This window comes from Saccostrea cucullata, unplaced genomic scaffold (genome assembly GCF_032062105.1).
Source record: "Saccostrea cucullata isolate Sc308-1 unplaced genomic scaffold, CSIRO_AGI_Scuc_v1 ctg25, whole genome shotgun sequence".
NCBI lineage: Eukaryota > Metazoa > Mollusca > Bivalvia > Ostreida > Ostreidae > Saccostrea > Saccostrea cuccullata.
The window spans coordinates 493,288-606,588 of record NW_026937967.1 but is presented as its reverse complement, the minus strand read 5'-3'; the positions used below and the strand labels follow the sequence as shown (position 1 = coordinate 606,588).

Genomic DNA, 113,301 nt, shown 5'->3' with positions numbered 1-113,301 from the left:
AAATTTAAAATTTTTTGGCGGGTTTGATTGACACATCCTTGCACTTTCACAAATTAATTTTATTCTTAATCCTTAGGAAAAGTGGCAATCTCTTTTGTATATGAAAAATATTAATACTATAATCCAGAAAATTCAGAGTAGACATGTTCGAAAGCAAAACAAACACACAATATATTGTCAGTCCGTGCAGTTGTGGTAAGCACTGTGAGCACCCGGTGAATTGTAAACATAAACAATAACAGAACTCGTGCCCTATTTACAAATACTGTGTACATAACACGAGTGTGCTCGATTTGCTAAACTCTGTACGCAACTCTTACTTCGGAATGACATTTTTTTTGCTTTCATGCTACTCTGAATAAAATTATTTTTCTGGATAAAAGTTTTACTATTTCTTATTAGTACACAACGAGATTGCCACTTTTCCTAAGGATTAAGAATAAGGAAAAAATTTGTGAAAGTGCAAGGATGTGTCAATTATACCCGCCAAAAAATTTGAAGTTTTAATAAATTTTTAATGAAATAGATTTTTAATTATTTTTTGTGTGAAATGCTATTAAAATATATAAGTCGTAATATTATAGAGAAAATATTGACTTCAAATCTGAGTCCAAGTACCTTAAATGCTACTGATATTTTTATGTGATCGACAATAATAGTGAGAGAAAGCAAGTTAAAAATAATAAATTATTCAAGTCATAAAATATATTCATATAAATATATTCACATATATATATAAAATAGGTGTTATTATTCGAAGCAACATATAAGATAAAAATGAAATCCAGTAAAATTTGATTTTGAATTCACTCTTTTTACAACAATTCGCAAAGTTAAAAATATTTGAATAATATAAAATTGAAATGAGAGAGAGAGAGAGAGAGAGAGAGAGAGAGAGAGAGAGAGAGAGAGAGAGAGAGAGAGAGAGAGAGAGAGAGAGACTCGGACTTCTGAAGAAAAACAGAGAATTGACAATATGTAAAATATTTATTGTAAACATAGAATTATGCAAAAGTCAACGACTATTATTAAAATCATGTTTACTAACTAATTGCTAATAACACAAATACTAGTTAAAACTTAAAAAAAAAGATAACAAAATTAAATTCATCACGACAATAAAATCAAAACAACATTTTTTAATTATAAGGAAATAGACAATTCATTATGAATGGAAGGACGGAATGGCAGGTCAAACATGAGTATTTAAAATTATATTCACATTTATAAAATATTTTTAAAAATAATGTGCACATCAATTTATTGCTAGAAGTCATTAGAAGCTGAAGATATAAATAAATAAGCAGACTGTATACCTCAATAAACAAGTCAATAAAATATTAAAAACAGTTCTTGACAACTTTTTGTCGCTTGTAAAGCAGCAGCATTGAAACAAAAATTAAGTAGCTACATGAGCATATAGACAAAAAACTTCAATCTCAGTTCTCTCTTATGTATCTTTTAATATTTCACCAACTTTTCAAAAGTCATTGCAAGAAAACAGTGATTAATAAAGGTTTAAACACTCACATAGGGGGACCTTACTTGTGCGCTGTTAGTGCGTAGTTCCAGGTCGCTTATCTCGAACAATTTCGAAAAATAAAGGAATATAAAAAATTATATGCACCACTTACGTAAAATGGTTATTCTAAGATATCCAAAGGGTGTATAGCCCTTCTACAGACTGTGTTGACTAGATCTGCGTTAATATTAAAATTACTTTTTTATTGGCTTTCCTAGTAGACTTTAAGCTAGTAAAAGTTTCCTTTAGACTAGTGTAAATTATAAAAATACTCTTGGTAATTTTTGAGCTATGAGAGCTGCCTTATTATTAAGAAGTGCTTTTTTGCGAACTTCCACACCCATTACAATCAATGGTCAAAGCCATTGAAGACACCGATTTATCTTTTTTTCTACATTAATCTTGATTTGTTTGATAAAAACATAAATAAAAAATAGTTTTTTAAAAAATAACAACAAAAACCCTGCTGCAATGGATATTTTCAACTCCTAAAAACGCATATTTTAATCAGCCATAGTGAATTTTTTTTTTACAAAGCTGTTTGTTTCCGTGACTAAACAGATGACCAAAAACCATTTTGGAGTTTTTTTTTCATATAGATCATTACCATTAAAGTATGTAACCATGATACATAATAAAATTAGTCTTATATTAAGCAGATATTCTTTATGCAGAACGAATGTGTATAATGTAAGAAAGCAAAATGATTGATTACATGTATTATTTGTAATTATACATTTCACACTAAATGATAAAAATCGAACACAAAGTTTGACAATACAAACTGAACAATCTATTTAAAATGATTGTTTATGTTGTCAAGGAAGTAAAAGAACAATTCAAAAAAAAAAATAAGAATAAAACAAAATCGTCCCAAGGTTAAAATAAAATACAAAACAATCACACATGCCTTTAAAGTTTTTGTTAATTTGTTATGAAAGAAACAAAAGAATTCAAGGAAAAAAGCCAAGAATGACATAAAACCTTTGCCTGATTATTGCAAATTCAGGTTATTTATCAAGATGGCGGCGGTTTTTTCCTCATTATGCAATGCATTCAATCACATCTAGTAATCAAGACACCTCCCAAGTACAAAAGCATACAGAAGCACGTCAACAGTTTACCCTTAATCAAAACTAAGTAGAAAAAAATGCATAATCTCTTATGATAATAAACGTGGAAGGAGACCCCATGCTACCATTCATTATTTCGACTTTGTCCGATCCTTCACCAAAAATTTAATTAACAAACATTTCATCTTTCGAAATATTCTGGTTTTTTTGCATTTCAAGAATAGAATTATAATTTCAGTGAACATTTCTCGGCGCAAATCAATAAGTAGGGTTTCCCTTCAACATCCATATCAATCATATATTATGATCTTTGGCATTTAACTTCATTCATCTAAATTCTCAAATATCCATCATTATTGCTGAAGATCTTTTTCGAACAATTTAAAAGAAGTCTTAACATGCGTGTGTGTGGTATTGTATGCAATCCGAAACTTATATCCAACCTCATATCCATGCTGCGATATAATGCAGCTAATTTCATTTGCTTTATCATCTTTAAAGGAATGTTCTCCTAGTCTAATTAAAGAGTTACTGGACGGTTTGATATGAAGTTTTTGAGCAAGAAATCCTATAAAAACATCATCAAATGGAATATACGGAATATATGACATAACATTAAAGAATTGATTTACTGTATTCTTATTCAGAAATATACTAGCACCTGCTATATAGGGTGGATAACACAGATAAGGATAGTCCTTTTCAGATATATAATGCTTACTTTCATTATTTCGATCTGGAAGCGGTTCCTTGATAAGATATCCACTATAAAGATAATTATGTCTATCCATATCTGCTTGCAAAATGAAATTGATGGTGTTTAGAACATTCACGTACATATCATCATCCACTATGAGTATATAGCTTGCACGTTTGCAATATTTTAATATCCAATCAAATGCCATCATAATTTTATAAGTATTATTTGCGTAAGAGTCCTGAAAATCTTGTTGAATGATATCCTTGTGAAACTCGTGTTCATAATCCACGAACACTCTATCCGACTCGCTGTACCCAAGAAGAAAGGAAACTCTGAATCCTCTTTTTTTAGCATCTTTGCCCCATGTTTCTCTGATAAAACGCCTCTTCCTAAAATTACCAGCCGCTGATTTCACAAGTACAAGTAAAGTTGTTCTTGAATATTTCTTACATGTTTTGTTAGGGTTGTAAATGTATGTAAAGTTGTTAATGTTTAAAGAGTTGGCTTTTCCAGTTAAAATTTCATCTAGCGAAACATTTGAATATCCAAAATCCTTCTCACAATAGTATTCATTTGTATTTATTGGAGGGGGTGGTAAGGTACTCGTGTTGTTAAGAACAAATATTACCACAGTCAAAAACAAAATATACTGCAATATCAAAGACAGTTGAAAACGAGGTGGTCGTATGATGTTCAGGAATGAGAATCTTAGCCCTTCTTTCCTTGAAAAAGGAAATTAAAAAAGATAATTAAGAGCAATATCCAATACATTAAATGAATGTTAAATATATTTGTAAAGAAACATTAATGTATTTGAATTACATGTAAACGAGTATAGTTTTCGTAATCTTTATTATAAACCATATATCCAAACTTCTGATATTACAGACATATGAATTTTATATTCTTAAAAAGAGAGTAAAATTTATATGAAATATCAATTAAGTAATATATAAAGTTATAAAAAATAAAAAGGAATAATTCTATTTCTTCAAGGACAGGAATACCATATAATTTAAAGATATAACAAAATAAAAAAGAATACTTACAACATGTTCTTCACCTGCAAAAAGAAATATACATATTTATTACTAATTAACGATTTCTACAAGACATCGATTGATTCCTATGTAGTATGGAAAGGAGGAATGAGTAAACATACATTGAAAATTCATAAATACATATATATTGAAAACATATGGCTGGACCGGGAATCAAACCAGGGACCTCAACTGGTTTTAACTTACTAGTCAGGTGCTCTACACACAAAAAAACTGAGCTATAAAAAAAGAATGTCACTTAAAATAGTTAAAATGTTTCCTAATTTTTTTGAATGAAGGCATTCCCCCTTTTTTTAATCCTTATTTGAATTTTACACGTCTTCACTATTTTTCAATCCGAAGACACAATCTCAATCATTCACCTTGTCTCTGGACTTAACATTAATTTTGAATTATACATTGCCTGAACAAGGTAGGCCATATCACCATCTGTAGTATGGAAAGGAGGAATTTTTTCTCTGAGTAAACATACATTGAAAATTCAAAAATACATATATATTGAAAACATATCTATGGCTGGACTGGGAATCGAACCCGGAACCCCTGTATTTCTAGTCATGTGCTCTAACCACTGAGCTATCCAGGCCGATGTCCTCAGTCCAGCCTAATTTCCTACACCTATATTCATTGGAGCAACTTAATTTCAGAAAAATATGTCATAAAAATTACCGGTAGATAAATTTCTGTGAAACCTAAACAAATAACGGAGCAATAGTAGATTTTTTGTGACCTGCGATATCTTATAAGACAGTAACTCAACTGGTTTTAACTTACTAGAAAGGTGCATTTAATTGACTTACACATTCATTGAGTTTAACACCCCTGTTTAAACAGTGAAAATTTATTCACCTCTAAAAAAAACAGACAAGAGCAGAATATAAAAAAAGAATTTAATACACCTAAAATAATTAAAATGTTTCCTTTTAGTTTTTTTTTAATGGAAGCAATCACTTTTTTTAATCGAGGATAACCATTATTTGAATTTTACACGGTCTTCATCTATTTTTCAATCTTATGAAAGAGGCTCATTCAATCGGTAATCATTTACGATTATAAAATCTTTTCTCTGTAGGATCATCTGATCAGTTTGGCTGTAATTAATTTTGAATTTACTGGGAATAATTGATCTACCCCTGGGGACCTTGCAAGGGTTTTAACAAGAATTTTCCTATATCAGCTTCCTATAGCTAGAAACGCATAAGTGTCAGATGTACTGATTTTTTTCTCTATTCAGTCGTTACACATATAATTTACCCATGTTTCATAACTGCTTTGCTATCCTGAACGATGGACTAGAACAGTAAGCAATTGATTCTCAAGTTTCTCTGCGTGACAAATTATGTGCAGTTACATGATATTACGTGTATGAGGCACAATGTTGACGCACCAAATTATCTTTTTCATGGACAGATCTCTTGAGGTACACCTGTATTAACTGACACTTTCAGCTCAGAGTCAAGAATCATTTATTTTTATTTTTGGGGGTTTACACTTAGGTCGTGTGTACCTCATTTTCGTCAGAGAAATTATATCTAAATCAAATGAAAATGCTGAAAGCATTCTCGGTTGAACTGGTAATGGATTCTTTAAATAAGAATGGATTTAGCAATTAAAAGTGATTCAATAATATAACTTCTTATTCAATTTTATATTTGATTCATACAAGATGTTACCGATTTTATTAAAAAATAGCATCTTATAAGTTTTGATATTAAAAACTGCCAAACATTCCGGATCCCGATTTTTAATTTAAGTCAAACTTTTCGTCTGATTTTACAAAAGTTGTGATGGATAATATTGAAAAAAGATTTTTTATTTTGGATGAGTTAAAACCCTTGTCTGAAAAAATTTGAATTGTGCTCACTCTTTCCTATTCACATTAACATCAGTGAATAAAGTATTGTTTAAATTAAAATTGTGCTCAACAAAATCATCCTTCAGCTTAAACTCCAGCAGAAGACGGTAATGTAACATTCTGTTGTCAAGGTTATCATAAAGCCATTTTTTTTAAAAAAAGAGACTTGCATGTAACAACATTAAACAAAGTCAAAGAAACATTCGAATAACATTTTTTTTTTTAAAAAGGCAATCAATAATTAAACAAAACCCTCTCAAGGTTACATGAAACAAGTTTTTTCAGCTATAGTTCATTTGTCATTGGATAAAAAATCATATAAACATAAAGATTTTGCCATATCAATGAGAAATTAAAACCCTTTCTCTGAAAAATAAACCAATTTTTTCGTAATATTATTGATAATTTCAATATGTTTTATGCATACATATTTAATTTTCCATTTTAACTGATGGTTAGAATGTAGTAAAATATGTATGTATATTTTCTGTATTTTTGCTGTTGCATTTTTAGAGGTATATACTCCGGACGTTATGAAAATTAATGCAAAGATATGTTTTTATGGGTTTTTAGGCTTTGCGTTGATTAGTTTTCAGCTAAAAAATAAAGAGTCAGAGATATCACGTGATTGTTATTGCTAGTGGATGCTGCAAGTGTTTGTACACACCATTTTTTGTAAGAAAAACATATTAACGATTTCGGATTATTCATCTTGATCAATGCTTAATAATCAGTGGATTAGCAGCAGAGCATAGGACTTTATATACAGTTGATATCATATGTAAGTGGTGAAATCATTAATTAAACAAGACCCTCTCAAGTTTACATGAAACAATTACACAAGTTTTTTCAGCTATAGTCCATTTGTCATGGATAATCTAAAGAAAAGATGCCATATCAATGAGTTAAAACCCTTGTCTGAACTATTCCAATATCACGTTATTGATTAAAATGGTCTCAACGGCCCACTTCCTCATTAAGGCTTGGAATTCTAAAATATAAAATAATCAAGACACAAATACAAAATCACAAAATAATTACGTCAGCATTTACGAGGGGTGATCAAAAAGTTCGCGAAATATCTATATATCTACAAAACCACAATTCAGATTAGAAAAAAAATTTGGTACATACATAGCCATACACAAGCTCTATAAATAGCATATTCTGAATAAAGTTTTGCTCCTTGTTTGTGACCTCACAATGTGAAAATGACGTCACTATTTAGATCACTTGTGACGGAAAATGGTTGTCTCAGTCGTACTCGTTCAACTAACGACTGTACAATTTATTGAATATCTTAGAAATCCCTTTGCAGAAGCATATAATATTTTGTACACAGTTTATTAAGACAAATGGCTTTTAATAAATTTAATCAATGATTGGATTGAACATTTTAGTGAAGGAAGGGAGATGGTGAAAAATGATACTTGTTATGTTGCCCAGTGAAAGCAACTTCGAAAAGTGTTTTTTTTTTAAAGCAATTTGCTACTAAAGACCTCCAGTTTACACATTGAAAAATAGTTGAATATTTGAACAATAATATAATTATTAAATACCTAAGATATCTTTTAATTTAGATTTTAAACATATTAGATATGATAAAAAGGAGGCACCCATTCTCTATCCACCTTAAATAAACGTTTCTCCCGAGCCAGAAGATTTGGGTTTTAATGGTCGCAATGCTTATTTTTGGAAAGGATATTCTTATCCACCCATTCTGTAGCCGAGATTTGACCATTTCTGACAAATGAACTGTTCTTGTTATAAAAATTAACTTACATGGAAGTTAATATAAAACTCAGAAAAGTATTTCAACTTTTGTGACAGAACGCTACAGAGGTGGTCACGTGACCGCCTCTATCACGTGATTCGTGCAAAAGCAGAGCGGTGGTTGATGTGTAATAAAATCGGAGAGGACAAATTTAAAATTTAATCAACACTGAAACCAAATATTGTTTCTTTTATGGAAGTTATTCAATTAGTTCGCGAACTTTTTGATCACCCCTAGTATCTTAATTCAAAACAAAGAAAAAATAAATACAGACTGTTTTCTATAAATAAAAAATATCGATGGATGGCGACGGAATATTGCGTGTATTATTATTTAAGATTTAGACTTTGACAGATCTTTCGCAGAAAATAGCTTAATATTTATGCCTTTTATAATATTCCTTGAATTTCCCCCTTTTAGAAGTGGATTATAATTTCAGTGAAGATATGTCAGACCGATTTGCACAAATCAATTACAGGATTTCCCCCTTCATTTGTTTCAATATTCATGATGCTTTTAATTTGATCAAAGGCAAAAGGGAATTTCTTCAATACATGCTCCCCTGGTTTAAGTAGCACTATCTGCTCTAGCATTTTGAAATGTCCGATTGTGAAATAAAATAACTTACGTGACCCATTATAAAATAAGACTGACAAATCCAAATATATGAGTCCAGTATTTGAAAACGACACCCGCCTAATATCCGTATACATGCAGGGCCATATATTTGCTTAATATAAACCGAAATGCAAGATGATCCTTCATTTTTCGTAATTTGAACCTCTTATTATGCTAGAAATAAAATCATAAAAAGGGTTCATTGGGATTTCTATTTGAATAGTACTCGCTTGACTGTAAATTGATTGCATTCTCTCACACTTTAAAAACAAACTAGATTGATCAATTTCAAATTGAAAATCTGGAAAGTTATAAATCTATATAACAAACATATGACAATTAATCTCCTCCAGTTTAATTGATTGTAATATCAGACAAACCAGAGAGCTACAGGCTGATTTGTCTGACTGAATTTTCTTGAGCAGAGAGCTAAAGTCCTGCAGCTGACAAAAAGCAACACTGTTAAACGACCCTAATTCCCCCAAAGGAAAAGGATATTCATTTTATTTTCACATCTTTTAATTGAATTTTATATAAATGAACTTTCGTACTGCCTATATGTTAATCAAATCCACAATGTACGCTCTTTAGAATATGATTGAGGAGGTTATATGAAGTGAAAAACATAAATCTTATCTGGCGATAAAGATTTGATTTAAGAAAAAGATTGTCTTACTGAAAAACTTACTGAAAGAAGTTCTTCTTTGAAAAACATCAAAGGATTTTCATTTTAAACTGCATTTATATCAAATGTACTTTATACCGGCATAGTTAACATCAACATTCATCCAACTTAATTAAGTACAAGAAAATGATTGAGTGAGTTATTTTTATGGGTGGCCTACTAGTATTTTACAGCTTTCTAGAGATATAAAATCGGTTTCCGGGTCAATTGTCATACTTTGCATGCCTGAAGCATTAAATCAAACATCGTGGTATTTGAAAGTCATGGGCTTAGAAATAAATGATACAGAAAGATCCTGTTAAACACTGGTTACATAGAAGGATAAACTACGTGTATGAAGCAAATGGTGAATTTTAAAACTTACAAAAAAATTCATATGACATTTATTCAAATGACCTGAAAATTTCTTCAATTAATCCCAACTGACTATAACTAGTATATTACCTTTGCAAATTCACCAATAAGATAGATGCCATGTACAATCAATATCTAATATAAATCAAGATTGGGATCCTACCTAGGACCTGGAATGATGACTGTTGTTTTAATTTCTTATTGAATCTGAACACCAATACATGTCTACACTGCAAATATATAAAGCATTTTTGACCTTTTAATTTGAAAATAAAAAACATGTACTTACTTTCCATAGAAAATAAATCCAATTTCAAATCCATCAATGTCAGTCTCCAAGAAAAAGAGGCATTCACCTCTTCCTTATTCTAATCTACAAAACAAATTAAAAAAAATGTCCGTTATATAGCTTTCAGTAAAATTATAGATTCACAAACTTATTCACATTAAATGGCCAATTTCATGTACAGACAAGTTACTTGTTTTCTTCTTGGGACTGTAAATCAAATTTGAACTGCAACTTGCATAATTTTCTGATACTTTTTTGAAATACATCGCGAGGAAAAACTATTAAAAAAACAAAAGGGCCGGAGTGACACTCAATTTACCAATGGTTTACTCAATAAAGTAAAACAAGATTTATTTATTTTTAAACCAACAATTATGTATTCAGTTAGAATTATGTTGGTTCTGTATTTACTGCCATTCGGTATATTCACAATTTACAATATAGTCACTATTTCTTAAAACTTTTACATCAAATCTTAAGTAGTAAAAATCCATAAATCCATTTTTGAGAGGCAAAAAATTATTGCTAGCAATTACTGAACCGTTTTTGTTGACATGCAAGATAATAAGTTGCATATCAACATGCAAGATAAGTATGTTAACATGCAAGATACAGGTATGTAAGTTGCATATCAACATACGTATCTTGCATGTTGACATAAATTAAAGTTGCATGTTGATATAATTATCTTGCGTGTTGACACCATTATCTTGCAAGTAGACATAATTATCTTGCATGTTGACATAAATATGACGCATGTCTTCATAAATATGGTGCATATTGCATCTACATTGTATGATGTCAGATACTCGTGTTAGTAAGTAAATTTACCCATAATTTAAATTAGTTTCTTATAAAACTGTATGTCTACATAACCTACATTACCTTGCATATTGGCATCAATATAATTATGATGCATGTCTACACAGTATTGCATATTGCATGTTAACATAATTTATCTTGCATGTAGGGGGCAGAAATATGCCACCATGGTATAATGGTCCATATATTAGAGAATTTTTATTCACATACTGTTCCGGTGAATGACTCTAAATTTAGACCTAAAGTCGGCACCTAGGGCCATTGAACAGAAGGGTTTTCTATCAGAAAATTATATGGCGGCCCCATAATATTTATCTGGCGGTCGCCAGAAATTAAATGGCGACCGAAAATAATTATCTGGCGGTCGCCAGATCCATTCATCGGTCGGCCGCCAGTTACTCATATGGTCGCCAGATAAAATATCTTTTCTACCTGGCACCTACGGGCTTCCGTATATTATTGTATATTCGACAATATATTTATGTATTTTCTAATATCATTATTTACTATAACTGAAATGTTTATAATATCAAAGAGGATGTTATTTTTATCAGTTTAGAAAGAGCTAATGTTACTTACTGCATTCGATTTATAAAGGAATCACAATTTTTGCCATAATTCCCGAAGCTCGTAAAAACACTTTTCCATTTTTCCGTTCAAAATAACTGACATCATTAATCATTTACCATATCGACATGCTTGTAAACGTGTACAAGAGATGGAGCAAAAATCAAAGACCATCTTTCTGGAACAAGTACCCTGTTCTTTAGATCGATTTTTGTTTTTAAAAACACATTTTCATGTCTCGGTTAAGTGATCTTTTGGGGAAGCATCTATAATTAATCAAAAGGGAGTGTAAAGGTGTTTTAAAGGAGATTTATTATCCATTGTTCTACACAATACGGTTCTTGTCATTGCCAAGTATGAAAACCATTTTATATCTACCAATTGTCCATCAATAGAACTACAAATGATTAATTTATTTTCAATTATGTATGCTGATGCCACAGTATTAATGTCAGAAACACCAGAGGGTTTACAAAATATGTTAAATTCATTGTATTCAATTACAGTAGAGTGGAGTTTAACTGTAAATGTTGAGAAAACAAAAATATTAGTCTTTAGAAACAGTGGATATATTAGAGCTACTGAATACTGGGAATATGATAGGAATACTGTAGAAGTAGTTAATGAGTTTAATTATCTTGGTATGTTGTTTAATTTTAATGGTAAATTTGCAAAAACACAACAACATTTTGCATCACAGGGAAGAAAAGGCATGTATAGTATTTTTGAATAGAATGAAAGACTTGAATTTTAATGTTAAAACACAATTAGATATGTTTGAGACTTTTATTAGCCCTGTACAGTTTATGCGTCTGAAATTTGGGGATGGCACAAAGGTAAAGATATAGAAAAAGTACATCTTTCATTTTGTAAAAGAATACTTAAGGTTAGACAGAATACATATAACAGTATGGTATATTGTGAATTACGTAAATTTCCTCTTGAATTGGTAAGGGAAAAAGAAAATCCTTAAATACTGGTTAAAATTAAGAAATAGTGACAACTGCATTCTTCAAGCATGTCTACAAGAAAGGTTAGAAAATAATGATGACTGGATTGTAAATATTAAAAATGAATTTCATAGGCTTGGTTTAGCAGAACCATTCAATAGCAATTGTACAAACAGTAACACAATTGATATTTTACAGCAGAGAATTTGTGACGAATTTATCCAAAATATTATGTCAGATTTAGGTAAATCACCAAAATGTCTCATTTATCAACACCTTGTGGATAATTTTACCCTTCAGTCTTATTTATGTAAACCAATACATCTAAAATATAGATTAACAATTACCTGCAGATTAAGACTATCAGCGCATGACTTAATGATTGAACAAGGAAAATATACTACAACTTTGAGAAATAATAGAACATGTAGTCTTTGTCAATTAGGTAACATAGAAGATGAATTCCATTTTGTGTTAATATGTCTACATTACAACATGTTAAGACAAAAATACATTAAAACCTACTACTCCCGAAGACCTAACGTCCTTAAATTGGTACAGTTAATTAGTACTCAGAATATAAAAGAATTATGTAAATTAGGAAAATTTTTGCAATTAGCAAGTGCATCAAGAACAGTCTCCTTATCAAATTTATAGATTATCAGAAATATTATATGCTTTGTCCATGTACGTTGTATGTTTATTTCATTATTACATATGTTAAAATGTGTGATTGTAAATATTGTCTATGAGATTTATGTTTCTCGACTTCAATAAAATGAACTAAACTGAAGTATGTTTAATTACAGAATTTAGACTTCAGAGAAAAAGATGTAATTGCAGTACATTACTATTATTGGGACTTCTTAAATTTGCTTGACTTAAATTAATACTGTAATAATATACAGTTAATCTTTTAACTCGTATAGATAAATTAATATATTCTATATAAAGAATTTCAATCTCATGACTGCAACGTCTATCGGTTGATATGCAAATTATGAAACGCCATTTATGTTATTTGAAACTTTCATGACGTTTTTTTCGTTCCTCAAAATTGCTTGGACTTTCAGTGAAACTTATATTATCTTATCTTTAATCGGGTCATATTTCCACTTGAAAAAAAAAATACTTCAATTTTACAGATCTTGATCAAAATCAAAAATGAAAATAGAGATGATATACAGAAGACACAAAATTTATCTGTTACTTTGTTCATCATAAAATAAAATTAATCATTCTTTGATCTTAAATACGGAAATAAAAGCTTCCTTAAAACTTTTTTTTCAAAAATAGACAAAGATTTCTTTTAAGAGAAGAAAAAATGGATATGAAGAAGAAACAGGACGAACATCTTTGTGGAACTTAGAATGAAATCAAGAATGTAATGCATGTAGCTAATCCTTTATTGAGCTGAAGGCCATAAAACACTGAAGGACACTATACCAATAACTGTACCTAATAAAGATTTTTTGAACTCAGCAGAAATCGGTGGACTAAACGAGACCAATCTAGAAAAAAATTTTTGGTATTAAACACGAAACCACTCTGTGTATGGTACCTTGTTTTGACGCAATGTAATACACAAAGGGAACTGATTTCTTGATATCAGTTTGAATAGCTTACGTAACCTATACAAAAGAGGAACGGTTTCTTGATTTGAATAGCTTACGTAACCTACACAAAAGAGGAACGGTTTCTTGATAAGAGTTTAAATAGTTTAAAGCTTTACTGTTTTGAAAAAAAAACTTGTGATATTATGCGTAAGCAATACTTTTTTTTAATGTCTTAATGTCTCAATAATATTTGCTCATTATACAGTATATATATTGCAAAATGTAGATGTTCTAGAAAACTTTTTCATGCATTTGTAGGATTTTTGTCATTTATAGACCTCTTATGGACTTCTATACGGAAGCCGATTGGTGCCAAATAGAGAAATCTTTTTTGGGCCGCCAGATAACTTTTTTCTACCTAGTACCTAACTTCTTTCGTAGACTTCAAATATAAACCTCTCCGTTAAACTAATAAAACAACATTCTTATATCAATGTGTAAAACTAACAAGTTTTTTTGGACAAGAAGTATGCAACTTTCTTCGTAAGGCGAGAGTGTTGATTTGCTAAAAGTAGAATGTGCTAGGACGATGCTTTTATATATACAACCCCTTACCTCGAAAATCTTTTTTTTTTTAAATTTAAATGAGCTTTAAGGATATTTTTGTGCAATACATCTTTGACAATTTATGACCCAAACATACTTTTGATGGCCTACGAACAATACAGATTTTTTAAAAAAAGATTTGCTCCGTTGTCGCTGGCAACAGGCAACAGACCCTCTCCTGTTTTATGCTGTTTTGCATTACTAAAAATTAATAGTGCAATGTTATTTTCTTCTTCATCATGTAACATACATGTATTTAAATATCTTTACCAAAAATGAAAGACAGCGTTACAAAAATTTTATTTCTGTAGAATTTTATCTGAAAATATGCCGATTTTTAGTTCTGACCAACAGTTATGTTCGAAACGGGGCGTTTTTTTTTTGGTTTAAATGTTGCTCGAGTTATGATATGCTCGATTTAATGATGATACGGTCAACCGTGGCACATTTTGATAATCCTCGAAACCTGTACCTGGTTTTCAAATGATGTGAGAGTTATAAATCAGCTTTATTTTGCTAACTCGAATTTAAAAAAAAACTTTTGTATGATTACTTTTTAAGAATCTTATTTACATTCACTGGCAGATTGTTTTATGAGAAAAAAATGAACTTTCGAAAACAACACCTTACGACTAAATTACCTTTATACCTCGAAATTAATGAATCAAGTGGTTTAATTTACTTTCATTTTAAATTTACTTTATATTCTTATTTACTTTAAAAACTCTTTGTACATTTTGAAATTGTAATCTTGCAATAATTGATATCAAGAGAAACTGTAATAAAGAACTTCATTTGTAAGTCCATGCACATTTATTTGTTTTATTTTTTATTACAAATACATTTGTTTATAGTCATTTTTTGCATCCATACAAGTAATTCTAAATAAAATTATTGATTTCATTGCATTCTCTATGTGTTGTGTTAGTAATAATAATAATAATCTTTATTGCCCAAGACATACATCTTATAGCATTAAGTAAATATAACAAACATCAAATAATAAGTTATGTGGCATGGTAATATATGTAGTATATAATGGTAGAGAGTAACAAACTTAAACAACATTGAGTTTATACATATACTTTAGACAGAAAATGATTTTTTGACACTTTCACGTACTTCAAAAGCATGGTGGAGGTAAATACCTAAATTGCACAGTTCCTTGAAGTTTTTTTTACACTAAGCAGCTGTATTAATTTGAAAACTGTTAAATTAGGAAGAAAGAGTCATTAGGCATTTTGATGTGCCTACACATGTATGAAATTTGTGGGGGTTTTTATCGCTGTTTGGCACATTATTGCCAAATAAAAAAAAATATGGAAGAAATAAATTAAAACCCTGATACAAACACGAACTTTCTCAGAATGCACTTAGACACTATGTATAAAGTACTAGCATGTGAAAAAACTACATGTATGTCATTTATAAGTGAATGATTGGGGATTACATCTATCAGTCGATTCGATACGCAATAGCATGTTCTACGTACATGTATGAACAATTATAAGTTGATGAAACAAGAAAATCAGTAGTCTCGTTTAAAGTGTCGTAAGTTCTTTGATAGATACGATGCCCTTGTCAGAAAATGCAATCTATAATTAAATCAAATGCTAATTGACGTTTTTCAAACTAATTGTTAGGCCATTATTTACATACTGAATTGTCGCTGGTTTTTCAGTTTTCTCTCGATCATGACAAGGAGCACACGGCGGATTTGACCGTCCATAGGGGATGCTCACTCTATATATGGCAGCTGATCCCACCTCTGATGTTTTAAGGGTCCGTGTTTGCTCTGCTTTACAATTTGTATTGTTTAATTGACTTTTGGTTTTGAATAGTGTTCGTTATCTTTGAATATTTCACTTATTCTGGTTTTAGATTTTAATATCACTTTCAGACTTTGAATTCTTTGAACCAACTGTTTCCCACATTTAGAAGCACTTTTAAAGAGAAAATGCTTACTTCTTTTTATGAAGTTGATATTCATTTATTCAAAACATCAAATTTTTCAGCTTGGTTAACAACAGCAAAAGCAAAGGCTTCATTATTTAATTGCAACATTTTTATGCTTAAATGTAAAGAGCTATAAGTTTGCATCAGATATGAAAAAAATGAATAAATAATCCATATTTTAACTTTCTAACGAAAATCTATTTCTAAAATATCAATAACAGTATAAAAAGTTTACTTGCTGTGCAGGTATTCAAAGACCAGCTAGTGTGATAATATATATAGAGACGGAATGAAGTATAAAGGTAAATGCAATAGGGCTTAAGAGGCACCCGCCGTTTAATTTTCAGTAAAACTTTACGGTAAATAGATCTTCTGCATGAAAGAACAAGAAAACCTAGATGTTGCTTGCTATCATTTTTCGCCCGGAAAACTCTATTTGTAAATTATTTTATTATGGTGTTGGTAAATATTGATACATTTATAATAGATAATTAGGCAATGTTACTATTGCAAATGAATATTTTGCGAGATGCAGACTAGATACACTAGGAGGCATTAACTATATGTGTTTTTCTCTTTTCAAAAGATTTTGTATTCTTTAAAAATTTTTAAAGATTGACCTTTGATCGTTATCTTCCCTATTTTGATGCAGCTACGTAACACTGTGTAAGGAGGAACCCATTCCTTTGGGCTGTAACATTCAGGTGTCGTAACCTCTTCATAATCACAGTACACTGGAGAAATTCATTAACTTAAAGTACGAACGAATTGTAAAATGTATGACAATCAAAAGCAATTACTTAACAGCTTAAAACAAGTTCAGACCAATATCAACAGTTTAAAAAGTGGGGATGCCAACCCCACCCAAATCCCTACAACAAAGATCAGACAAAAAATAAACTGTCCTACATGGATAATGTGATTCCGTGGAGGAAGTGGGTGGTGAGTGTGTGTTGGACCTTTGTCACATCTTTTCTCACAATCCTGTTCGACCTTACAGTAACAAAAATGGACGGGGTGGGTGGGTTGGAAAGAGCAACCAGCGTCAAAATGAAAAATGTTCGATTGCAAAAGACTTTGCTCAGAAATAACCCCGCCCCATCTCCTTCGACTTCTTCGGGCCTACATTATCACTCACATGAAATTTCTCTGGACCCGAGCCTCTCTATACACTGTACCAACATTCACGCCACTGTAATCAGCAGTGGAAAAACAAGTACGGAATCAATACGATACACAGACCTTTACCGACCTCAATCAAATGGCTACAGAAGAACTACGCCGGTCGTCGTTCTCTTTTGATAAAGAAGACTGACTATGGTTTGCCCCTTTGCAATTAAAGTATAATATTTACTTCATAGATTATGGTACAGATATATAATTAAGATGTTATCCTATACAAACTGACTGCAAAATCAGGTAAAATTATCAAATGAATAACAGTTACTTCTGTTATGATATTTCATAGTCTCTGCATGGATTTGTAATAAAAAAAAAGAACTGAGTGATTTACGTAACTTTGATGATCTTCATACAGATAACAAATACATGTATTATTTAACAGCTTTGGGGCTTTCGAGAGTAAAAATCAAAACCACTGCTGGTGATAAGAAAATGGGGAAGAGCATTAAGAATGGTATGCATCTGATAATTATGTATTTGTTTTTTCAAGCTTGAAGGTTTCTTTCTGGATATTGCTTGTTAGATAAAATGCATAAAACATCAAGAATTCACAATTTTCAGTAGCAAAACGTACAAAACTTCAATTTTGACACGTATTAAATATATCTCACTTGTGCAAAAGCAAGGGGCTTTTCCCGTCCCATCTCATCACATACAAAAATCATGCATTTCGTGAATATTTGTTTTTAATAAATTTGAAATTGTATGTTAGTCTTACTTTGGAGAGAAAAATATCCAACAAATCATCCGTCATAGCTAGGAGTCGAGGATTAGTAACATCTATCCTATATACCCTGCTGCTCTACCCTGTAAATATTTATTAAATCCGGATTCTGCAATCGCCAACAAACCCTTTAATACTCCGCCATAAAGAGCCAATAAATTGACAACTCGAAGGTCCGATTTAAATGAGAGAAAAAAATCACTGGTGTCTTCTGGTTGTTTATATTGACAGTCAGTCGTAGCAGAAAATCAAAGACCAAAACATGCTTTAGAAATCCATTTGAATTGATTTTCATCGAGAGGAAAACAAAATAAAAATATTTGTAGATTCAAATTCGGTTACCGGTTATTTCATCTATAATCCATTAAATGAAGCAAATCAAAACCAATAAATGAAAGTAACCCCTTTATTCAAACGAAAAATTCATTTAAAGTTTCAAATGCAATATCCGAAAAATAGCCTAGGTTTTAGTCTGTGATTAATTAAGTAAAAAATTAAAAGCTGACAAAGATAGACTAAATATCTTTTTAATTAAGGATTTCACATCTTATAAATTATGCTTAATTCGACAAAAAATTTCACTCATTTTCTTGTTCAGTATCTGAAAGCAGTAAACAAGATTGATTTTCTTGCACACATTTCCTCTTGTACGAACATTTTTTTTATTTATTTATTGTCGATACCTTGGCCAATTTGTATCGCTATAAATGAATTCGCACATACTGTAATACGGTTTGTTCCCGTTTTGCACACATTTGAATTTCAGGCATAGAAATAATGTGTTCTAAACGGGAATTTGACCAGGTGAAATAAATACTTAATTGTTATAGTCTGTACTATAATTGATAAATAGGGGAAAAGTGAATCTATAAGGGTAGAATTGTAAAATAAAATAAGAAATAAAAAAAAATGGTCATGTGCATCTCAAGTTTGGATTTATTTCTTTTCTTTAATACCAAAATGGCAAAATAAAAAATTTATGCTATTAAATAATTAAAATCATGTCCTAATTGAGAAGGGTTGAGTGAGGTTATGAATTTTCAGCTTTAAAAACCTATTTTTCAAGAAATGGCAGTTATTTTTTTCTAAATATAATTAATTAATTAATATTGAATAAATTCCTTTTTTCAACTAAAATATTAGTGTTCTTCCTTAATAGATTACACAGGTAAAATACATGTAAACCCTAACCAGAAATCGGACTATAATTGTTATCAAAACACATTTCACACCTATTGTTCTTTACCTAATTATCAAATGTGTGCAAAACGGGAACACAATATGTAGATTCCAAAATATGTTTAGATAACACTTAAAAAATTAGGCTGTAGTAAACTAAAGGAATACACCCCAGATCATACATTTTACCAGATTCTGTTATTTCAATTGTATAGGGAAGGAGGAAAGAGGGTGGGGAGACAGGAACCTCTATTTGTTTTTTTTAATGGCGACTTTAAAATTTGCTTTTATTTACTGAATATTTAGAAATTGTAGTGATGGGTTATTTTTGAAGGTCGATCCAACTCACGCATAACCATACGTCAGCAGAAGACCGGATCACGATTACTGAGTTAATGGTGTACGTTGCTAAGTAAGCAAGGTTGTAAATAAACAATTGCGGAATCTGATCGCTCTGACAGATCGATGGGTTAATGGTCACATTATGAAATATTGCAAAATATTTATGAGGCAGAAAAATTGAAACCCGAGTACCTTTGTTTCCTCATTATTTTAGAATATCGTTAAATTCAATATTGATATTCTGGGATTCCAGATATCTGGCATAACAATAAGGTCAAAATCAATGCACGGTTTGTAATACTTATATTAGATATTCCTTAATTACATATTAAACTGTTTTGTGGAATTATTTAAAATATATTTAAACTCTATACTCAGGGAATTTAACAAAAAAAGATAAAGTTCATCATGCCAAAGTGTCAGCATGGTATACGCAACTTATTGGATCCAAGATGCTAAGTGTTGTGATTTTAAGCATACATTTCAAATATTACAATACAGAGAAAAGGGCCAAGACTCAGTGACACATTCAGAAATAAGAACGAAAATCTGAAAGCATTTTAACTTTTTTATTTTTAAAAAGCTCGAATGGCTATTAATTTTGAGTTAAGAAAATTAAAAGGGTTGTATTGCATTGGTACTAATTGAATGGATATTTTAAACAACGAAGCAAAAAGAAAAATGAAAATAAATAATTAAATTCTTTTCACTTACACTTATTTACTATTGATCTGAGTATTCAGTTGCAAAATACCAGAAAAGGTAGTCCGATCCTCAGGTTCATAAAATTAACAGTTCAGTAATTGAAAATTCCCATAAAAATATCCCTGAATCCACAAAGTAATGTAAATTTACCCACACATTTTCTTTGAAATTAAACATTAAAGTTAATTATTTATGTTTTTTAGGGGAAAATTGTGAAATCTTCAATATTTATGCAGAAAAAGCGAATAAGAGTATCAGTTATGCATTTTCTTTTTGCAAATTTATCAACAAATATATTTTAGATTAAAAAACAATAGGTATCCAGGCATTCAGAGAAATTGTCATAATTTTTATACGTATTTAGTATTCTATGTCTTCTGTTTCCTTCATGTTTTATATAAATACACAGTGTAAAATGCTTTTGCTTTCATTGCAAGACATCACAAATCACTTCTATTTTCATATAATGCTAATTAGCGTTGGTACATTGTATCTAAGGCTCGATCAATTCAAGAAAATCTTATTTCTCTAATTTATTTATTCTTTTTATAGGGTAAACTTGTTAACTTTTTATAAGACCTTTTCTAAGACTTCCAAACACTTTGAATCATATAAAGATGAATAAAATGAAATTTGTTGTATGAAAAAATTTCATTTTCAAGCTTCATAATGACGCATTTTAAATAAAATTTTTGGAGCTATCCTTCCTAGCTGAGGATCGGATATCCTTAAATAGTTATGAATTACTTGCGTTAAATTTAGATTCTGTAAAAGTATTGCATTTTGCTGTGTATTCTTTTTAGCGTCTGTCTGTCTGTTGTTCTGATATCTCAAGAAGCCAATGCGTTTTTGCGATGCCATTTAATACTACAACTCCCTATGGTGTAAGCAACACCTCTATTTATTTTCTCCATTTATTTTTTCTTGTTTAAAGTCATCATTTTGTAAAATCTATGCTCGATACAGTGGCCTTATCGGCAAATACAATTAATCATTGAGTCAAATGCTGACTGACGTTTTTCATACTAATTGTTGGTCCATTATTTATACACTGCATTGGCGACGGATTTTTCTGTTATTTCCCGATCATGACTAGGAGCACACGGCGGGTGTGACCGGTCGGCAGGGGATGCTCACTCCTCCATGTCACCTGATCCCACCACTAATGTTTTGAAGGTCTGTGTTTGCTCTGCTCCTATTTTGTATTGTTTTATGTTTGATCTTGAATACTGTTCGTTATCTCTATATGTTTTATCCCTTTTTATTTTTAGGTCAAAATGCCAAAGATCAAGGTCGTAAATGCACACATTCTGTGTGTAAAAGTTTCATTTCCGGACGATCAACCAAGAAGCTATCATCATGGGTAGATATCATTTATTTCTTGAATAATTTGAGAGCCATGCAATGAAACTTGTTGCTCGAAAAGTTTTTCCCTTTTTATTTTTAGGTCAAAATGCCAAAGATCAAGGTCGTAAATGCATACATTCTGTGTGTAAAAGTTTCATTTCCGGACGATCACCCAAGAAGCTATTATCATGGGTAGATATCATTTATTACTTGAATAATTTGAGAGCCATGCAATGAAACTTGTTGCTCGAAAAATTAAATAATTGTCAGAATTTTACTTTGACTATGCATATTACAAATCATATGACATTAACTGAAAAACAAAATTCAAATCGTTTGCTGAAATTTTTGTCTAAATAAACTGCTTTTACATTACTTTTAGAGGTTGTCTCAACGTCCACCCCAACACTAATAGGATATGTAAATTTGACATGTCAAAAGATGTAATATACAGTTTTCAGAAATAACCAAATATGAAAAGCGTTAAAAAGTTAAGATTTAAAAGAATCCCACTGTCGGGACCTGGATACTTGTTCTTTCGGATGAATCCGTATAAACCGAGGTCCCGTGTTGCAGTAGGTGTAGGCACGAAAAAGATCCCTCACTGCTCAATGGCCTTCAGTGCAGTGTATTGGAAAAATGTGCAGCTCTCCACCGGCAAATGCTGGTGTCTCCATATGAGTGAAAAATTCTCGAGAGGGACGTTAAACAACAGCAAAAATATTTTACATGAATTCTCAAAAGTCTAGGAATTCATTGCAATTATTTGTAAAAGTACATAAAAAACAGAAATTAAAAATGCAAGGCTTAAATTCTTCTTTTTTTTTTTGATGGACGTCAACATTCTTTAGATTTAAATGTATAAACATATTTCTAAAGCAAAACAATATTTTTACCATCTATTTAAATCTCTAAAATCTGATTTTTTAATATTTCAAGTAGAATTTATAGAGAAAAAAACCATGAAATTCCTATTGAAAAAGCATACATATTCACGAGAATCAACCTTTCAAAATAAAAGCATCATAAAAAATCTTATGAAAAGCAAAATGCAATCTGAGATTACTTACACCCGCCTGGAAAATATATTCGCAATAGAATTTTTTGTAAAAACTTATGCAGAGAATTTGTCACAACTCGTCTCGAATTGTAATAGCTAAAAATACATCATTGTTTTTGAATCGGAGACCGTTTGCCCGAGAAAAATTTGGAAAACCCAAAGGTATACCGGTTAATTCCGTCACCTGCTATTTTTTTCCTGCTATAACTGTAATTTAACATTCATCAGTGCACAAAATCTGTATGCAAGATTTTAATCATTCTCAAAAAGGCATATGCAATGTAATAACAGTCTGTTTTAATTGGTTTTAAAGGGTTTTAGCTCACCTGAACTACAAAAGGCTCAGTCGAGCTATGTTCATATCGTCTGTATGTATCTTGTATATATTGTCTAATTTCAGCTTCTGTAGATCATTTGGACTAATTTTAATTAATCTTGTAACAAAGAATCTTCCTCAAAATTCAGATGTGTTTACAAAAAGTTATCTTCTCTGTAAAAAGAAAAAAAGCCTCTAGTGAAATATATGCTTCTCTAAGGAGTACTACAATGTAAAACCTTATTTAGTGTTCCTTCATTAGTGTTCGTTCATTTGATGGTCCATACAAGAAGTCGAATCCATACATGTGATTGAGGTGACCTTAAATCTATCACATGTTTCTTTTAAAGAATAGTGGGTCCATACGGATCATCTTGATATATTTGAGCATAATCATGAAGTGTGAATTCATATCTGTTTAACCTCTTACATGGCATATACACATTTCTACGCTTCTGACTTGAAAAACGAGTCTAGTGTGAAAAAACATTCATAACTTTGTTAATACTGCAAATATCAGAATAAATCTTGCACCGTTTGAAGGAGAAAATAATTACGATAAAATAATACACAACAATTTTTTTTATTGGTTGTAACAGTTTTTAGTTAGCTTGAGTTAAACTTTGCGCAATATTTGAGCGATTTTGCAATTATCGAAATCAATGCAAGGGTAACACGTTATATGTAAAAATGCTAAAGTCCAGTGATTACCTCCAAACCCCACCCCATCCCCCCAAAATACTTAAAATTGGTTTCTTAAAAAAATGTACAACATGCTCATAATTTTCAACACAACAAATATACATTAATATGTACAAAAATTACAAGAGATACTTAAAAATATGCATCGAAATCTTAATATCAATTTGTCCAGAAATGCTTAAAATCTTTGCCATGGAAGGGGTTTAATGTAATTCCTAGTCTAGAATGGTGCCAGAAAAGAGGTCCAAGTTGCAGAAATTATATATAGTGCGAAATTAATTTTTTTTTATTTCTCAACTAAAAAGCAGGACTACATATGGTCATAAATATATTCATTATAGGTCTTCCCATGTGGTAACGAATTAATTTTGTAATATAGCCCTTTTCATGTACGTTTAACTTCCACATGAAATATACATATCTAATTTTATTTCTTCTAAAAATCATCTTATTTATTGTTTGTGAAATAACTAGTATTATGAAGTGACCCTCACAGTAGCTCAGCTAGTAAAGGGCTAATACAAAGCTATGGATAAACCTGGTTATTTCGCAGCTTAATGTTTTACATGCAAGTAAGTTTCTTAACATTGAACGTCATAAATCTTTTCCTTGTATGCGCATGTCTTCTAGAATATTCCTTTTGAATCTGTAAATTGAACGAAGCAGACGCAAACAAGCACGCCAAAACAAATAAAGTCTTCTTTTTATTGACTGTATTTTCAGACTTCGTAAACCTTTTACTGGGGTTAATCTGATCAAGTTTGTTTCTGTTATTGTCTTGGTCCAATGTCACGAAATAACTTTTCCTTTGCCAAGCGTTTTCGTCTAATGACGTAAACTTTTTGCAGATCTTTCGGACAGGACATTAAAATTGTATTTACTAATAAAGAGCTTCGTTACTATTAATTATTGATAAATAAATGGCCATTCAAATTCAAAAAATAAATTTTTCTTTCTTGTGTTCTTTTAGCTTATAGAGATATCTTTATACTTTAGAGAGATATCTCTTTAAACAAAAGAGATATCTCTTTTCGAAAGAGAGATATCTCTTTTTGTAAGAGAGATATCTTTATAAGCTAGAGAGATATCTCTTTAAGCGAGAGAGATATCTCTAAAAGTTAGAGAGATATCTCTTTAACAAGTTTAAAAGAGATATCTTTCGAAGCTAAAGAGATATCTCTTTAGATTTTCAAAAGGAGATATCTAATATTCTCTTTTAATGAAAGAGATATCTCTTTTCCAATCACCTTTAAAATAAAATAATTGATTCTCCCCAATCGTAACTACTCGGCCATTTCCGTAACCACAAATAACTTTTTATCGGTTACGAAAAAGGGCGAGCGGGATCCTATTGAAAACGAAAGCGAAACAGGAAGTAATGTCTGATAAGTCGTTTGTTTTTGATTCTATTGAAAAGAAGACTGAAGAGGAGAAAATGATTTGAATGATTGATACAGGTAAACAACGTTTAATTGCTTTATTAAACGTACATGCAAACTATTCTGAATGGGTCACGATTAGCGAGCATTTTAAAGCATAACGTTGGCTGGTCGGAGATTTACGGAGACAGCCGAAGGTCTGGTTGAACGAGTAAAAAGCTTACTTCCGGTAAAGGGAGAAGTAATTTCAATTGGAATTTAAGTAAAAATAACGAAGAGAGATATCTCTTTGCAATAAAGAGATATCTCTTTTTGCTTAAGAGATATCTCTTTTATACCCTTTTGAAAGATATCTCTTTCACTTTGAGAGATATCTCTACAGATAAACTTAGAGAGATATCTCTTTAACTTTAAGAGATATCTCTTTTACTCTCTTAAAGAGATCTCTCTAAAACAGATATCTCTTTAATGATATCTCTTTTCAAAAGAGATATCTCTCATTCTCTCTATTTACTCTCTAAGTATAAGAGATATCTTATGAGATATCTCTTTCTTAAAGAGTCTCTTTAAGTTGAGAGATATCTCTAGAGATATCTCTCTAAAATGAGAGATATCTCTGTAATTTTAAGATAAAAATCATTTTCCGAATAAATAGTAAAACGGCTTGCCATACCATTCAAATTCAAAACTTGTGTTTTCATTTGTGACAAATTAAACAGATCGCCGCCCATTGGAATCCATAAAGTTTTCTTAATATTGATATACACTCTGTACATTCTCTATTACAAGATGTACAGTACCAAAAAATATTGTGCCATGAAATTCTCTTAAGTTAAATCAAAATTCTTGAAATGAAGGACTTTCATTTAATTGTCACAATTAGGAGTTACTTTTATCAAAACATACAATGCAACTATTCATTTACAGGAACTAATGGTGAGTCAGGTGAGCGATGTTGCCCATAGATATCTTCGTTTACCAGTGGCAATACTGCATTCTTTTGTCACTTTTTTCTATCCATTAACAACTGCATTTTTTTTTTTACATTAGATGCAATCTTCTTCGAAGAAAGCTTTTTTATTCGACCAATCATGGGCTCTGATGTTCACAGAAGGTAATCCAAGAGCATTCTTCCTGGTGTACCTTTTCAATGAATGCATGTTGCTATTTGCTTTTTTTATATTCATAATTATTCACCTGGTGAGAAAAAACAGGTTGGATTTCGTCATCTGTTTTTGAAGTTTAACTACCTGTCTGCACGTGTGGTAAATTAGAAGAGAGGGTCGAAATTCATATTGTTTTATTTAATTTCATTAATTTCAATCATGGTCATAGGAGGCAAAATTAAAACTAGGCTATAACGTTAGCTTATCGGAAGTGCTGAAATACACTGGGTGCTTTTTTTGTATTTTTGTATTCTTTAAAGTGCATGAACTGCTAATGAGATTGACTGTTGCTAGTTTGAAACATTAACGTCTGTCGAGTGAAAAATGAATGACCACAATTTCCTGTAGTCGCGTTTGCCAACACCATGTTTATGCACGGTGTTCGTACAAGATGCAGAATGCAGCTTTATTCTATATTCGAAGAAGGCGAAGATCAAGTTGATAAAATTGCACCGTTTGCTTCATATTGCAATATTACTTGAAAACTATAAATGACAACTATCGGCTTCAATCTCATTTTTGTTAATCTTCACGGATGATCAATCGGAATAGCGGCCCCATAATCTGAAGGTAGTTATATAGGTACCAAGTCGACCGCAACTGACAAACATCAATAAAAAAAGAAAAATTTTCTTGCCAGACTTGCACTTTGAAGTGATGCAGAAAAGCTTGTCCTGTAGAGAAAAACAAAATATCTAAAGCGCTTCACTGCAGTGAGATGACAAATAGAAATAAAAATTGTTCATTCTTTATGATATCTTTGACTAGAAAAAGTATGAATTTTAATTCACCTTTGATTTTTTTAATTAGAAATCATTAACACCATGCCTTACAGTTTCCTAACTGTACCCTCCGTTCACGAAAATTTGCATTCAAAGTTACGTATGACTAAATCATATTATTGACGTTAACGTCAATTATAACGTGTACGTCAAAGTTTCGCGTACACGTTGTTACGTCACCTGAAACTAAACCTCTCTAATGTTTACGTCTCACGACAGGCGTAAAGTTGCCTCACCGCTCAATGACAATGAGGTTTAAAATTGTCTAAATACTAGTAAGAAGTCTTTCGTATGTACAATGTATATGAGCGAAAAATTCTCGAAAGAGACGTAAAACAAGATTCAACCCATTTTGTTGATTTTAAATAAACAGATTTTCCATTATTTCTTCAGATCTCATCCTTGAAACAAAACACATTGTAATACTTTCATAACTACATGTACATATCAATTTTGTTTTATCAATGAGTTATTTGACAAGTTTCTTTTCAAAAAGAAAAAGAACGTGATTTTTTTTTGAATTAGTTAAATGTAAATAGCTTTTTTCTTTTTCTCTAGAATAAGACCAATAAAATGAGCAAGTTGTACTCTGCAGAGTTCCAATTGTATGCAATATAATTCAGTGAACATTTCTTATAGTACTCTTGTTGGCCCTAAATACCATCAAAATGTATCATTATCATTTTCAATGAGAGTGAATAACAGGGAGTGGAGAGGAAATATAGTAATTATAGTAGAAAACGAACCCTTGATCCACAAAGCAGATGCTGAGTGCTTGGTATTCATTCAATAGCACTTGATTCTTGAATGCAATGCATAGGTTTTCAGCGCTATAGTGAGGAGTCTTTTCATGAAAACGAGGATATGAGTTGATAATAGGTAACTCTCTATATAAAGTTACTTAACACAACTGACCTATTTCCCTATTGGGAAGATCGGCGCCTTAAGTAGTGTAACATTCCTTGCATCACTTAAATTTCAGAATATTGTAAATTCATTACAATTAGTACTTTTAAACTTAAAATGCGATCATATTTATTTTTGAAAAAGCTTAATAAGCATTAAAGACCCTTTTAATTCCTGATTTTATGCGCCCGAATGCACATGCATTGACCGTGACCTATATGCTAAAAATAGTTTTCGAACCTTCGCCATAACTTTTGAACCATAAGAGATTCAGACTTATTCATATTTGGTATGCATACTCCACTAATTAAGTTCTTTCAAATGACACCTAAATCAATGACCATGTGACCTTGACTGTGACCTGTTTTGTAAAAAAGCTTTTTCAAACTTTTGTTATCGCTGGGTGAAAATGTTTTTTACCAGTTTCCTTTTATCGATGAAATCTTACATCTTTACATATTTATATGCATCCCTCTCTACTCCAATTTTTTTCACAAGGCCACTTTTCGTTTCTTTAATGATGTCAGAAATGAAATGATGAAATGTTCATGGTAAGTTTTGTTAATATGTTTCTTGTTCAAAATTGCTCTCTAGAAATTCTCCTAGATACCAACACTTGCCCGTGGTGGACCTAAACTCAGTTGATCGATGACATCGAGCAGTGAGCTATATCGTGCAAGCACCTACTGCAAGATGGGACCTCGGTTATTATGCATCCGGAGGACAATTCTCTACGTCCCATAGTGAGTTTGCAAGAATCAACCCTTGTTCCGCGATTCTAAAGTAAATGCGCTAACCACTGGGACTTCATTATAAGTAGCGGAAGGTGAATTGTTTATTGTCATAGTTATATTCAATGAGATGAGATCTATCTTAGGATTCAACATGCCTAAGACAGATTAGTAATAGGAATCGGAACCAATCATTTAATTGACGTATGTCAGATCGATCTCAAGATATGAACACTTTGATTACGATCTAACTTTGGTCTTAAATCACAATATGCTTTTTGCTACATTAGGTTAAAATTCACCTAAGGCAGAAAGATTAAGGTAATTTTTTGTCTATGGTATGTGTATCTTGTTGAATGCTGAAGAGGACCATTATTGATTTGAAATTGTCAATTAAACTATATCAAGAGAAACAAAAGGCCCTGGGCCACATCGCTCACCTGAGCAATATGGCTAGGAAAAAAGCAGAAATCAGTTCATTATTGAAGAGTTTAAACCCAATAGTGGTCTCAACCTATCCTTAACACGGAGAGGGCATGATTTGAACAAACTTGAATCTCCACTAACTAAGGATGCTTGCATATTTCTTTGACTACCTGTGGCTTTATTGACCTTTACATTTGAACTTACACTGTGGCCATGCCCTACCCCCAGGGGTCATGACTTGAACAAAATTGAAACTACACTACCTGAGAATGCTTCCATTTGAATAGGACTAATCATGGCTTTGCTATTCTTGAGAAGAATATTTTTAAAGAATTTTCCTATATATTTCTATGTAAAACTTTGATCGGCCATTGTGGCCCCGCCCTATCCCCTGGGGTCATGAATTGAACAAACCTGAATCTCCACTACCTGAGGATGCTTCCATAAAAATATGATCATTCATGCCTTTGCTATTCTTGAGAAGAATATTTCTAAAGAATTTTCCTATATATTTTTATGCAAAACTTTGATCGGCCATTGTGGCCCCGCCCTATCCCCCAGGGGTCATGATTTGAATAAATCTGAATCTACACTACCTGAGGATGCTTCCATATTAATATGATCATATATGCCTTTTCTGTTCTTGTGAAGAAGATTTTAAAAGAATTTTCCTATATATTTCACTATCTTGAGGATGCTTCCATATTAATATGATCATATGCCTTTTTTTTTTTCTTGAAGAATATTTTTAAAGAATTTTCCTATATATTTCTATGTAAAACTTTGAAGAAGATTTTAAAAGAATTTTCTTCCATATATATTTCTATTCTTGTAAAACTTATATTTCTATGTAAAACTTTGGCCATTGTGGCCCCGCCCTACCCCAGGGGTCATGATTTGAACAAATTTGAATCTACACTACCTGAGGATGATTCCACATGAGTTTCATCTTTCCTGGCCCAGCGGTTCTTGAGAAGATTTTTTAAAAATGCCATTAATTTTTCACTAATTCATAATTATCTCCCCTTGGAAGAGGGCGTGGCCCTTCATTTGAACAAACTTGAATCCCCTTTACCCAAGAATACTTTGTAGCAAGTTTGTTTGAAATTGGTCTGCGGTTCTTGAGAAGAAGATGAAAATGTGCAAAGTTTACAATGACGCCAACAACGACGACAACGACAGACAACGGACAAATTTTGATCCGAAAAGCTCACTTGAGCCTTTGGTCAGGTGAGCTAAAAACACATACTATACAGTATCATGCAAGAACGCAGTTCTAAAGTTCTATGTAAAATATGATTGTTTTAGCATTATGTTTTTCTGAAGGGAATTTCAAATTTAACTTCCACGCAAATGTAACTCACCTTTTGTGACTTTTTTTTCCAAGAAAAAGAGGAAAGAGTAAAGGTCCTATACTTTTGCTACGAATCACAGTGAAAAATTTCAACATCATTTAATGCGATCCATAGAAAAGATTGTCAATTAGTAGAGAAATCTACCACTGTTTGGTAACTGTTCAGTATACAATCGCATCAAATGTTTACAAAAGGAATTTAAAGTGTGCGATTTTTGCCCTCCAGCATGTAAATGCCCCTAAATAGTGACACATACATGTGAAGTGAGCCCAAAACCTTTGTGTAATTTATTTTGTATAAAAAATCGTAATACTATAATACTTTCGCGAATATTACACGATAGCTTTATATTTGATTTGGTGACTTCATACCATTGTATGAGAGAGAGAAAGAGAGAGAGAGAGACAATTTATTTCTAAATTTAAAAAAATATGATCTTATTTTTACTTGACAAAAAGTGTGAAGACACCATACCAAGTTAAAAGATACACATTTAGATTAATGTCATTAAATTAGTTATATGAAATTTCATATATGTAGGACAACGATGTGATGAATATATCTTACGCTTATCAGATCCATGGAAAGTAATACAAAAGTCACAAATCTTTAATTATAATGGCCAAGAATTGTTCATATTCCACTATAAGAATTCTCATTCCAATCAGTTTTTAAAAGAAATAGAAAAATGGTGGCCCTAAGAAGTCATTATATCCATCTTCTATTGTAAACAGATTATTTTCAAGGCCCTTTGAAAACAAGAATGCATTGTAATTTCCACCACATACAGACATGTTTATACAGATGCTTTAAATGTAACTGTCCTTCAAAAGAACTGTTTGATTTATAAAAAGAAATGAAAATTTGAATACAGAAACCTACGTGTCCTCTCTCTTTCCCATGATAAGATCTACCATTAAACCTAAGTGACTGTTTATTCTAATGTTCTAAGGCTTTTTCGTTAAAGTTTAAATATCATCAAAGAAAGCTGGTTTGAAATTAATGAATACTTTAAGCTTTTTATTATTAAGAATTAAAAGGAAAACTCTGCAATTATCTTCCAGGCATGAAATAGATTTCCAGCCACTGGATGTATAATTAAGTAATGCAAACACTGACTGGTCAAGAAAGGACATTTAAACTAAGGGGCTGAAAATTAGAAAAATTAAAAATAAAATACACAATCTTAAATCAAGAGTGCAAACTTGGTCAATAAATGTGACAGTGAACAACGTATGATACAGTTAATTAAAAATTACTGTACATTTAGATAAAAAATGATAATCAATTTCCATGTCTTGTATAAACATTTTTAGAATTTTGAAATGGTTCAGGAAAAGTTTGTCAGTTGTAGTAAAGAGTGTTTACATGTAAGGTAAATTAATTTTTGTCAGAATCAGAAACTTGATGTTTGCTCTCAAAATGTTTAAATTGTCTTCAAATGTTTATCTCCAAGCTTAAGCATGCATGCACGCTTTCTTTGTTAACACTTGCCACTATTTATTTTAGCATTAAAAGGTCAATAAAAAGAATACGAAATATATCTTTGCGAAATAGATTTAGAAGGTCAGTTTTTGAAACATTTGTGCAAACTTTTCCACAGCTTATGGCTTCCAGGGCATGTACTTTAATTTGCGACCAAAAAAAACAAACAAACAAACAAAAACCAACAACAATAACAAAAAGACGTAATTTGTAAATGTGATTAATTGTTATGAAGGTAGTAAAAAATATTTTAAAATTATATTAATCCTAAGACTTACACTTTTTCAAATATAGATTTCTTTTTCTTTTCAGTAAGAAGATATATTATGTATTGATACTTAAAATACAGACAGAGAAGATTCCTCTAATAATCATTTTGGAGCTCAATACCACAGCTCATGTGATTCTTCTTTCCATAAAAATAAGGCTTTATTTACATAGAAGTCCGCTAGTTTCTAAAAAAAAATTAATTAATTAGCTAAATAAAAAAGGTTACTGAATAAAATGAACAAAAGATTAGTGTTGTATTTAAATGGAGTTTATCTGAGGTTAAATGTACACACATCTCATTTAACAAATTGAATGGAAAGTCATATTATTTTAAAATTAATTGCAATATTAAATTTCTTTTTATTTTCTAAACAAAGTGATGTCACGTTACCTTTAAAATACTGATGGTGAATCCCTTCTCATTTTGCATCGTTTCTCTCAGCAGGGAAATGGTACATGTAACCAAGACCTTGTCCCTCGAAATGAAGAAATCTATTGTCTAAAACAATATGCATATGTGTCGACAGAAAGATTATCATATTGAATTTTTCTTATGCATTTTATGCAAAATAGCATAATTCTCCATAATTGAAATTCTTAAAAGTTTATATGGTAATTAGAGGACTGAAAAGTTTTACTGTTTCCTAAAATTCTGAAAAGAGTTTGACCCCACCCCCCCTCTTATATGAGGTCTGTACGAATACAGTTAGCAGAAGTGTCGTATACATGTACACCTGCGACTGTTTCTTTGAACTTTTCTTTCAAATGAATCCGTAAACAGAACAGACTGCGAGCAGTAGCATGATTTGTTAATGAGGTGAATATGATGATTCTTTTAATGAAAGATCGGATTCATGTGAAAACAGGTTTTTTTTAATCAACAACGAATCCTCCCTATTAAAGTTCCATGTTGGAATTCTAGCCTTATGTTGAAAAGGTTTGAATGGTATCAAAGGACAGTAGCCGTGTATAAATTATTTAAACGTAGGAAGCAGGTCTACAGCTGAAAGTGTCCGACAGGTATGACCTGGGGGATTGTGTTACCGACATTTATTTGTTTTCTGAACTATAATCTTAAAGAATAGAAATGTACCTTAGACTGGTCAATATTTTGATAAGAAAAAGTTACCGGTCTCCGTGGTGTGTCAAATCAAAATACCCCCCCCCCCCTCCCTATTTGCACATACAAAAAAATATCTGGATTATACAGTCGCCATTTAAACACAAAAAAGGGTTGAGAAACAGAGAATGAGATTCCAATTTGGATTCATTAAGAATATATTACAAAAATATATTTAAAAGTATTATACCTAATTCCTAAACCGACTTTTATAGGAGGGTGATTTATTTTAATAGTTATTTTTTTTTATTGAAAAAAAAAATATTTGTAACATCGTACAAGTACCAAAACGTGGAAAAATTAAATTTCCTCAAAACTGTCTTTTAACGTTTTCCAAATACTGATTAATGTATTTTTATTCAATAAAACAACCGATTAACATGGTTCTGTTATTATCATACTGCAAAATTTCTTTATAGAAAATTTCCTACTTAATTTGATGGTAAAAAAAATATTTTCAAAACATAGTAATACATACAAATATGAAAAATAAAATAACACTAAGCTGAAATTAAAGTTAAGCATTGTGATAAAAAGTTTATTTGAAGCGAAACTGTATTGCTTACCGTACATGTATAGTCTGAAATGGCGTAAAGAGTGATAACTCTTACTCAGAAACAGTATATTTGTAAGAGTACCTTTTAACGACTGTATCTGCAGATATCAGACAAGAAGGCTGATATCTGAAGATGCACGAATTAAAAGGAATCCTGTATGTTTTGTAGCATTGTTCTCAGGTACCGAGTTACCCAGGATCTAATACTTTCACTAAATAAGACGTGATCATGATTGAACTAAATTCTCGTGCACTAACTTGATCTATCAAAAGAACAAAATAGTCTTTAGAAGACCCTTTTTTGGCCCTTGGTTTGGGGTCTCTTTTAGAATGACGCAATAGTTTATCAATTAAAATACTGTTGTCACCCCTGCCACGAGGTTTTTTTGGAATCAGTTAATTTTCCTTCTCATCAATTTTCTGTTGGCATGTACTACAATGAGTGAATTATATTCAATATATATTTTTTCTGAATCTCTGGAAAAGACAGATTTATCGCCGAAGCAATTTAAAAGGAATAATTGCAGGATTTAGAAAGGTTGCATTCACATTCTACAGGTGTCTATCTCAAGAAAGAATAAGCAAAAGCAAATCGATATACGATATGCTAGTATGATAGCTAGAGGTGCAAGAGGGTACTCAAAAGTTTTATTTTGTCTGGAAATAGTTAAAACAAACTAGATTTGAGAGTTTCCAAATGTTTTCTCATATTTGACCGTGTTCCAAAGCCTTTGGACCTCTTTCCACCTAAAATCACCTCTGAATCGCTGTCATTATCAATTCGCACTTCTACATCCCTCAGATTAATATCGAACATCACTGAAAAATATCTTGTCAGATTTCAGCGAACCCTTTGTACTAGCTTCTAAAATTAGCACTTGTAAGAGCTTAGTATTATCCCCCAACATCTATTACAGCTTTAAATGCTATATGTTTCAGTCTGTCTTCGGAAGTTTGTTTTTTTTTTCAACACTCGAGGTACAACACCTTTATGTTCAAATGTTAAAAGTTTATTTTGTTTCCCAAAACCTTATACAAAATGAAAAAAAAAATCTCTGATTTTAAAGACATGTAGCTTTCTATTTTGTGACCGTATAGATTTGTTGTCTTTTGGGGTAGAAAGGTCATTCTATCAAGAAGAAAATTCTCAAACTTTATCATCTGGAATCACATTGTGTGCATATTTTGGTGAGAAAATGTGTTCACAACATGAAATATTTGTGTATACAGTTGATTTTTTTTGACTGAGAATAACAAAATGCAAATGCAGGGACACCGAATCAGAGTTGGACAATCAAGAAAATTTATAGTTTATTAAAAAATGAATTTAATTTTTGAAGATTCATGAGGTTATGAACTACGACGCTTCACGCCGGTATATTTCATGAAGCGCGTTAGCGCTTCATAATAAATATGTCGGCGTGAAGCGTTGTTGTTCATATACCTCATGAATCTTCAAAAATTAAATTCATTTCTTATATTTACATTATTTTTCTGATGACTTGCCATAAATTTACGCCATTCAACTGTCATTTTTAAAGCAAATCAGTGTGCACTATATTTTTTGACGTCAAGAGCGGTATTATGAAGTAACAATGGAGATATTCATCCTTATTCGTGGTACAAACGTAATGTACAATGTAGTTCATGAGAAAATGAACTGCATTTTGTTTTGTAAAGAATCATAGGGGAAAATTATTGGTAATGTAAATATTATACATGTATATTATACTGGTTTTGATGATTGTTAATAAATATGCTGATATTTAGATCTTGTATTCAGATTTATATGATTTAATTATCCCTAGCTCTCTTTGGTTGTAGCCCATTATTTTAAAAATCCTAAGTTTTGTTGCACTAGACCTTCCGAATGAAAATAAAACATTTATTTTTTTCTACACTGGACTAAAAAGATATCAAGAATTTCAAACAACTGATATGATTTTAATTAGCAACCCTCGAACTACAATGTTCACTCGCCTTTATGCTCGGGGAATACTGCTCTTGGGGTAGCTTAAGTGGCATATTGTCCTCTAAACAGCTAATAACTATTAAGTCTTCTGTTCACAACATATCGCTGTCTCACATCTTAGATTATCCTTAACAAAAAAGTACCATAGTTAAATCAAAGTGTCAAAGTTATCATTATAGTAAATCAAAGTTTTCAAAGTGATCACTATAGGGTTATTTTTATCACTATAGTAAATCAAAGTTTTCAAAGTTATAACTAAAGTAAATCAATGTCTTTACCATAGTAAATCAAGGTTTCCATAGTGATCATCATGGTAAATCAAAGTTGTCATAGTTTTCACTTTAGTAAATCAAAGTGTCGAAGTGTTCACTATAGTAAATCAAAGTGTCAAAGTGTTCACTATGGTTAATCAACGTTTTCATATTTACAAAGTGTTAATAATAGTTAACTCGTATAATAGTAAACTATAGTTAACTAAAGTATGTTTTTGTTAGAGATATTTATGTTTTCATCTGTATAAATGATGTGTTTGGCGCTTTTTCTGTGAGTATTCTGGACTATTTTAGTTTTTTTTAATTAAATATTTCAAATCCTTGCATTTTTAAAAGTCTAGGAGTTTTTACTACGAGCAAATATATATACATGTATGTCTTTTTACATGCGCGGATATCACACAAGGATGGTTATTCAGACGGAAGACCTCTCGTTACTCGCAACGAATTCCTTTTTTTTTTTTTAATATTTTTTCCCTGAATATTGTCAACAAATATGTTTAAATTTTCTGAAAAAATTCCCCACCTACCTACCAAATTTTTGTATTCCGAGTTGGGAGAGGGCAAACAAACATTTTTTAAACGACGGCCTAGCTGTTTATTGTTATAAATGTTCGGATAAGCTGTTTCCTACTTCAAATGTTAATTCTATCTAGAAATTAATTAGACTATTCTACTTATTATTCAAAGTTATATTTTTTCATATTCAGCAAATTAAATTATGATAACAAGGGTATGATTTAGAAAAACTTCGTGGCTGATTTCAGATTGATACATCTGTGCAATAAATCAACCAATTATATTTTTGCTTACTGATTATAAAAGAACGAAATTAACACGTCACTCAACCCTCAACCCATAGTCATGTCCTTCAAGTCATTTCTGCGCCTGTTTCTGGTAAGTTCTTTAATGCCTTCATGCACCCATCTCGCCAGATTCTACCAAATAACATTATTTCAATAAAGAACCACATGTATATTAATAATGTCATAGATTCCTCCTAATTTTAGGTTTTTCTGGTAGTAACTGCCATAGTAGCAAAGAATGAAAGGTGGAGAACAGGTAAAATTAAGAATGAGCTATCTAATAAAAAACAACTCATAATTCAAGTAACCATTAATAAATCCATTTTTCAAAAAAAATATTATCTCAATAGGTTTGCCATACTGACTGTGCAGAGGCATGCACCATCCCCTGGTGCCCTCTGTATTCAAGCTACACTATATAAGAATTGTTGTAATGCCATTATTACAAAAAAAATTCATTACCAAAAAAACTGTCATCCTTAGGTTTTCTATATTTTTGATCCAGTGTGAGACTATATTGTGAATATATACGCGCGGTATTCAATTTGTCGGCACGGCCAGGTGTGTTATAGGACCGAAGACATTCCAAAATATGAATTCAATGCTTAAATAAATATATACTTATATCCATATATTTCTGTCCGTAAAAAAAACAACTCATAATTCAACTGAACAATGATATATCCATTTTAAAAAAATTACCTCAATAGTTCTGGTAAGCTTAACAGGCGTCACGATATTATACAATAGGCCCCGGTGGGCAGAGCCGGGTTGTCGACTGAAGTTAACCAAGGGTTGTTCTATTATTATTTTGAAGCAATTTGTCACAAGTAAATTAAACTGATTAAACACTTTTCTTAATTATTTACAATGGACGTTTTACATAGAAATCGGAATCATTTTCATTTGCTGCATGTTCTCTAAATTCATTTTTCTTCCTTAGAAGGTTAATAGTACATATGTAATATATATTAAATCGGAAATTTCAAGTTTTTCAGCACTACATTTAACAATCATGCAAAGCAGTCTGAACAACAAGGCAAATCAAAATTTAAACAAATCAACAGAATTTGACAAGAAGTCTGCATGTATTTGGTTTAGTCGATGATTTTTGTTTATTAGGCAAACAAATTTCTTAACATCGCAATCTATTTTAGGAAAATTGAGTTAACTAGGAATATTTGACACGGTTTTGACAACATGAGGGATCAGAGAAAATTATTAACTTTATCGTTGATCTGTCAATGTGACCCGACGAGTTCATAAATATATACTTATCCTTTATAAACATTTGCCAATACTTTGAAATAAAATGATAAATTAATCAGTCTAAAAGAAAACAGTTTATACGAGGGTTGTTCGAAAAGTTCGTGGACTTCTGTCGTATCTTTTTTATTTGACGTCATTTGTTATCCAAATTTGGAAGACATATATTTTAACAATAAATTCAAATGATTTGTTTTATCTTTTTTAAAATTTCATGATTTACTCAAAACTTATCAAGATTTAAAAAATGCAAAAATCGGGTCGCGGAGCAGGTCAAATTTTAGTTAGTTAAAAACAATACACTAAATAATGCCTGTAGTCATTTCTCTGTAAAATGGCGCAAAAAAAAAAACAACCTATACATTCAGATTAAGAATTGTTACATTGATTCGTATTCTAAGTTATGGCTTAATATTTTGCTTTGTTGAAAAGAAATCAACTTGAGAAGATAGGTAGTCCCCATTGAAAGTGACAAAATCTATGACGTTTTAGAACCTCACAGAGCAGCAGATAATGATGCAATTTTGAGTTCAACTCAGGAAAAATCCTGAGTAAACTCTTAAAAAGTTGGAGGAATAAAAAATATATTACAAGCGAGTTTTGCCTTGTGGTCAAATAGTACATGCAGTATTTTAGTGACAGACTCTTTATCGTATGAGGACAATCTGTGAAGAAACGGTTCAACTGTAAAAATCTAAACAAAAACTTTAAAAAGTTGGAACGTCAAGGAAAGACATGCGCTTCAAAGTTGCTTATCCTGTGAAAGTAGAGATAAGTAATTTAAAAAAAAGACCTTTACAAAGGAAATTATACATGGAGAACAACTATTAAAAAAATAAATGTCAAGTATTAGAAAAAGGTTTTTAATTAGTGGGTATTGGATAATACTGTGTCAAATGTATAGCGATAGTATTTTTTTTTAGAAATTCTTGACGCTTTGTTTAAACGTTACATTGTCGTTAAGTGTGCTCCGCGCGTATAAAGCATATTGATTTTAAAATGAAGTGAATTGATTTCTGTTCAATCGAATAGAATGAAACTTCACACATCAACAAAACAAATATTTTTACATATTATATTGTGCTTTTTGAAAATTTCTAGTGAGTTATATAACGAAGATTGACATCATCCACGAACTTTCGAAAAACTCTCGTATATAATATCTGAAACGTTTTAAAAATAAGATTTTGACGTCATTTTTTCATCCTCAAAACGAAGACAGACAATAAACATCTGTATATATAAAGCGCGAGACTTTTGAAGAAATGTATTCACTCGTTTGATTTCCGAGGATTGTTATCAAAATGCAAGATATTTTGGTTTTTGGCAGATATGCTGCTTGCAAGAAAATTCCAGCTTCCCGTTCAATGGGATGAAAAACGAGAGCTTGGCGAACTTGCTGAGGATCTGCGTAGTCTTGAGGTAAATTTTGAATAATGCTAATCAACATTTGAACCTTCAGTGCAAATACATTGACTTAAAATACATGTTGACCTTATTGATTTCGACAAAATTAATTTTCTTGTTCATTTATATGGATAAATTTATTTACTTTATACATTATCTTAGCTAATTGTGAAGAGTATCAGTATTCGTCAGGTTAAGTGGACTATGTTGTTTAACGTCCCTCTCGATCGATAATTTTTCACTCATATTGACTCGCTTCGTTTTAAGTAGCTTTAACAAAAACAGCAAACTTGCTTTTGTGAACTTAAGGGGACGAAGGATGTATGGTCACATGACTCAGTTTAATTACGTCATAATCTCTGATAAAATATGTCCAAAACGAGATTGAAACCACAGTACTTGTATAATTTTTTGACTGTTTGTTTGCGTTCAACATCTAATATAAAAATATTTGAAAACATTTAAAATTTCTTGCAAATATTAGCAAATTACGGAATATATTAATTCACTCTTCTGTTTCCCTACACTACGCGTCCAGCACGTCGTTGACGTCATAGTGGATCTCTTAGTACAGTAAGATCATACAGGGTAAAAATGGGCAGTATAAAATCATAAAAACGGGTCATGATCTGTACATGGTGGGGTATTTTGTGAATTACAGAACGCAAAAAATATTTTTACATGGTTGTTGACGGAAATATTCTGTGGGTATGTCTTATTTCCCTTATTTCAGAAATGTGTGACGTCATAGTTGGGTTTTCCCGTACTCGAGAAATGTAAACATGACACGTTTTTCTCTTGATCATGCCTCGTTTAACTATGCCCCGTGCAATATTGAGCTCAGCTTCACAAATCGATATTTTTACAGTTAATCAATACCATGACGAACTTGCATTTCACCGTAAATTTTCAAATATTGAATGATAGGATTTTTTGCAAATTATTTTTTTTAATGTTTAAGTTGTCTTAAGAAGTACGTAATTTTCCGTCTCCAGATACGGTATGACAAAAGAATCTTGCTTTTTCGAATTTTTAACACTATTCATACTTTGAAATATTTTAAAAGACATGTTCGCTGACATTATTTTTATTTATGTTGAAAAAATTCCGTTATGGACCGAGTAATGGGCCCAAAAACATGGAGAATCAAATTTTCACTCAGACAAAAACTCAATATCTCAGAAATAAGTCTACTATTGATAAATCTGCTTTAATGTATGTGGGACATACTAAATTAAGGATATACAAAATATGAAAAAAATTGAATGACAGGTATTTTTTCAGCTAAAGGTCCTTCTTCCCCTTAAGCACATTTTTAAAGTTTAAAAAAGAAATGGCAAATGCCGCTGATATTTTCAATTCCAGTCAATTGTAATGTTTTATTATTACGACACAACTTTTGTTGAAAGTTGCGCTCAACGAAAATCGTACAAACGCCTCCAAATTAAACCGCAAGACTTATGACGGGAAGTTTTTCCTTACTTGTCTCCGTAATTGGTTGCCCATGCAAAAGATTAATTTCCGTGTCAATGTTGACAAAAATGGGCTGACCAAGCATACAGATATTAAACCGGTAGCATGGATAGTTGGATTGCTCACGCTGCCGCATCTGTTGAAATAGATTATGACGTAATGCGAAATGGTACACATCACTGGAATTGTAATAGGTTCAGGACAAATAACTTCACTGTTATTGATAATATGTGCAGGAAAAGTGCCTTCACAAAACTCTTTCGCTTTACAGCAATCATACATTTAAGAAATAAAGAATGATATTCTACAATATACTTCCTCATTCCCATAAATTAAATATATAAATCATTCCAAAAAATTAAATATATACTAGTATTCAATTACTTTGCGTCAGTTATGAAAACTTGCGTCCACTCTAACAAAAAATGCTTGTAACATCTTGCTGACAAATTAAAAGAAAAAGGGTTCCTACCTGAATGGATTTACCTATTAAGATTTGATTTTTTAAAGATATTACTGATTTTCTTTTTAAGATATCCAATCCCAGAGGTCATGTTAGAATCGCAAGAACTGCACGACAGAAGCGACAGAGCAGTTCAGATGAACAAGAATTCTTAGACGCTCACAACGATGCCAGATCTAAAGTCAGTCCTACAGCGTCAAATATGAGAAAGATGGTAAGAAATAAGATATTTCTAATACTTATTTATTTCAAATTTTGAAAGGGGACAAAACTTTATTTAGGTTTTCTATTGAAAAATCAGTGAATTATAATAGAGTTTTCCCCATTTGATAACCTAAAAATAGATCTTAAACCTTACACGTAAGCGCAATGTTACTAATTTAAATGTTCAATTTCTTATAATTATTAATTCATTTTGGTAAAATTAAAACAAAAAATTACCTTGTCCTAAAGAAATGGAGTATTGAATTAGCCCAAGTTGCCCAAAACTACGCCAACAAATGCATATATGGCCATAATTCGGCAAGAACTTCTGAGACGAAGGCTCTGACGTCACAATTCAGCTCTGTCGGTGAAAATCTCTACGTCACCTCCAGAAGTGAGTATAATTTTACCAATCCATTATGTACATTTTTCTGTGCCTACAGAAAAAAAAACATTGTACACGCACATATATGTAGCTATGAATATTAAATTCAGTATTACATTTGAGGAACAACGCCAATAATATTATCGAGCTTTTTTGACGATTAACACTTACCAAAAATTATTGTAACATTCTTCAGGTAAACTTCGTTATCTCGACATCGACGGAACAATCAAGAAATGTCGAGATATCCGAGGTATCGAGATATCCGAGCTGAGACTTGGCGCTCTTAATTTTACTGCGTAGTAAAACAGACGTGTAACTACGCATATGTCTACAATAGACTTTAGTTCGTTTGTTTCAGTTATCCCTCTATATTTATTAGACAATTACAGAATCACAAACATAATTTATGAAATGCTCCCTTTTTTCATCGAAATCTTTTCATTTTACTAATAACAGTTTTCTATCCAGTATTCCGCGTGCAACTTGCATTGCCAGAACAGGATATCAAATGCGTTCTATAAATTCTGAAACGTAACGGTACAAAGTTGACTTCCGTGATACACTGTACTGGGAAAAACTGCGCTTTTTTAAAATTTCATTTAACTTCATCTTTATACCATTATCATTAATTATTATTTTTCATTTTCAAATCAAAATTTAAATGGATTTGTGCATTAAAACAAACTTAATGATGTTACAAATGCATGATTATTACGGCTGATTCAATAGTCGTGCATGTCGTAGCTTGGATAGTTTCCTGTTAAATGCATTTTTACCATATTTAATAAGTTAAATTGAATTCAATGTGTCATGATGATTTAGCTACTTTTTTTTTAATAAAATGATGAAGTTTTGCCAGATTTCGACGGCATAAATAAACAGTAAAACAATTATGCAGAATCAAGTAGATTAATCAATGATATTACCCAAGCTGAACATTTAACAATTAACGTTACAAAGATGCCGAGGGGACTTGGGATTTCTCTTCAAACACATTTCCACAGAGGCAGTATGTAGTCAAAACATAGGTGGAAAAGGTGTGAATTTCTGATGACGTCGAGATACACGGAGTCGTCCATGCGTGACGAGCAACCAGCTGCAAACAATTAGAGTGTATTCGATTAAGACAACCCGTGTCGCACTAGTGTTAAATATGCGCATGCTCACTGATTGAACTCTAGTGATCTAAATAAAACATCTCGTGTTGTTTAGTGTTTGTATAAATATGGCGGGGAAAATAATATATTCCCTGTATATCTGGTTTGAACAGGACAAACAATTGGCATCAAATTATCAAATAAAGAATGGCAAATAATTAAATACGAGACCTCAAAGCTGAAATTAATTGTTCAACAAAATGTATTAAATATACAGATACAACATCTATTTAATAAGATTATTTAGATTTATTTATCCTTGTAATATTATTTAACAACTCCTCTTATTAAAATAAAAAAGTAGAATAAGAATATGCTCACATACATATATGTCAATAGTACACGTATTAAATATAATAGTGACGTACCATCGTTTTGAAGGGGGGGGGGGGGCAAGCCAGAGAAATAAAAATGAAACTCCTATTTAGTTAGAGGAGGGGGGTGTAGGTCCCACTTCCTTCAGCACCAAATTTTATTCATACAAGACGACTTCACCCTTGCTTGGCTTTACTTTAAGAAAAAGAGGAAGGAAGCTATCTGTGGTCTTCAAAAGCAATGACGATTTTTTAAAAGTAAGAGATGTTTGGGAAAAAAAGGTGTGGGGAGCGCCTCCAGCAGCTGCTACGTGCCTGTATTCTCTCCCCCGTAATATTTTGCATGGGATATAATAATTGGTCAGAAAAGTACCACAGCTAACATTTTTTTTATTAATAATAAGGTGTTAGTCATAAGATGTGAGAGACATATATTTTTACAAAAAATGTGACACCGGTTAGAAAGAAAACTTGAGATAATGTGTTTTTCATGGTCTTACATGGCTGTGGATTTTAATTTTGAGTCTGTAAAAATACGAGGGGTTATCAAAAAGTTCGTGGACTGAGGCTATAAAATTAGTACAATGTAGTCTGAGCTTACAAAATTTTTAAGGAACATAAAACAACAAAAAATTAAGAAATGTTAAAAATTTTATTTTTGATATGTTCATTATTTCCCAAATTATTATAATATATAAAAACGACATTATATCACCACCCGGCGCTGTCGCCGTTTAGTTTTATGACGTCCGACAACGTCAATGTTTTTCAATGTCTGCTTTTTCTACATCATACATTTATTTTGATGAGATTCCCTGGAGCTGAGGAAGGACTTCAATCCGTATTGTTTATAAATATAATGTGTTGAATTGTTGATACACTACACATGGAGACAATAACTAAAGTGTCTCAAATATGACTATACAATATCATGAACAGCGGCTTTCAGGGCTTGTACCATAGCTGAACATCTATACACCACATTTTCTTTGTTCGAAACTATGGTGTATTTTGAGCAAACCAACACTTTTCTGTGATCAATATATATCCCACTAATTTTTAACTCCGCCTTCTTACGGTCTAGTAAACTTAACATTTTTAAAATGAATATTCAAAGTTTATTGTATTTATCGAATACAATTCAAAGCAAAATTACAAAAATAAACACACACACACCATTGCACACACATCTGTTCTCCCAAAATAAAAAAATGCTTTAATGAGATACTTATTCACATACAACAAGTACAAAAGTAAATTCTCTCTCCCTCTCTCTCTCTCTCTCTCTCTCTCTCTCTCTGAAATTAACCGTTTTTTTTTTTAAAAATGGTTATTTAAAAAGAACAACATACAAAAAAGAGAGTTTTTCTCTCAAAGTAACAAAAAATGTCTCCCAGTAACTTTGGTTTTCATTTTCACTGAAATCATTAATGAGTATACACCTGGTTCGTAGTACAGTTAAAATCCGCCGAAATTAAAGGTACAGTGGGTGAAAATTGGACCTGGAGCGTCTGTATCCATGGAGGGTGGCGGATCTAGGGAGGCAGATGTAGAAATAGTAGAAGTTGCTTCCTCTGATTTTATCTTGATGCGTTTCGGCTCTAAGACGTTGAATACCTCCATTACCATTTCATCTGATGCTCTTTTATACTGTCGAACGGATTCTATCGAACGATGGCCCGTTCGGGCCATAATTTCTTGTTTCTCTATAACGCGGTCGCACATGTACGCTTCCCGGAGTGATTGGTATAATTCTCTCTCTCTCCTCTCTCTCATGGTTGAGAGTCTGTTGACGCCGATGCACTGCTTGCTAAATTTCCTGCCGTCTAATGCTCGTCTGTAGAAGGGTGCGGTCGGATCACTGTCAAGACTAAGGATGAGACAAATATAGTCCATATATACGTTGTACAACTCATCATCACAGAACATATGCTTGATGATTTTTGGCGAAATAGACCACCTGAAATATAATCATCAAGTAAACATTAATATGGTCTGCCGAAATACTAGTACATTGTATAACATATTCATTCAAGAATCCCCCCCCCCCCATTTCCAGAAAAAAGACACTTAGTGCTATTCCTGTTTGAAACATTTTTTTAAATAAACGATGCACATAACTCTTAATTCACACTTAACAAAAATGTATAATTCTGATGGACCTTTTTGTTAAATATTTTTGCAGAAATTATAATCTTACCTTTGTAAGTTTTACTGATGCGCCCTTTGAAAATGATGTACGGTCTTTCATTTCCATCATCGTGAAGCTCAAACTGATCAATCGACAGGTTCCTGTGTTCGTCGACACCTCTTAATCCAAAGAGCTTGCAATTGTAAAAAAAGACTGAATAAAGTAATGATTTTGAAGACGAATTCCCTAAAATGTTTTTTTCCCAAAGAATTTTTTCATCTTTTTCCGACAGGGGTTCAGCTTGTCGTTTTACGACTCCAACTCCCTGAGCAGTAAGCTCAGACATTTTCGCACTCAGCGCTCGTCGAAATCCTTGAAAATTGAGATTTTTTTCATCCAAAAAGTTTAAACTGTTTCCATTTTCTCGAAGATACCTTAGGACGCCCACGCACAACTGATACAGAGATCTTGGTGGGTACTGCGCACCATCTTTACGCCTCGCCTCAAGGACAAACCTTGTCATTATGTCATTCATTTCGGTTTCATTAGTTATTAGAGTCAATTCAGGCATGAACGCTCCAGTAATTTGCATTCTGTTTTTTCTCCATTCCTGAAATGTACTAACACTTCAGTTTGTGTTTTTCCGAGTGTTTTTGCTTTCATGGGACTTTTTAATATTGTCTATTTCCTCCTCTTCGACGGGCGATGCAAAACGTTTGTTTTCTTGAATATCGTCAGGGATTATCGCATCAAATTCTTGCAGCATAGAAAACTCACCAAAATCAGCAGGTTCAACTTCATACAATTCAACTGTTTGGGTCAGCGACAATTCGTTTAGGGATTCTTCGGCCTCAATAATATCTAGGGCTTGAGAAAGCGCAAAATCCATGCCGTCTTCCTCCATGTTGATACCCGGACTGACCATTCGAGCACGTGTCTCTTTTTTTTTTTTTATACAAAATTTTATTCACATAAGTGAATGGGATTGGGCAGCAGGCAAAGCCTATTTTAGCCCTCTCCCTACAAGGTCAAAATGAACACACAATATATAGATATAAAAATAAATAGACACACATAGCAGCAAAAACAAAAGAACAAAAACAAAAGAGAAAAAAAAAGTAGAAAGAGAGAGAGAAAAAAAAATCTACAATGAAATACATGTACCGGTTATAAAGTGTTGGCATGAGTAACATACATTACAATACAGCACGTGTCTCTTCGTGAGATACCGGTATATCTTGTTTGGTCAAGCGTGCATAAAGCGTGTAATCCCCTAAATTTACTCATTGCATTGCCATTTCATTTATCAAAAAATCAATAATCTTCTATTACTTTTATTTTTTTATTTTAATGCAGCTGCAGTGTATTTATTGACAACATATTACGATAAGGATATAATTTTAATCACAGTAATATTTTGACACTTTATCTTAACTATACATTTCTCAGTCGATGTTTTGCACGCTTGATTAAGCAGAGTAACTCTAGATCTAATTTTAGAATCCACGTATACAGGTTAAATAGCTATGGTACAAGTGAGTTACCGTTATGTTTTTCTATTGGTTCGCTATAGATACCCGATGACATTTTGAAACACCCACTCGGGGCGTTGCCCCTCGTGACTGTTTCAAAATGTCATCGGGTATCTATAGCAAACCAATAGAAAAACATACGGTAACTATTACTTATACTATTGCAAATAGATTTATACAATGGCAGAGATCCTTGCTTGATTGTACCAGCATATATATGCTTTCTGGAGTTCAATATCTACAAAACATGATCAGCGTCATTTTTTGACGTGATTGATTTTTCACACCTTGACAACAAATCGACATTAACTGTGCATTCCTTCTCTCTCTGAATCTATTTTGGCATTAAAAACATATAATCTAGATGCATATCATTTCTCCGTAGCCAGTTTAAACATTTCCTAGGTGTATACCAGTTTTTCAATAAGCAAAACTTTCTAGAATGTAGGAAAAGGACCCCCCCCCCCCTTTGACGTAATTTTAAGGCCATATTTGTTTGGATACTCAATGTGAAATTTACGATAAAATATTTAAAAATTCATTCGTGTACCTAAAGCGGTTTTAATTTTATGGCGCTAGCTCACGAACTTTCTGATAGCCCCTCGTAATGTTCAATATTTCAATTAAATTTTAAAAAATACGCATGAAATTGTTCAATTACGGCGCCGCTGGAGGGCCAGGTAAAAAAATATTTTTATTTGTTCGGACAAATTAGAAATTCGTTCGGACGAATTAGATATTCGTTCCGACAAATTAGAAATTTGTTCGGACGAATTAGTTATTTGTTCGGACGAATTAGATATTCGTTCGGACAAATTAGAAATTCGTTCGGACGAATTAGAAATTTGTTCGGACAAATAAATTATTTGTTCGGACAAATTAGAAATTTGTTCGGACAAATTAGAAATTCGTTCGGACGAATTAGATATTCGTTCGGACGAATTAGATATTCGTTCGGACGAATTAGATATTCGTTCGGACGAATTAGATATTCGTTCGGACAAATTAGTTATTCGTTCGGACAAATAAGTTATTTGTTCGGACAAATTAGATATTTGTTCGGACAAATTAGATATTCGTTCAGACGAATTAGTTATTTGTTCGGACGAATTAGAAATTCGTTCAGACAAATTAGAAATTCGTACGGACGAATTAGAAATTTGTTCGGACAAATAAATTATTTGTTCGGACAAATTAGAAATTTGTTCGGACGAATTAGAAATTCGTTCGGACGAATTAGATATTCGTTCGGACGAATTAGATATTCGTTCGGACGAATTAGATATTCGTTCGGACAAATCAGTTATTCGTTCGGACAAATAAGTTATTTGTTCGGACAAATTAGATATTTGTTCGGACAAATTAGATATTCGTTCGGACGAATTAGTTATTTGTTCGGACAAATTAGAAATTCGTTCGGACAAATTAGACAAATTAGATATTTGTACGGACGAATTAGAAATTCGTTCGGACGAATTAGTTATTTGTTCGGACAAATTAGAGAAAATGTGAACAACTGTCAGGACACCGCGATTAATGTACGATTTGCAACAAGACGTTTCATTTTATTTTGATTCTTTGCAAAATAACTTTAATGAACAACATTATCAATAAATATTCTTAAAAAATAAGTCATTTTAATGTTGATCTTTTTCTTATAATTTTTATGTACATATTCACTACCCTGCATTTATCAATCATGACATGATTTTCGAAATACATTTCTGATACATATGTCGCCGATATGTGGCTGAAATATTGCCGATTCGGCGTAAAACATTTAATCAATCAATCTGGTATATATGCGGTGTATAAAATGAAAAAAGGTCCTCATTGAGTTTTTAATTAAATATTCCTGTTTGTGAATTAAGAAAACTTCACAAAAATGAACCTGTTCGTATTGATCTCAGGTTGTTCCTATGACTCGCGAGCCGGTGAATTAAGATGTCAACCGGTCAGTCTGGTATATTCCCTAGTCCATTTATTTACAGAGCATAATTATAGCCCCGTCCCCTTATTGGAGAGGTACATGTAGTCGAACAAACTATTTCATTTCACTTTCAGCATTTCTTAATTTTGTTTATACGCTTTTACAGTTGAGTACCAGCTCGAAGGTTTGATAGGCCAATGACTCACTAGAAAGGAGAATTATGAAACCAAACCCTTTTATGGGGAAAATAAATCATGAATGAATGAATGTCAAAATATTTTCAATTAAGTAACAACCCCCCCCCCCCTTCCTCTATTTAAAAACGATCGATTGTCTTAATAATTGAGAAGCTTAACTTGCATTAGATTGTGTTTTTAAATTTAACTGCACTTTCTAGGAACGTACATGTATTCATCTATTTTTTATCCTTTTCCCGAAAAGGGGCGTGTTGTTTAATTTGGTCAATATTATACCTGCATGTTTTAATTCATGCGCTTTTCTGATATTTAAATATAAAATAAAATTTATATAGATACTTAATAAACGTTTTTAACGATTTTAGAAAAAATCCATTGGAGATGGACTAAGATTCCCTCTTTTTGTTCCTTTATCACAAAATACTTAAATGTGGGAACAGCGGTATAGAAGCAAAACTACAAATGTCCTAGCTAGTAAGCCCCACCTTTTTAAAATTAAGACCCATCGAATAAGAGGCTCGATATTTTGAGTCCGAAGTTTATTTAATATAATATAATACAGCCACGTAGCATCGTTTTTGAAAGTGTGGGGGGGGGGAGCCTGAGAGAAAAAATACTTACCTGAAAAGTTGACAAGCAAATAAAAAGGGGGGGGGGGGCACAGGAAAAGTTGCCCAAAGTTGACAGTCCTATTTCGTGGGGCGGGGGCTATTACTTCAAAGCCAATTTTTTCCCGTACCAATTGCCTGCAGTTTGAATAAAACCTTAAGGAGTGGATCTCATCTTTTCAAAGAAGTGGTAACTGACCACTGGCACCCCAGTGTTACCAATTTAACACCACCAGCAAAATATTGGTCTGGTAGAACCAGATGATGTTTATTTATGATCGACAAATGTTATGAATGTGTCAGGGATGGGAGTGAAAAGATGTTTGATAAGAAGTAACCAGTGACCCCCCCCCCCTAAAATTGTCAAAATTAACGTAACTCACAGTTTCGTCTAGAAAATGTAAATATGTATACTTGGTAGACCTCATTTTTACTCTACAAAATTTCTAGAATCTAGGAGCTTCGCCCCCTGGACCCCCACCAGGGCTTTGCCCTGGACCCACTGGGGGCCTCAAGGCGGCCCCCAGACCCCTTGCCTACTTTTGGCGTCCCTCTAACTTCAATTCCTGGATCCGCGCCTGGTAACTGACCCTTTGAATTTACTAGTGGGCTCTCAGATATAAGTATACTTTCAGAATGGCAGACTTTAGGCCTATAATATATACCGGAATAGAACCATTATTTCCGAATATTTACAATCAACATACCCGACTTTAATAGCACATGTCTAGTTGCAACGTGTGTATGTCATGGTCCAAAGAGCTATTTATGTATTAAAAGGGGATGAATCCTCCTGAATCGACAAATTGTATATCTCTCTTTACAAGATAATTTGTGCAAACATCTAATTTGTCCGAACAAATATCTAATCCGTCCGAACAAATAACTAACTTGCCCGAACGAATTTCTTATTCGTCAAAACAAATAACTAATTCGTCCGAACGAATATTTTATTCGTCCGAACAAATAACCAATTCGTCCGAACGAATTTCTAATTTGTCCGAACAAATTTCTAATTCGTCCGAACAAATAACTAATTCGTCCGAACGAATTTCTAATTTGTCCGAACAAATAACTTATTTGTCCGAACGAATTTCTAATTTGTCCGAACGAATATCTAATTCGTCCGAACGAATTTATAATTTGCCCGAACGAATATCTAATTCGTCCGAACGAATTTTTAATTTGTCTGAACGAATATCTAATTCGTCCGAACAAATAACTAATTCGTCCGAACGAATTTCTAATTTGTCCGAACAAATAAAAATATTTTTTTACTTGGCCCTCCAGCGGCGCCGTATTTAATAATTATTATGATTGAAAAGGTAATTTCTATATACTTATAACATTTATTGTAAACAAAGAATCGGTTGGTTCTTGGGACCAGACCTCCATAATTATAAGATTACATTGTAAGACATGCATGTAACTGAAATTGCTCTCACATTTGATCCTGTAATTATCTTAAAACTGAATTATTATAATTAATAATAATAATTTAACTTCATAAGGTAATTAAATCTTAACTGTAGGAGGAGTAGCATTTTGAATGATTTTCTAAATTTTATCTATTTTTAGTAACAACGGCAACACCGTTCATCGAAATCACAAACTGATATACAGAATTATGTATCTTATTGTAGTCTACTTGTGAGCCAAGTTATATTGAAATCAGACAAAATCATATCTATATATGCCGCGATTGTTAAATCTATACAAATAATTTTAGTGAATCAATATGCATCTATTAGATATTTTTGTAATCAAGGGACCCGTTTTACAAAGGAACTTTCACCTACGACCAACATTTAATTTTGTGATTTTATTCTTCTTGAAAAGAATTAAGAATGTTTCTATGGTTACAATTTCCAAAACAGTTAATTTCAAAAAATTACAATCAACATAAGTTTTTGGTTTTAGTTCTTTTGTTCCAGAGGTTCGAGCAACAATTATAGGTAGATTAAAAAAAACTGGATAAACTTCTTTATGTTTTAAAAAATAAAAAACTGTCAATGATAACACAACAGTAATTTTAAGAGGTACACCTAAAAACTAAAAAAAAAAGGCGAGGGAAGGGGGGAGGGCCAAATTATAATGCAGACTTTTTTCATTGACGTTGTAAATTTCTAATACAAACACTGACAAATTTATGCAGAAACAGTTTTCGCATTGAACAATAATGCTACTTCACTTCCCGCCATTTTTTTCACCTGTTACTCCAGGTAAACTGAGGAGTATACTCGCGTAACACGGGTTGATCACCCGTGTCGAAGATAGGTTGTTTTATTTACAACTCTAGTGACTCGTGTAACCCGTGTTGCTTAATCGAATATACCCTTAGAGTAAGAGTAAAAGTGGAGCAGAAAATTGCTCCGATGTCGACATATACCAGGTGAATTTTGCTCTTGGAACTGTGAATATACGTCGAGATAAGCGGGGTAGTCGACATTACCGAGGTCGACATATCAGAGATTTATAGAGTAAAAAAATGCCGGGACCACGGAGGGACGTCGACATATCCCAGGTTGTCGACATATCCGATGTCCAGATACCGAAGTTTGTATATTTCATGTGATATTTTTTGCGAACACTCCTTTTTCACAAAATATGGTTGGTTCTTCATGTTTTTATTTATATAATATACTAGTACCCATATCTGTTCCTGTTTAATTGTCTAAATTTTACCGAAGCACGATTTTTCTATTTGAAAAATGATCTATTTTTGGTAACATAGATACTTCATCTAATATAAATGGTTTCAATTTTTTCTTAGACATATGGGATATACGCTATGCATTTTTACTAAATAATTACTCAAATACTGGTTATACATTAATCAATATGAAACAAGCATGCACCAGTTCCATCATTTTTGTAGGTAATGCCAATCCTAGTTCTGCCGTAGAATCATGGGACGCCGAGAAGAGTGATTATACATACAGTAACCTTTCATGCGCTGATGTGTGCGGCCATTATACCCAGGTATACAAGAAATAGGCAAAGAAGGTTTTACATTTTGAATTAAAACAATTATCAACCAATTTCGTATAAAAATGAATATACTTCAGCTTGGTCTTCAATCCACTGTTGTTTGATTTAATATAAAACCAGGGGGTGACTTCCCAAGTCAACTTCTATACGAATAACTCTTATCATAATTATAAGAGAGGATATTGTTTCCTGGGTAATGGGGGTTCAATATGCCTATTTCAAGTTGTTAATTTACAAAGAAATTTAAAGGGGGTAACAAGTTTGGATTATAATCCTTTTTATAAATTACAGGTTGCTTGGGCAAGTTCGGAGTATGTTGGATGTGCATCCAGTACCTGTTCTTCCTTCTCAGGATTACCAAGTTCTTTCAACGGAGGAACGATTGTTATCTGCAACTATGGACCAGGGTATAATTCTCTCTCTCTCTCCCTCCCTCCCTCTTTTTCTCTCTCCCTCGGTAAAGTTAAAATATTTATTAACATGCTATATGTATTACATGTATGTATGTAAATTTTGATTCAAGTACCTTTTTCTTGCAGAGGCAATTACAATGGTCAGAAGCCCTACAAGTCCGGGGCTCCCTGCAGTTCTTGTCCCAGCGGTTACTCTTGTTCAAACAACCTTTGTACTGATGGAAGCGGTGATAGCGGTTCAGGGTCTTCATCTGGGTCAAGTGGGTCTTCATCTGGATCTGACTCTTCATCCGGATCTAACTCTTCATCCAGTACCGGAAACAGTGATTCCAAATCAACAAATACCGGAAGCGGGCAAACTGAAAGTATAGTGTTTAATCCTTTTTCTTATACTTTGCTTTCAAACATTTTTCATGGAAACGCCATTCTTTTGCAGAAACTTTTTTCACTTGTATTATCTTTAACTTTCCTAAAGGTTGGATAAAATGATATATATAACATAGATAAAGAAAAAAACCATTAATTTGATGCTTTTCAGATGAGGATTGTTATACGGGTGATGGATCTAACTACCAGGGTACAGCCAGTACAACTGTGAGCGGGAAAACTTGTCTGCTCTGGTCCAGTGTCCTCTCCTTCCTGCCAAACAACAACTATTGCAGAAATTACTTCGCTGCCTACGGGTTCACCGAACCTGTTTGTTACATGAAGCCCGGAACTTACTATGTTGAATCTTGCGTAGTCCCCAAATGCAGTAGGAATATTTAAAAGAAAGATTAAGATGAAACTTTAAAAAATCTTATAAAATTGTACCTTAAAATCAAATATAACAGCTTTTGAATGTAAAGAAAATCTGTGAATTTTATGAAAAATTGTTACTTGAGAATTTTAGACTCATGGATATATTAATATAAATGATATTTTGTTACATGTTTATGCCCCTCCCTGAATAAGACTGCTTTCTGCTGGAAATCTCTGTAATTATATATACATGTAATTTATCGTGTTCTTTTGGCGTTCTTTTGCTGATACTCTTATAACAACCATACATACTTTTACCCTTCTTTAAGATGCAGAAAAATCTCATGTTACGTTGGATTAGATAATTATGTTTTTTACATTCTTGTTTGAAATTAACATGAATTATATGATCACACATTCATGATATGATTGTATCTGTTTTGTCTTTCTATTTTAGGCAAGAAATGAAGAATTTGCCTGTTATGATCTGATGGCAAAAAATGGACTGCACCTCAAAAATGGAATAGAAAACTTGCAAATTAGTATAATTAAATTTCCTGTGATTGTACTTTATTCCTGACTTTTATACGATTTTTATACATGCATTGTACATGTCTTTTAATTTCCTATTTCTGTTTTCTTTGAATAAATAGTATAATTAAACAGGAAATAAACTTTTTTACTTTTTTAAACCTGATGTTTGCATACCATTTGTGGACTCTTAGAACGTAAACATACATGTTTAGCTTTTATCAACAAGAAGTGCACATGTTGTTCATAATGAGTGCTTCTGATAGCATAAAGTCTATTCTAGATATAAGTGTGTAATAATCAAGGGATTTTATCAAACCAAGTGTCTTTTAAGCATTGAGTATTCCACTGTTTATTTAGTTTTGTAACATATGAAAAAAAAAATTACAAAATGAAAATTCGACAATGGGAATCAAAAGCACTGGTGGGCCTACTATCATTTATACATGTAGATCACGGGGGAGAACAGAACTGTTTGAAGCAAGTAAAGATTTTTTTAATAATCTTATCAGTTCTTTTGCTAAAATTCTTTCCTTTATAAAAATATATACTGTCCAAGAACAAAAGGCATATCTAGAGTTTCTGAAACATAGATAGGTTTACAACCTGTTCATACCGCACATCTTAATGTATCATATTAAGCTTTCTGTTTTCAAAAGCACTTATTTTTAACAAAAGCAATGTAAAGAAGTAAACAAGAAAATAAAGTTTTTTTTTTCGTAAAAACTGCATATAGTATTACACAGTTGAAGGTATTGCCCTTAAGTATTGAAAATTATAATTTTAAAATAAATTATTTTCTTTGTGAAATATTTTCATGAAAAATATCACAAAGTAATAATGTCTGAAAAAAGGATCAAACGACCCAGGGGCCACATCGCTCACCTGAGGAAATGGCTAGGTAAAAGATAATATCAGTTTAGTATGAAAAAGTTTAAATGTAAAAGTGAGTTCGGTGAGGGGGGTTTGAACAAACTTAAATCTACACTTCCTAAGGATGCTTTTGCATTTATAAGACATATAATGGCTTTGCTGTTTATAGGATAAAAATCTTTATTGATATAGCCTTTATTTTCCTTTATTATGATCCCTGATCATGCCCTCATCCTACCCCCGAGGGTCATGGTTTTAACAAACATAAATCTAAGCTACCAGAGGATGCTTCTACGTGAGTTTCACCTTTCCTGGGCCAGTGGTTCTTGACAAGATTTTTAAAATATGTATCAATCTTTCACTAATTCATAATTATCTCCCCTTTGAAGAGGGCGTGACCCTTCATTTGAACCAACTTGAATTCCGTTCACCCAAGGATACATTGTGGCAAGTTTGGTTGTGATTAGCTCAGAGATTCTTGAGAAGAAGATAAAAATGTAAAAGCTTACAACGACAACGACGACAGACAACGGACACATTTCGATCAGAAAAGCTCACTTGAGCCTTTGGCTCAGGTGAGCTAAAATGATTAAAATTAGGTACCTACATATAGCATCGCAATCTAGAACATAAACATGGGTTATCTACCTACAGTACTAGATGCACTTACCCAACCAATACCCTAAGCGTGATCAGCTCTCTCTTTTCAATTTCCTTCTTTAACTCAATACAGTTGATGCTGTGAAATAATTTGGCGTGGTGGGGTTTATTAACGTTGTCTTCTAAGTCTGCAGAATGTCTGGGAAATTAAAAAAACCGCTCGGCTATCTAGGCAAGTCAAAAAAACTTGCTTTCGATGAAATTCTCACAGCGCCGCTGTAAAGACGAATAATGACCCCCATCGAATAATGACCGGCGGTCATTTTTCGACAGCAAAAAATGACCCCCGGTCATTATTCGACGTCGAAAAATGACCCTTTTGCCCGTAGAAAAAGTGTCACCACCCTAAAAATTTGCAGAACCTACGTGAAGAAAAATGACCCCCGTAGAAAAATGACTCCCTTTGGATTAAAGCTGAATTTTTTAGGGGGCAAAAAAAAATTAGATAAAGAAGCATATTGGCCAAAATGCTCACTTGAGCTAATTGGGAATAAATTGATGATATGTTGATCTCATAACATTATACAGTTATAGCTATATTTTAAGGTCAATGCGATGATTCAGAATCTAAAGGAGTAAAAGATTTATCGAGCCTAAAGGGTTAGGTAAACATCGTTTTTCGATGGTGGAAATCATTGTACTGACAGAAAAAATCAGCAGTATTATATATTATTATATCCTCCGCTTGAAAAGCGGGAGGGTATATAGTGATCTGGATGTCCTTCTGTTACGCTTTGGGGTATCCATCTCTTATCCGCAACTCCTCTTATATATAAAAAGATGTGTTTGTGAAACAGCTATGCCCCTGTATGGCAACATAGCGACGATTAAACTGTTCTTAAATGCAATTTAAATATATTGGATCCCAAAGTAGGGTCTTCTCACAAGAAATACAGTTGCAAAAATAGGAAAGCCCTAGCACCACTTGTTCAAAAGTAATGGCCAAGGATAAGTTTTTGAAAGGTAGGTCAAACTCAAAGGTCAAAGGGTAAAAATTTGATGGTTTCTTAAGAAAGGTTTAAAGTAACAAGGATTACATATGTGAAGTATGAAAACCCTAGCCCTTACCGTTCAAAAGTTATGGCCAAGGTTAAAAAAGTTTTTTACATAAGTACGGAAATCTCCAAGGTCAAGGTCAAAAGGTAAAAGTTTTTAGTATCCAATGAAAGGTCATGCCAAAAAAATACATATGTATGAAAGTACTAGTATCTACCGTTTAAAAGTTATGGCCAAAGTAAAAATTTGCCATTTTTGTATAAAATGGGACAAACTCCAAGGTAAAGGTCAAAAGGTCAAATTTGGTGGTACCCAAAGTAGATCTTGTCACAAGGAATACACATATAAAATATGAAAGTCATAGCTCCAATAAATGAAAAGTTATGGTCAAGGTTAAAGTTTTTGCGGACAAACAGACCGCCAGATAGATAGACAGACAGACATACAGACGGACACGATAAAATTATATACCCCCCGAATCTTCAATTACGCGTACGGGAACATAAGAAGAAATAATCTTCGATGAACTTTTCATATTATGATACAGTATAAAAAAACGTTACAAAAATGAAAATGCTTGTTCTGATTTTCATATTAAATTCTCTGCTACAAATTTCTACTTTTTCCCAATTTTTTTTTTCTAAAACAACGTATCAATGGAGTCAGTAAAGAAAAAAAATTATATTCATAAATTTCATCTCCAGTGTGCGTTTGATCCATTTACATGTACCATCTTTGATTTTCTAGGTTTGCTCCTTTATCAGAGAAATGATTAATTAATTGATTGTTAATTGCTTAAAATTGAATTGTCAATATTTCGACAGAGAGAAATGAGGAACTTTATTATCCCTACGTGTTAAGAAGAACAAATATCAAATCTATTCGAACAAATGCATGAATTATTCGAAGGAAGAACAATTATAATACACAGCATATTTTTCCCTTTCACCTGTTATAAATTTTGTATCACTTTAAAGGGGGACATTTTTCAATGGGGGTCAATATTTTATAGGACTAATATATAAAATAATGACCCCTAGGACTCTTTTTCTACAAAAAATGATTTTTTTTCTACGGGTAGGGGGTCATTTTTTGTCGTTGAAAAATGATCCCCGGTCATTTATCGATGGGGGTCATTATTCGTCTTTACACCGCCCTACACTACACGGTCATTGAGAATAGAAATAAGATACAGTTATTTGAACATTAGTTTTATTAGAGGATCGTTACCAATACACATTGTAATGAAATTTAATTTCATTTATAAATCTCAATTTACAACAACTCTTTAAACTAATATAACCGCCCTAAGGAAATAAATATTAATATAGAAAGCACAAAGAAATTCACTTTTAATGATACCCACTTCTGCCCCAGCCCGGGTAGAACTATAAATATATGTCAAAAACTCCCTAACGCAGATTTCTAGTACTTTTCAGGCAATAAGTTAGTGTCTGATTTTTCTTTCTCACTTTTTGGCTTACATGTATATTTATGTTTTCATCTTAATAAATGAGGGTTGTGTTATATTTTCTGTGAGTATTCCGGGCTATTTTAATTGATTTTGAATAAATATTTCCAGTCCTTGCATTTTTAAAAGTTTACATGTAGGTGTCTTTACTACGAGCAAATATATATATACATGTATATGTACACTGTACATTTTACAAGCAGGGATATCATACATAAGGATAATTATTCGGACGGAAGACCTCTCTTTGATCGCAACGAGTTTCTATTTTTTTTTTTTTTACGTTTTCCTTGAATATTGTCAACAAATATGTTGGAATTTTCAGAAAAAATTTCCCATCTACCTACCTCCGTACACAATTTTTGTACTCTGAGTCGGGATAAAGCAAACAAACATTTTTTTTAAACGATGGCCTAGCTGTTTTTTATTGTTATGAACATTCAGACAAGATGTTTCCTACTTCAAAGATATTTTTTTCATATTCAGCAAAAATTAAATTATGATAACAAAGGTGTGATCTACAAAGGTTACGTAGCTCATTTCACATAGATACATCTGTGTAGATAAATCAACCAGTTGTATTTTTGCTTACTGATAATAAAAGTACGACATTAACACAACACTCTACCTTAATACGTTGCCATGTTCTTGAAGTCATTTTTAAGCCTATTTGTGGTAAGTTCTTGAATGCTTTCATGCACCCATCTCGCCAGACTCTATTAAATGAAATTATTAATGAAACATTTCTTTGGTAAACATTAAAAAAAGCGATAAAAGTTTTTCAGAAAAAAGCAGAAAATAGAAAATTCTGTTAGGATTTGAAAAAAGGAAGTTGAATTCAAAAGTGTAAAAACAAAAACCGTAGGTAAAATAAGGAGCCAAATAAAAACGGTAGTGAACACGAAAAAAGATCAAACATACTTATTATCGTAAAAGTAAAATACACTGTACTCTAATTTCTGATTAGGAATTTTTGTAACCATCTCGCTAAATCGGCACTTCTCGGGCCTTTCCGACGCGCGGAAAAACAACCTCGAATGTGTTACTTTCATGACAACCCCCTTTTCATTCACTTTGAAATAAATGTAGTGGGTTTGCAATTGGAGCTCAACTTTATTGAATATAATCTTAAATTTAAGATATTACCTAAAATATATTGACTTTTAAGTCTATCTTTCAAATACTTTTATAAGTAGGAAGCTATCCCATCTTGTATATTTTTAACATTCGGTGATGTTGATACATTCGAAGTTGTTTTTCCGACCTCTGACGGAAAAGCACGAGATAATGCGATTGTACCCTGCTGTAGTATTAATTAGTAATATCATCTAATTAATTCGTTCGAAAGACTCCATGGAGTTAAGATCGATAAAGAACCACATGTATACTGTGCTGATAAATTTTCGCTAATCTATTAATATTGTCATAGGTTCCTCTTAATTTTAGGTTTTTCTGGTAGTAACTGCCATATTAGCAAAGAATGAACGGAGGAGAACAGGTAAAATTAAGAATGAGTTATCTAATTTAAAAAAATAACAACTTGTAATTCAAATGAACATTTATAAATCCATTTTTTTAAAAATTATCTCAACAGTTTTTCTGTTCTTGATGTTGAATAAGAAAAGATTTATTGACAGAACACACAAATTCTTATCTCAAATGTAACGTTGTCTTTCACTAATTAATAATTATCAACTATCAATGAGTACATCACTTATTGACACATTAATCACTAATTATCCCCATGACAACATTTACTTGCACCAGGGAGACCACAGGCACTTGGGGGCTGGACCCCCCCCCCCTCTTTCCATTTTTTTTTTCCTATTGAAATCTTGGGTCGACGCACCTTTTCCTATTTTGGTAATCTAAAAAGCCTTATTTGATATCGATAATGTAACCCTTTTGTCTCTGTAAGCCGCTTCTAAGTATATCGTTTTCGACTGATACATGAAAAGAGGGCTCTCTTTATATGTATCAGTCGAAAATTATATACTAGTACATGTATTTAAAAAACATCTTATAAATAAAGACAAACAGGTTACATTATCGATACAAAGTATTGCATATTAGACTACCAAAATAAGGGAAAGATGCATCGACCCCAGATTTTAAATGAAGAAAAAATGGAAGGGGAAAGGGATGATTCAGCCCCCAGTGCCTGTGCAGGGAGACGTGAATACTGCGTACGGAATCGAAGATTTTAATTCACAGGAAACTTATGTATATGGCACGCCAAATTCACAAAAAATGAGCTAAACATAGTTTCACAGTTGATCAGCTAGGTTTATCGACTGTAAACTATAGTTTACAAACCGTGAACTACTACTATAGTTAACAATTCGTTAACTATAGTTTTTATCTGTAAAACTATATTTAACGGTTGTTAACTATAGTTTACGAATGCTAGTCTAAGTTTATCTGTCTGTCATGAAATCTTAGCAATAGATAGAAACATTGATTCACGTCTGTAAACTATAATTTACAGTCGTGAACTATAGTTAAGAGTTGTTAAACATAGTTTCACAAATAGTGAAAATATATTTATCAGATCATTCACTAAAGTTAAGAGTTGTAAAACATAGTTTACAAATCGCTAAACTGTATTCATCAGATAATCTATGTTTTGCAATCGCAAATGATTGTTTTCAATGTTAAGTATAGTTTACGGTTCTGAAACATAGATTAACACGTTAACTATGGTTTACAAATGTAAAATATAGATTAATGTTGTTGTTAACTATAGTTTACAGTCCGTAAACTATAGTTAACAACCGATAAACCTAGTTTATCGACTGTGAAACTATATTTAGCTAATTTTTGTGAATTTGGCGTGCCATGTAATTATGTATTAGGCCAGAAAGTCTGGTTCCCATCCCTGCCACTGCGTTTTTCACTTCGTTTTAGGGTCCCCAAAACGAAGTGAAAAACGCAGTGGCGGGGTTCCCCGAAACAAAATGAAAAACTCAGTGGCGGTGTCCCCAAAACGAAGTTAAAAACGCAGTGGCGGGGCGTGAACCAGACTACAGGCAAAAACGTCACGATATTGTAAATGTAGATCCAGGTGGACAGGGCCGGGCTGTCGGAATACGTTAACCAAGGGTTGTTCTACTATTATTTTGAAGCGATCTGGTTAAAAAATTTTCTTTATTATTTACAATGGAAGTTTTACATAGAAAGAAATCATATTTTCATTTGCTGCATGTTTTCTAAATTCATTTTTCTTCCTTAGGAGGTTAAGAGTACCTATAATATTAAATGTGAAATTTCATTTAATTCAGCACTACATATAACAATCAGGCAAAGCAGTCTAAACAAAAAGGCAAATTAAAATTTAAACAAATCAATGAAGTTTGACTAGAAGTCTGTATGTATTTGGTTTAATCCGAGATATTTGTTTATTCGGCCAAACAAACTTCTAAACATCGCAATCTATTTTAAGAAAATTGAGGACAAAATTTAACTAGAAATATTTAACACGGTTTTGACAACATGAGAGATCAGAGAAAATTATAAACTTTATCACTGATATGTCAACGTGACCCGACGAGTTCATAAATATATGCTTATCCTTTATAAACATTTGCCAAAGCTTTGAAATATAATAAAAAATTAACCAGTCTAAAAGAAAATAGTTTATATATCAGACGTTTTCAAAACAAAATTTTGACGTCATTGTTTCATCCTCAGAACGAAAAGACAATATACATCTGATATATAAGGCTTGAGATTTTTGAAGGAATTTATTCACTCGTTTGGTTTCTGAGGATTGTTAACAGAATGCGGGGTCTTCTGGTACTCGTATTATGCTTGTCTTTGGCAGATATTCTGCTGGCAAGAAAATTTCAGCTTCCTGCTGAATGGGATGAAAAACGAGAGCTTGACGAACTTGCAGAAGACCTGCGTAGTCTCGAGGTAAATTTTGAAAAAATGCAAATTAACATCTGAACTTTCAGCGGAAATACATTGACTTAAAATGCATACTTTTATTAATTAAGGCAAAATTAATTTTCTTGTTAATTTATATATGGATAAACTAATTTACGTTTACACAATCCTGACAAATTGTCCAGAGTATCAGTATTCCTCGGGTGAAATGGATAATGCTGTTAAATTTTGAGAATTTCAAAATTAGCAAACGTGCTTTTGTGACCATATTTGAGCACATTTTTAAAGTTATAACAGTAAATTGTCTATGACGCTGACATGTGCAAGACAAGTACCTTCACAAAACTATCACTTTATCAATCGTTCCTTAAGAAATGAAGAAAGGTACCCTACAGTGTACTTCCTGACATTCACATAAATTCTATCTATAGATCATTCCAAGAAATAATCATTATTTACATGCAATTACATTGCGTCAGTTATAAATACTTTAGTCCATTCTTTGACAAAAAAATGATTGTAACATACTACACTACAGTAGGTCTTGCTGACAGATTTAAAGAAAAGGTGTTTCAACCTGTTTGTAATTACGAACTTACAAAAATTTGATCTATTAACTGCAGATGTAACTGATTTCTTTGTAAGATATCCAATCCCAGAGGACAAGTAAGAATCGCCAGAAGTGCTCGCCAGAAGCGACAGAGCAGCTCAGATGAACAAGAATTCCTTGACGCTCACAACGATGCCAGATCTATAGTCAGCCCTACAGCATCAAATATGAGAAAGATGGTAAATAATTAGATATGTAGAATAATTATTTATTTAAGATTTTGAAAAGGGACAAACCTTTTTAGGGTTTTCTTTTAATTGAAAATCAGTGAATTTTGATAGAGTTTTACTTATTTGATAACTATAAAGTTAGATCTTAAACCTCACACATAAGCGCAATGTTACTGAATTATTTTCATCTCATCATGATAAAAAATAATCCGAGATTCCTCTGACTCTAACCCCTGCTTTTAGTATTGTGATATGTGCAAAGGAGATCACAATACAAGAAGCAGGGGTTAGAATCACAGGAATCTCGGATTAAATAAAAAACAACAACCCATGAATTACCCTGTCTTAAAGAAATGGAGTGATGAGTTAGCCCAGGTCGCCCAGAACTACGCCAACAAATGCATATGGGGTCATAATTCAGCAAGAACTTCTGACACGAAGGCTCTGACGTCACAGTTCAGCTATGTCGGCGAGAATCTCTACGTCACTTCCAGAAGTGAGTACAATTATACAAACCTATTCCATTCTTCTGTGCCTAGGGAAACACATAAATTGTAGCTGTGAATATTAAATTCATTACTACAGTTGAGGAACAACAAATATGACATTATCAAACCCTTTTATCTACAATTAACACTGACAAAAATTATTTTAACTTTGTATTTGATATGTTTTTGCAAACACGCCTTTTTCAGAAAATACTAGGGTCGGTTCTTCATGTTTTTTTTTTGTTTTTTTTTGAAAATTCATATAACATACACATATCTGTACCTGTTTAATCGTATGAATTATATCGAAGGAAGATTTTTCTTTTTGAACAGTGGGTTTTTTTGTAGCATCGATACAGTTATACTTTATGTGTTAATTGTATAAAACTTTTTTTCCTAAACATGGGACACACGTTATACATTTTACTAAATAATTACATAAATACTCGCTACATTGATATGATACTATATGTAGTACATGTACCATTTATTTTATGTAGGCAGTGTAAATCCTAGTTCAGCCGTAGAATCATGGGACTCCGAGAAGAGTGACTATACATACAGTAACCAAGCATGCACTGGAGTATGCGGCCATTACACTCAGGTATGCAACGAACATTTTAAATTTTAAATTGAAAACAATTATAAATCAATGCGGTAAAAAAAATGAATATTATTTGATTTTACAAATAGAATCATTCCCATTTCCCTCAGTTTAGTTCTCATAGATATAAAGCAGGGGGAAGATTCCCAAGTCAATTTTCTCCAGAAGCATAACTCTTCTCGTCATTATTACGGGATATTGTTTCCAGAGTTAGGGGTTAAATCTTTATTTTTGTTACTATTACAAAGAAATTTTAGGGGGGTAACAAGTTTTGATTATAGTCCTTGTTTATAATTACAGGTTGCTTGGGCAAATTCGGAGTATGTTGGATGTGCCACCAGTACCTGCCCTTCCTTCTCAGGATTATCCAGCTCCTTCAACGGAGGAACAATTGTTGTCTGCAACTATGGACCAGGGTATGTTACTCTCTCTCTCTCTCTCTCTCTCCAGCTAAAATATGTATTTGAATTATATATGTATTATGTATGCAAATTGTTGATTAAAAGTACCTTTGTCTTGTAGAGGCAATTACAATGGCCAGAAGCCCTACAAGTCCGGAACTCCATGCAGTTCTTGTCCCAGCGGTTACTCTTGTTCGAACAACCTTTGTACTGATGGAAGTGGTGATAGCGGGTCAGGGTCTTCATCTGGGTCAAGTGGGTCTTCATCCGAATCTGACTCATCATCCGGTACCGGAAACAGTGATTCCACTTCAACAAATACCGGAAGCGGGCAAACTGAAAGTATATAGTGTTTAAACCTTCTTCTTAGCCTTCGAAACTTTTTTATGGAAACATCATTCTTTAGCAGAACCTCTTTTGACTTGGTTATCTATCATACGCTAAAAGTTGAATGAAAATATAACATTAAAATAGAAAAAAAAATTAATTTGATGATTTGCAGATGAGGATTGTTATATCAGTGATGGATCTAACTACCAGGGTACAGCCAGTACAACTGTGAGCGGAAAAACTTGTCTGGTCTGGTCTAGTGTCTTTTCCTCCCTGCCAAACAACAACTATTGCAGAAATTACTTCGCTGCCTACGGGTTCACCGAACCTGTTTGCTACATGAGACCTGGAACTTATTACGTTGAATCTTGTGGAGTTCCCAAATGCAGTTAGAATTTTTTTTTATTATGTTGAAACTTTTCAAAAATTTTATTTAATTGTATCTTAAAATGAAATGTAACACGAATGCTAATTGCATCCTTTTGAATTTAAAAACAATCAATTATATCTATGAAAAATAGGCACGCGGGAATCTTAGACTAATGGATATATTAATGATGTTTTTCTACATTTTCATGCCCCTCTCTGCATAAGAGTAAGATCTCCTTTCACCTTTTATTATAATTTTTCATGTTTTTTTAAGCGATTTTTTCAGACATACTGAATATAATCATACACACTTTTTCCATTCTTTTGGATGCAGAAATATCTCATGTTGTTTTAGATTTTTAGATTTATATATCTTTTAGATTCTTGTTTGAAAATTAAATGAATAATATATTACCTTGAATCTGTTTTGCCTTTCTATTTCAGGCAAGAAATGAACAATTTACTTGTTATAATCTGAAGACAACAAATGGACTGCCCCTCGAAAATTGAAAAGAAAACTGACAAATGAATATAATTAAATTTCTTGTGATTGTACTTTTTTTTTACTTCTATATAATATTTATATATGCAATAAACATGTATTCTACTTTCTTATTTCTGTTTTCTTGGAATAAAAAGTATGATTAACAGCAAATAAAGTATTTTTTTCTTTCTTGAACTTGCATGTTTGCATACCATTTGTGGACTCTTAAAGTGTTAGCATACATGTTTAGCTTTTATCAACAAAGAGTACATATGTTGTTCATAATGAGTTCTTCTTAGAACATATTGAAGGTATATTTAAGATACAAAAGTATCATAACTAAGGGATGATTGTAAACCAAGTGTTTTTTAAACATTGAGTATTCCACTATTTACTTTAGTTTGTATTATTGGAAAATATTGAAAAAAGGGGGGAAAGCGCTGGTAAACCTTCTTATTTCTGTATCATTTCTAGCTGAAAGGTGGTGTGCGGCTGGAGAACACAACTGATAGTAGCAAGTGGATTTATTCTTATAAACCTTCCAATTCTTATGCTGCTGAAAATCTTTCTTTATTTAAATATTTTGTTCCAAAACAAAAATTGATGGAATATTCAGAGTTTCTGAAACATCACTAGGTTTTACAACACTTTGATACCAAACAACTTATTAATGTACCTAAAGCTTTTTGTTTTCAAAAGCACCAATTTTTGAGCATATGAGCAATTAACAAGAATTATACAAATTCAAAGGAAATGTTTTTCATAAAAACTGCACATAGTATGAAAAAGTAGAAAGTACTTTTATTTATTATTGCAAATTGAACTTTTTTTTAAAATACTTTATTTTATTTGTGCAATATTTTCAATAAATGTTTCTCAAATCAATTATTTCTGGGGAAAAAACTTAAGAACAAACAATAAAACAGGAAATGAAATAATATAAGGTACCTACATATAACATGGCAATTCTATTGGCATCTTGAACATAAATTTATGTACATGTTTTGCTCTGGGGAAAATAAGTATCAGATCAATAAGTAAAATTGGAGTTGCCAATGGCAATATGAAACAAAAAATCTGCAAAGTATCATTTCATTTAATTCAGTAAAATATAGGAGGAGTTGCAGATAAGAGATGGGTACCCCTCAATATCATTATGTGCAAAGATTCTGTGAAAGTCATTCAGTGGTATAAAGGAGTTGCGGATATGAGATGGTTACCTTAGAAGCGTACTGGGCGGACGGACACCCCATCACTATATACCCCAACTGTGCATTTCAAGTGTGGTTAAAAACTAAGTTTGGCATATTCGATTTTACTTTGGCAATGATAATTAAGTTGATAGAACGTAAATTCAAAAGAAACATTTTCAATCTCCTGCTATTAAAATGTAAAAAAAAAAATGTGTCATTGAAAATATTTAACTTTCAAATTGCTTAAAAATGATATCTTTATAATAATGAAATATGGAATTCCAAGTTACAAATCATAATGTTCAGATATGAGCTTTGTGTGTCCTTTTCTGTTTTGTTTTTAAAGCAGCTGAACACATTTAAAAAAACGATCCTAGCAGGTGCATAATGAAACTCCGTATTTTCAGAGTTCATATTTGCGTTGTTCAATTAAAATGATATTTTGAATAAAATTCAATTTCCACAGTATCTGTATCTTATTAATTACAAATATCGATAACAAATATTTTTTCTAAGGTTTAAGTGAGGAACATGTTTTTTTCTGTTTTGACACGATTGGCAAATAAATTATGACATCATCGCAAAATGTCAATGGGGGAGCGAATTATATAAATCATACCTTAAATGCTATATGCATTACTTTATTTTCTGTACTATTCCGGTTAAAATGAAGCTCGTCATACATTTGACCATTATCTTAACGGTCCTCATGATTGATGAGGTTTATTCCAAGACTTTCTTTCATAAGGAGAAACCATATGCAATTAAAATCAAGGGCCGAAAGCAAGTAGATGTTCGAGATACAGACATACTGCCAGGCTTAAATCTAGAGGTAATGACTTTTCTTTATTTTGGATTATTCTTCAATTTCAATTCACTAATTCTTTTATAAGAAGAAATTTCCTTAAATTTGTTCTGGTTAGCTCTCGAGCATTCAAGCAAAGTTAATTTAAAATTTCAAATACAAAGACTTTGCAGTGGATTTGCATCGTTTAAGTGAGTATACAACAGTATTCAAATGGGTAAAAATGAAGAAAAAAGAGACTCATTAATAATGAAATGAAATTACTGAGGACATACAGTACATACATGTACATAAAGTAATTAAGATTTTTATTCTGACTTAGACAGGCTTTCTTTTTAGATTTCCAATCCCCAGGGCAAAGTAAAGGCCGCGAAGAAGGTCCTTCGTAAAAGACGACAAACGTCAGAGCAACAAGAGTATCTAGATGCCCATAACACAGCCAGATCAATTGTCAGCCCAACTGCAGCTAACATGAAGAAACTGGTAAATTTGTCTTGGTTGAGTCCAAGGGAGAAGATATGGTTGAGAAGTGTTTTTGACGTCATGATGGGTCAACAATTGTTATAAAAATATGTGAAAATATTAAGTTTTTAAAATTTTATCATTTAACTTCAAAGTAATATTAAGTACATATCATGATTTTACAGAAATGGAGCAATGAATTAGCCCAGGTTGCTCAAAATTATGCCCAAAAGTGTATCTGGGCACACAACTCTAAAAGAACCGAGGAGACAAAAGCTCTAACGTCTAAATTCAGCTATGTTGGCGAAAACCTATTTGCAACGTCATCACGTAAGCTTACTAAAAAAATACTTACTGAAATGTTGCAAGGATCATCTGTTTTATTCAATGAGTGTAATTCATTAACCTGGCAGTTGAGCAACTTGACACTTGAGGAAATGCATATAAGAGCTGCATTTTCAATAAATGTTAACCATTTTATACCGAGGTAGATTCTCAAAAAAAAAAAAAAAGAGAACTTTAATTGTGATGTATATTACTCAAAATCTATTTTCATTAAGAATCTGTTGATCCAAGTTCTTCTGTGGAATCTTGGGACCACGAAAAGACAGTGTACAACTACGATACAATGGAGTGCTCTGGTGTTTGTGGGCATTATACTCAGGTGAAACAAAAGAATCTATTTTCTATCTGCCTCATTACTTAAATGATGAAACGTATTAACTCCTAATACTTTCACCTGAGGTTAAACCTTACTAGTTATCATTTTTAAGGTGGCCTGGGCGCATACTGAGTATGTTGGATGTGCTTCTGCAAAATGCGAAACTTTCACTGGGCTATCTTCGAGCTTCAGTGGTGGGAATATCGTGGTTTGCAATTACGGAGAAGGGTAAGTATAAATACCCCAACCCTGAGGCCTTCAGAAATTTCGAGCAGTGGGCACGGGCATAACATAAAATCAGAATTTAAGAACGACAGACTTCTTTTGTAAGGGACAAATCCAAATGTTCCTATGCAAGTCATTATGCTATTATTATTATACAAATAATATCTCTATAACATCTGTAACTTTTTATAAAAAATAATTTAATAATAAAATTACTGCTTAGTGATATAGCAATTTTGAATGGTAATATTTACGATGTCATGACTTCAGACATATTTACTTAGTCAAAGGAGATTAATCTTTCTCTATACATGCTATATTTTGTAAATCATTTTAAATTGATATGGATATATACTTTTCTGAATCAGTGGGAATTACAATGGCCAAAAACCATACGAGTCTGGGCCTCCATGCAGTTCCTGTCCTAGTGGTTCCACGTGTTCAGACAATCTCTGCGTTGGAGGTGACGGGTCTGATACCGGAAGTAGCGGTTCTACAGCAACAAACAGCACTGTCATGATTCCAGGTAAACCTCATCTAAGTTTGTTAATCTGTAAAAAGTATAAGTCTTCCTTGGCATGTTAATTTTAATGCTTTCCCAACCAATTCAAGAAATTGTAATTACACATATTTTAATGGAGAATGGTCCGTCTAATATTAGTAGATAGGATCTGTCCGTCACTTTCAATTGACTTTCTGATACATGTCTTAGATTCCTTCCCAAAAAACTGACACCTACATGTGTATTTACAATTTTAATGAAATTTTGAGCTGATAAAGCTAAAACACTATCCCAAGAAAAAATAAGTGGGGGGGGGGGGGATAAGCGACGACTGATGAGTTAAACCTGCCTAATTGGTTTTAAAAAGATGTTTTGTCGATCATTTCAGACGAGGGCTGCTTTCAGGCGGATGGCTCAAACTACCATGGGACGGTTAGCGTCACAGTCTCTGGGAAGCAGTGTCTGATGTGGTCCAAATTCTACGATTTCCTTCCCGGCAATAACTACTGCAGGAATTACTTCGCACCCTACGGCGTAGATGAGCCAGTTTGTTATATTCAGGAGAATGCTCACTATGTGGAATCTTGCGGAGTTTCTAAGTGTGGTGAGAATTAATCTGATTTATTCCTCAGATCAATTCTTTTACAGCTATTGATTTATTTTTTCTGTATCGAAATAAACTTGTCAAGAAAAAAGAAAATATACTTTAATAATTATACAAACTTAACAAAAAAGAAGGCATATTTTTAAATCTTTACTTACTGTTGATTATCTTTATATGCAACTAATCTTCAGAGCTGCATAAAAGACAAAAACGTTGAAATAAAGATATGGCAAAAGCAAAATTTTTATATTCTTATAATCATATAAAATTGATGTCGCAAAAAAATAGTACATATAGAAAGGTTGGTTCATAGCTTTTTTTGTAGATATAAGGCAATATTTTTTTTATTGAATGATATTGTCCTTTTGTTATTGGCATGCATAAGACTGTAAGCACATTTTGCAGTAACCACGGCGCGTACATGTGTATTTGTATTTTGGCAGGTTCTGTGTAATAAAGTGCAATCCTACACTACCAGATCCCTGGGAAAAGAATCACAGATTTTCTTTTGAAGAAAAAAATTCTATAAAATAAAATTTCAATAAATATGAGCATTTTATTTCAACTTGTGTTCCTTTTAGTATTTAAAAAACTTAATATAATTATATGGTTGCAGGTTTTATTATAAACGAGCACGAAAAAGAGTTTCTAGCTAAAATCATTATAAACATACATGTAAATAGTGTACATGTACTAAGTTTTATCCTTAGCCACTGGTCTCTAAAACGTCAAGTGCTCTGAGTCCTTGAACAATAAACCCCTGAAAAACTTCATGTTTATTTTTCGGGCTTGCTTCTCTCAATGTGATGCCCCCAATCAAAATAACAGCTCTAAAGTCACTGTAAGCAGACAGATATAAAAGTAAAATGAATGGAAGTAAAGGTGTATAGGGGGCACTAACAGAGGACAGCTTCAAGCAACGAAGCATTTATCATAATAAAAAGACTATGCTTCTTTCTCTCTCATACGTTTTACAAAAAATTAAAATGTTTATCATACCAGTTAGGTAAATACATAAGAATGCTTTGAGTATAGCATGCAGAACTGCATTGAAAATGCAGTCTCTGGTTACCGACAAAAGCAAAGATAAAGAGACTGCCGCCACTTTTTAGGTTAGGGTTAGGGTTAGGGTTAGGCGCTCACTTCGGGTGTTATTTCTTGTAAATTAATTATGCTTTTCCCCACTTTTGGAATGGTAGCCGATAATTTATCAAATATTTTACTCCTATTTTATGTCAAGTGTTTGTTCCTTGAAATATATTTTTAAGCATGATCTCCAACTTGGACGTCGGAATGGATTTTTTTAAAACGACATTCCAAAGCTATAAAGGGCTATTTGGGACCTTTCAAAAGGCTAAAAAGTATAACAAGAATAGGAGAAAAATATATTCTTAATCATTGGATATCAATCTTAAAGCGGGGGAAAAGCTAAAAATACAAGGAATAATATACTAAAAGTGAGCGACAAAAAACCGGCGGCGTTAATCGAAGGTTTTTACAACGCTTGGATCTGTAGCTCTCTGTTCTATCTGTCCGAATTTTCTTAAGCTTTTACAGTATATATACAGATCTGCAGCTACATGTAGAACAGGTTAATGTGATTTGTTGAGAGATAAGCAATCAAGATTTGTATTTTCTCCAAAAGATGTCGCTGCTGTCAGTCCATAAAACCGTAAAATATTGAATGAAGTTCGTCAGGGGTCTACCCTATGGCAGGAAAAAAATGAATCCAAAATTAATTACATAATTTTTAACGTGTAATACATGTAGTAATTTCAACTTTATATGAGACCAAGACAAAAAAAAATAAATATTTTACGATTTTTTCTAAGTTAAGCAAAATTATAGTTACTTCACACTGCATGTTAAAAATAAATATATTTTTTAAGGTACCGTATTCACTCGCCTATAAGTCGAACCGCCTATAAGTCAATTGTATTTTTTAAGCTTATGTTGAAAGATTGACCTTCTAAAATACCAGTCTTTTTATATCTCGCCCATAAGTCAGACATGGAGTTTTGGACCAACTCCCAAAAAGCCGACTTATAGGCGTGTATATACGGTACACATTTTTGTGACATTCTTATAATTTTCTCAAACTCCATAAAACACATTTCATAAGTGTTTTGAGCTTCCTAAAATGAAGAGATGCAATCCAAATATTTTTCATTTTATTGCATGGAAATTCATAATTCACATTAATTTTTCTCTAAAACTTGTATGTTTAATTATGAGACATACCATATGAAAAATTTTACGTAACAATGATCTACATTTTCAAAAATACAAGTACATGTAAATGTATTTTCAGGAACCTTTAATCACAAATCACTGAAAAACCATTGGTCATACTGTCTTTAGAACCGATCATCAGAAAAATACAATTCATTCATATACATTGTAAACATATATATTCAATACATGATGCAAAAGTGTTAAAGTCAAATCAATACAGTGTTGCAACATTAATTAGCTTGTGAACAGAACAATTCTTCCCTATGATCTTCAATGTCTCAAAATTTACAAAAAAATTGTGTTTAAAATCAGAAAATAAAAATAATTCACAGTGCAATATTTTAACCTGAGATGCCATGCACTCGCCTTAATACACAAAAACATATACAAAGTTATATGTACAATTGAAAATTTATAAAATACAAATAATTCCTTCATTCCATAAGATTACAATGCATTAAAAGAAGTCAGTGACGTCATTAACATCAAGATAATACACAGGACTTATTTTGGTCAGGGTTATTTCCCTCTGCTCTCTCAATGGCGAGGATGATCTGAGTGAAAACTTCTGTCACGGTCTGTAAAAAAAATCACTATAAGAAAGGAAAAAATGATGTTCGTGGAGCTGGGTGCTCCTGAGTACCTGAGTAATCTTGGCCCTATTGTTCTTATGAAGGTTTTAAAAAGATCTTCCCTCTTCCCTTAATTTTCATGAAAATTTTAACAGTGATCACTGCCAACATTTCATGTAGCACTGGTCTGTCAATAGGTGAATATTTTTTTTCAGTGATTTTAGCCAATCAGATTCCTGTTTTATAAATGAAATTTAGTAACTGAATATTAATACATTTACTTACATGGTGCTCTTTTGCACAAGTTTCCAGAAATGATACCTTCCAGCTATCTGCCAATCTCTTTCCCTCTTCAAAAGACACTTCTCTATAAAAGCAAAGAGAAATGAAATTACACTTGAACATGAAATTATGTATGGATTTTTTTCTTCAAATTGCTCAGTAAGTTACCTTTCTGTGGCTAAGTCACATTTGTTCCCTACCAATACTACAGGCACACCACTGGAACAGAAGAATAAGTGTTTTGAAGGAGGGGAACATGGTAAATGATTTGAGAGTTATGCATGTATTGTTTAATAGCTAGAGATTTTAAATTCTTCATATTATTTTGAAATTCTAAATGACTACATTATCTTCAGCTTATTTAAGTCTTTACTGATTATTGTTATAACCTGATATTGCCAGCCATGCAACGTTATTGCCAATAATTTTTAAAATATTTAAATATGTTATTTCAAAGGAATTCCTAGTATATAAAACAGTGAAACTACATGTATTTGTCATGAAATGGGTTGGATAGAAACAGTTCAAGACTTTGTTTGGTACATACTTGATGGTTCCTTTCATATCCAAGAGCTTGTCATAAACAAACTTTACCACTTCATAGCTAAAAAAAGTGAACAAATTAGATACAATCTGAAGTTACTGTATGTGGATTTAAATAGGAAGAATGCAAAACATGATTATTTAATAATAAACAGGTTTCATTTCAATATTCATGGACTGAAACTTTGTAAATACGGGTCTTTTTATATGAACAAGTATGAAAAAAGTCAAACATGATGTTATCAAGAGAAAGTTATAAACCAACAGACAACATAACTTCATAATTTTTTTACTGTTCATTTGCTAAATTAGCAACTTGTGGAGGACAAAATTATACTGAAATGCATGAAGTTTTTTTTCATTCCAGTTAATTTACTTTTTATACAGAGGTCAACAAAGAGTACATTTTAAAATTTTTATTTAAATTTTCCGTATTACAAACTTTTTGTATTTGCAACAAAAGTGATAAAGGGGGTCTGAGGTTATTTCTTGATTGATTTACTCTATGAAAAATTCATTAATGAAAATCTGAAGGGGTCGATCCTGGCCTCTATAACCCGGCCCCAACCCCCTATGACAAAGGAAAAAAAATTAAAATGATTTGTTACAGCAAGAATCAATCATTTCATCATCGTCGTCCTTTACACCCTACATCTTTCAAAATACTTTGTGTGTGATTAAATTGTTAAGGAGAATAATGCAACCTTGCACAATTTACAAATCACGAAAGTTCACAAGTTGACAAATCGTAAGTCTACGAATTACACGAGAGCATCGGCATCGGCAAAACTTGCATTTACATTTTTACACTTGTCAAATCACGCATGCATGGATAGTTACAACTAACAAATTGTGAAAAAACAATTTACAGATTATGAAATTAAGATTTACAATTTACAAATTCAGATTTACATGTATACATTTTAAGAATTACAGAGTTGGAATTTTGAACCCGTTGGCTTTCCATAATAAACAGCTAGGTTTCATTTCAATATTCATGGACTGAAACTTTGTAAATACGGGTCTTTTTATATGAACAAGTATGAAAAAAGTTTAACATGATGTTATCAAGAGAAAGTTATAAACCAACAGACAACATAACTTTATAATTTTTTTACTGTTCATTTGCTAAATTAGCAACTTGTGGAGGACAAAATTTTTTTTCATTCCAGTTAATTTACTTTTTATACAGAGGTCAACAAAGAGTACATTTTAAAATATGATGTTTCTTTCTTGCAACAAAAGTGATAAAGCTAATTCTGTCCCTACAATATGACAAAGGATTAAAATGATTTGACAGCAAGAACAATGATTTCATGATACATCTTTCAAAATACTTTGTGTGTGATAGGGAGAGTGAGAGTGTTTGCTTATGGGGAAGGGGGTGCTTACAAAAATTGACCATGCAATTTCAAAGATGTATTCACTATTCACAAAGTATGAAAATTTACCTTTTTCTAGAATTGACAGAATATACCAATACATATCCATCTATATTCACAAAATATGACTGTGGCAGAATGGAGTACTCATCCTACAAATAAACAGGGTTAAAAGAAAATGTTTACATCATGTTTTATGGGGACATTTGTACTTATTTTGAAAATAAAAAAAAGTTTTAAAAAAAAATACATGTACCAGTAAATAAAACAAAAACTCATGTTAATTTCTTTCAGAAAGTTGACTTACTTGGCCAGCTGTGTCAATCACTTGGAGTGAATATTCTTGTCCACGGATTTTGAGGGTCTTCTGAAAAGCTTTTAGGAGGAAAAAAGAAAAATTACAAAATCAGCATGATACAACTCAGTCTGTTTAAAATCAAATCTTCATGTAGCTCTTTTTTTTAATTATTGCATGTAGAATCTTCATTTGACAAAAGGAAAAGGAGCCTAACTTTACATCCAACAAATTCAACATTTGTTCAAGATGAAAATTTGATGATACTGAACATGCTGAATGACAGAAATTTGAGAAAAAAATACATTTATTACATTTACAGTCATAAGGTCTAGCTCATCGAAAGTTTTCATTCACATTAAATTAATTATAACCCCCCTCCCCTGAAATTCTACAATAAAGGTATTGAAAAGCCCCCTTGTGAACTCTATTCTATGTCAAATTGCTCTTTCAGTCATTGATAAACATTTACAGTTTACCTTTTGGTCAAATGAGGTTATGTACACAACAGATATCTATCTGGTTGACCTTGTCCTAAAGGTATAGTTGACCTCATAAATGGATAAACGATATTACATTGTAAATTGGTCTTATTTTCCTGATGGATAAATAATGTTTAAATATTATCTATACTTTTTCACAACAGAAATTAAAGATGTACAAATTCATTGATCATGTTCTGCAAACACTTGTTGCAAAATTGATGATAAAAAAAAATGATATTAGCCATTATCAGCTGTGTCCTGGGCCATTTTCTTGACTTTATTGACATTTACTCTTGACTTTTTTTGACATTCATGAAACAACTCAACAACTCTGACTAAATATCATTCATTTGCTTTTCCATCTTTAACCTCCCTCCTCCTGACAAAATTTATTGACACAAAATTTTTACAGGTGCTAGAAGCATCATAATGGTGAAAATTATTACATTTTATTGATGTTATACTCATTTTTAGATCTACATCTATGTAAAATGAACCTTTTCTACACACAATTTACCTAGTTAATATAATATATCCCAATTATGTCATGTGTCTGGTACTTACTGTTTTCAATTGTTGGGTCATATGAATCAACAAAATGATTCTCAACAAACTGGATTGTGACCGAAGACTTTCCTGTATAAACAATAGCAAAATAATTAGTAAAAATTTGTTTTCCAGTCCTATGTAAAATATATCATCAAAATAAAAACTAGCATTTCTTGATGTCCATAATGTGACTAATGTCTCAGTATGAGAATTTTGTGTCTTCATCATTATGACTTTGGGTAAAGACCATATGCATGTGATTACAGAAACACAGAATCAAATACATGATGCTTCAATGGATTTACATGTGTAAATATAACATACTTCATTATCTCGAACTTGATAGGACAAAGATATCAATGGTAAAATACTTAAAGAAGAAGTGTTTGGGACTCCAAAAGCACATCGACTTATCCATGGTATTCAACAAATCTGAGTTCAAGATACTGTACCAAAGTTCAACTGTATTAATGTACTTCACAGAAAAAGTAGTTGGAACTTTAAAATAACTTGGACATATTCATTGTGTCAGTCTATCAGAGATATCCATGTTCGGGATACAGAAATTCAACTGTAATTCCTGTTCAAATCAGAATTTTTTTTCCTGTCAAATAATTTTATCCCAACATTGGGATATATTTCCATATTCAGATGACACTAGTATACATTTCTCCCAACAAACTCTTCATTAGATGGCCTTTTATCATAAAATAACTTGACTTATGTGTCAAATATACTGATGCAGTCAATTCTGTACCTAATTTGTGAAAGGCGATATAGCTAAATCACATACACATAGTAAACATGGTTAAGATTTTAAGAATCTATGAACAGCAGAAACTATACACTTGTGATTAAAGCAATGAACAAGATATCAACACATGTCAGAAGGCATCATTAATAATCAAGTTAACAGGGACACTTTTTGACTATCTGTATTCTTTCACACATGTATCCTATTATAATTTTTAAACAAATTGCTAATATCTCAAAATTGACATACCATTTTATCACTATTTTATTTTCATGTTTTTTTTTTTCAAAACGTACCAGGAAAAAGTCAATGTATTGCAATGCTGTTGTATCTAAGAAAATAATTTTTACTTTTACAGCTGTTCTATGCAATAATTGCAATTCTACATAGGCCTATCTTAGAAAACAAAATATTGTTTGAATATATAAAGGCAAAAGTTTTTTCCCTCCTCTTCTTTTTTGAAAATATTCATTTTTTTCCTGTTCATTTAAACCTGATGATTTATCTGTTCACGGTGGTGATCAGATACATATAAAACCGACCAGAGACTGTCAGACATATGTTTTTAACTTTTATAGTCTCTGATGGTGATGAAATCTATTTGTTTACAAACAATTTGACGACAATGACGTGCAGCCATGCTTGATCATGCTTCCTTCAGAATAATATAATAAACAGTTATTTAAAAACTTACCAACCGATCTGAAGCCCATCAGAGCAACTCTTCTCTGTTTAGCTGGCATCTTTATATAGCCAGAAGGATATGAAATAAATTAGAAAGGTAAAAACTTCTTATTTACGTTTTCGTTTCAAACCATAGTCGTGAGTTACGTCCCTTCTTTAACAAACCGGAAATGGTTGTCAACAGTAAATCTATCAATGAGTAATTCGTAGATTGATGTGATCTTTACGTTTTCGTTTACAAAACTCGATATTCTTTAAATTTTTAATGGATAATTAAATATAATATATAGATAGATATAATAGTGGATAAAAGCTAATTAAAAGATTTTTGTCACTGATTTTAGGAGTCAATGAATAATCTAATTATAGGCTTATACATTGACAAAAACTTTCAGTTTGAATTCAGGGAAGTTTTCTTGAAGGTCTGTCGATGCTAGATTAAAAAAAAAAAAAATAAAAGCACCGTCGATGTCCCCACTTTTTTTGTACGAAACAAACAGACGGTTTTCTCTCTTCCTTCGATATTTAATCTTATTTAATAGAAAAAGTGTGAAATGCAAACTTAAATCAGTATGTACAGAAAACAAAAGGACTCTTTAAAAAAAAATGTTAAAACGGTGAATAACAAATACAATTTCTCGTATAGGCTTCAATGAGAATGACCCATTCAATTTCCTTCCACCTTTGAACTGCTGAAATTCGGCCGAAATTATGAAATACATGCAACTCGGTGTCAGTGACCTTTGTACTCTATTCTCATTTATGCATTTAAAATTAATAACTGGCCGATGAAAAAGTGTTCAAATATAAAGATCTGTTTATGGGCAGATACAATTAATTATATCCCTTATATTTCTAAAAGTCGTTTTATGAGAGAGAGAGAGAGAGAGAGAGAGAGAGAGAGAGAGAGAGAGAGAGAGAGAGAGAGAGAGAGAGAGAGAGAGAGAGAGAACTTTGAAAGTCCAGGGAACCACAGGCACATGTTTCAGGAATAAATTATACAGAAAACTATAGGTCAAAAATTTATTACAGAAACAAGTCCTGCATGTCCTGTGTAGGGAACTTAGAAAAAAAATCACTGAATGACTATGTTTGGATAATAGTAATGTATATTTCTTGTAAATTCTCATTGTTTAGAAATAAATTTAAAATATAAGATTTTTAATGGCGGATGTCATCATACATGCACATGTACGAGGGTTGTCCCATAAAATCGTGGACAAAGCGCTTTTCTCAAAAAGTAATGGGCGCACTAAGCTGAAATTTTCAGAAAATGTTTATTCATCATATTTAAGTGTATCATAATGTTTTTGATTATATATATGCAAAAATAAAGATTTTATTCTGCTTGAATATGCACAGGGTATGGTCCTACGGCGCACGGTAAAAATAACAAGGTTTTATTAGAGAATATACAAGTATTATTTCGTAATAAATGTTTTCAATACATAAGACTAGGATAAAAATTGTCCTAATTAGATTCCTTAATCAATTCTGTCGTCTTTTTGAAAATTTCAAGGCATTTGGTTAATTTTTGGCATTTTTCCGAGCATTCGAAATGGGAAAGTGATAAATACAATACACGAAAAATATATTGATGACGTTACGGCGCACCGGAGAACAGTTAAGTTAGATTAGGATGTTGTAATGACACCTATATAGAGACTTTAAATAAATACAAAGAGGAAAGAAAATATGACAAATATCACCAGATCTTTAAAATATGAATTCTTTAAATGGAAGTTTGTCTTAACTTTTTTACTTTATTGAAAGCCCCAAGGTAGTACAAAACAAGTGGACAGACTGCCATTGTAATTGCAAAAGACGCTGTCACTGTTAACGACCGTCGATATGAGCTTCTCTGTTAGTTGAATGATGGTGGGAATACTGTTCGTAACTTGCTAATAATATCTTCATCTAATAATCGCATCGAGTGTGCCACATTGGTTCCTTCTGGATATAAACACTCACGTATGTAAATCATTAAAATTTCTAAATTTAAGTGGGAGAGAGAGAGAGAGAGAGAGAGAGAGAGAGAGAGAGAGGTTGAGAGAGCAACTTGACGTTATAATCCGTGCGCCGTAGGGCGATACAGTATATAACATAAAATATCAAAATTTGTTTATTTATGCATATATCTATTTGAAATTTGCTATATATATTCATATTATATGTACTAAAGAGTAGTGAAAACTTCAGAACGCAGTGATGATTATTTCTTCAAAATTCTAGACAACTTGTTAAAATATAAGATTTTTGACGGGACAACCCTGTACATGCATGTACTGACGCGTTTGAGGCAAAAATTATAGAGAATAAATATGTAATAGTAGCTATCTTCCTTCTCACACTTCACTAATCATGGCTTTAAGAACCGGGGGGGGGGGGGGCATGGCCGGGGGATGCCTCCCCGTTCCCAAAAATATACTCCCCCCTCCCACAAACTGAAACTGCTTCCTAGAGGACTGATGATACCATGATATTTGTGATTTGTAAGTCGCACCCTACCCCCCATCTTCATTTCCATGTTGATCAATCCGGAAATCTGTATTTTTTTTAAAAAGTGTTGTTCTTTATAGCACGTTTCTAATATGCTCAATATAAATGAAACTTCCAAACTTTTTTTTGGATTTATACATGTATATATGTGCTAAAACATCAAATTGATACAAATTCAAACAAAATATCATAATGCTATATAAACCATGGTTTTAATAGTGATGTTTAAAAGTGATGTTTAAAATCATTATCCGGTATATGGTGATGGGAGTGAGATCTGTCTTCCAAACACAGGCACTTGGTTCGGAAAAAATTAAAAAAAATAGATCTTTATTTCCGAAACTAGTGCCTGTGCCCCCGAATCGGGGCTCCGCTAGGATATGCCGTCATCAAGAACTCAATTAGTTTGAATTAATTGGGACACTTTTAAGACGTTTTAAATTTCACACTTTGTCATTTTAGACCATCTGAGAGCTCTAAAATATATAACTTGTAAAAGTTCACAGACATTTGTTACATTATACATGTACCGATTGCGGGGAACAGGAGCGACATACCATACAATGTAGGGCCATTTCGGTAAAATATACGTTAACATCAATACTGATAAATAGTATTAAATCCAGAAAATAAGGTCAAGGGTTAAAGGTACAATTTTCATGATATCCATGTTAGACCAGTATTAAACATGTTGAATTATATAGAGTTTTTATTCTATCAGTTTACAGGGCCCTACATGTATTAATTGTATATACTAGGCATACAATCACTGCTTACACACAGCCAGTGCAAGTTAATAACCCGTATTTCACTAACTGAAGTTCATTAATTTTTTTTATCATTTTAAACACACAAGGTTTGCCAAGTGTTTTTTTTTTTAAATTAAAAAAGAAAAAGAAACGAAAAATCGAGAAAACAGGGTTCTATATAAAATTCTGGTTATGTCACCCGTTTCTCCTATAGGTGATCGTAGAAAGACACACCCCCCCTTTCGCGCGAATTTACACCCCATGCAGGTCTCAGTTTAAACCAATTTCCTAAGTATGAAATTTTTATTTAAATGACAAGTAAAGAAAATATGGTCCTGCAAATCTTTCTTCTGGATTTACGAATCTTTATAGATCTATATAGAATTGATATCTTGAAATGACAGGTGTTTAAATTGCCTTTCATTCCACTTAATAAGTTATTGTTAAAAATCAACTTAGCGCGAAGACAACTATTGTTTTCTCATCTAGCGATAAGTATATATCTGACATTTAGAATTTAATTTTCTTCTGTTAGGAACTTTGTTGAACTAGTTTATAAATTGGATAGAAAATTAAACATGGATTCTTTGAAACTCACTATTTTTCTCATCGTTCTTTTTATTTCTGTTACTCAAGGTTTCGACAATTTAGGAGGTAAGTTTATTTTATTCTTTCTATATGACCACCTTTTTTGCCCTAATATTTTACAATAATTTTAATGATTTGTATGATCTACTGTTATCAAATGTTGGTAGCTTTCTTGAAGTTGTATTGGGGCTACAAAAGTAGAATTTCTGCAGGACATTTACAAAATTTGCGCAGTTCTTGAAAACATTACGTTTCCGAAAATTTCACTAGTTTCACTAATTTACTTTTATATGGAGAAAAATTATAGGAACAATTTTTGTTTGGCTCCACAAAATATTGCTTCCCTTTTCCCTTTATTTTACGCCTGCGCACAAAAGTTGAAGAAGTTTCACGGTGTCAATATAAAAACTTTAACCTAGTCACTAATCTGGAAAATGCAGGTCAGATCCAGCATCCAAAGCAAGTCTGGTAATGTCCATCCCTAGATACATCATTTGGTCCAGGTAGGGCTTATACATGTAGTTACTTGGGAATGGACCTGCTCCAAAAAATTTATAATAAAAACAAAAAAATTAAAACATTGGGTGAACGAGAATTTTCATTCAATCTTCAAAAAGATTATCAGAACTTATTCCTTTTGCTTGCTCCAATGCAATGTTATTTACAAGTTTCAAACTAAAAATTAAAGACGGATGGCCTTGACACTGGCGTTATATATACCATGCTATATATACAGATGTAACGAAGGAAAATGATCCCTTAAATATATATTGACCTGGGATAAGTTTTATACGTACACATTTAAACCTATGGCCAATATTCTAATGACCCATATATTCGTAGAAAATATGGCCTTGTGTCCTTTTTTCTCCATGTGGATTGTAGAAAAATAACCCCGTAAAATAATGACCCTGTACCTGTCATTTTTTGACAAAAAAAAATGCAGTGTTTGGTAGAAAAATTCTCAAAGTGCGTCAAGGAACTTTATTCGGTAATCGCCAATATTTGCCCCCCCAAATCAAACTTTGTTGGAGATACGAGGGACGTTCAATAAGTAATGTCATCGGGGCTCGGAAAGAAGCAAAAGACGCTTTTCAATGATTTAGTATTCATGATTTTACTTATTAATCGCTTTTGATTAGAACAGATGTCCGTAAAATATTTTATCTAATTTCTGATTGTATTTAGAACTCCTTTTTTGGGTGACCCTTAGTATACTGGAAAATGGCAGATCCAATGATTTCCTGGACTTGTTTCTTCTTTCTGAAAGGTGGTATTTCAAGTTTGGAAATAGAAACAAGTCAAAAGGTCAAAGATCTGGCGAATATTGTTAATGTGAAAAAATATTTACTTTCTTTTTATCCCGAAAACCCCTTTACTCTTTAGGGGCGCGGGTTTGGACGCTGTCATGAAGAAATTTATTGTAGTGGATTCCTGATTCTAGGTCCTTCCTCTAATAAACTTTTCGATTTTTTTTGTAAAAAAATTGCTTTCTAGACTCCTCCAGAAATTAAACTGTCTCCCCGAATACGAAATTGAACAACAGTACCACTAATATTTAAGAAAATTGCATATAAATCTGTCTTTGTGCTCTTGCATACCTTTGCTCTTCTCGTACCATTGCTGTTTTTATCAAGTACTCTTATGGTAAATTTTGTATTGAGTGTTTTAAGCAATAGATTCATGTTCCATTATCTATTTGAATATGAAACAAACAAGGATAAATACAATTATAGATATTTTCAAATAATTTTTAAGACATTCCTACACGCTGTCGTTTACACTCATTTTTCAAAATATAGGGTGATCTTTGAGTACAAAGCTTTTTTTCCGTCAAACGTTTCTTATAAACCTTGTAAAGTACTCCCGATATGATGTATATCAAATTTTCTATGTGTCTTAAAGTCAGTCGATCATACATCATCAGATATTATTTGTTGAAATTGAGCAAATAGTACATAAGGTGTAATATAATTTTTGTTGGCAAGGAAGGTACCCATTTTTGATGCCCATTATATATTTTTTTATAATTGAAATCCACATGCTTATTTGTCTATAAAACAGGCATTGGTTGATGTAAATGACACATATTTCAGTGAAAATTTCTTTGGGATTTTTAACACGCTTTACAGCAACTTGAATGAAGCTTTTATTTTCACTCCAGTTTACTGCTTCTTTACCATTCATTTATAATGCAGTGTCTCGAATAGCCCTTGTTTCCCAGCTTCTCACGATGAAACTATGTGATGAAAAGTGGTCACATAATCTGTTATCTATTCATTGAAGATTCAATAATGAGAAAAAGTCTAGCATAATGTCATATGATTTCTATGTTGTATGTCATCGAGCTAATGACATTATTTATTGAACGTCCCTCGTATATATAATTAAGTTCTTAAACAGGGGAATATAATTATGCTGATTTCAAAGCACTGAATATTTTCATAAGTAATGACGCCATATGTACGTAATGACGTCACAAACATGACGTAAATATCAATTTTTTATTAATTTTACAGATAAATGTACATATTTCGTCGATATTTTGAGTAAAAGTCACCGAGCGCATGTGTGTTCAGGATCAATATTTTGATACAATGTGGAGAATGATAATATCAATGAAATATGTCAATATTGTTCCTGAACAAACTTGCGCTCTATAAATTTTAAAGCTAAATTTGTTGAAATTTTGCCCATTTTGTCCTCTTTTTATAAAATCGGACTAGTTTGTGACGTCATAAAAACAAAAATTGTGAATACACTGCTTTCACACTGTAATATTTTCTGTTAATTTATATTTCTCATACAATTTATTGAATTCAGCACATTTCAGGAATTTTTCAAAATTTGACTTTTGTGGGGGCAAATATATGCAATATACCGCATATAGTTCTTTGGGACCATTCTGGCACTTTAAAACAAAAATATCTCTCTTGAATGTCGTTATTGTGCTTTGTACACTTGTAAAAGCTAACAAAAATAAATAAATAAAATGAAATAAGGTTAAAATGATGTTCTACTATTGGCCCTGTGAATTTCCTAGAAATCAGAACTACTTGATTTTAGTTGAAAAATATAAAGTGCCGTAATGACGTCATGAAAAATGGTCAATATTTTAAATTGTTTTTGAATATTTTGCACAGCCCCCAACCTTTGATCTAAAAATCTTTAATCATATTCTGTTAAGAACTTTCTAATAAGGTCTCTTCCCACATCAATTCTCTCCTCACCCTTTCACCTCTCTCCTCCCAATCTCACTCTCCACTCTCTCTCTCTCCCGGATCCCACTATCTCTCCACTCTCCTTTCTCAATTTCCCTCTCCACACTCTCTCCTCACTCTCTCTCTACTCTTCCTCTCCCCTCTCTCTCTACTCTCTCCCTCTTCACTCTTTCTCCTCCCTCTCCTCTCCACACTCTCTCTCTCTCTTTCTCCTCCCTCTCTACTCTCTCCGTTTCCTCTTCACTCGCTCTCCTCCCTCTCTCCACTCTCTCTCCACTCTCTCTCCTCCCTTTCTCTCCTCCCTTTCTCTCCTCCCTTTCTCTCCTCCCTCTCCTCTCTCTCCTCCCTCTCTCCATCCCACTCTCCACTTTCCCTCTACTCTCTCTCTCTCTCTACTCAGTCTCCCCACTCCTTTTCTCCCTCCCAACCCTATCTCTCCCGAGGTAGGGAGGTAGAAGAGGGTTGAGAGAGCGTGGGTAGAGTTGGGAGAGAGAATGGGGAGATAAAGAGAGTAACTCTCCCTCCCCATTCTTTCTCTCTCTCTTCCTCGCTACCACTTTCCCATAATACTTCTCTCTCCTTATTATCCCTTACCTCTCCGCTCTCTCCCCACTCATATACCTCTCTTTCTTTTTGTATTTTTTGCCTATCTAACTCAGTCATATTCACGACCTGTGAAATAAACTCTATGTATGCATTTTTCGTATTCATTTGAAAGTTATTTATCATAAAAATTATTGCAAAAATACTTATTCGTAAAAAAAGAGAAAATTCTTAGCGTTATCATAAACTTAATCATAAAATGTTTATTCTTGATTGTTTAATTTTAAATGAAATTTGACAGAATTGTTAATTTTGAAAATAATGAATGTTATTTACAAAGTTAAGGGCGATAACTTCAAACTACAGAAAACGTTTCTTCTCTGTTCACAGTTTTATCATTGTGTTCTATGTATGCGCATTTAATTTCATATGCTTATTTTGTATGCTAATTAACATGCCATGATATATGTCAGCTTGAAATCCCATTTGGGTATTATTTGTTGTGCCAAGTAAATGTTCGGCTAATGACCAAAATTATCTATATACAGAGAGGAGGTCTATAAATATTTCTTATTGGATCTATCTAGTATGTATACATGTAAGTGTTATCAGGGTTGACATTCACTGTCCCTCTCCCTTGTATGCTTTCAGTTTGCTTAAATTACATGTATATATATTTTTCACAATTTTTGTCCTGTTCAACATCGTATCGTTTTGATGAATGTCAGCTAAAATGTACTTGCATCATGACTCCCTCGTTGTTTTACGCATTGCCAAGTACTATAGTAATTCATTTTTTATTGTATATATATATATATTAAATGGTCGTTAACTTTGCTGTTTTATTCAAATACGTACTGTTAATAAAACTATATGTACGTGTAATCTTTACTTGTTGCATAGTTTTACTGTACTGCCATAACAGACTTCCACTTAATGTTTAAATGGACAGTGTTAATTTTAAATGATTAACCGCTAGGCCATCAGAGTAATTATGTTCCCCAAACGAAGTTGGGGAACATATTGTTTTTACTCTGTTTCTTATTATTATTATTATTATTATTATTATTATTTTTCTTCTTCCTGGGAAAATTTTGTCCACGAGTGATCTTGTAAACTACACATCCGACTTAGGTGAAACCTTTTTAGGGTTAGTAGGCATGTTATGTAGAGTTGCCAAACAAAGGTCATTTTGCGCGCACGTGCTTGCAAGAGCGCGCACGTGCAATAGGTGAAATTACCAATATAATGGATATTGCCGTAACTTTTCTATTTTTTGATGAAATTTTTTGAAACTCATAATGTAAGGATACATGAGTAGTATAAACAAGATAGCATGGTCAAAATAGCAAGATCTCACGAGCATGCACGTGCGCTTCGCTCTGATTGGCTGGAACTAAAGTCTCAATAACTTTCTTGTTTCTTGTCATAATCCTTTGAAATTTTGAACATAGTCCTACATTATGAAGATCTACCGCATGATATATAAAAATTTTCATGAAAGCATGCGCATGTGCGCGTGCTGCAAGCTGATTGGCTGAAACTTTAAATGGCAATATCTCCTTTGTTTTTTGACGAAATTCTTTGAAATTTAAAATAGAGTCATGCATTAGGATATCCTACAAAATGATATATTAAAAAAATCATGAAATCACGCGCATGCACGTGTGCTGCAATCTGATTGGCTGAAACTTTAAATGGCTATTTCTCCTTTGTTTTTTGACGAAATTCTTTGAAATTTAAAATATAGTCATGCATTAGGATATCCTACGAAATGATATAGAAAAAAAAATCATGAAATCACGCGCATGCACGTGTGCTGCAATATGATTGGCTGAAACTTTAAATTGCTATTTCTCCTTTGTTTTTTTTACGAAATTTTTTGAATTCAAATTTAAAATATAGTCATGCATTAGGATATCCTACAAAATGATAGAAAAAAAATCATTAAATTACGCGCATGCACGTGTGCTGCAATCTGATTAGCTGAAACTTTAAATGGCTATAACTCCCTTGTTTTTCAACCAAACAGGATGGGATTTAGAACATTGATAGATGTAAGGGACTCCTACAACAAGGTATGATCATCATGCACGTGCACACACGTGCGTGCATTTGAAACGAGTATATTTAAATTACTCTTGAATGAGTGATTTTTATTACTTTTGGACTGAATGCTTTAATATATAGTATATTAAAATATTAATAGTGTAGACAAGATGATATGGTCATAACGCACATGCATTCACATGCGCTTGGGTGCAATGCTAAAAAATTGAATATAATTGGTATCCTTCTGGGAAAGCGATGTAAAAGTCAAAAATGCACAGAGTTTGTCATATTTAATGAAGCTTACAGGGAACATGGCACCGAAAGGGAGTTGGGGAGCGTTTGGGGAACATCTGTAACGGTTCCCGTTACAATTAGCACTAGTTTGAGTAAATGTTCACCTTATTACAGGTCCGGACATTGCTTCTGGGAGAATTAAATCATTCAATTACATATACCCCTGGTACTAGTAAGCAAAAGAGTCATTCTATCAAAATACGAATAGAAAGGTTAAGACAAGCAAATTGCATTGGCCTTAAAAATTGTTATAAATTTGCTTCTGTTGCGCATACATCTCCTGCTTCATTGAAAATGTACATGTATGTAACATTGAAGATAGTTTGTTTATAAATCGTAAATCGCTTGGAATAATTTATTAAGCATGAATTCAATTCCCCAGTCTTAGAGAAGTCGTGCTATGAAAAGGATCGGGGGATGGGGATGGGGGAAGCAATGAATTTAAACATGTTAGAATTCGAAATTCTTTGAAGTGCATATTAAAAAAAATATCTGCAGATTTTATTTACACGACAAGACTAAAGTTAACCATACTGCAGTGGATGATTTGTTGGAGATAAGCTAATCTTAATTTTATACTTAACTGGTAGATCACCACCTTCCCAAGTCAAGAGTTTTTGATCCACACATAAATGTGGAGCGGAGCGGATCAGAAACTCTTGACTTCGGAAGATGGTAGATCACAGGGGAATCGGTTTCCTCTAAAATTGACGTGATCGCGCTTGAAACTAAGTTGTTTTATAAAATTCCAAAAAGTCAATAAAAAGGACTCAAAAATATATCATTGAAATTGTAGGACAAAGACGCAATTTTAAGATATCTTATTATTTAATCAATTAATTGAGTCCATATTGCAGCGATTCCGCGATGTTCATCAACCACCGTTGGCGTCAACCCAAACAGTTACAGTTCCTCAGACTTTACGTCCAGCTCAACGCACAGAGGTATGTTTATCCAACATTGCACACGCTAGCAAATACATGTACATGTATATCAGCGTATAATACGTGCATCATTGTCAACAACTACAACAACACAATCGCACAAATGAACAAATCTGCAACACAAAAAACATCAAAATTCATAATCCCCCACAAGATTCACTAGCAGCACAAACATCAATGATGTCATCATTACAATTGGGTTCAAACACAGATTTTTTGTATTTTGGTAACACACTATTTATTTACAATTATTCGATTTTACAACGTTGCAGACTACGTTCACTTAATTTAACAATAAAAACAGTTTAATTGAATAATTATATAATTTTTTTCGAATTATATTTTCCCCAGGATCTTTGTGGATGGTTGAGTCCAGTCATTTCATGTCTTCATGCTGTGGACACATCAGCAGCTGGACCTTTCGCCCAAAGACGACGGGTGACATCAAATTTGTTGTCTTTCACAGACTGCCTGACAACACTTTCATGATTTCGGGCGTTAGTGAGCACCATATTAAAGTTGCTGATGTCGGTAAGAGCTCCGAGTCAAATATTTGCATTGAAATGTAAAGGGTCCTTGGTTAACAGAAGTATCGTTAATATTTAGTACAGCGATGTTACAAATGTATTTTACATGCTTTTAAATAAACTTTTTTAGGAAATACCTTAACCCAATCATCGAATCCTACATTGCAGATTCAAAACGGCGATTTCATCGGATGGTACAAATATATTGTTTTGCATTTTCAGCGTTAGCAATATTATACTTAAAAATTGAATGAAAAAAATATTGAGACCTATAAGAGCCTTGACTTTGAGAATGAATTAATTTTTTTAAAAAATGTTTTATCAAGGTATTTCAGCGGTGATGCAGTTTTGGGGTATGGTGCAGACTCGAGCTACATCATGGCAAAGTATATGACTGGCATTGCACCAGAACTCATCAAGAAAGAAAAGATCATAAACTGGTCAAGTGCTTCTGGTGCCCAATACAACATCTTGTTTGGTGTAAGGGCCAATATTGTTACTGGTAAATTTCCTATTTCTTACTTCTTTCTTCAAATATCGTGTGTGTGGTTTATATATATATATGAGTACGTCCGGAAGACGAAACTTATGGGATACACTATGACATCTTATTACATGGCTCTATCTTTTTCACACAGTTCATAATTTTGCATTGCAGAGTTATCTTGATTTTTGTAAGTTTGCTTTACCGGAAATGTCTTTTTTTTAAAAAGAGTACTTATAGAGGTTAGAATCTAAAGTGACAAATTCTTGAACTTTGAAAATAAAATTTTGAAATGGACTTGAACCTTTTGATGGTAATTTGAATGTTAATGACTAAATTAACATATTAAGCTTCATTAATTTACATGTGTATTCAAATTGTGGCCAAGATCATAAAAAAGATTTTTCAGGAACCATACCTTTCTAGTAGAGAAGACAATTTCTATTAGAAAAGATTTAAAAGATATATAAACACCTGATGAAACTGTTAACGTCAGGCGTGCATGAATGTACACTTTGAATTTACTTGCAAACAAACAGAATGTCTTTGATTTTTTTTCTTTTCACTAGGTAGCACGCCAACCCTGACCTTTCCAACATCGGTCACTATAACAGACACCAATCCTACTGGAACCAAGGTCACGGATGTGACCTACTCTTACTTAGACCAAGCAACCTTGAACACTGATCTCTTTATCGAACAAAAGCTGTACTCCAGCAAGTACTTCGTTTTGGACTCCTCTACACGTAAGTACACAATCTACTGCAATTTCGAAACTATTGGACCAGTTTTCCTTAGAGTTCTTTCAGTCAGTCAATAAGAATTTTGTTTTGGTTATAAATGACATTTTTATTATTAAAAGAGTTAATTTCATTTAGATCAATCTACGCTGTTTTATTTTTTAGTCGAAGTTAAAACAGATTCGGCGTACATACCAGAGGGCTCGTACACTATGGAGTTCTACATCATGGATGCGTGCATGCGGCAGTCCTCAAGGACACTGACAATAACTGTAGCTAATGCAGTAAGATTTATACACAAGTATATAGTATACATTACCCAAATATTCTGGGTGTTTTGATGTTTCTACATGTACAATGTGTTCGTATAGACGAAGCAGTCTGAGGAAAACTGGGTTCTGTCAAGCCTGGGCCATGCCTGATCCTATAGGTTTTATTTTTACAGCCTCTTTCGATTACAAATCTTGGGGCTCAGTATAAGGACCTCTCGGAAGACACGGAGACCCAGCAGTCCCTGTACACCATACAGACTAGCGACTCCTCCACAAACGACCCCGTGTACTGCGACATAGCGAACCCCAGCGAAGGTCCCTTTCACTGCAGACAGACGTCCAGTGCTGTTAAAAGTAATTATTGCTAGTTGATTAGACCTCTGATAAACGAAATATTCCCATCTTTGCAATAAATATGTGTTAAATAAAAATATATAATATAACGCCATTTACGTTGATGTTCTCTCATTCTTTCCAGCAAACCTTTTGCAATTTGTTATTAATAGCTGTCTTATTTCAGTTATTTGTAAATACTTCAAGTATTAGAACTTTTACACAATAATATGATTCTATTTCAGCCTACGACATATTTGTGTATGATTGGCCACAGCTATCATATGACACAAAGAATACATACAACTTAAAAGTGGAGTGTTCGGACAACACAAACACAGCAACAGGAACTTACACTGTCAGCATCAAACGGAACGAACCCCCGCAGTTCCACAATAATTTCTGTACGATGTGTACTATGTAAACATAATACAACAGTCACTTTCTGAATGAAAGCTCAACAGAATTTACTAAAATACAAAATAAAATCAAAATAATCTAGCAATATATCTTTGTGTCCATTCTCTCAATTATGTATATCAGCACATTTTAAAGAACATGCAGATATAGATAAGTCAATAAAATGGTTTAATGTATTCAGGGCAAGTCACAGTAGATGCCGAACAAGCAAGTATTGGTGACGTCATCTTCACAGTATCCACGAGTGATCCTGAAAATGACGAACTTTGGTTGACTATGTCGTGTTCACCGTCAAACTGCCCGTTCCTTCTGCTAAACAGTAAGTTAATCAATATTTGTTGAATGGCAACAAATAACCTTAAAATTTACATCTGTCAAGTGAATGCATTATTTTATGAAGCACCTTTTCCGCTCATTTCCATCTGGTATTTATGAACTTATGAGTGAAATATAATAATTACACCTGAAGAGATATTTATGTATGTAAAGAAGGGAAAAGCTGGGCTGAATATAACTTTTAGAACTACAATGAAGCGCACTGAAGTGGTAAAATTTTCCTTTTGACTGGAACGTTTTGAGCTATCTTTAGAACGATGATTGTCATACAATGACACGCCTATTTCTTCAGAAAGGAGAAATCGGTCAAATGGTTCATTCGAATACCTGTAGAACAGGTATTCTATAAATATAACAGCCAATCAAATTGACGGTCTACTTACACAGCGAGTAAGCACATGTTCGACCAATACTTGTGTTATGGTAACTTCAATAAACATGATAAATTCATAATTTATACAAATTCGTTGTAATTACGTGTTTTACAGAAGCTGGGACTCTCTAACTCACTTTTATAACTTTAAAAAATCTCTATTTCAGTGAAACTCATGTTGCTTGTCGCGAAGAGTGGGGTGTCCTAAAACATTACGACGAATGTTTCTTTTTTCGTTTCTGAAGAAATGGGCGTGTCATAATGTTATAATTGACGTTCAAAACATGATCAGAACGTTTCATCTTCAATGCGCTTCATTGTACAATGTAATATGAACTCAGTACTCACTTCCTACAAAAAGGGATCTTGTATGCCATTCTAATTTTTAAAAAGTGATTTGCGGCAAGTAAATATTATGATCAAATTGATATTTATATGTAGTGTACAAAGAAATTAATCTCTGGATCTATTGATCTCTTTTTTGTAGATAATAAATCTTGCTCTGAACACGTTCATTGTATTTTCAGATGGCCAGTTAGTAGTAAATGCAAATTTACTGCACAATTCCCATAGTGCATACTCTCTGGCGTTGACTTTACAGGACTCTTCTGGTCACAACACAGTTACGGGACAGTCTATTGCTGTCACCATTGTTAGTAAGTCAATATTTAGTTACGGACCATTTTGGAACCCTCCTTACATAGCGATTGATTACTATATTCATTTGTTAATCTAAATTGTCAAATCTTGGACTACTATTTTATCAAACAAATTATATTTCGTTAAATTCCACAGATATCAACAATAAGCCTGTGTTGACCAATGTCAAGAGTTTGACTGTTATGGAGAATTCAGGGCCATCTACGTCCATTTATACTTTTTCGGCGACTGATCCTGACCCATTGGATACCTTGACGTTCGCTGCCAGCTTTTCTCATGGAGAAGGCAGTAGCTTGTTCGAACTGGATAAAACAAGTACAAAATGTTCTCTTTAGAAAAAAAGCTCTATTTAAGATATGGGAATTTAATAAATGAACTCACCGTTTGAACGTCAGAGGGTGAACACAAATTAATAAGTTAAATTATTTCTTCTTTCCCAAGCTGGAGAGCTTAGAACCACTTCTTGGAATACAATAGACCGAGAAAGCTTGGAAGATAGCAACAAGGTATACCGAGTGAAGCTGTCTGTCTCTGATGGGAAGTACTTTGATACAGAGTACTTCTATATAACCGTTACCAATGAGAACGAGAGTCCGGTATTTCTACAGAAGTATTATTCCGTTTCAACTACAGAGGGACCGGTATGCTTAAGAAAATATATTTTTGATGAATTTTCTTTAAAAAAAAGTGGTTTTTTTTTATCATATTCAGAAATAAAGTTTCTCACCATATCTGGATGTGAAGTTGACATGTTTTTTTTCTAAAAACTCCTTTAAATCATACATGCATATATATATAAAGTTTTTATACTGTATGTGCATTCTTGGTCTGTGGAAATAGCAGAAAAACACATTTCAAAATGATATTTGAAGAGCTGCTGGTGGTGGTTAAAAAAACATAAATTTATTATTTTGGGCATAGTAACACATAGTGCTGGATTTATGAGTCTAGCTTAAATTAATTTCCTTTCAAATTCCATTTCGAATTAAAGGCAGGACAGAGTTTAAATACCCCTCAGTGGAAATACAACGACCCGGATGGAGACACGGTGGCGTTCGAGTTTGATTGCGGAGCTGACACTGGTCGGTTTACTTTTGGATCCTCTACAGGTTCGATTCAATTTAAGAATGCTTATGACCTAGATACAAGTGGGGTCCCTACAAACGTCATGTGTACCGTGTATGTTTCTGATGGAAGCCTGAGAGATTCGGCAGAATTGTCCATAACTGTAGAGCATGAGAACGAGGCTGCTCCAAGATTTTCTCAGTCGTCCATTTCCGTGTATGTTGAATGTATTGCAGAGGTGAGCACGAATAGACTTTAGTGCCATAGGCCACTCTACAAAATATTTCTAATAATTTTCTTGGATAGATATATATCTACTGTCTCAAATATAATCAAAAACTACAAAATAAGTACATATCTCTTTTTTGCTCGTTATCCAGATGTTGACAACTGTTGCAAAAGTAACCGCGTTTGAAAGTGACGGTGCCGATACTGATCACGGCACCATCTACTACTTACTGGACCAGAGCAACCTTGCCAAGGAATTCTTCGGCATTAAAGAAAATGGCGTTATCTACACGAAAGACCTTTTAACGTCCATGTGCTCCGGAAGTACTCTGTCTTTCAAAGTCATTGCTTCTGACAGAGCTGGTAGAAACTCCACCATTCAGGTTACCGTGAATGTTGTCCTGACGACGACCACCAGCACAACAACGACAACAGAGAAAATGATTTCTACCTTCACTAACCCGGAGAACATGTATGTTGCCCTTCCTTTGGCTACTGCGTCAGTCGCTTTTGTCTTACTCATGTTCGGCATGATATTTTACTATTTACCGGGCGGTATCAAGTCTGCAGTCTCCTCAGTTGTGGGGAAGATTGGGTAAGTAAACCTCTTTATAGATAGGTAAATTAATTAAAATTTCGATTTCTATGTTAATTATTTGAAGTATTTGGTATCTACTGTTTCTTGCTTATGTTTTAAAAATATTTCCGGATGACAATTGCACCTGTGTAATCTATGTTCAATGGATGCCACACATTGTCATGCATTATGTTTTAGCAATGGACTTAGTAGTGTTGCTTCAAAATGCAAGAAGGCGCCAACTTCTACACCGGACGAACCCGAATTCAAGAGACACAAACCTGCTCCCAAACCTAAGGCAACTAGACCTCCTGAACAATCTCGTAAGTGTAATATTCTTTTCCAGGAAAGCTGTTATGCTAATTCAGGCCCAACGAACAAAAAAAGGGGGGGGGGACTTATTACCCAGGCCGAGTCTTTAAAATGCAGGCTTTTTAACAGGAGATCCTTGTTAGTGATTTTATCATGAAAAAATCAGCAGTATGAGATATGGATCTTATTCACTTTGAGTTATTTCTCCAAAACGTAGAATTTTTTCAGGGAAAAATTTCTTTTGCTAAAAAATCTACTGTAAATGAAATTTGGTAGAAATTTCAGTATGCCTCATATTCCGTAGATATATTTAACATACGTATGGGGGAAATTGAAAAGTTAGTTATAAGCAAGAGATAGTGAAAAGGGAGAAAAATAAAATCATGTACTATAATTACAGCATAAGGTTCCTCTTGATATGACATGCTTTCAGTTTTAGAACTTTTATTATTATTCCTCTATCATTTTCTTATGCAGTCCCCGCCCCAACAAACACCAGTCCACCGCCGACTTATGAAGATGTTGTGCCTCAACTATTCCGCGAGACGAATCGTAAGTAAAGAAATGTGGTTTACAATGAACTTAAACAAATACGATGGTAAGGTTTTGTCGATTAATCATGCAATGTATTTATTCCAAAGAAATTGAATCATTGATATAACCTTAAACACGTTATCATGATTTAATGGTTTTAATAATGTCATCAATAATGACTTACTGTATTGTTTTTTGCAGAATTTTGAGTTTTTAACATCTATTGGGATAGAAGATGATATGTATCAAATCTATTCGACGGTTTTTACAAACGTATACAAACATTTAGGTATTTTATTTGGTACTTTATGGATTTAAAAATACAAAAATATTTGTTTTGAAACATGTCATACAATATGCATAATATATGGCTCTTGTGCATGCATAAACATTTTGCAATGAATGAAATGCAGTGTGACAACAGTTTTATATCTCGATTACACGCATAAAAACCCACTGTTTTGTCCCCTTATCACGAATTTATGTCTAGTTTTTTTCAACAGAAATATAAATCATCATCACGATACTTATAATACAGATATCCTTGTTCATGCGTTTTATTTTATTTATTTACTTATTTTATTATGCATGATTTTCTTTTTTCTCTTTGATAATCAAGAAATTAGATTTAGAGGTTAGGAAAATCATTGTGTTAAATTTTCGATTGCTTTAGCTCTAAACACTGATAAAGACTATTTTTAGGTCTTAGAGAAAAATATATCATATGAAGGTGTGCATATTGAAACATTTTCATTCATTTATAACATAGGGTACCTGCGTTACTTTCGCAGGAAAAATGTTCAAAGACAATAGACTATTTGTTAGCAGAAATCATTGTCGTTTACTTACATTGGGAAAATTCATAAAAATAATGAATTCAATTACTTATTTTGGTGTTATATAATGCTAAAAATATTTGAATCTTTCACAAATACTGTAATTAATTGTAAATAACAATTTTAATAATCTTACTTCTAAGGGTAGATCACTCTAACTGCATAAAACTACCTTACAAGTAGAGCTCTTTAGTGTGCAGTGTTTAGAGCTTCCTTAAATAATTAAATTCCTCAGATACATGTACAACCTGACTGTAAGCTTGTGGCAATTCAACATTCAATGGGTCAAATATAACGACATACTGAGTAGTATATGTAAAGACCCCCAATTAACGTATGCTTATCTGAACAGAAAAAAAGAGAAAAAAGAAAGTTTTCATAAATGTTAACAATTGATTTATTGTATAGAGTAAATAAAATATTACAAACGTTGGTTCATAGAAATAATATATCTGCATCTTTCTTGGTTAATTTTTATTAATAGAAAGTCAAAACACCAATAATTTTCTCTTCAAACCACACATCAAGAATATTTTTTTTAAATAAAAACATGTAGTTTTCTGTTTTAAAATTAATTTTGTTATGTAAATACTTAGCAAATTGATATTACGTAACACATTACGCGTTTTAAAGCTGTTATTTTCGCTTGAGTAGTTCTAAATAAACCATCTGATATCATCCTAGCATTTTTTTCTTTTGAGAAGAATGATTAAATCAATCTTTTTAAATTTACAAGTTAATCCTTGATCAGAGAATACACCTCAGAGGTTTAAATTCTATCAGCATTGTTTTCTGTCCGGTCTCGTGTGTACAGCACTTTGTTGTACACGTATACATGCATTTATACATGCCATAATGTTATGTAAGAATGTTAATGTCTACAAGAGATATTATTACCGGTATAAGAAATGACGTTTATATCCTTAGAACCAATGCCATAAAAGTTCAGAAGATTGTTGAGGTGCGTTTTTGATTGTCTATGCACAAGCTACGCGCTTGAAAACCATGTGACGAATTCTGAAAATAAAAAAATAGCATTTTTATCAAGGAATATAGCGAAGAATTGAATAATCTTCCTGAATGGATTTATATTGTATTGCGATATTTTTTTTCTAATGAACTGAACATATTCTATGCCAACATGTAAAATAGAAAATTCAAACTAAGCTTAAAATCCTATTTTATTAATAAAACTGATACATAATTATATAAGGAACAGAAGGGATCCCCTCTTCCCTCCCCTTTTATCCCATTTGTTTTTCTTTCCATGGCCTCCTACACCCATCTTGTTTCATGTCTTTCATTTTCTCTTCCCAATTGTTTGGTAAAACATGGCAAACGTTTCTTAGAGATTTTCCCTTCATACAACAATGTCTGGCCATGTTACTTTTTTACTTAAAATGTTCTCAATGTCAAAGTTTTGTGGGTACATACATGTACATGTGCTCTACTGACATTGTGAAGATTCCATAGTTGATCATCAACATGAGACAACAAGGCAATCTCAATTTTCAGAATTCTTAATGATATTTCATGTTATAAGCTTTTTTGACCTTTTTATTCTGACTTTGGAAATCAGGGCATTTGGTCTTAGAACAACCTTAGAACAATTTTCACTGCAATTAATAAACGTCAATTAGACTATTAGTTAGGTAGTATAGTATAATATACTGTAGTTAAGTACGCATTTGGAATACTATAAACCAATCATGTACACCCTTAATTCCCCTTCTTTCCATCGAATATAAACATACAATAGAACGCGTGATTTTTAAGGACACATCTGTAGTTATCCCCTACCTTTGTAGTCTATTTTACCATCCTTATTCAGATCTGCTTCATCAAAGAACATTTTTACATCCTCGTCCGACATTCTGTCGCCTGTACCACATAAAGCTTTTTTCAGTTCTTCAAATGATACAAATCCATTTCCATCTTTATCGAATTTCTTAAAAGCGTCCATGAAAAGTTTTTGCTCATAATCCAATTTCTTCAGTTCCTTTTTCATAAACTTTTCGTATTCTTCGAATTCAACATAGCCATTGCCTGCAATTAATATAACGTCGCCAGAATTCATAAGAATTAAACATAAGGGTTATCCAGTTATGAAGTATATTTAGCGTTTATTTTTTTGATAGGTATAAATGAATTACCACTGGTGTCCAATTCTGCTATCATTTCACTAGCCTCTTTCCTGGTAGGATTTAAACCGTGAATCTGGGTTCCTCTCACGACCTCAGCAGACGATATCCTTCCATCTTTATTGACATCTAAGTACTCGAAAGATCGTTTGATTTCTGTGAAATGCACGTTGCAAAAGTTATTAATCATGTCTTTTAAAGAAAGTCATTTGTGCAATTAAAAGAAATGAGAGAGAGAGAGAGAGAGAGAGAGAGAGAGAGAGAGAGAGAGAGAGAGAGAGAGAGAGAGAGAGAGTTTGCTTACCTAACGCCTCTTTTTCTTCTTCTGAGAGATTTGCCATGACTCAAGATTTGAAATAATGAACTCTAATCTAAACCAAGTCCAACTTCTCTTGTTGCTAAAACAGAAAAAATGTTTCAGTTTTGCATGTATAGTACACAGTGTGTTAATTATGTACGGCGTCTGAATATTTAAATCACCACAATGGAAGTTCACCAACTTTGAAAAATCAGGACTTCACAAATAAGTATTAGTTACCGGACTCTTAACATGTTTGCTAATTCTCTCTCTAATTATAGTATTTATAAGGTGTTCATTGATTTTCCAACCATTTAACTCTTCATTGTAACCTCCCTCCGATATATTCAAATACATAGTTCCAAGGACTGGTTGTTTGTAGTCTGAAAACGACTTCAAAACTACATGTATATAAAGAACCCCAAATACAACTTTTTGAAGACTTTTTATGTAAGCGATTGAATATATAGGAAATAAATTGATTAAATATATCTTTGAATCCTAGTTAAGTCACGTTAATCACGAGTAAACAAACGAAGGTTAAAGCTAGAAAACAGATTTAACTTATACGTACAAAGTATTAGTGTCACCAAAAATAAATCCTATAATTAGTTTAAATCAAATTGGTCTTAGCAGCGGGTTCAAATTTCGTAGAATGAATGGTATAATTAGGTCCTTTTCTACTTTAATGTATAAATAATTTAATGAACAAATTGGGTTAACATTTGAATGTTTGCTTGGAAAATAGTTTGGAAATATAACACATTAATATTATTTTTAAGTTAATAGGAATTACACTAGATGCACAAATTAACATTTTTGATGAAAAAAAGACATATATTATATTTTTTCTATTTAGGGATAAAAAAAAACACAAACCATATCTGATGCAGGGATTGATGCATATTTTTGACTGATTTCGATTAGACATAAAGTGACCAAAACCCTAAAATATAAATTATAAATTTTCGTTGGTGCTTAATTATATTAGATCTGCGACTTTGCGTCTTTTTTTTATGTATTAAATATATATATAAAATTTTGTGCATAAACATTGTGACAAAGTCTTACGAAATCATGCAACTTTAATTTACTGGCAAACTTTATTCAGATTTTAAGTTATGATTTCGTTACTGTTCTTAAAATATTAGTAAACTATTTCCCTCTCAAATCTTAGAGTATTTACAGTTTACTAGTATCCTTTTAAGATCCGTCCGATATACTTATTTATGGACTAAAATACGGTGGACAATGCGAAATTATGGCTATTTATGATCAACGAAAACATTAAATAACGAAGGTAACAAACATGATTGTGCACTAAAATTCATGTACAATATTTCAGAACTTCATTCTATTTTTCTGAAATGTAAAAATAAATTACCTACCTCCTCTGCTTAAATATAACCAATTATTTTAAGAACTTGTGTCTGGACGTCTATACATGAAACATGTCTCATTTCTTCAAAAGCGGCTTAGTTTTTATAGATACATTAATTCTTGCTAATCTAGGTGACTCCTAAACACCAATAAACACAATTGCACTCGACCTTAAATCGTTTAATTTGAATAATGCTCTAAGCATTTTGATGGTATCCAACCCCTCGGCAAGCGACCTTTGGTCGAAAATCTTGCACCTCCTGTATTAGTGACTGATTATAAAGATCTTAGATGTATCGCTATTAATCATAATCTCTAAATAATAGGTTTAAAATACGCCTATTTAAGAGTTCTTTGTTACAATGCGAAGTGCATTCGGGAGATAAGGCAAAAATCATTTGCATGATTTTTTTTGCATTTCCTCTTTTCAAATTTGAATTGTTTTCTTTGCTTGTTTTTGTTTTATGCGTCGTGATGTTTTATTTTATTTTAATAATCAATTTTCTACAGTATGAATATTGGTATAATTATAGATGGGACAAAATCTTTAAACATTTTTTATATCCTGAACACAATGAAATTAAATTTACCGTTCAATATTCCGAGTCTTGATGTGTGTCATATAAAAAAAATATAGATTCAAAATCGCTTATGTTTGTATTTTTGTGAATCAAGCACATATATAAACATAATACGTAGATGGATACAAAGGTTTATCTTATCTACGAGTATCTATGAGTATTTGTTCAGATTTCAAAATTCGTTAATTTAACAGCTACTTTTAAAAATCAATTTAAAAGATAATCTAAAAACATTTACATTCTATGTACATTACTGATTATAAAATCCTTATGATGGTAACAGAAATCTTAATATTTAAGGTTATTTTTATACCCCCCGCTTGAAAAGTGGGAGGGTATATAGTAATCGGTATTTCCGTCCGTCTGTGTTTACGAGAGTGCATTTATTGGGTATTTTTTATGCCAAGATTGTACTTATTGGGTACTTTTTGCTTATTGGGTATACCCAATAAGAAGAGTCGCTGAATATGCTTAAAACACCCTAATTGGGTATTTGCAGGTTAGTACCCAACAAAACTTGGAAACGACGATTTGTCCAAAAAAGTGTCTAAAAAAGTTGCTTTCACGGACGCACCGTGTTTTGTTGTTTCAGTTTTACATTCGGAACTCTAAATTCTCGAGAGTTCCGAAAATCAACTTCCGTTGATCCTGATCATAACAACGTTTGTTTTCATGGAAAAAAAAATATGGCGAGTAAGAAACACTTAATGTCAACAAGATTTTCTGATTGACAAGAGAAAAGGTAAGTTTATTCGATTAATATTTATCCATTGCTGAGTTCTTGTTTAAGGAAAATAGATTTTAATGTAATTTTGAAAACAATTGTGCACAAAATTAAAATAGATATATCGGAACAATTAATCCTAAGTTGCACTTGTTTGTATTTTGAATTTTCTCTGTCTTTTTAACTCTCTTGAGGGCAAGAAGTATTTAGTAAATGATCGTGTATTGTTAGATAATTTTTGATAAATCGAAAGTGTTTTTTATTTAATTTGATATCATAACCAACCATGTATGTTCTGACAATGTATATTGGAAAGGGAAATGAAAATTTTAACAATCGTGTGTTCTAAATCAGCTGTAAATTATCGGTTCATGTAGACAGTATTACAATCGCAAAGTGAGCTGAGATGATGATAAATGGGATAATGGACAACAACTAAATAATTGTATGTAAGTTTATCTCATCTGATATGTAACTTACGAGATTCATTGCATTACTGAAAAACTTTCAGTCAAAGCAGTGCTTCTTTCTGTCTTTGATTTTGAATGAGTGTCTGCTTTATTTTGATTCTTTTTTTAAATTATTGTTTGTGCCATTTGGTTTAATAAATTTAAAACAATACTGAAATTGATGTAGGGCTACTATAACTATTTCATATGATGTGTGTGTAATTAGCATCGTGCTACACCCGGGGCTTCCATTTTTGAGGATGGGGCTAGTGGTTTTCTGCACTGAGGAATGCCCTTGGGCTATTAGGAATTTTAAAATACACATGTAATACATGAAAAGAAATACCATTACTTTCTCAAGAGTAACCTTATTACTTTTTTGATTAAAGAAATTGCATGTAAATGCCTTTTTTATTATATTCCTTTTGTTTCAATAATTGTCATGTCAGCATAAGTGTGCTAATTGTGTTGGTATTTAAAATTTTTTTTTACTAATTTAGTAAACAGATATATGAATTTATCTTTAAACTACTTGCTTAAATAAAGATTTCAATATGAAAGGATATTAAAAGTAATTAAACATGTTCAAGTATGTAAAAAGTAATGAATGTTTAATGTAATTTAAAACACATTAACCATTTGTTTTGAAAGTGCCCTCATGAGATCCTGTCGCGACACAAAGTGCCCTTTTGATTCCTTGATTACCATGCCCTTTTAGGGTCTAGATTTAACACTAAAGCACCACCGGTATTTTCAGTCTTTTTTGCTATTAAATTCCCTATTCCCTAATATGGAAAAATTCCAGACAGCATGCTCATATTATCCATAAATATCCACAACTGCATCCATTTTGCAGTACTACAAGACTGATTTACTTAAAAACGATCTTTTATTTCCTAATTTGCTTGTACATATATGCCTCAGAGATATCCCATTATTAAATTATATACATTCACTCAATCAGCTCAATGATAAGTGTCATGCAATTATGTAGCGTTTCTTTAAAAGCCATATATGGCGTATCTGATCAAAAAATATATTTTTGAAAAATACAAAATTAAGTAAAGAAATACATGTATAGTTAAACATTTAAATTAAAGCTTTTCATAGAAATTCGGAGCACGGAGAACACCTCGTTTTATCTAATAATACGATTTTATCTTCTCTGTAATGTGTTATTTAAATCTTTTGTATTTTCTTCCAAGTCAAAGAAAATTCCGAGAATCCAAATTAAATTTTGATATCTTTATAACGCAATTGACTTAGATTTTGTAATTTACGGAAAATTTCTGTCTTTATCATGTTTATATAAAGTAATGATACAAATAATAAGTTCTTATAATTTTAGTCTAATAATTTTCATGGTACATACGCCATATATGGCTTTAAATGATTCAAGATGAAAACAAAATGATTTTTGCTGCGTTTTAATTAGACGAACTAGTGAATGACCAGAAAAGAAATATTTTAAATCTTTTTTTCATTTTTTAAATCATTAATTTATATATGATTAAATTTTACTAGCAAAAATTAAATTAAACTTTAATTTTAAAAAGAATCATCTGTAATTAATACCCTGACTTTTTTACGATGAACTTTATTTCAATGTTACTTTTTAATTTTTGCCTCTATATTTGGGCTTGTCACTTTTTACTCGGGAATAGTAACTTTATTACCACAAAGCTGTGGATGAGTACTTGATTTCCTTTATTGCACAGCGATGACTATGATTTAATAGCACAAAAAAGCTAATGGGTTTACGTATGTGAATTTATATGATTAATGCTTACTTGTGATTTTAGGATAACTGGAGATAATGATTTCTTTTTTCCATTGATATTACATAAATATTTTCCTAAGTATTATGTTACAATAAATTGGTTTAGATTTTTTTTAAATAAAAGTAATCAATAATTACAATGGAAATTAAAACCATAATCATGTTCATTGAGGATTTTCAATATGTAATAGGTCAAACAGGAACTTCAATTGTGAACATTGCAGAGAACACACTCATCAGAAGATGACCCTCAGAAATAGGACAATTGTAAGTAATCAGTAAAATCAGGAAAATCAGTAATCAGGAATACTTCATGCCAAGCATAAGATTTTTAGAGACATTTTCGCTTCTTAAATTAAAAGAGATAGAGGGGAAAACTTGTACATACTACATAACTACTAGGCAACCAACCTTTAACTGCAGGAAAGCCTTTGGTATGTGCAATACAGCTACATAAAACCTCTTTAGTATTCATGTTAAGTTTGAGAAAGTACCTTAGTATTTTTTCTAGTGTTTGCCAACATTTTCATGCACACTGTTTGCTTGTTTGTACTATCATTTTATTTTAAATTCTTCAGATGCCCTTTACCTTTGCCAGTTTAGAATCATTTGTTTTAAGGGCATCTGAGGGTTGATTCCAGAACTTAATTAATTGTAAAGTAAATACTGGGGTACTATACGGTCGTAGGTTATATTAATACATGTATAACATTTTGTTCTGATAGAGGTGGCATACAGGAAAAGAAATAATACTAGATATCACTTCAAAGGAATGAAACAGCTTCATCTTGTAGGTGTATCTTATTTAAGGATCACTACTTCATGTCTGATGTGCTGAAAGTTATTCATAATCTGTTTGACTGTAATTTTTCATATTTTCAACTTCTATCCAGCTTAGTCAATTTTAATTAAATTTTGTGCAAAGCATTACCCAATAAGGGGGGGGGGATGGAGTGTCAAGTGTGCCTCTGTCCCTGTCAATATAATTTCAAAGCAGTTAGTAAGGTTTAGGTCAATTTTAAATCCTCTTTAGCAGAACCATTGGGCTAAAAACAATACTAATGTGAAAGACTTTAATTAAGTGTAGAATGTTTTTGAAGATTATGTACCCCTAATGTACTGATTTGTTACATTAGAAGTCTAAAATTTGCAAGGAATAGGTGTAAAATCTTTTTAAAATCTCCTTCTTAACAATCAGAAACTAACATACTGTCTAATTAATGTGCAACATCGTTTTGTGTGTTGAATGATGATTCCTTTTGATAAAATTATGGCGGATGGGGGGTAGGATGAAGATGCAGTTAGACATAGAAGAAAAAAAAAGTTTGATAGAATTTAGCTTTTCTTCCATTTTATTTATCAATACATATGAATAATGAATAATGAATATGAATAAGAAAATTACTTCTACTTCTTGGTTGGGTTTGATCAACATAGAGGGTGATCTTGCTGTTGTCAAGAAAAACATGCTTTATACGGCAAAGAAATGCTTTATCAATTGCAGAATGAATAAAATGGATAGAAGAACTGAAGGAGATATGAAATGAAAATATTTCAAAGATTGCCTCGCATAATCACTTACTGGAAAACATGTGGCAATTTAAAAGAGCAGGGTCAATGGAGGTATCATACAGTTAGACCATAGAGATTTGAAGAAGAAAGTATTGAACAGAAACAAAAATTTTTGACATTTACCTTGAAATATAGTAAAGTCTTACATGTAAAATTTGGGCATTACTGACTTTTCTCCATTCAAAGACTTATAACAGTGATTTTGATTTTATATCTTTATCCAGATTTGTCGAAAAGATTTGGTCATAGTGCATCAATTATTTTAAAGTTTTGATACAACGAATTCATTCATTGTACTTGTAACTGACTTTTCTGGTGCGACACTGTTTTATCGGCTTCAAAACTAAGTTTCTGATTTCCAAACCAGATTAATGAGATCATATAATATCTTTTAACATCGGTGACTATTTAATCCATTTTTTACATCTCAGAAGTATTATTATTATCACAGGGAAAATATGCATTGTGCATGTATCTTTAATAAACAGGATTATAGAAATTTTGCATATAATACAACACAATCTTAGCAATTGAAGGCAAATATTTTATCAAGGGTTATTATTATTATTTTTTTTTTGACAAAATTTTGTGCACGTTCGATATTTAAATTAAAATTTTGCAAACATGGTTTTTCTTTAAAAGCTTTTAGGCACAAAATGTTTATATATTTCCTATCATGAAGTTGTGCAGTCTGTGAGATTGTTTTTGGAAAATTAAATATGTTTTGGTGCCAAGTTATGCAGACGAATTTGAATTCCTGATTTTAAAATGCGATTTTGTCGCGCACTTTTATCAAAAATGGTAGAAATATGAACTGGAGATTTGAAAATTTTAATGATAGGGTATAATGACTTTGTGGTTTGCAGAAACATCGCCTTTTTTTATTCTAATGTTGGGATGTAATACTTCCGGAGTTAACCAATGCAAATTTAAAAACTCGGTTTTTTTCAAACTTTTTTGTTTTTCAACATTTTTTATTTATTACTTTGGAATGATATATCCAAGAGAATTTGACAGGTATGCTTACATATATACGTTGTTTGGATTTTGGTTAATCAGAATTAGATATTCAATATTTGAAAATATCCAAGAGGAGTTGAAAATGTCCAAGATGTTGCGGCTGTCTCTGTCAACTCCGCCATTTTGCAAGAAACCCAGGGAATTTGACAAGTGTCCATTGCCTGTTGGGTTTGATGTAAATGATACATGAAAAGTAAAAAAACTACGTGGACTTTCACCTGTTGGGTTGTATTTTGCAATTCAGTGACAATCTTAAAACTTAATTGCCGTTTTATTGCTTTAGTGTAATTGGGCAAATGTTCATTACGTGTGTGCAATGTGTTAAATTTACAATTCTTAAACCCGAAATAAAATAAAGGTCTATTAGTGGAAGTTGTTTTATTTAATATTTAATTTCAGTTGAAGCTATCACACCTATTTGATAGATCAAGAAACCAAAGGATAGGCACAATATTTATTACCTGTTGTTTGTCGCCAGATTATGAATAGTGAACCGCCTTTTATGATTCTTAGACAGGTGTACTGTTGCAGGTGTTCTGTATACATAACTATATTTAGAGCAGTATTCAAAATTTATTAGTTTTTCACAACGTAACGACTGTGTTTCCCATGCACACTTGAGTCATATTAAACTAATACAAAAGACAGAAATAAGAATTCAAAACCTTTTTAAAATAAGATCGTCTAATGGAGTTTTATTAACATTCTTTTCTCAAAGATATTTAAAGTTGAACATTGAACATAAATGAAATCTGATTCCTTGACCGTCGAAGGGTGAGACATGTCTTTCATCGAACAATTTCTACTTTTTCGTGAAGGTGTAAAGAATCGGGTTAGTTCACTTTGGGGATAAACGGGTAATTAAAAAAAATTAAAAATGATTACCATTTCACTTCTTTTGTGTTACTTACCTATATAAGATATAGAATATGTACAAGCTGTTAAATATATTTCTAAACCTCGCAATTTAGGCTTAAAGAACTTTTTTTCTTTTTATTAATTTATTCATATTGAAAAATTACACCTATTTAATGAAACATTTCAAAAAAAGGCGCGCAGATTAACTGTGTTGCGTTGTGTTTTCGCGAAATTTTAAATAGTGGCGCGCATTTTAATATTAGATTCTTGAAATATACAGGTGTATTGTTATATATTCAAGTACATTTATAGCAGTGGACTAAAACGCGTAATTTAAGCGTATATCACAGAAATTGACAAAAATATGGAAAAAAGCGCGTTGGATTTTCTTTGTGACCCAATATTAAATATATAATAAATTTGAAATGAATAAAAAAACAATAAGAAACTAGAGGTACTGTGAGCGATGAGCTCGCAACGAGATCCCCCCGCCTCCCCTATTATTATTACTTAAAAAGTTTCTTGTTTTCCTGTGACCGGGAAACCCAAAATATGTGTCGAATCAAAAAGTAAAATAGGAGGTGCACAATGGCAATATGTAATAAAGATTTTAGTGAAAGTTTCATCAAATTTCATTCAGTGGTATGAGAGGAGTTACGGATCAAGGTCATTTTGCGCGCACGGACGGACAGACAGCGCGCACGTGCAACACTTGAAATAACCAATATAATAGATATATAACTTTTCCGCTTTTTGATAAAATGCTTTGAAACTCATAAAATACGGACACAGGATTAATATCCAATAAGATTTGAACAGTAACTAAAATAATGCTCTCTCGTGTGTACACTTTTTTTGTATCCAATAAGCAGTATCCAATAGGACTTGGACTTGATGTACCCAATATATAACCAAATGTTGTCTTGTCATAATCTTTTGAAATTTTGAACATTGGTACCTACATTATGAAACTCCTCTCAAACATGATATATTAAAATTTTAATAAAACTTTCGCGCGTGCTGTAATCTTTATTAAAACTTGCCAATGTGCTATATCTCCTTTGTACTTTTTGATCTGACATATATTTTGAAATTTAAAAAACATGGTATGCCATTATATTCATATGGGATAGAAAATATTCATGAAATCACGTGCATGCACAGTACCTGCTGTTTAAAAATTGAATTGGCTGAAACATGAATTGGAAAAATCTCTCTTTTTTTCATCAAAACAGGATAAACTAGAAAATCCCTTTTATACCTCAGTTAACTTTTAACTTATTTCGATATTTTTTCTTTATCCATATTTTTATAACGATGTACGTACATATTAAAATAATTCCTGTACATGTATTTTGAAATCATGTCTAGATGAAAATTTTCCCCAATCTTCTTTTAAATATAGACAATTTTGTACCGCAAAATCTGAATTTTAAATGTAACATTTACTATGTATAATAGTATATGAATGCAAAGAATTCTGAAGCTTTCTTGTAGGTAAGGATGCCCTATCTTAAGATTTTCTTAAGGAGCTTTGTAAGTTTTACATTTTATCACACTGATGACTTAATAGTTTGATGAAAAATTTCATACGAGAGGATTTATTTCCTTAATATTTACTATGGAAAATATCATTATTTAAAATTGATGAAGAGTTTCTTGTAGTTTATTCTGTAGACAGAAAAAATAATGTTGGTAATGAATAATTGTATACCGGTAACATGTACATGTGCACGTGTACTTGTACCTTATACGGTATTAGATGTATGGCTCCAATCCACTAAATTTTTATACATGTATGTGTATGCCTATCAATATACCTATAGACTGAGTTATCTTCCTTTAGGCACGACAAGGTGCTATATATAAAAGTTCCATATATAAACATTCTTTCAGATAATCTCTATGTCAAAATTAACTGTACTTGCATCAGCGCGCAATTACATATGCTAAAACAAATTTGCAAGAATCTAATATTTATTTGCTATTTATAATTTTACGTTTAATTAATTTTTCCTAACTTCTTTACATTTCAATCACTTAGACATTCAATGGTATGTATTAGATAATAAAAGTTCTTTCATATGATTGACTCAACCATGCTTTTTTTCTGATCGAATTCAGTCTTCTCAATATGATTGTCAATACGATGGATGAGCGACTCTTTTCACTGACAAAATCAGTTTTAACACATGCAAAAGGGTAATTAGACTTTAGTTGTGCAACATAACTCAGACTTATGTTGAAAGACCTCAACCAAAGTGAAAGGAAGCGAATGGTATAATACGTAAGTTTTGAAAATTATTATTTATTATGCATTCCTCATCTTTGAAGTAGATTTAAAATGTTAATTTATTAAAGTAACAGAAACGCCTCTGTTTACAGTGGTCATCCCTGGACGGCACTGTAATAGCAGGGGGAGATATTAACTTAATCAACTGTTATGCTACCCGTGTATTCCAAACCAAAGCAGACATCAGTACAAAGAAGATCTTATGGTATTGGTCCAAACCACCATGCTCATTTGTATGAACATGCGCATGAAGTCAAATACCATGGTTACGAGAAAATTCATCAATATCAGCCAATAACCAACGACTATATATCACGTGACTATAGTTCTTATCATGGATATGAACGTGTTCACGAATATAACGATCCTTGGGAATACTTTGATTATATTGACTACAAACCAAGACTACAGAGATATAAACAAAAACCAAAAGGACTCAAATACATCAAGGTGAAATCTAATATTTCCTGATTATATTTGTTGAATGTGTTAATGTGTGTGAGAGTTCTAGTTAAACGGTAATTTTATTTATCATTAATTTATGTTTCAATCATTTAAAAGTTGTACATGTTGATTAAACTTTGAATTATTGAATGCTTAATTATATGTTTGTTTAATTCTTTCTAATGGTAGCAAGGTTATGACATATTTATAATATAAGGAAGGACAACTGGAGTCACACTTCAGTGAAATTATTTTGCACGATGCTATACACGCTCTCTCTCTCTTTCTCTCTCTCTCTTAAGGAGGAATGCCACACCAACTTTTTATTTCATAGATCTCTGAGTCAACCTTTTTAAACAATGGTTTCAGCATTAAAAGGCCGACATTAGCTCTCAATTATTTTATATGAATTTTTTTGTATTTTTTCAGAGAAAATGAAAAAAATTATTTACATCCAAATTAGATGCTTTGTTGTAAAAATTTTGCTGTAAATGAATGCATCACATGAATTCCTTATAAAATATGTAAAGAGAAGCCGTAAGTAAAGATATTAAAAAATTTTAAATAAAAAAATATTTATGAAAATTAAACACATAATTTGAGAATATTTTTTAAACTTGTGGTTAAAATCTTCTAAAAACCAGTCACAACTGGGGAGAACATGTTCATTAATCATATTTTTAAAAGAAATTGAAACGAAATGGCCAAATTTTAGAAAAATTATTTTTTTTTTATTTTGGCCAATCCCGATCAAAATTAAACCGATCCCAACCATAATTTTTACAATTATTGGAAATAAAGAACATTTTCTCAAGAACCCTAGTCTGATTAGGTGTTATAAGGGTTAAAACATTATTGAACTTGACAATAAAATAGATTTCTTCATTGTAAATACATGAAGAGGCAATAAATTAGCATTTTATTCATTTTGTGTTAATTTTGATCGGGATCAGTTTAATTTTGATCGTGTTAGATCCAAATATAAAAAAAAATTCTCTAAAATTTCTCAATTTCGATTCAATTTCTTTTTAAAATATGATTGACAAACATATTGCTCTCAGTTGTGACTAGTTTTATGGTGTTTTTAACCATAGGTTTTAAAAAAATTCACAAATAATGTGTTTTATTTTCATAAATAATTTTTTATAAAAAAAATTAAAAAGTCTTACAGCCTTACTTTACATATTTTATTAGATATTCATATGATGCATTCACCTACAGCAAACTTTTAACTCGAAAACAACTTATTTGGATATAAATAATTTTTTTCACTTTCTTTGAAAAAATACAAAAAAAATTCATATTAAATAATTAAAAGCTAATATCGGCCTTTCAATGCTGAAACCATTGTTTAAAAAGGATGACTCAAAGATCTATAAAATAAAAAGTTGGTGTGGCATTCCACCTTAACTGTACATGAATGTACATGTAATGAAATTCAAGATGTCAAAAGTTGTTTCTTTTCATGAAAAATAACATACGATTTTCTTTAAACTGTGAGTTTAAAATTTTCAATGAATATAGATGTTTTCAATAAGGAACTATAGCATAAATTTAATATCAACCTCAGCGAAATCTTGTAGAATCAGAGTGATAGTTTTTTTTTCCTTTTTTCTTGTTTTCTTTTCCTTCTCTATTTTATAATACCAGGGTATGACTTTTTTTTTAGTAAATCGTTAAATCTACGTTATTTTTTGGATTTTTAATATGGAATAAGTTGTAAAAGTACTAGAAACATGATTCATGACAAAAAAAGAAAAAAAGAAATTTTGACCAGGGGTGTATGTGGGGGGGGGGGGGGGGGGGGGGGGGGTTTCCTAGATCTACATCTATGTATAACTTTTAGAATTTACTGTAGCACAGTACCATTGAGGTTTCCCTACTACTGCAATAAATTTTGCTAGGGGTAAAGAAAAGTTAAGGGCTTGTTGAAATCTTGGTGATATCTTTTCTAAGGATTTTCATGAAGAATGGGAATCCAGCATAGGAAGGGTAGATCTAACTGAAGCATTTTTATTCAACCAATTCCTGTTGATATTCCCGAATATGAGTCCAATAACCCTTTATTATGCTTCAACTAGTTCTAATCTTTTGCACTTAGACGGTGAATATTTTTTAAAACAATATTTAGGTAAATGCATTTATCATGTTGAGAAAATCTTAAATCATTATCAAATCATATTAAAATTCTTAAGCGTAGTGGAAGGTAATTTACAAGCACCATTTATTAACTCTCCTAAACTCAGTGCTTGCATTTTTTAATCCGTTGCTGGCAGACATTTTTGTTGAGCATACGCCAAACGTGTTTGGAGTTTCACTGGTAGCTCATTCACACATTTTCATAATGAAAGATAAGCAGCCTCTCATATGAGATAAACAATGTTCAGTAAAAATCCCATGTAACCTCGTAAAAAAAAGTTGAAACATTTCAAGTTTGTATTAAAGAAACGAATAAATTATGTTCTTCCGTTCTGGGTGTCTACCTGAATCGGATGCCCTTATTTATGGCATAATGTTTCAAATATGACCACCTTATTATATATATGTCATTCAAAAGTAATTACCAAAATGATTTTTTGAAATAACTTCAAACATTTCTTTAAAGCGGGGGACAGAAAAATGTTAAATCATATGAGTCTGAAGTTTTTATCATAAAAAAAAGAATCCGGGAGAAAATATC

General features: G+C 32.1%; 6 protein-coding genes across 7 annotated transcripts; 3 read left to right on the top strand and 3 right to left on the bottom strand.

The window, feature by feature from the left end:
• Window positions 1–1,121: 1,121 nt before the first annotated feature.
• Window positions 1,122–18,616, bottom strand: LOC134249156 (beta-1,3-galactosyltransferase 5-like). Of its 2 annotated transcripts, none has more exons than XM_062731511.1 (4): window positions 18,289–18,616; window positions 9,932–10,015; window positions 4,345–4,358; window positions 1,122–4,017 (listed from the first exon to the last, which is right to left on the bottom strand). In XM_062731511.1, the coding sequence occupies exons 3-4, from the start codon at window positions 4,347–4,349 to the stop codon at window positions 2,949–2,951; spliced, it is 1,074 nt and encodes a 357-aa protein (XP_062587495.1). In that variant the 5' UTR covers window positions 4,350–4,358; window positions 9,932–10,015; window positions 18,289–18,616; the 3' UTR covers window positions 1,122–2,948. The 2 variants fall into 2 exon arrangements, with proteins under 2 accessions (XP_062587495.1, XP_062587497.1); XM_062731513.1 differs by lacking the exon at window positions 18,289–18,616 and adding an exon at window positions 11,333–11,411.
• A 21,146-nt stretch (window positions 18,617–39,762) lies between these two features.
• Window positions 39,763–54,918, top strand: LOC134249194 (peptidase inhibitor 16-like). The gene is made up of 8 exons (XM_062731572.1): window positions 39,763–39,859; window positions 41,851–41,994; window positions 42,234–42,378; window positions 53,120–53,223; window positions 53,524–53,639; window positions 53,772–54,010; window positions 54,184–54,399; window positions 54,844–54,918. Exons 1-8 carry the CDS (start codon window positions 39,770–39,772, stop codon window positions 54,852–54,854), a joined length of 1,065 nt encoding a protein of 354 aa, XP_062587556.1. The 5' UTR covers window positions 39,763–39,769; the 3' UTR covers window positions 54,855–54,918.
• A 7,772-nt stretch (window positions 54,919–62,690) lies between these two features.
• Window positions 62,691–71,245, top strand: LOC134249175 (uncharacterized). The gene is made up of 16 exons (XM_062731550.1): window positions 62,691–62,832; window positions 63,451–63,594; window positions 63,937–64,081; window positions 64,574–64,677; window positions 64,978–65,093; window positions 65,200–65,420; window positions 65,581–65,796; window positions 66,736–66,742; window positions 68,055–68,286; window positions 68,599–68,742; window positions 68,907–69,051; window positions 69,282–69,385; window positions 69,495–69,610; window positions 69,976–70,133; window positions 70,498–70,713; window positions 71,157–71,245. The coding sequence occupies exons 1-16, from the start codon at window positions 62,698–62,700 to the stop codon at window positions 71,165–71,167; spliced, it is 2,214 nt and encodes a 737-aa protein (XP_062587534.1). The 5' UTR covers window positions 62,691–62,697; the 3' UTR covers window positions 71,168–71,245.
• A 1,622-nt stretch (window positions 71,246–72,867) lies between these two features.
• On the bottom strand, window positions 72,868–78,647 carry LOC134249193 (GTP-binding protein Rheb-like). Its single transcript, XM_062731571.1, has 8 exons — window positions 78,505–78,647; window positions 77,072–77,143; window positions 76,035–76,102; window positions 75,797–75,879; window positions 74,350–74,406; window positions 73,971–74,021; window positions 73,806–73,887; window positions 72,868–73,526 (listed from the first exon to the last, which is right to left on the bottom strand). Exons 1-8 carry the CDS (start codon window positions 78,551–78,553, stop codon window positions 73,434–73,436), a joined length of 555 nt encoding a protein of 184 aa, XP_062587555.1. The 5' UTR covers window positions 78,554–78,647; the 3' UTR covers window positions 72,868–73,433.
• A 3,638-nt stretch (window positions 78,648–82,285) lies between these two features.
• Window positions 82,286–97,336, top strand: LOC134249155 (protocadherin-23-like). The gene is made up of 18 exons (XM_062731510.1): window positions 82,286–82,396; window positions 89,298–89,384; window positions 89,736–89,915; window positions 90,042–90,105; window positions 90,238–90,413; window positions 90,965–91,141; window positions 91,301–91,419; window positions 91,581–91,761; window positions 91,986–92,144; window positions 92,342–92,479; window positions 93,397–93,525; window positions 93,665–93,844; window positions 93,971–94,170; window positions 94,521–94,832; window positions 94,975–95,417; window positions 95,598–95,722; window positions 96,189–96,263; window positions 96,447–97,336. Exons 1-18 carry the CDS (start codon window positions 82,321–82,323, stop codon window positions 96,452–96,454), a joined length of 2,829 nt encoding a protein of 942 aa, XP_062587494.1. The 5' UTR covers window positions 82,286–82,320; the 3' UTR covers window positions 96,455–97,336.
• Window positions 97,337–97,500: 164 nt separating this feature from the next.
• Window positions 97,501–101,001, bottom strand: LOC134249154 (calmodulin-like). The gene is made up of 5 exons (XM_062731509.1): window positions 100,909–101,001; window positions 99,527–99,620; window positions 99,235–99,378; window positions 98,882–99,127; window positions 97,501–98,098 (listed from the first exon to the last, which is right to left on the bottom strand). Exons 2-5 carry the CDS (start codon window positions 99,561–99,563, stop codon window positions 98,070–98,072), a joined length of 456 nt encoding a protein of 151 aa, XP_062587493.1. The 5' UTR covers window positions 99,564–99,620; window positions 100,909–101,001; the 3' UTR covers window positions 97,501–98,069.
• Between the last annotated feature and the right edge of the window lie 12,300 nt (window positions 101,002–113,301).

Excerpts from the sequence above, each read along its gene's own strand:
- LOC134249194 (XM_062731572.1), top strand. The coding sequence starts at position 39,770 with ATGCTGCTTGCAAGAAAATTCCAGCTTCCCGTTCAATGGGATGAAAAA. Across the intron at positions 41,995-42,233 it reads CGTCAAATATGAGAAAGATG|AAATGGAGTATTGAATTAGC; the intron begins GTAAGAAATAAG and ends CTTGTCCTAAAG. Across the intron at positions 53,640-53,771 it reads ATCTGCAACTATGGACCAGG|AGGCAATTACAATGGTCAGA; the intron begins GTATAATTCTCT and ends TTTTTCTTGCAG.
- LOC134249175 (XM_062731550.1), top strand. The coding sequence starts at position 62,698 with ATGCGGGGTCTTCTGGTACTCGTATTATGCTTGTCTTTGGCAGATATT. Across the intron at positions 64,082-64,573 it reads TCTCTACGTCACTTCCAGAA|GCAGTGTAAATCCTAGTTCA; the intron begins GTGAGTACAATT and ends TATTTTATGTAG. Across the intron at positions 65,094-65,199 it reads GTCTGCAACTATGGACCAGG|AGGCAATTACAATGGCCAGA; the intron begins GTATGTTACTCT and ends TTTGTCTTGTAG.
- LOC134249193 (XM_062731571.1), bottom strand. The coding sequence starts at position 78,553 with ATGCCAGCTAAACAGAGAAGAGTTGCTCTGATGGGCTTCAGATCGGTT. Across the intron at positions 76,103-77,071 it reads TGACCCAACAATTGAAAACA|CTTTTCAGAAGACCCTCAAA; the intron begins GTAAGTACCAGA and ends TCCTCCTAAAAG. Across the intron at positions 74,022-74,349 it reads GATATGAAAGGAACCATCAA|TGGTGTGCCTGTAGTATTGG; the intron begins GTATGTACCAAA and ends CTTCTGTTCCAG.
- LOC134249155 (XM_062731510.1), top strand. The coding sequence starts at position 82,321 with ATGGATTCTTTGAAACTCACTATTTTTCTCATCGTTCTTTTTATTTCT. Across the intron at positions 91,142-91,300 it reads CGTTTTGGACTCCTCTACAC|TCGAAGTTAAAACAGATTCG; the intron begins GTAAGTACACAA and ends TTTATTTTTTAG. Across the intron at positions 91,762-91,985 it reads GACGTCCAGTGCTGTTAAAA|CCTACGACATATTTGTGTAT; the intron begins GTAATTATTGCT and ends ATTCTATTTCAG.
- LOC134249154 (XM_062731509.1), bottom strand. The coding sequence starts at position 99,563 with ATGGCAAATCTCTCAGAAGAAGAAAAAGAGGCGTTAG. Across the intron at positions 99,379-99,526 it reads AGAAGAAAAAGAGGCGTTAG|AAATCAAACGATCTTTCGAG; the intron begins GTAAGCAAACTC and ends TGCATTTCACAG. Across the intron at positions 99,128-99,234 it reads AGCAGAATTGGACACCAGTG|GCAATGGCTATGTTGAATTC; the intron begins GTAATTCATTTA and ends TATTAATTGCAG.